Genomic DNA, 144,179 nt, shown 5'->3' on the forward strand with positions numbered 1-144,179 from the left:
AAAACATAACGAAAAATAAATCACTTGATTTTATTATATTAAATTCATTTCAGAATATTGTTGATAGACTTGCTGTGAATTGATAATTAAGGGATTTGTTGACTGTAAATACTTTTTCAATTCCAAATTTAACAACTGTACAAATTACAGAAACCGTACAATTTAGACTAAGATATAAGGCGGGGGGATGGCTTGAGTTCAATTTGGTTTCTAAATCCCTGAAAAGCATTATTTGCATTGTGTTTGTGATTACACGGACAAAATTCTATAATGTTCTTGGCAGTGATATGAAAATTGGAACCCATTAGCTTCTTCTAGGTGTTTTTTGATGGTGTAATCAACCGAAAGCCCAGCCCAACCCAATTCGCAAGGCAAGACATGGTTGGATAAATATAAATTCACATTTATATATGCAACCCACAAATATCTTTGCTAAAAGGACAATAGGGGGAACAATTGTATCCATCATACATACTCTAAATCTATCCTCACCACATGCAAAACAGAACTTCATTTATTGCAAACCAACTCAATATACATTTTGTGTGGGGGAGACGGATGGGGTGTCTCCATCATGCACAGGGATTTATAATACACAGAAGGGGAGCCATCTTTGATATGCTACTAACACTTCATTTAATGAAATAAATGTGAAGGCTCCTCTTCAAATAAAACATGTGGTTATCTCTGGGGAAAACAAAAACTCTACCCCTGTAGTGGTGTACAGGCCTCAAATGCTACTATTTTTTTTATCTGCACTGAAACTTTAAATACTTTTTGTTGAAAGCAGAACATCTGAGGAATGACAGGTCAAACTGAAAGAGATTTGTGATGATCCTGATGATTTGTGAAGTTTCTCAAGGGAGTTTTGCCATTACAAAAACACACACTGACATGCATACAGAGAGAGGACTAGGTCACCTGATGTTCTCCAGATTTCTTCAGCTAACAACTCTATCGTGATAAATGATAAATATTTGTGAGACGTAATGTTTCTAAAAAAAAAAAAATCTGGAAGGCACCAGATTACCCAATTTCTCTCCTCTTTCACATACTTGACCCCATTATTAGCTGTCAGACCAGTTGGGAGCCAAAACATGAGTAATCCCAAATCTAGTCTCCTGGGATTCCAAATAATTTGTGTTTAGGGGGTGTTTAACAGCAACATTGCCTCGTAATCCTAATATTCTAGCTTCACATACCCAAGCCCAATTTAATTAACTTTAATTCTTTCCAACAATTGAAATGAATAAAGGACTATTTGAAACAAATAATACCCTAATAAAGAATTTGTGGTTTAGAAATTGCAGCAAACATTCCACTACATGCTCTCTTGCAGTAATTTTTGGAATTTTGAATGCTGACCAGCGTTCATCTCAAGAGCTCTGCTTTATATATAAAATATTTCTAACAATTCTGCTAGAGTTGAACCAGGCCTGATCCTCCTCATTCAGACTGCAAGAACCTACAAGAATTGAAATGGGACCTTGACCGCATTGTTTGGTTGACCTTGCTTCGAATCCTGGAAGTCCAAAGTTACAGTCAGGTTGAGGAACACAACCGCACACCATATTTTGTCCCTTCAGAGTGGAAGATAGAATATTTATTCCCCACCGATTGCATCATTTTAGAAGCTAGAGCCCCACTCTGGAGGCAATCTTTCCAAGTCTCTTAGTTCTTCATGTTTGCTTCATTGCTGAGAAATTCTAAGGCTACATCCGCCTCATCTGAAGCTTATAAAAATACAAACAAATTACAGGAATCTTTCTGTATCATTGCCTACTTTGTGATTACTGTCTGAGACAACACCAGGACACATAACAACTCCTAGTTGAAGACAGATGTCTAGAGTATCAGGAGGGAAACTAGCAAGAGTTTCGAGAGCATAGAAGATCAAAACTAGCACGCCTTGAAATTATACAATTGTTTTATTTTTTATTTTGGATTGTTATTTTTTTTTAAGTGAGCAAAGTAGTGTTCCGGCACTGGGGAAATTATTTTTCTTGTTGTTTCCTCCTATCAGAAGAAGAATGTCCATGCTTGGCTATCTTCCCAACCCAATTGTTAATCGACCCTCTGAACCCTAAAAGGGGCCGTGCTTAATAAATAACTGCTATCTGTCAGATCTGACAGCACATGTGAGCATTATCATGATTGCATTTTAATGGGCTGGGTGAGTTAGCAGCAGATGTTCTCAGATTAGAGTTCAGCTTTCTTATAGCTCTTTTAAATCCCCAATTCTCCAATGAGTCACTGGCATGCAGAGCGTTTTTTTTTTCCATTCCATCCTGCTTGAGGTTAACAAGAACCTCCACTGTACATACCAGTTCAGGATCTTTCGATCTCTTTGAGTGACTGTGAGGATTCAAGTGATCATTTTTGGTGTGGACCCAGGCAAAGGAATTGTCTAAGCCACCGTTCTTAACCTGGATGCAACTGGGATTCAGTGGTGGAGAAGAGTAAGAGGAGAGGGAGAGGAGAGATGAGAGGAGAGGAGCAGGAATGGTTAAAGTCTTTGACTAAGAAAAAGGATGAGCCTAACTTTTTTTTTATTCCATTTATATCCCACCCTTCTCCAAAGACTCAGGGCGGCTTACAAGCTTAGCAGTATTTTACCTACCTCGGAAGGATGGAAGGCTGAGTCAACCTTGAGCCTGGTGGGACTCGAACCTGCACTAATTGCAGGCAGCTGGTGTTACTTAAGGAGGCATTAGCCCACTGCTCCACCTGCCTATTTGTACAAATTTGTAGGTTTGTTAAATTCATTTGCCAGCTACCTCACCGTGAGGCTACTCTAAGTGTATTATATACGTAAACAAGACGTTAGCAATAAGTTAAAACCGTTTATTCCATTATTACTGTGAGGGAAAACAAATCTGACAGGAGAACACGCGGGAACTTTGACAGCTGTCAAAGTTCCCCGCCAGGGCGCAGGCGCAGCCACTGACAGCTCGCGGCTGTCAAAACACCGAGCCATGCGGAAATAAGAACTGTCAAGAGAAGACGGCGATGATTGGTTCAGCTAGACGCGGCGCCAAAAGGATCAATCCTGATTGGTCCTCACTGACAGCTGCCGGCTATAAAAGCCGGACAAGTTATTCTGTTCTTGCCTTGCTCTAAATAAAGCCCTAGTTAAGTAACCTGTCGTCCCGAGTGGTCCTTCGGCTACTTCACTGGCGATGAAGGTGGGATCGCTCCTGAGCTGAAGTCACGGCCGAGGAAGAGAGTTCCCGGCCAGAGCTGTCACTGGAAGTTTTAACTTCCCAACGGAGCGAGACCAGGACCGGACGACATGGCCAACTTCGGGCGTGTGAGGGAATTCGACACCCGCCATCCGGAGAGATGGCAATCACACCTGGGGCAAGTCGAGGGATTCCTCCTCGTCAGCAAAATCACCGACGACAGAGCAAAGGCCGCCACCCTCCTGTACATCAGCAGGCCCCCGGTATACGACGCTGCCGTCGGGCTGTTCAGCCCGGTACCCATCACCGAAGTCTCCTACGCGGACCTGGTAGACCAGCTCAACAAGCATTATATGCCGGCCCGCTCAGAGCTGTATTGGCGAGTACAATTTGCCCAGAAGAAGCAGCGACCGGACGAGCCCGCAAACGACTTCATCGCCGGGGTCAGGCATGCTGCTCGTAACTGCTGCTTCCCCGACCTGGAAGACCGCATCAGGGACCAGGTGGTGATAGGATTAAGGGACGAGCGTCTCCAGAAAAAACTGAAATCAAAACCTGACATGAGTCTAGCCGAATTGACCCGAGAGATAATGGCCTACGAATATAACCACAAGAAAAAACCGACCACCACAACACCAGAAAGTCCAGCAACCGTATATCAAGAGAACGCAACCCTCAGTGACAGCGACGAGTCGGTGGACTTCACAGACGGTGAGGCCCTTCAGCGCAGGATGGAACGTCAGCAACAGCAGAGAAGCGACACGTCAGATCGCCAGAGAGCCAGAAATCCCCCGCCACCACGAAATGAGCAACGGGCCGCCTGTGCCAGCTGCGGGGGCAACCATGCCCGGGGAAGCTGCCAGTTCCGGAACGCAAAATGCCACAATTGCGGAAAAACCGGCCACATCAAACCAGTGTGCCGAAGCCGGCCCCGCGACAACGTGCATGATCTGGAGGCCAATTCCCCAGGTACGCCAACCACCCAGGCCAACATAGGAGGAACGCCAGGGGTCCTAGTGGAAACAATAGATAAGGTGCATAGCCTAAGTTCAAAAGTAAGGATCAGGGTAAAAATTCAGGGAGTCACCTGCCTCATGGAGGTGGACTCAGGGTCAGCAGTCTCCTTAATATCGTTCAAAACGTATCAGGAGATCTGCCAGCGAAGCAATAGGGAAATTCCCCTTAAAAAAACCCAGGTCCATCTAGCGGATTTCCAAAAAAACCCCATTCCTCTAGAAGGGAAGGCTAAGGTCGCTGTAGAATACAAAAAATTCAAGGGACCCCTAGAAGTCTTAGTGACTCCAGGGAACCGCACCAACCTAATCGGGCTGAACTGGTTCAGCCCTCTGGGCATCGCCATTACCGGGGTAAACACAGTCCAAACCTCTAGCCTCGAAGCCGTCTGCAACAAGTATGCAGACGTCTTTGATGGCACACTAGGGAAATACACTGCCCCCCCCCATCTCCTTACAATTAAATCCAACCATCCAGCCCATAAAGATAAGGGCTAGGAGGGTTCCATTTGCCCTTAAAGAAAAAATAGAAAACGAGCTAGAACGCCTCGTAGGACTAGGGGTGCTGGAACCTACTGAAGGGGGAAGCTGGGAGACCCCAATAGTCACCCCTGTTAAACCTAACGGGGAAATTAGATTATGTGCAGACTATAAGGCGACCCTCAACCTAGCCCTCAGCCCCCATGCTTACCCGGTGCCAGCGGTGAGGGACGTCTTTGCTTCCATCCGCTCCGGCGCCATTTTCGCAAAACTTGATCTGACGCAGGCGTACTTGCAACTGCCTGTCACAAATGACACCGCGGAAGCTCAAACAATTGTCACCCACCGCGGTGCCTTTAAAGTGAAAAGACTCCAATTTGGCATATCAGCAGCCCCGGGTATCTTCCAAGGTATCATGGAGAAAACCTTAAAAGGGATACCCGGGGTCTGCCCCTATTTCGACGATGTTCTCATTGCCGGGGAAAATGAAGCAAACTTAGCTGACAGACTGTCAGCTGTGCTGAGCCGGCTCAGAGAAGCCGGTCTCAAACTAAAATGCGAAAAGTGCTCCATCGGAGTCACTTCCACAGAATTCCTAGGGTACAAAATAGACGCCCAAGGCATCCACCCCACCACAGAAAAACTAAAGGCTATTCAGACAGCTCCCAGTCCAAAGAATAAACAAGAGCTCCAAGCCTTTTTGGGGTTATTAAACTTCTACCATGCTTTCCTTCCCCACAAAGCCACGATAGCAGAGCCTCTCCATAGGCTCCTAGACAAGGGAACTGCCTGGTCCTGGACCAAAGCACATGAAAATAGCTTCCAGTCATTAAAAAAAATTATCTGTAGCAGTTCAACAATCACCCTCTTCAGAGAAGACACACCAATATGCATCGCTTGCGATGCATCTCCCTATGGAATTGGGGCAGTATTAAGTCATCTATACAAGGATGGCACCCAAAGACCCATAGCTTTTTATTCACGCACCCTGTCAAAAGCTGAAAGAAACTACACCCAAATCGATAGAGAAGCACTAGCAATAGTCGCAGGGGTAAAAAAGTTCCATGACTACCTCTATGGGAGACCCTTTACCATATTAACGGATCACAAACCCCTACTAGGAATATTCACTTGGGATAAAACAACCCCGCAGATTCTTTCTCCAAGAATACTGTGTTGGTCCACTTTCTTATCAGCATATTCTTACAAATTAATACATAAACCAGGGAAGGAATTGGGACACGCAGACTGCCTCAGCAGGCTGCCAATTCAAGGCAAGGACCCGGACCCAGCCCCGGCTGGGCTAATTCTGGCAATATCCCAACTTCCTGACTGCCCCCTCTCTGCTAAAATTATAGCTAACAATTCAGCTAAGGACAAAATACTCAGCAGAATCCTCAGGTGGACAACAACAGGATGGCCAGCAAAAAATCCACACCCTCAATTCCAGCCATACTATAACAGGAAAAATGAAATGTCTTCACATATGGGATGCATTTTGTTGGGGAACAGGGTAGTAATACCTGACAAAAACACAGCCCAAACATTAGACACCTTACACGAAGGGCATCCAGGCATAGTCAAAATGAAAGCTCTGGCCAGAAGTTATGTCTGGTGGCCTGGCATTGATAAAGAGATAGAAAAATATGTAGGAGGGTGCTACGCCTGTCAAGCAACACGAAGCGAGCCACCCCAAGCCCCAATTCACAAATGGGAAACTACAAAAAAACCCATGGTCACGCATACATCTAGATTTCGCAGGACCAATCCAAGGGCAGAGTTTCCTAATAATAGTGGACAGCTATTCTAAATGGTTAGGGACACGGTGGCTCAGTGGGCTAGGACGCTGAGCTTGTCGATCAGAAGGTCGGCAGTTTGGCGGGTAGAATCCCGAGTGCCGCGTAGCAGAGTGAGTGCCTGTTACTCGTCCCAGCTTCTGCCAACCTAGCAGTTCGAAAGCATGTAAAAATGCAAGTAGAAAAATAGGGACCACTCCGGTGGGAAGGTAACAGCGTTCCGTGCGCCTTTGGCGTCTAGTCATGCCGGCCACATGACCACGGAGACGTCCTCGGACAAGCGCTGGCTCTTCGGCTTTGAAACGGAGATGAGCACCGGCCCCTAGAGTCGGAAACGACTAGCACGCATGTGCGGGGGAACCTTTACCTTTACCTTTATTCTAAATGGTTAGAAGTAATTCCCCTTAGAAAAACCACTTCAGGAGCCACCATACAAGCCCTTAGGAAAATATTCGCCACCCACGGCCTCCCAGACACCATGGTCTCAGACAATGGACCTCAATTCACCTCTCGTGAATTTCAGATGTTCGCTATGAAGAACTGTATTAGACTGGTCACGTCTGCACCGTTCCACCCATCGACGAACGGGATGGCTGAAATTATGGTGCGCTCGACTAAAGAAGCCTTAAAAAAGTTCGTAAAGGGGAACTGGCAGCGTCGACTCAGCCAGTTCCTAATGTCACAACATACAACTCCCTGCACAACAACCGGCAAGACACCAGCAGAACTAAGATGGGGGAGGAGACTGATAACGCGGCTCGACAGACTACATCCCGACACTTACACCGCGGAGCCAGATCACCCCCCCCCCACCCCGTACATTTAAACCTGGGCAAATGATCTGGGCACGATCATATACAGCCAAAAACAAATGGGTACAAGGGACAGTGTTACAACAAACAGGACCCATTTCTTATCTAATATACACGCCTAGTGACGGCAATCTACGACGACACATTGATCAGCTCAGGCCAAGACAACCACAACACCGCCCAGACCCTCAACCACGGGACCACCAACTTCCACCCCCCGCAGAGATGTTGCCGATACCAAATCAAGAGGAGGAGGATCAAGAGAACTTACAACCACCAGAACCAGACATCGTACCACCCCCAAGGCGCTCAAACAGGAACAGAAGAGCCCCAGCATATTTAAAGGACTACCAGTGGGCCGGCTCCGACAACCAACAAGGGGGAGGGAACGCTCCAGGGGAGGGGTAAGGGGTGTATTATATACGTAAACAAGACGTTAGCAATAAGTTAAAACCGTTTATTCCATTATTACTGTGAGGGAAAACAAATCTGACAGGAGAACACGCGGGAACTTTGACAGCTGTCAAAGTTCCCCGCCAGGGCGCAGGCGCAGCCACTGACAGCTCGCGGCTGTCAAAACACCGAGCCATGCGGAAATAAGAACTGTCAAGAGAAGACGGCGATGATTGGTTCAGCTAGACGCGGCGCCAAAAGGAACGATCCTGATTGGTCCTCAGTGACAGCTGCCGGCTATAAAAGCCGGACAAGTTATTCTGTTTTTGCCTTGCTCTAAATAAAGCCCTAGTTAAGTAACCTGTCGTCCCGAGTGGTCCTTCGGCTACTTCACTAAGCATCTCACAATGATAAAAAGGAGGAAGTGAAAAGAGGGCAAACAAAACGGAAGCAAAATAATAGCACAGTGAAGTAAAGAGTGAAAAAGAAAACAATGAAAATACATCCGTACGATAACAAAAGTAACCAAAAATAATAATAATAATTCAGTGATAGTGATTCTTGAGTACCTGGTGACTTCCCTCGTGATGAACATACAGACAGAGTCCCTCTCCGTAATTTCTTCCAAAATTTCATTGGGTTGGAAAGAAGAGATATGAAAACTTGAACCAGATGTCCAGTTCTTTTGCTGTCATTTGGAGGTAGGACTTCTGTATGTCTGTCAGGAACAAAACTGCCCTGATGAAACCACATATCATTCTGGAAGTGGCTTGATTTGGAATTCCTTGTTGAAAGCTAAATCAACAGGGAATTTTACACATGCTTGATGATATTTGATTAGAAGTGTCCCTCTGCTAATTAGGTCTGTATCCAATCTGAAGAAAAATCAGACCCCTAAAGATGCAAATCTCCTTCCACATATTTTGAAACACTGAGGAGGTCCAAACAGTGCAATGATGGTTGCAAAAAGACCAGGAGAACAGTAGACAGGTGTGAAGCAAATCCACAGCAGATCCCAGTTGTGTCCCGTGACTTAAAATTAAGCCAGAGAATCAGACAATGCCTTGACTGTTAGTAATACATGAAATCTTCGACCAAGAGGTTTCATTGAATTAAAACCAAGAGAATTTCCATAAGCCCTATTAATTATTTTATGACACCTGCGTGCAATTTCTGCCTGCAGTGCAAAGTTGTATTTGCACTGATTATTTATTTAGTGTATAACTTATCACAGAGGTCCCCAACTTTTCCAGGTTGGTGGCCCAGAGGGAGAGAGAGGAGCAGGCAAATTTGCATCCCTGTGCCAGTGCAAACGGGGCTGTGCATGCCCATGTCCATGCAGAAACGAGGCCCCTAGCACCCGTGTGAGTGGGGGGAATGCATGCACACACATCCTTGCACTGGCCCGCCATTCCCATGGACTGATGGCCAGGTGGCCATGGACCAGTAGTGGGTCACAGGCGACAGGTTGGGAACCCCAGGCTTATTGTACATGGCCTAGCAATATAAATTAACATTTCAACTAGATTGTTGTTGTTGTTGTTAGCTGCAAAGTCGTGTCCGACCCATCGTGACCCTATGGACAACATTCCTCCAGGCCTTCCTGTTCTCTACCATCTTCTGGACTCCATTTAAGCTCACGCCTACTGCTTCAGTGACTCCATCCAGCCACCTCATTCTCTGTCATCCCTTTCTTCTCTTGCCCTCAATCTTTCCCAGCATTAGGCTCTTCTCCAGTGAGTCCTTCCTTCTCATTAGGTGGCCAAAGTATTTGAGTTTTAGCTTCAGGATCTGGCCTTCTAAAGAGCAGTCAGGGTTGATCTCCTCTAGGACTGACCGGTTTGATCACCTTGCAGTCCAAGGGACTCGCAACTAGATTAGTAGAAGCCAATAAAATATAAATGTTCAAAAGTTCAATGTTCAAATATCAATGACTAGGCCATCTAGCCACAGAAGCACAGCATCGTTTCTATTAAAAAAAATATCAGAAACTGGACAAGTGTATGCCCTCAGCTTACAGCTAGTCACAAGGTGATGTACAGTTTGATGAGGGACCCCCATTTATATAGAAAGTCTTGGCAGATGCCATGTGGGGTGCAAATCCTGTTTAGAATTGCCCATTGCTGATGGGGTAGTTCAAATGAAGGAGAATATTTGTAACTCATGGTTGAAATGAGGGGGTCCTTGGTGCTCTCGGAGCTTGCTTGATTTCTTGCAGACATTTCATTATCCGAACTAGGTAACATTATCAATGCTAGGGGTAGTTCAAAGCCTGGTTTCTTTTTGGGGGGATTATTTATATGTCTTCCTATGACTGGGCATTCAGCAACCCATTTGGCTTTCCATTGGAAATCGATGTTAAAGTTGTTGGGCAGATGTTGGGCGAGTGCCAGTGAGGCTTCCTGGATTTGAGTCTTCCTGCTGATAAATTAGGAAGGTCGGCATGCACTGGTAGGAGTAAGTTTACATTGAATTTCCCTGCAGAACAAATTCTGAGCAATTTCAGTCCAATATATATAGGCAGTGGTGGGATTCAGCCGGTTTCCACCAGTTTGGTAGAACTGGTAGCTACATTTTGTTGAGTTCAGAGAACCAGCTGATTGCACACTGCTTCCAGAAGTCTGCTCTAGGCCTGGAGGAGGCCTCTCAGGCCTAGAACGGCCCACCGGAAGTGCATGGATGCCACTTCTGAAAGTCCGTTCTAGGCCTCGGAGGCCTGGAGGAGACCTCCCAGGCCTAGAACGGCCCATCAGAAGTGTGTGTATGCCACTTCCGGAAGTCCATTCTAGTATTCGGAGGCCAAGGCCTGCATCCACACAGAAAACCAGTTGTTCAGATATTTGAATCCCACCACTGTATATAGGTGAACATATACAACAAAAGCCTTTTTAAAGGTTTGCCTCTTTTCTCTCCATTGAAATCATGCAGGCAATTATAAAACATGGTTAGAGTTTCCTAGATGTATCTGTCATAGTTAGAATTTGACAAGCCATGCAGTGGCTGTGGCTGGTCAACCAATCCTATTGCAATAACTCACCGCCGATATTAAACAGTTTGGCCTTGATGGAGAGATGGAATTTTGTTATCAACAAGGAGATAAACACTGCAGAAGTCAAGATGATGAGGGAAGGTTATGAAAATATTTCAGGCGGATTCCCTCGTAATTCAGAGGGAATATAAAAAAAAGGGAGGATGGGAAGTACACTCAGACTTGCAAGAGTCTGTTGTTATAGCCAATCTTGATTTAAAAAAAAATAGTTTTAGGCCTGCGTGACATCTGTTTCTTGATCTGGTCTACCTCGGAGGGCTGATATTCACCTGCAGCTCATTATGGCAAATGTTCCAACCATGTAATGAATCAGGGAAAGAAAATAGGTTGGATCCAGTTCAAGGAATTCATCCGTTTGGGTCAGTGTCTGTAGATATAGCAAATTAATTCACAAAAAGCTTCTTGGATTAGAACAAGTAGCACAAACGCTCTGCCAAAAAGGCATATGGATCCTCCACAACTCTGGGGCTAAACAAAGGGGAAACTTTAAACTTGCTCTCTTTGCACGAAGAAAGAATTAAAAATCAATCAACGGCTGAGAGAGTCAGGAGTCAAATCAGAGCTGCAGACATTTGTATTCTGGCAAACACCTTCCTGCCTAGTCAAAAAGAGCATATCTAAACATATAAAACATATAAAAGTGATATGTTTCCATTGATGCCTTACAGATGAGGTGTTTCAAGAATCTGATCCTAGCTCACATCCAGTTCATCCAGTCCTGCATTCTATTTCTACAACTGACTAGCCAGAGAACTCTGGAAATTCGGAAAGAAGATATGAAAGGCAACACTACCAATATGTGTTATGCATGTTTCCATCTTTTGCTCAGATGTCAACTACTGACAAACGTAGATCTACCCTAAAGTACAGCACACCTGCCAGGTGTGATAAATATTTATCAATGCATTGTACCCTTGTTGTTTTAGATTTTACATATTTTATCCAATAATTGGGGCAAAATTAAACAGAAGAAAAGGGACATGTACTTTAGAGTTAAGGTAAAGGTAAAGGTTCCCCCGCACATGCATGCTAGTCGTTTCCGACTCTAGGGGCCGGTGCTCATGTCCGTTTCAAAGCCGAAGAGCCAGTGCTTGTCCGAGGACGTCTCCGTGGTCATGTGGCCGGCATGACTAGACACCAAAGGCGCACGGAACGCTGTTACCTTCCCACCGTAGTGGTCCCTATTTTTCTACTTGCATTTTTACTTGCTTTTGAACTGCTAGGTTGGCAGAAGCTGGGACGAGTAACAGGCACTCACTCTGCTATGCGGCACTTGGGATTCGACCCGCCAAACTGCCAACCATCTGATCGACAAGCTCAGCGTCCTAACCCACTGAGCCACCGCATCCCTCTAACTTTAGAGTTACATGTCCCCAAACTAAGTCAGCTTCTTCTCCAAGCTGCCCAACTGAACACTGAATTCCTTGATCATATTTTACAAAGCTGGTCAGAGAGTCTGTTTTCTCTTAGGTGACATTTTAGTTTCCAAGAGAAACAGCTTCCCTTGGAGGTGCTGCATGCCCAATAAGACCCCCTCTTGAATAGGGAACCCTCTCGCCCACCCACTTCAAAAAGAGTGCGTTGTGTTAAGCACCAAACATTTACTTGCAAAGTATTGTATGTGGGATGTTACAAAATAAACAAGTGATCAGTCAATAAAGAATTAAAAAGTTGTGCTGGAGAAGAAACCTGGAAAGTGTGTGTGTGTGTGTGTGTGTGTGTGTGTGTGTGTGTGCAAGATTGTATCAAGCCATGAAATGTTCCAAACCAAGTCATAAAAGAATAAAAAAATCTTGAAAGCATCATTCTGATAAATTCTTGTACTCCCTGTGGGCATAGAACAGTGGTGGAAAAGACCATCTCGATCCGATCCCAGACTTTAATGATCAAACATGATCACATCTGCAGGGTTGAGGTAATCCAGCACTTTCTTGTAAAAGAGAGCTGGAGGAAAGGGAAGACTAAGTCCCGTCTTCGACTCTATCAGGGTTGTATCTCAGATGCTACAGCTGATCTTAGCCCAAAGGTTGAGAAGCGATAACGTTCATCTCAGTGTGCTCCAAGTGTCAAGCGGTTACGCTGCTAAAATAAGTAAAGCTTTTAAAATCAACCTGTGATCTTTTGACTTGTTGGATTGTGGTCACTTGCTCTGCAGCTGCATAAATAATTTCTACTTCTATAGAAGACAACATGCCTCTTTTGTAACAGGAACAGTCAGGTGCGAAAAACCATACGTGAAATTCCAATTAAACTGATTTATTATTACTCATGTCTGTGCACAGGAATCTACCCAGCTAATGATTAGCACTATTTTGGCACTAGATAAGGGTTAATAGAATTCAAGAGGGGTTGGTAGTCCATTTGTGACTATGTAGCAACTCTGTGTTGATTCCTCTTTTTGACTCCACCCCTGGAGGAGTTCTGCCACTCCTTCTCCTACAAGAACATAACTATTACACCTTCTCTGCCATGTTTTTGAAGGGATCCAATGCCTCTACGAGCAATTTCAAGAAAAATAAGTCAATGCTTCTTTTAGTCTGTTGTTCTAGTCATGTTCATACTGTATTCAGGGAAATGTATGTCGTTGGCAGAAAACAGTTCTTAACGAGGAAACCACTACATGGATTGTTCAAACACCATCTTAATTGAGTAAAACTCTCCCAGATTTTACAAGTCAGCGACTTGTAAAATGTTTAATACAAGTGATGATTTAGCTGTAGGGAGCAGGTTTTGAACATGTTGAACTCCTCTGAAGTTACACAGTGTCTTTCCATGCCAACTTCCCTTGCTTTGGATTATCCCAAAGTATCCAGAAAAGCAAAAAGAAATGAGTTCAATCTCTTAAAGCTTTTTTGCTTGCAGTCTGATATTCAGCCAACATTTAACACTTGCAATAATGTTGCTTTTGGCAACCCGTTCTTAGTGATATGGGTGTGTTCTGACTGTTCTGAAGAACGCCAAATGTTATCTCACTATTATCCATGTTATTTAAATGTTTTTTAAAAAGTTGGGAGTATTCAGTTAGAAAATGTTTGCCTTGACTTTTGACCATGACTTCTCTAACACAATAAAAAGCAACAGGATTTTTCTTCTCACCCATCCTCATTTCCATTGTTGTGTTGATAAGGTGAGATTTGGATCTGTCCTTGGTTCATTTTGTTGACACAGAAGGTTATTTCCCATGGAATCTAGCGGACGTGAAAGAGGACTTTTAGTATAGTTCAGGGGTCTTCAAACTTGGCCCTTTTATGACTTGTGGACTTCAACTCCCAGAATTCCTCAGCCAGGCTGGCTGAGGAATTCTGGGAGTTGAAGTCCACAAGTCATAAAAGGGCCAAGTGTGAAGACCCCTGGTATAGTTCATCCTTCTAGACTGGAGATTTGGGCTGTTCTCAACCATGTGAATCTCTGTCCAATGGCATTGTACCCAGTGAAGTCTTTGGTTCACATTTCACTGAAAAGCAGTTTTGGACAACCAGGATGGTACAAGGACTCCTGGCTTGGGCAGGGGGTTGGACTAGAAGACCTCTGAGGCCCCTTCCAGTCATTATGAAGATGTTGTATGAAGAGAATCAAAGTTCTTGGCACTTTCCTTCTGAAATGTATATATTAGAAAATTTAACAATGAGTTTCTTTCATGGTATCTCTCTAGATCATGGGTGTCAAACTGACAACCCAAAGGCTGGATGCGTCATGTGCAGGCCAGGCCCACCGTGGCTCCACAAAAGCAAAAAATGTCACAATAGGACACAATATGTCATGTGGTCAGATCGAGTTTGAGACCTGTGTTCTAGATCCTTCACCATGACAAATTTTGCAGGATGGAGAACGGCCTGAGTAGCAGATTCCAAACATGTGCAGAAATTAACAATATTTTGAAAAGGGCTTCTTTATTTTTTTTCCCAGTTTGGGACCTACAGAAATATGTCAGCTCTAAACCAGGAAACATTAAGATTCCAAACTTGCCAAGTTTTTAACCTTTTCTGAGATACTCATCTTCGTAAATGGATCAGTTTTAGTCTTTCTTTTCTGTTTCTCATTTTGCCAGCAAATCCCCTTTACAACTTGCCAAACAAACTACCTTCAGCATGCCATAAACCCATCATTTCAATCCACCTCCAAGTTAGTAAGAAAGGTGAAGAAACAACTATTTTTTTTCCAGAGCTGCTTCACTTTTTTTGCATTCTGGAAGAAAAGCAGGGTTTCACGGCACTGATAGGAAAAATATCAGATTTGGGGGGCATTGCTGCCATGGCTTGCTTTTCTAACTCAGAAGAAGTTTGCATTTTATCTCCCATCTTCTTAAAAAAAACAACCCAGCAGCCTATGAGTTATTTTTTAACACAACTCATTTAGTACAATCAAGAGGCCTTAGCAGATGGAAGAACCTGGTCAGCCTTGCCATTGGTGGTAAAAAAAAAAACACCAGGAGAATTCTGGTAGCAGAATTCTTTCCCAGTTAGCAAATTTACCCAAAGGTTTTATGAACCTGATCTCACTTGATCAGTGGCAAAGAGTGGCTGGATAGATCTAGAACTTATGAAAGCTCCTATCTTTTAGTAACATGGGTTGGGTTGAATAGGTGCTAGGAGATTCCTTCTGACTTTTAGCTGCCAGAGATTAATAGGGTTCTCCTTTATCTGTTTATAACTTTCTTAGATCCAAATTTTATTCCCTATGCTAGCTGGGGAATTCTGGGAGTTGAAGTTCTTACATCTCAAAGCCTTTGAGATTGAAAACTCTACTTTAGTGGTAAAGAGAGTTGCTGCTGGTAGCCTGATACCCTTCTGCTATTGTGTGGGAGTACTGATATTTATTCAGGGACGCGGTGGCTCAGTGGGTTAGGATGCTGAGCTTGTTGATCAGAAGATCAGCGGTTTGGCGGGTCGAATCCCGAGTGCCACGTGACAGAGTGAGCGCCTGTTACTCGTCCCAGCTTCTGCCAACCTAGCAGTTCGAAAGCATGTAAAAATGCAAGTAGAAAAATAGGGACCACTACGGTGGGAAGCTAACAGCGTTCCGTGCGCCTTTGGCATCTAGTCATGCCGGCCACATGACCACAGAGATGTCCTCGGACAAACGCTGGCTCTTCGGCTTTGAAACGGAGATGAGCACCGGCTCCTAGAGTTGGAAACAACTAGCACGCATGTGCGGGGGAACCTTTACCTTTTACTGATATTTATACTGCAACACTTCACATTTACTATTTCTATCGTTACTACTAGTACTGATTATAATTGTCTTCTAGTCACTTTTTCTTCCAGGGGTTGGATTCCATATAGTTGGGGTCTAATTTCTGCCTTTGTAAGAGGCATCCAACTTACCAGTTGCATGAAAATAAATATCCAAAAGGATACTGGAATAGATTTAGATATAGACAATTAAACCTCCAACTGTTAGTTGAATTAAATGAAAAATCAGTTTTTTTCCAACATAACCTTTAAACATTACACTAAATTTCTTGAAAGTATCTTTTAGGAATATGTAAAGGGTTATTATGTATGATATAAATTATCCATTGCAGGCATTCATTTCTAAGCTATTAATTTCCCCCCAGATATTCAATTTAATTGGGGCTCGTATATCCAAGTCTAATAATAATATATTTAAATTCAGTTTAATCATCTAAGATACATCTCTGGGAACTCTGAAGCTAAGATAAGTTATTGTCTCTGGACACCAATTCTACTAGCTGGAAAAAGCTGATCTAAATGATATAAGAGGCCCCAAAGAAACCCATTCAAATTTAGACTAATTTATATTATACTCAAAAGAGGCTCCAGCACCATCAATTAAGTTTATTCTTTTCAGTGTGAAAGATTCAGATTTATTAATCAATAACAATATATCAACTTTAAAGAGGACTATTCTATAGGAATTGCCTATCTACATCATTTTGTCTATTTACATTTGCTGAAAATGAATCAAATAGAGAGATAGAGATACAGCTCTTGCCATTAAGGTGGTAGGTACAATCTCATTAGTTTTCATTTGCATTTTTAGAAAATAATTTATAGAAATATATTTCATTTTTAAAATGCCTGAAGTGAAGGAAGAAAGGTTAGGTAGATGGAAAATAGATCGGTATCAATTATTTTTATCAAGCCTTTTTCTGTGTCCAGTGAAATAATTTTAGCAGAATCAGTCTTCATGTTCAATGAAGCTACAAGACTTACTAAAAATTTAAATTAGTCAGTCCTTGTCATAAATGAACATACATTCATTAACTGTAATTCTAAAATCTTGTCATATTTTCAGGTGTTATATGCATCTTCTCTTTAATTAATGTGTCAAAATTTATCCAGTTGTTCTACAGAGTCCTAAAATCTTAAGACATGTACCAAAAGCAATTTATTTAATGTCTGTTTAGCACTTTGCCATTCCATAAAAAATACCTTTTGTTATATAAAGTAGATAACAGTTAAGAAGAAAAGCAAGACAATAACAGCTCCATCTTTCAATTTAGATTTTTCTTTCTGTAATGTTTCCCCCCCACACACATTTTTTCATATACAGCCTCTTTTATTCTTAAATATTTCTAAAGCTTGATAATAATTTGCATTTCAAAACTTGGTCATTTTACCAGGAAACATCCAAACACTAAAAACTATATTGTTTTAGAAGAAACTTCCATTTGCAAAAAATTAAAACTGAACATAGGGCAGTTTTCTAAGTGTACTTATATAGCAAATTATTTTGGAGCAAAATAAAACAAAACAAAAAATATTCCGTATTTTGGCCAGGTCTGATTGAGTTGATCATTACCCTAAAATGGGTTAAAGCATCCTCTCATCATTTCCCAGTGCAAACTGCCCTGTCAAAGCCGATCTAATGATTAAACAATTATGTTTTAATCACCAAGCTTCTCAAACAGGAATCCTTTATTGATGCTGTTGGAAATTATCCTGGAAACCGGGAATATTTGGGGTTGATTCCTAAAGCCTGTCACTGGTTCATGGTTGATGGCATTTAATGAACATGATGTAACATGTATTTTGTCTCTCCTTGATAGCACCTAAGTCTGAAGCATGGTGCAGAAAGAAAACTGGGCAGATGAATAATTTGTCATGAAGAATGTTGGTGCTGGTTTATTTGCAAATCTCTGTGTGATTAATTTCCACTTTTTTTTCCAGGATGGTTTTGAGGAGGAGGCCTAGGGGGATTACTCATGGCTACCACTGGAGAATACCCTAGTCCGTCAACAATTCCATGGAGAATCCAGACGAGATGTTAACCAAGCCCATCATTCTTTATCATTCTAATTCTTAGATCATTTTCAAGTTTCTGTAAATCTGTTTTTAAATAGCAACATATGCTTCTTTGGAGCATATGGAAACTATTGCATTTGCAATTGTGAGAGAGCTGATTTTTAAAAGTTATTAAAAGCAAGCTGACAGAGCTGATCCGGTCCCAACCTCCTGTATTCAATGAAACCTCCTGTCTTTGCTTGGAAAATATTTTAAGCTCACTTTGAAGTATTTGTATTGGAAATGTTAAATCCGTCGTTGGGTGTAATGCAGCAGAGGACCAATTCTAAGCACTGCAAAGGCCAAATCAAGAAGTGATGAAAGGAGCTGGAATTACTCTAAAATATCAGATTTTGGGGTGAACGTGTTGGATTAGCAGCAGTTTGTTTCCAGGCATAACCTAATGAAAACAAAAACTTGTTTTGAGCTGAATAAGATTTTCTACAATTTAATAATTTGTATCTGAGATTAAGTAGAAACCTTGTGGTAATTATAATGTCCTTCGGTTCTTTTTGAATAGGTCAGCTATCATAACCAGACACATAACCAATGTGTAAGTGTGCATGTCTAGGTGTGTTACACATGCCACATGTTGCAAATATTAGGCACACACATTCATTATTTTTCAGCAATTGTCTTTTGCTTTAGCATCTAATCCACAAAAATCAAGGTTTTCCAAGAACGTTGAAGCTTCTTTAGGAAGTTTTTGGAGAAATTACTCATGCTCAGATTCTGCTTAGCCTTTTCTAGTGCCTTACTAAACTCCATTGTATCACAAAAATTAGTGTGGGATCAGCTTGCCCATGCAGAAAACATCAGGCTGACTGTCACAACTGAACCATTCCCTGAACAAATGTTCGGCTTACAAGAAAATCCCACAATCTAATAGATCACAAACAGACCAGTTCTAGTTTGATGGGGAAGAAGGAGAGAAATCTACCTGGAGAATCCTACCTTGTGAAGAATCTCAGGAATGGACAACTTTTCAGAACATGGTATCCATGATTACTAGGATCATTGTTGTTTCCCCTGGTTTCAGCAAATAAGGCTGGTATAGTTAGTTTTGTAGGATGGGCTGATCTTCTGGGAATCATACACATAGGGGAATAAGAACTGGAAATTTGTGGAGGTTTGGAGCAGCACGATCTGTGGACAGGTGTGTTGAAAGAAAGATCATCAGGTCCAGTCCAAGCTGGGAGTAAATAAAATGGAGGCTAAGATGCCGGAAATAACAATGGAGGCTGGCTGTTTGGAAAGAAGGTTGAATGATGAGCACAACCACCAGCAGCATGTGGTTCTGGGACAGCCGACCAACTGGCTGAGTGAGTGGATGCGTCTTTCTGGGGCTCTGAGACTTTGAAGAGGAAATGTTTCTGAGTTGTGCAATGAGATGGGCTTTTGTGTTTTTTGCTAGTCTGAAGATGGTGTAGGATTAATCCTATTATGTCCTAAGGGTCATATTCCTATCCTTGGAGCTGAGTGGGAAATGTAGATTTTAGAAGTCTTTGTTTTTCTAATCCAATCAGCTGTGGAGGCTGAAGACCTTGTGCTTATGAATGGTGCGCCCCAAATCTGCATTTCTAGAAGTTGGCCTGCTCACTTTCTGCCTGGGGGAAACGGGCTGTTTCTGCCTCCCCTAAGATTTTCCTCCATTATTCCTTTGGGGAAATATAATAGTCTGCCTTTTAAAAAAAATATCCCCAAAAATATTTTCTCCTCTAGGAGGGAAGGTGGGTATTGACTACAGGCGGCGTCAAGAAAGTGCACAATAGTTTTTTTTTTCCAGCAGAAGCTTTCTTCAATATCTCCAAGGGGTGTGGAGCAGCAACCTCCCAGGTGATCCCCTTCTGCTTGCACGAAGGTTAATCAAAGGTATCTGTGAAGCTGAGATGAATGTCTGGGAGATTTTCGTAAAGATCAGGAGACACCACACATCTTGGCCTTGTGAGGTGGTTGCCATGGGGAAAATGCAGCCGAGCAGAAAGTCATTGGTCAGAACATGGCCTTATGTGGCTAAGGTGCCCATCATTTTTGAAAAGTGAGATGGCTGCTGGGCACTTGAAGTGTGGAAGAGCAACAGCTGCGTGAGGCTGTCAGAACTTCAGCTCCTTCAGCCAGCTAACCAGGTGAAAAATTGTTTCTTCAGCTGGGTGTCGTTGGTGAGCATTGGTTTTATTTTGTGGCAGCAGAAGCACAGGAACAGCTTCCCCACCCTTGTTGTAGTTTGGTTTGGAAACAAACTGACCTTTTTCCAAGCCAAGGCTGAGATGGTTTTCAGAATTCATTAGTACAGTAACCTCTACTTCTGCATCCTTCAAACCAGAGAAGACCATGATAGTTTTGATAGCTTCATTTCTCTTACATTTGGATTCCCTTTCCACACAGATCCAGTTCTGTCTTGGATTTCAGGAGAGTAGTTTAGATCTGATTGTTCCTTCTACCACAACAAGAGGGCTTATGGTAAGGTTGGACTCATGACAATATATTTCCTGTTTGTTGCTTTGATGTTATCAATTTTGTTTACACTCTGGCTTTATACTTTACACCGATTTTGATTGTTAGCTGCACATAACTCCTTGGTACGGATAGCAATAAAATAAAATATAAAATAAAATTGCCCCATCAGATGGAATCGTCAATTCACTTCGTGGGAAAGTTGTTCCTGCAATAGTTCAATGGTTACTGAACTGATCTGACATCTCAACATTTATATGGGTTTTTATAACTATAGGGTATTTTTCAACCACAGTAAGTCGAACGATATCAAATTGCATGAATGTGATTGCAACTCATATAAACTACTGTTTACCATCCTAAGTAACTTCAACTCCCAGAATTCTCATCAAGGGCCATTTTTGCTTGGAATTGGCATTCATACATGTCAAAAGTTCCCATTTTGGGAAACAATGGTTTAAAAACATACATTATTGAAATGATAAGTCATCCAATTCCAATAATTGGGAAGTCTTTCAAAATCAGGGAAAGTTAATCTGTGTTTTAAGGATTCTCTCTAAGCACTCTGAGATTTTTGGCTGTACAATTTCATTAACACAGTTGTGGGAACAGAGTTGCTTAAGCCTACAAGATGAATCAAAACCAGTCCCACTTTTAAATTGACTTAACTGCCCCCCCTCCCAAAAATGACCATGGAGTATTTTCAGATAATAATTCATCATAATTGACTAATGACAAACTCTTTGCACATCTTCTCCCTGGACAGGAACCATTTTGGCTAATTTTGAAAAGGCAGGAGAAAGGGCTCCAAGACATTAACCAACCCAACTATTGAGCCAATAAATTATTACTTTAGTATCCAGCTAATCAACTATTTAACATAATTGCTTGTTGTTGTTATAATAGTTGTCATGATTATTATTATGCCAAGAAACCCAATTTGTCATTAAGGATCTTCTTGGTATAAATTAATTTCTGGCAAGGTAATTAAATTTAGATTCCCTGGGAAATGCATATTTTTTTTAAAAAAAAAATGTTTCTAAATGTGTTTTTCTACCAGCCCTTTGGATTGCAATAAATCTAAAGTCAGTATCTTATAAAAAAGGGATTATAAACAGATTGCATTTAATCAAATTCAGACTGAAAGGCAGGTTTTGTCTGGAAGTGGTAATAGATAGAGATAATTTTGGATCATAACTACTGTAATGATGAGAGATGTTAAAAAAAAACACAAAGTTGTATCCATATTGTTTTATACAGCTGCTTGTGTTAGGGTTCTTGGCTGATGTTGGAACATCATGGTATAGAAGCTATTTATGTTATAAATCATCCTTGATGGAGTCACAATCTTTTCAACACTATTGCACTGACCAGTTCTTTCTTTAAAGCTGTGTTCCTCGACCTCAGTATGGACTTCAACTCCCAGAATTCCCCATCAGCATTCCCCATAGAACTCCAGATTAAGCATAACTTGTGATGTGATGTTGGGACATCTTTGGTCCCAAGTGTTTAACAATTATATAATCCTGGGCTCAAGCTTTTATGCTCTGTTGAAGTTTTTTGATTAGAAAGTTGACCAGGAGCATGTAGGGGTAGATGGTTAAAAAAAAGATCACAAAGAAAGTAGTGCACATCAGCTTAACTTGATTGCTCAGGGCAGGGGTAGGCAACCTTGGCTCTTTTATGACTTGTGGACTTCAACACCCAGAATTCCTGAACCAGCCATGCTGAGGGAAAAGGGAAAGGTTTCCAAGCTGAACCATGCTGGCTCAGGAATTCTGGGAGTTGAAGTCCACAAGTCATAAAACAGCTAAGGTTGCCTACCCCTGCCCTAGGGCATCCATGAGACCAACCATTTTGACCACGGTCAAGACTGACTATGAAATTTCAAGACAAAAGCTCAAATATATTCTGGAAAAAGGTTGAGAAATAAGAGACTTGAACTCATTGGTAGCCCCACATTGCAATGCACAAGGACATCCATTCAATTTCACAGCTACTAAGATGGCTGAGCAGGTACAAAAATAGCCAAGGAAACAATTGAAGCCAACAGGAGTGCTGATTTACCACCAGCTTATGAAATACTCAGGAGCTGAGAGCATGGGAGCACAAGGAAACAACAGCCAATCACCAATCTTCAACATAGCAATCAGTCAATAGGAAGGCACCACATAAATATGACTCGCAGAAAAGCCCAAAGTATGTAGTCCAGTAGAAAGAGATTCCCTGAGGATGGGCTCCAGCATAAGTCCAAAAGCACAGAAGAGTAAAACTCTTTAATCTTGCAACATTATCCTGGGACATGTAGATTTGCCTTTATTCGTTAGAGAAATAAACTTCATCTCAAGTTTAGTATATCTGATCTCCGTGGCCTACATAGGCATATAGAAAGATAAATGTAGACAGAGAATTCAGCAATGGATTTATTTAGGTGAAACATTCTCTATTTGTGGTTCGGAAATTAACCAGAAGTGAATGTGAAACCCTTGTGATTGATCTGGACAGGCACAAATAGGTAGAAGAAATCTCTAGGAATCTTTGGTTTTCCAGAAAAAAATGTATTCCAAATGTAGCAGAGTAAATAGTACACTTGACATCGTTTGTTTTGTAAACATGTTTGTAGGACTGAGCTTTTTCGCATTTGATCTGCTTTAGAAAGATATTTAAAATGTTGATTTGGAAATTTACATGAGAGTCATATCTGATATTTCACAGCACAGATGGGGACCCACACTGCTGCAGAAATCTGGACACCAGCTTCACCGCCGTTTAGGATTGTTTCCAGAATGGAGCGTGTGAACATACACCAAGGAGAATGGTGGGAGGTTCATTGTTACCATCCAGGATTGTTTACAAACAAATCTTGATGCATATACCATTTCAAACGAAGTTCATGGTTGAAAACTGATTAAAAAACTTGCTCTGAATTGCCGAGAGGAATGAGCAAAACTGATTTCCAAAGTTATTTTTTTTTGTTTCTTGAGGATAAACACTGTTGCCAATTGAAAGGGATTCTCATGTAATGTTAATTAGATTCGTTAAGATATTGATACCATATTAAGAAACAGAAATGATAGCATTTGCAGCCCCTGAAGTGATTGAATTTGTTTTTGACATATTCAGAAATCTCCTTCAGTGTCAGCAAGGGAAGTTTCTCTCTTTACCTCGCGTCTTGATGCTTGAAAAAAAATAGCACCTAGACTTATATACTGCTTTATAGTGCAATGTGTTCACAGAGTCAGCGTATTGCCCATATCAATCTGAGTCCTCATTTTACTGACCTCGGAAAGATGGAAAGCTGAGTCAATCTGGAGCCGGTCAGGATCGAACTGCTGGCAATGGGCAGAATCGGCCTGCAATGCTGCATTCTAAGCACTCCCACCAAAGCTCAGTTAAATCAATGATGTTACTACAGCAATATCACAGACCCCGTCCCTGCTGGAATGATGTTGATTATTTTAGCATTTCTGGACCCCAAAGTAGCAGATTCTAGTGTCAAGGAACAAGAGAGGGCAAGAGGGAAGAGTGACCTTCCCCCATGACTCTTATATTACAGGAACAGCACATTTGGAATGAGTCAACTCACTGTAGACAACTCATTGCAGCCAACTCACCACAAGTTGACTAGCTTGCCATAGGACAACTCTCCATGGGATAATTTCACAACTCAATTGAATTATTTAAAATAAATTAATTATTTTCATTTTTGACATTCACATTTCATTTGGTCCCTCCTTTTGCACCGATGAATGAACGGTCAATGATCTCAGCAGATCCACAGAGGACAGTAAATAAAACAGAGACATCATCCTGACAGATCTATAAAAGATTTTGGGGGAAATGTGTGTGTGTGTGTGTGTGTGTGTGTGTGTTGTGGTGGTGGGATGAATCAACCTCCCTGTACCACATTGAATAAATCCTGGGCTGCCATCCGTCTCTTTCAAATCTTGCAATGTAGGATGAGAAAACTGAAGTCTGTTTTGTTTTTTGTTTTCCAAATGAAAAATATTTATGTGTTTTGCTGACCTCATTTAATCATTACCTAAGTTACATCACATGTAACCTATGTAATGATGATGAATTGCATCAGGAGAATTGTTAAGTATCGTTGGCATGTTTAAACCATTAGTTCTCAAAAATGTGCAGAGATTTAGCGCTATAATGTCCAGCCCTTGGCTATGTTTGCTAGATCAGGGGTCCCCAACCCCTGGTCTGTGGACTATTAATGGGCTGCGGCATGCCAGCAACCGGTCCACACAAACAAGCAAAGCCCCATCTGCGGGATGCAGGCAGCACACAAAAACACGCATCCTCTGGTGTGTGGAAAAACCTCTCTCCACAGAACTGGTCCCTGGTGCCCAAAAGGTTGGGGACCTCTGCTTTAATGGTTCTATTCCGCCCTTTCTTTGATAATAGTGTAACTTTTGTATCCCACCAAGTTGTCCCATAGCAAGTTGGCCGCGTCAAGTTGGCTGTGACAAGTTGGCTGTGGTAAATTGTCATAGACCCCCAGCAAAGTATGAAGTATGACAATGTCAACAACTGCATTGGAATGAATGGTGACCCAGAATATCTTGCAGCTGTGAAGCCTGTTGAAAAAAAAAAGTATTTTCCCACTGCTAATGACAGATGGTTCTGGTCTACTGAGCTGTATCTAAGAACCTCGGGTAGTAATATGAGAAAATATGAGAATCAAAGAGGAAAGCGGTGTCCTTCTTTTCTTGTTAAGAGTACTGAGATACCCACATGGTTTTTGTTTCAATGTGAGACATGATGCAAATGTTAGGGTCACCGTATTTGCTTCATGCTGTGATCTGAAATCCATATTTTAGCCCCATCACTCATGGTTAAATGTAGTAAGATTTAAGGTGGACCCTATCCCTGTTTTGACAATTATTGTCAGCTTCATTAGAGTTCTGGGGTTTTCTTTAATATTCTCAAATGTCTTGTGATATTTGAGGCAACGTTTGCTGCCAAGCTTGCCTCACTGGTAGATTAAACTATACATAAGCCACAGGTTTATACGGATTTTTCTTTGGGGGCTACAAAGATTAAAATTTGATTTCATCTTGAAGTGGTTTTTAGGATTATACTTCCAATCATGATGCACAGAGCCCCCTCTATGCTTAGTTGTTCTTGTCCCCAACATATTGCTGACTGATTTACGTCTGATGTCCATGCAGTTTAATATTGTTTCTTTGAGGATCTCCATACAGGGCATATAACCAAAATCAAATTACGGAGTTTTCTTCAGTAGTAAAATAATATTGAAATGTTCCACTCTCCTCTTCATGCTATGTCAGGCTGCCTGCTCTGCCTCGTTAACAAATTTCAACTGTCTTCTGGCTTGTGGAAACTTCAGCCCCGACTGTCTGAGTGAGAGGCAAGGCAATCAAGATGGTGATGCGATTGTGCAATTGGCTGCCATTTTGATTTTGCATCTCACATGCTGTCACAGAAGAATTCATTTAATCAAAACCTGCTTATTCTGTACAGTATCTTTTTTAACTGAAAAAGAAAAAAAACCCCACAAAGGATTACATGCCCTTGTGTGTTTGATGATAATGATAATGATAATGATGATGATGATGAGGAGGATGACGACGATGATGATGGAAAGGATCTTGGAGGTCATCTCGTCCAACCTTCTGCTCAGACAGGGAACCCTATACCATTTCAGACAAATGGCTGTCCAGTCTCTTCTTAAAAACTTCCAGTGTTGGAGCATTCACAACTTCTGGAGGCAGGTTGTTCCACTAATTAATTGTTCTAACTGTCAGGGAATTTCTCCTTAGTTCAGGAGTCTTCAAACTTGGCCCTTTTATGACTTGTGGACTTCAACTCCCAGAATTCCTCAGCCAGGCATGCTGGCTGAGGAATTCTGGGATTTGAAGTCCACAAGTCATAAAAGGGTCAAGTTTGAAGATACCTGCCTTAGTTCTAGGTTGCTTCTCTCTTTGATTAGTTTGCATCTGTTGGTTTTTGTCCTGCCTTCAGGTGCTTTGGAGAATAGCTTGATTCCCTCTTTTTTGGGTTGTTGCTCTGATGGTGTTAAAGCTGAGGAGTGCTTGGTGCTGTCTGAGCTTCCTTGTTTTCTTGTAGACATTTCATTACCCAACTAGGTAACATCATCTGTACTAGAAAGGAGTGCAGTTTGCTTTCAGATTATTTACTGGTGGCTTTCCTATCAATATTGGAGAAGGGTGGTGGTCTTAGAGATTCTTTGGTTGGGCTGTTTACTAATGGCTCCTTGGCAGTTTATTGATTGTTTAACTTGATTGTTGATCTGATGTTAATCTTGGAGTTAATCTATCCTGATCTGGGTCTGGTGTAGATGCTTGGGTCTTTTTGTTCCCCTTTGACTATCCTATCAAGAAATTATAAGACCTGGCAAAATAAATACATTTGGAGCTTCCTCTTAAAGAGCAGTAAAAGGAAGGCTTGGTTCAACTCTATTGGCAATTTATTCCATTATACGGACTCCATCAGAGAGAAAGTCACCACATTGATCACTGATTTCCAGTATCAATATAAGGGGACTAATTGACACCCAAGGAGAGTGGTCATATAAATAGCTTGAGCCTAAATTTGGCAGGTTCTATAGATTATTGAAAGCATTTTAGACTGGACTAGAGCTTGTCAAAATTGATCCTTGTTCACCCTAGTTGCCACCTTTAGAACAGTAATCATAATTGCACATTTTGGAAGGAAGTACCTCAAGAGAAGTGCTTATTGCTTATTTGTTTTTCTTAGATATTACTACTACTTTTTGAAAAAAAACCCTTGAAAGGAAGAATCCGGTAACTATTTGGAGCATATCCAGCACCAAAGCTTCATCCCACCCTTTTCATGTAACTCAAGTTATCCAGCTGAAAATGCAAAATGATACAGCATTTCATCTCTCACTGGGAAAAATGCAATCATTACTAATATTTCTCCCATAATCACATTTTCTTCCTGATCTGGGTGTTTCTGAGATATTTGTGAAATTAGGTCACAACATGTTCCTCTGACATAAGTGTTCATGTTTTCATTATGAGTGATACTTAATAATTCAGTTCACTGGGAATACCAGGTAATTTATGGTGATTTGCCTCATGTACGACTCAACAAAACTAACAGAGAGTTTTCTGAACTGTGCCGTGGCTGTAATGCTAGAAGGGAACCACCCACCCATCAAGTCTTTGAATAACACCTTTCAAAAAATGGTCCACTGTGTTTTCACTTAGAAGGCAAGGGAGAGAGAGGGATGGTGGGTGGGTGGGTGGGGGGAAGAATCAGTACTTCCCTTCCTGAAGGTCTGAAGCCTTCATTGCAGCTATGTGAAATATGCAACACTTCAAAACAGGTTCCAGGTTTGGTGACCCAAATCTGAACCTCTCCGGTGGGTTTCAAGAGTACGCTGCTCATGTGTGCAAATTCTACAGGTTGAGTTGCATACCTTTGCCTCCCTACTGGGTTCTTATTTGTGTACGGGTTCAAGCTAACTGAAAGCAGATTTCGAGAGTCAATACTTGAATGAGTTATGGATCTCTACACAACAGGCCATTTTTCTTGGAACCATTATGTGAACACAGGTGCCTTTTGTTTGGCCAAGCTACATTCAACCCCAGTCCCACAAGATGTAGGCTTTGTTGTTGTTGTTTTAATATGAGCTGGCCAGGGTGGATTTACTCAGTTTTCCCCTCCTTCGTGTGTTCTTACAGCTTCTTTTATTTTATTTAATTGGATTTATATACCGCCCTTTTCCGAAGGACTCAGGACGGTTTACAGGGTAATTTAAAACAAGAAATACAAAAGTTAAAAACAATTAAAAATAATTACAACAGTCCCTGAAAAAGTAAAAAAAAACCCAATTAAAATTAAAATTAAAATTAAAATTCTCAGCCTGGGCCAGAGAGCTCGAAGAGCCAGGTCTTCAGGTCCCGGCGGAATGAACGGAGGTTGGGAGCAGTCCTAAGCTCCACGGGCAGCTGGTTCCAGAGGGCAGGGGCACCCACTGACAAGGCCCTCCCCCTGGGTGTTACCCACCGGCAATCTTTTACCGGCGGCACCCTGAGAAGACCCTCCCTGTGGGAGCGCACTGGACAAAGGGAACATGATGCTGGCAGCAGGTGTTCCCTCAGATATCCCGGACCCACGCCATTTAGGGCTTTATAGGTCATCACCAGCACCTTGAATCTCACCCGGAGGGCAACCGGAAGCCAATGCAGCTCGCGGAGTAGAGGTGTTACATGGGAGTATCGGGAAACCCCCATCACAACTCGCGCGGCCGCATTCTGCACCAGCTGAAGCCTCCGAGTGGTCTTCAAGGGCAGCCCCATGTAGCTTCTTGAGCTACCTATTACCAATCTTTGCTTCTAGTTGTTTCCAGAGGTGAATAAGACAATTGGATGAAGATGCTGGACTCAAACAAGAAACTAGAGAGATAAAGCTTTTCTCTTGCTTTATGAAGTATTTGTAGGAGTTATGAAATATTTGTAGGAAGATTATAAAGAGACAGTGGTGTGTAGTGGTGAAACTGCTGACATAGAAGCTAGGAGATGGTCAGTTCTAGGCCTGCCTTAGGCATGCAAGTCAGCTAGGTTGACTTTGGACCAGCGATTACACCCACCAATTAATGAATAAATTAATAAATGAGTAATAAAAACAATCACACCCAACAATTAACAATGCATAGAGAATATAAAACGAAACAGCATAAAGCGATCTGGAAACCTGCCGTGTGAAAGAACCAGCATCAGTGAAATAAGCTGAAAATAAATCACGCTAAGCATATGACAATGTGATTTTTAAAAAAGGGGGCCCCTGAATATTTACAGCACATGTCATTTTCAGTGAGAATGTTCAATGTCAAGGGGGAAAAAATCCTGGCGTATAAGGATTCTACATGGTTTTTGTATGCTTCTATATGTTCACAATTTTTTTTGAAGAAAAAAAAATATTTTGTTGGAGGAAATTGCTAGTATTAACTAAAATTATTTTACCCCTGGCTTCTTCCTGCCTTTTGGGATTTAGAAAAATTTCAAAGAGAACATTTCCATAACCAGCCAGATATTGCCAGATATCCTGCACAAAGTTTCATGAAGACAATAGACTTGTACAAAGATAGTAGATCTGCTAGCCAGACAGTGTTTCTTGACCCCAAGGAATAAATGTTCAGTGGAATAAAATATCTGTTTGGTGGCTCTGTAGAGTTATCTTTACAGCACCGTTTCCCATCCTGAATTCACTTGGAGGAAATGTTTAAAATACAGTGGGACCTTGATAGTTAACTGCTTTGAAACTCATTGCATTTGATACTCAAAGCATTATGACATGAAAATTTTGTCCCGGTAATCATCACTTGTTTGATACTCAACATAAAAGCTAGAACTTGTCACTGTCAGTATCTTGTGACTCAGTAAATTAGTCCTCATGGGAAAAAAATGTTTGGTACTCATTGTTTTAGGTACTCATTGCACCTCCCAGAACCAATTAATAATGAGTACTGAGGTACCACTTTAATAATAATGGAATACAGAGAGTTAAGCAATCTAGAATTCCTTGGATATCTGACTTCATTCTTGATTGGTACACATGAAGAATGAAATGTCCACTGATATATATATATATATATATATATATATATATATATATATATATATATATATATATATATATATAATCTCATACTCCATCTATTTCCTCACTTCTGTATTTGAACTATTTGATGGCTATCTACACAGGAAACTCCACGGTGAGTTCAAAAAATCAAGATGGAGGTTGAAACATACAATCAGAGCCATATTTAAAGAAAACAGAGGGGGTGGGGAAAGGGGTGAGAATTCAACTGGATAGATGTAGTTGCTCCCATCTTGCAGTGGGACACACACAACCTCATGCAGTGGGAAAAACTATTTTACTTCTAAATCTTAAGTAACTTTTTTTGTTCTGCTACCTTTCTCCTTTCTATTCATATCACCCACCATGCTTCTGTTCCATTGTCCATACGAATTTTGTCTGCTACTCTTATGATTCAAAATCCTTATGCCAAGGAAAATAAAAAGGATAGTCCAAAAAAGTAGGGGAAATTATCATGATTTTTCTCTTTCGGTGGATATTTGAAGAGAACCAAGTTTTTGTTTTTTAAAGAAACAGACACCTCAGGATGCTGTATTGCAGAAGTACATATTGAAATTTCATTTTCTGATCTCCCTGCCTAGAAATATATTTAAAAAGGAACTCTTTAAATGGGTCATTTGTTTTAAGGGCTTCTGCTCTGCTGCGCGTATTTAGGCAAGTTTCCATCGTAATCCTTTGCTGCTGTTTAGCCGGGAATTATGGTGTCCAACAGTAACGGAAGCTTTGTAAATGGAGCTTCCCCAAACAGCAGGCAGGAATTGTGCTCTTTCCTTTCTCTGTGTCCATTAATACTTCTTTTTGGAGCTGAGGAGTCTAGATACTCAAATGGTTTACTTTTGGCCATTTCTCTTCACATTCATCCCCTTTACCAACACTTCCATATGCACATTTAACCCAAGTTAGATCACTTCTTCGTATCTTTTCCCTCGAAGATATTTGGCTCCCAAGTCATTCCTCTAGCAATGGGTGAAACTGTCTTCAAAGGGAGCAAATGAGGAATTCTTAGCCTTTTCATCCAGCCAAGCATCAAATGAATAGGCCCTTCTGTGCCTTGTGAGTGGATGATCTCATCAAAGGCTTTTAAGGTGCCCTTGTCAAGTGTTTCGTTTTGAGCTAATATTATTTTGATTTATTTGCCAGTTTTCTTCCCATCACACATTCCAGCTTGCTAGCTGTTTAAAATATAAAATGAAAAGCGATTGAAATGTGAGGCTGTGGTGAGTTAAGCCTCTTAAAAAGCTAGAAAGGAAGGAGTTAGTAGGGGCCATCTGCAGAATGCTGTGTTGGCCTAAAACTTTGCTCTTTGCCATTGATATCCCCTTTTAACCCCACTTTTATTGAGATTGTCTACAATAACAGAATCTTGCAAGTCTGCAGGATCCAATCTGGGTCGGTCACTGGGACCGACGATAACAGAATCTTGCAAGTCTGCTCAGCTCCTATAGTTGCCACACCTCCTCCTCCTCCTAGTTCATGAATTAAGGTTGAGTCTCTTCCAAATGTTATCTTGTTCTGGACTTATTTAGGGAACAGTTTCTGCATATTTATCCTGATATTACAGCTTTGGGATTAAAACCTGTTGTTCAAAGCTGTTCCTAGCACATTCAGCAAATTCCAACTAATTCTCTCAAGATCCCTTTTGGAAGTGTCTTAGTGTCTGCAACATCTGACCTCTGTTTCTTGGAAAGAAGTTTCCATAAGGACCAGGTAGGAGATTCTAAGCTTGGATCTCATCCTCTGAAGTTGTAACTCTCACATCTGTTCCCGGATGGAAAGATCTGGTACGTATAATCAGCAGAATCTTCTCAACTGCTTTGGGTCTGATTCTGAATGTGGGCAGATGGGATGCTATGAATCTCTTGAAAGCAACTAAGCCATTCCCCACAACTCTATGGAGGTGAAAACGATGCAGCTGCTTGAAAGGGGAATGTGGCATTTTGCACCCCGAGACATCATGAAACACCTTTTTGGAATCAAATCCAAAGCATCAACTGGAACCAATTTGTACTGATAATTGAGTAGCCAAATACTTTCGAGGGAATACTCAGCTTGCAAGCATTCATTTAGTGGAGCATCTGAAGTTACAGCGGCACTGAAAAATGTGACTTACGACTGGTCCCTGCACTTATGACTGTCGCAGCATCACCCATGAGCAAAACGAGGGTGCTTGGCAACCGGCATGTATTATGACCGTTGCAGTATCCAGGGGTCATGGAATCCCTCTTGGCAACTTTTCCAGCTGGCTTCTGACAAGCAAAGACAATAGGGAAAGCCAGATTTGCTTAAGAATCGCCGTGTGATTCACTGAACGACTGCAGTGATTTGCTTAACAACCTTGCCAAAAATTTTGAAAGATAAACCACTTGCTTAGCAAAAAAAATAAAACTATCTGGTCCCAGTTGTGATTGCAAATTGAGAGGTACTTACACAGGTCTAATTATATCTATACAGATACACGCACACACACAGAGAGAGACATATATACACAAACATACATGAAATGAGAGAGATTGTAACATGCCTTCTATCTTTATGAACATCAAAGTCATTATTTTTATTTTGCTGAAAATAATTGAAACGAGTGTTCCTTGTGACCTCACGGTACACTATCCAGTCTTTTATTATGTTTTTTTTTTTAAGTTTGAACTGTTATTTAATGATTTGCTTGGCAAATCAAACCACTGAAAATCTCTAACAGCACCTGTCAGGATGTGATTTGATCCAAGCCGGCTACTTTTCAAGGTAAATGTGATGATAATCTGCTTTAAGTAGAAATCTTTTACAACTGTGAACAGTCTTCCAACTTTATAGCCCATTTGAAATAGACTATGACCATGGCAGGGGCAATGCGATTTTTTGCTGGTATCAAATTTTCATTTTTACTTCCACAGTTAATTTTTCAAATAAGATTCATGTGCTCTAATGTACCACATTTGGTGTGCCTAATGTTACAGAGTTGTCCAATATACATAGTAATGTTGGCTGGAAGCTGAAATATTTTAGCTTCTGGCCAATAAAAAGAAAATCTGCCGCTTAGGTTGAGCCTTGTCTGTTCAATCTATGCTATTTTTCCCCCTCTGATGTATTTATTGTTCTTGATATTTAAGTATGCACATTATGTCATTAAACATAACCCAAGCAACATAAATACAGAATTTCCACTCATTTCAATGAATTAGCATATCAAAGCTATAGAAGCTTTTTCTTGGGGAAAGAAAAAGGATCAGGTTAAAACTGAAATATCAAATTCTGTCTGTTGGGTTACCCTCTTCTCTAAAGTGAGTTTGGTCTTGTGTGCTTCAGGATATGGAATGTGCATATACTGTATGCTGTCAATCAGGAGAAAAAAAACATCACTAGACTAGAAATAAGCGTTAGTCAAAAATATACTTTGCAGAACAATACATTTAACTTTTTTTAAAAAAGTCACAACATATATCTGACTCAGAAAACTAAATGTGGGATAAAAATCAGAACAATTAAAGTCATGCTTGAATTATATGCTTGAAAGGTGAGGAAGAAAGCGAATAATTCAAAGCATATATATTTTTTTGCATTTAAGATTCAGGTTTCTAGTTAAAACAGTTAGGAAAATAAAATGTGATGGCAATTTCTGGTGAGTCTCAAGTAAGTGAGCTGGTGCTTTAATACCTTTCACTTGGCGTTAATGCAAGTGTGAAAAGACAGAATATCCACCCACTTGCCTCAAGAACTCTGAAAGTGCAAGAACACACCTCACTTTGCATGAGAGACTTTCTCAAAATGTTCTTTCTTACGAAAGAAGGTCTTTGAAGCATCTTTTGCCGAATATGAACTAGGAAAGAAAGAAAGAAAGAAAGAAAGAAAGAAAGAAAGAAAGAAAGAAAGAGGAAGGAAGGAAGGAAGGAAGGAAGGAAGGAAGGAAGGAAGGAAGGAAGGAAGGAAGGAAGGAAGGAAGGAAGGAAGGAAGGAAGAATCTAATGCTGGAAAAGGTGGAAGGAAAGAGAAGAAGAGAATGACCAGCACCAAGGGAGTTGGACTCAATTACAGTGGGGATAAGTGCACCATTGGAAGACCTAAAGACTAGATGAGGGATTGATCATCATGGAGAAAAATCAACCTATGTGGCCATTAAAAATTGATACTTACTTGATGGCACATAATCAATCAATCAAACAAACAAATAAACACTTTTCAGCCAGAAAATAAGTGGTATCTCCAAGAATCAGTGGATACTGGGGGCAAGCCGTTTCTTATTCCAAGGTGCTTTGTCCACTGAGACTCCAACCCTCTAAGTAGATTACTCCTTTCTGGATGATGTCCCATTCTTTTAATGCAAGAAAAATCTCGAGAGAGGAGACTTTTCTCAGTACATTGACCGTGCAGAGACAGGTAAAGCTTTGGTTGGTTTGAGGAGTCTCTTCAAGTCCGGACAAATGCAAGAGAAGTATCTGCAAGCCCTGATGTAGCCTTGTGGGCCAGAGAATTCCTAGTCCTCCCACAACTCAACATCTGCACCAGTTCTTCAAAGGGAGCAGATGTGCAGCTATTTTTAGACGAGAAGTGTAATAAGACATTGTGAAGTGGATGATGAATCAGATCCATCCGATGCGGAGGAAGAGGCTGTTTCAGAAATACCACTGAACTGGAGAGCTAAATGCGATTAAACAAAGCACTTCCATCTCTAGCTAGATTGCAGCTAAGGATTTTAGAAATCAAAATACAGCTGGGTAAACCTGATGCCTATCTTTGTCTGCCTCAAAAACTGAAGAACTTGATTGCCTACAACACACCTCAGCAACTGCAGAGCCAAACCCAAAATGTGATGATTCTGGGAAAAACAAAAGAAGCATACTTAGATCATGGAAATACCCTGGTATGAAAACAAGGCAACAGAAACCTTTATTTATTGTAGCTAGTCCAATGAAAAGAAGGTGACAAGATAGCAGTCCATGTAACAATATATAAGGGGCTGTCACAAAGAAGAGGGGGGGGGGTCAATCTATTCTCCAAAGCACCACCTGAAGGCAGGACAAGAAACAACGGATGGAAGCTAATCAAACAGAACTAGAAATAAGTAGAAATTTCCTAAAAGTGAGAACAATTAACCGGTGGAACAGCTTGCCTCCTGAAGTTGTGGGTGCTCCATCACTGGAGGTTTTTAAGAAGAGATTGGACAGTCCTTTGTCTTGAAATGATATAGGATCTCCTGCTTGACCAGGGGGTTGGACTAGAAGACCTCCAAAGTCTCTTCCAACTCTATTATTCTGTGTTCTGTGTTCTAACCTTCATTCTTCTGGGTTGGGTTCTCATTGTTCCCAATCTGAGGATCTGCATCATTCCTTTGAAATACTAGAGTGGCTTGTGTCAGTCTCCCCCTTCTTTGCACTGAACTGACATTACATTTCAAGTCAAGCTTTTAACAGATCACAAAGTTAGAAGTTCAAACCTTAAGTTGAAAGAAACCCGAACTCTATTCAAAATGGAGGGTTGTCCTCTGCCCAGTAACATTGGATTTGCTACATCATTTGTGCATTTGTTTATTATTTTTATTTATTTTCTAGATCCTGAGTGCTGCTCCAGTCCTATGAATTTGGGCAGTTCAAAGCAAAAGATATGTAAAACAAGGTAATTTATATGCCCTTAACTGAGGGCCACCCAGAACTGTGCGTTGGACCCAAAGCCTGTTGTAATAAATTGTCTCCTTCCTATTTTGTTTGAATTTGGTAACTTCCTCTTCTTTTTACTTTCTAAAATTAAAAGCAGAAGCTTTACCGACACCATCATATTTCTGAAATACGTGCACCCCAATTATGGACCAGACTTAGCATTATTTGAGCTTCTCAAGCATCCTTCTGTGTGGTCGCTAAACTCCGTTAGACTATACAGTTTGCTCTAGTATTAAATTGAACTTATAAATCAGGTACTTAAATGAGTTTATTTTATTAGTCTGACAGAAGGCAAAACTTGGACATTTCCCTGCCATGATCTTCTTTTCCAGGTCTTTCCTTGTTGTGTCTGATATGCATCTGGTAGATATTAGGATCTTGTTGTTTGGCCAATCTGATTAAGGGAAGTGTTGACTTAGGGAAAGGGCAGTATTGGCTTAATAGATGAATGTGGTATGCTTGCATGCAGTTCAGCTCATGCCCAAATAGAGGAAAGAAACGCTAATCGGTGCTGTAGGTTCAAAATCAGTCTTCCCGTTCTGTAGAATTTATAGCGAGGGTTTGTCAATCTTTGTGGCTGCTGTAGAAGCGTATAGAGAGATTCTTGATATTATTGTAAAATTGGGGACATTTTCCTCCAATTTTCCTTGCTTTTTTAAAAGCCACAACAACAGGGATATACAGTATTTGCCTGCTGAAGGCTTAACAAATTTATATTAATATACATAATCGTGACACTAAAGAAATTTGGGATTCCACTTGCCAGCTCCACTGCTGTGTTTTGCAGGAGGTGCTATGACCGCTATTATCTGAACCAGCAGAAGCCAACATTCAGAGAGGCAACAGAGGTCACACACAAATATTGTAATTTTGCAGAAGATTCCTCCAAATTTAGGAGGCAGGGGTATGAAAGTATTGCAGTGGTGATCTGAAAACATCACAATGCTTGTCATTTTCCATCCATTTCAAGGTTCCCCTAAGTCTCCAGAATGAATATGGAAGTCTATAAAAAGTCCAAGAAGCTTGTGGAATGTGCTGATGGTTTATAGTACATTTATTTATTTATTTCATATATTAGATCTGAAACACAGGATTTCCAAAGTTCATCCTTTTCATGCAGCTGGATCTAGCCAGGTCCAAGTACAGTTCTATTATAGTGATTTGCAAGCTTTCAGAGATGCCATATATGTCCAATTAAAGATATTAAGAGAAGTAAATTGTATAGTTCAATATGAGAGAGAGAGAGAGAGAGAGAAGCTATAGAACTCAACCACACTCTAAAGAAGTTCTTAGAACCACTATATTTTATCCACTTGTTTTTGTGTGTTTATAATCTGAAATGTTGTTGTTGTTAGTTGCAAAGTCATGTCCGACCCATCGCGACCCCATGGACTACATTCCTCCAGGCCTTCCTGTCCTCTACCATCTTCTGGAGTCCATTTAAGCTCATGCCTACTGCTTCAGTGACTCCATCCAGCCACCTCAGTCTCTGTCTTCCTCTTACACCTTCCAACCTGAGGGGCTCATCTTCCAGCATCATATCTTTTTGCCTTTTGGTACTGTCCGTGGGGTTTTCATGGCAAAGATGCTGGAGTGGGTTGCCATTTCCTTCTCCAGTGGATCACATTTTGTCAGAACTCTCTGCTGTGACCTGTCCATCTTGGGTGGCCCTGCATGGCATAGCTCAGAGGTGTCAAACTCAATTTCATTGAGGGCCGCATCAGCATTGCGGTTGCCCTGAGGGGGCCGGGTGGGTGTGGCCTGGGTGGGTGTGGCCTACTGGGTGGGCATGGCTAAAGTGCATATGGACTACTGGGTGGGTATGGCCAGCTCTACATCGTTCGCATCAAGGGTGCCTATGGGGGCCTGGGCAGGAGTGGGACAGATCTGAGGGTCTCTGGCAGGAGGAGGGTCTCTGGGCCAGGGCCAAGGCAGTGGGGGCCATTCCCTCACTGTTTCCAGGATGGCTTCATGGGCCACATGAAACCACTTTGCAGGCCAGATCTGGCCCCCGGGCCTTGTGTTTGACATGTCTGGTATAGCTTCAATGAGTTACGCAAGCCCCCTCGCCATGACAAGGCAGTAATCCATAAAAGGGATAATCTGAAATAGAAATAGTCCATTTGTCATAGGAACCTGCATATATAGTTCAGATATCTTGGGGAAACCCCTGGTGGAGAATATATCCTTGTTTTCCACTTCATACTAAAGATCTTTGCATTGCTCATGAAAAATAATGCAGTCATCTAACCATTTCTGACTGTTGTTCTTTCCTTCAATTCACTCTCTTTTTACCAAACTCTTGAGGCAAGCAGGAAGGACAGAGCAACTGTGCGAAGGCTTCAGGAGGAGGGACTACCACAAAGTGGAATGAGACAAGAGTGCCAGCCAATAAAAAGCCTCCTGTCCCATAGCCCCATAAGAAGCACCACAATTTCCCCATCCTCTGGAGAAGAAACCAAGCCAACCTTAGGTGGGTCAACTCCTTGCAGCCTGCAAAAGTCCATAATGAAACTGGGATGCTTGGAGGCACTGCCAATCACAAAGTGGCACAGACCCAGGTTAGAGAAGGCCCAACCCACTAAGTTGAAATGAAGTCATGTGACCTCTTATTTTAGGAAATAGATGAATTGCTTTCATCTATTTATTTGATGCCATCAAAGGGAACCCATTCATCATCTAGCTGTGCATGTTTTATCTCTTGCTGTAAACATAAATTACAAAGCCCAAAATAAAGGATTGTAACAATCTTTTGGGTCCTCTTTTTCCAAGCAGAGAGGTGCCTATTTATTCTTTTAAAAACAATAGTAGAGAAAGAAGGGAGACACATTATTATTTTGCTCCAGGTCTGGAGTAAGAGCTCTTGTGTGTGCAATAGGTTTTTCTCTCCACTGAATTATTCAAGTGAAGTCCGGATGGCGTAAATGTGAGATTTTTTTTGGGGAAGACAAAGCTAGGCAATGCTGCTGCTTCATTTCTGCTTAAGTATCAATGCATTTATTTGCTTTTTTCCCCCACTTTCTTTCTAAAGACCAGATTTTATAACCACAGTCTCACATAACTTCTCTTATTTGTTCTAGCATTAGGTCATCCCTGGAATGCGTGTGATAAAATAAATCCATTTAGAAGGAGTCCTTGGGAAAACAATAGTCCAATGCTGTAGACAGCTGCCATTTTTTTGGCCTCAATCTCAGAGGTATCCAAGGTTGGAAGGTCTTCTTGGAATTTATTTTAGCCTTCGATGTTTGTCGGTCACGTGACCCACATTTGCTAACTCTGCAGGCCATATGGTAGTCAGGCTTCGGTGGGTCTTCCCTTCTGAGCAGCTGTAGCTTAATTGCAATCATATTAACCGATTTCCCTGTTTAATGTTGGTAATCTTTCACGATAAACAAGGCAGACCGATCATGTAACCCTTAAGAAAATGGAAGGCATAACGAGACTCCTGCAATTCAGCTCTTCCACATCCATTTGCAAATTATGTCTTCAGAAATGTTAGGAGTGTAATACAGTAATGGTAGTAGAATTCCACTGTAACCCTTGATTCTCGGTGGAACGGCAAGGAATGAAAAATACAGCCTACAAACCAGGACTGTTCTTTGTGGTAAAGTGGTAGAAATTGCTTACACGGTGGTGGAAGAACTGGGGATGGTGGCATCAAATCAAATTCCTTGAATTTAAAGTGTATCGATTTCATCGGGGCTAAATGGAGCTAACTAGATGAGCAGACCTCACTCAAAGGATGGTTTAGCTGAAAGTTGTGAGGATGAGGTAGAAATTGGGCCTTCTATTTAAATGGCTGTCCTTTGAGATTTGTCAGAAGGTCCACCATCAAAGCTGCCCTGGTAGTCAAAATAGGTCAACGAACAAGCAAAAACAAAACAAAACAAAAACAAAACAAAAGCAAAGATGGTTTGGTTAATGGGCTGGAGAAGACAATTGTGAGTGATGCAAGTGTCCTCTAGATCAGACATGTCAAACACAAGGCCCGGGGGCTGGATCCAGCCCGTGAAGTGGTTTCATGCGGCCCGCGAAGCCGTCCTGGAAACAGTGAGGGAACGGCTCCCACTGCCTTTGCCCTGGCCCAGAGACCCTCCTTCTGCCAGAGACCCTCAGATCTGTCCCACTCCTGCCTAGGCCCCCATAGGCACCCTTGATGCGAACGATGTAGAGCTGGCCACGCCCACCCAGTAGGCCATACGCACTCTAGCCACGCCCACCCAGTAGGCCGCACCCACCCTGGCCATACCCATCCAGCCCCCTGAGGGCAACCGCAATGCTGATGCGGCCCTCAATGAAATTGAGTTTGACACCCCTGCTCTAGATGAAGATCACACTCACAGTGCTAGGACAGAATTAGTTCAGACTAGAAGCCTCATTCTAACTAATTTACAGTATTCTGAATCTAATGGGAGACGTCACCCCTTTACTATTATCTGAACCTTTTCATGCCAGCTCTAAATGACTGCAGCTCAGACTGAAGACAATTTCAGACAACCCAATGCCGTGCCAAATGCACTGAAGGATTCATGGCTTAGCTGGGTCTAAGTTGGTATCTAGTTCTTCCTTGTTGATAATGATATCAATTTTTTTTAAAAAGACCTCTGTTACATCCAGGGGTATAAAGTGTTTAAACGTGAGCTTAATTAAATTAAATTAAATTAAATTAGTAAAATTAAATTATAATTAATACAATATAATTAACTCTGAACTGGTTTTTTTGGTTTTTTTATTTAATTTTGCTTCTGTTTCATAGAACATTTCAATTCAGAAACAACCTTTGGAGAAAATTTTGGAATTATATTCAAGTCTCTGTTCCTGTGACTTTAGATTTAGACTTTAAAGCAAATTAGGCCCAGTTAATATTTGAAAGGGAAATTGATCAAGAATTCCATTAGTGGGAAGCAAAACCAACATGTTGTTGTGATTTCATTGTCACGTCCATGGAGTCATCAGGAACTGAACTTGAATTATGGAGGACATTTTTTTAGACCATTTTGTTGTTAAAAAGAAAAGAAAAGAATGGAGAATCTTCAGTATTAATCAATGAAAATGTAACTGAATTGAAACCTTTCAGATGAACTGATCATCTCTGCCTGTTAAGAGGAGCAATAAAATTCATTCAAAAGCTAAAATCAAGAATAGTTGAAACGTATCCAACATGAGCAACAGAGTGGATTCTCTCTGATTTAATTTGGGGTTGCATTTCATTCTGTCCAGGGGTATAAATATCTGGCAAGGCTGTGCTAAGCAGGAGGAATGGGGGGGGGGGGGGAAATCAAGTTGAAAATTGTTTTGAAAAATGTACACAAGTAACTGAGGGGTCCATTTTAACTATTTTGGTCTCCCCAGATGCACAAAAATAAACCTATGGGTAGTTTACAATTTCTCTTTTAAAGAAATGAGAGTGTGGGTAATGAAATTTCACTTGGTCAATTTTTTTTTATTCAGTTTGCGAAAGTTAAAGAGCGCCTTGAATTTACACTGCCCTAGATATTTGGAAAGTATTATTAGTAGAGTTAATATCTGTAAAGAAGTCTCAAAATAGGGATACTATTCATAGTAATAATACAATTTACTCATGTCTCTCTTTATGATGGTGAAGATGTGTCACTGGAGAAAGGCCATTTGGTGCAATAAATGGATTTATGAATAACAACTGGGGCACATTTTGATGTGCAGAAAACAGTTTTAGAATTTTCTTCCATGGTTATAAAGTAAGCAAAATTATTTATTTATTTACTTAGCTTAGGGCAGAGATAAGCAAAGATATACCTGAAATCAGGGCTTTTTTTGTCATAGAACGCTCAGAACAGAGTTCCGGCACCTTTTTTGGATGGAACCTTGTAGGGTAGGCAAGGCAGGTTGTATAACATGTGTGAGTTCCGGCACCTTTTTCTTTTACAAAAAAAGCACTGCCTGAAATAGAATATCTGTATTAAACCAGTTTGAATTTTGAATAGTATTAAAATAAATGAGACAACAAATATGATAAACTATTACATTGTAAGAGACCGCTAAGGAGAACTCTGGAAGTGAAACCATGATGTCTGAATGCAGCATTCTCTTTTCGTTTTTTATTTAAATAAACAGGAAGATTTCAGGGCTGCCTTTACATTTTAAACTATAATGTGTGGTTTTTATTAAGGACAGTGAAAAAATGGAAAGCCAGAATGTGAACTGGCTTAGATATATGATTCTGGTTCAAGATCTCCTTTCAGATTGTTCTGCAGAACACACCTTCCTGATTTTGGCTATAATAATTTCTGTGAAAGGGTTAGGTTAAACAGAGAATTCTGCCCAGAAAAATACTCTATAGCAGATTAAAAAAAAACCTGAACAACCTGTTTATCATTATAATGGATAATTGAACACTCTATTTTGCAGGAAACTCTTAACCCAATGCACTGTGTTTCTACATAGCCCGGCTGAAATGTTAATATATAGTTAGTATATATGATACGCTACACGCTAAATTAATGAATCCGCATACAGTAGTCTGTATTTGCATCTTGCCAATGCAAACAAGGGCATACTTTTTCCTATTGTATGCGAGAGAGAATGTGGAATAGCAATTAAGTAGCTAGAATGACTTTGGGGAGATCCAAGCTAAAATTTCCTTTCAAACATGGAAGCTTGGTAAGTGACTTTGCTTAATAAGTTTCTCTTCTCTCTCTCCCTTTCTCTCCCTCCCCCTGTTGGCAAAAATGGAGCAAGTAGTTCTTTGCTGATCAGAATTCATGCTCTGTTTTGCACAACAGTATGAATATATAATTCTACGAACATCACAACCTAATAGCGCTTTGAATGGACTTGCTTGGAAACTTCCACACTATGTTTGGAAACTATCACAGGACAGCACATAGAGCAGGCGTCTTCAAACTTGGCCCTTTTATGACTTGTGGACTTCAACTCCCATGGCTGGCTCAGGAATTTTGGGAGTTGAAGTCCATGAGTCATAAAAGAGCCAAGGTTGCCTACCCCTGCACTAAAACCTATGCGATTTCAGTGCAGTATCTCTAGCAGGTATTTCATCTGTACAGGCTCTTGCTAATTCTGAAAGGAATCATAAAAAACCTCTCCAGTTCAAATGTTATATAAAATTGGATCCAAAACTAATGACCCACTGAGCAACGTGTGTCATGAGTGTGCATGACAGAAAGAGATATTTCCTAATTATCTCTGCAGATCAGCATGGTCTACAAAGTAGTTTTTGCTGTTTTGATTGGCATGGGGCCACAAATATCTGCAAAATAAATTTCAATAGCTGGCTTGTTTGAATTCAAGCCTGAAAATTTTTCTCTTTCTTCCCCCTTTGCTTTTAAGCAAAAGCCGTTGTTTCAGATGCTTCCGAACTGAGGTTTAGCACTATTCCAGGATAGCATTGCAAACTAGCATTAAAAACGTATTCCAAAGGAGTCTGACCTCATCTGGTACTGGGACTCCCTTTACCATGGCAAAATCTTACACAAAACCCGAAGTGAGTTTTGACAGATGGTTAAACCTGCCATTCTGGTCATAAGCCCACATCCACCCCCTCCCCCCTCAGCCCATTTGTAGTGAGGATTAGTGGATGTCTTCTAGCTGGCTTATAATATTTATTTAGGGAAAAGGGGAAGAAAACTGGATAGGTCCATCAATGAACCCCCAAATTTAATGTATTCCATGACAGAATTCTTCAGTATTTGTTGTCAACATCATGGTGAAGAAGGACAAGGATCACCAGTGAAAGAAGCAAACTTCTAAAGTGGTAAAGTTTTCTACCAGCTCAGAGACTAGGAGATAGCCTTTTAACTCAATCTGAGGAACAACCTTAAGAAACAATGGACACTAAGAACAAGGATATGGTATAAAATATATATTCTTTTTCATTAAAAGGTCACATTAAGTATTATCCCTGAAATGGCTAGCTGGATTTAAATTCCACCAAGTCAAAAAGATCTTCTATCTTCATTTTTCATTCTTTGTTTCTCAATCCTAAATATGTTGGCTTAGAGGTCTCTTTGATTTCTGTAGGAGATCCTGCTGAGTGATTCTGTTTAAAGTGGTTGTTGTTGTTGTTAGTTGCGAAGTCGTGTCCGACCCATCACGACCCCATGGACAACATTCCTCCAGGCCTTCCTGTCCTCTACCATCTTCTGGAGTCCATTTAGGCTCATGCCTACTGCTTCAGTGACTCCATCCAGCCACCTCATTCTCTGTCGTCCCCTTCTTCTTTTGCCCTCAACCTTTCCCAGCATTAGGCTCTTCTCCAGTGAGTCCTTCCTTCTCATTAGGTGGCCAAAGTATTTGAGTTTCAACTTCAGGATCTGGCCTTCTAAAGAGCAGTCAGGGTTGATCTCCTCTAGGACTGACCGGTTTGATCGCCTTGCAGTCCAAGGAACTCGCAGGAGTCTTCTCCAGCACCATAGTTCAAATGCCTCAATTCTTTGGCACTCTGCCTTTGTTATGGTCCAACATTCACAGCCATACATTGCAACTGGGAAGACCATAGCCTTGACTATACGCACTTTTGTTGGCAGGGTGATGTCTCTGCTTTTTAGTGTGCTGTCTAGATTTGCCATGGCAAAGTGGTAGGCTTAGCCATTTCTCCCTGTCTGTTTTTGTGTGTTTTAAAAGTAAACAATTCAGCACTGAATCTACAGGAAGAAAGGAGAACAATGTTACTGCCAGAGCAAATGTGTTACTTAAGGTAATAGGAGATACATTAATTTGACTTGATTAGTTTGGCTGATATTTGTATGAACTCATGTCCAGTTCTCAGAAAAAGCTAACTTAGCGCTGGTTTTGATCAAGAGGAATTAAGTAAAACGTCTGCTGACAATGACCCTGTTTTCTTTTCTTTCCTGAAGATAACAAAAAGTTTTCACAGGTTCACATAAAGATGTCAGATCAGATAATGCTAAAATGTTTGATTCTGGCAGGAGAAAATGCCATTCCCATTGGGTCATACCCAAGCAATGCCATCTATCCTGTTGAAATCAAGCAAGCTCATAATTAAAAAAAAAAGAATCACAAAAACTAAAAATGGAGTTAAAAAGTAAAAAAAGGAACTGAAATAGAAGCAGGGTAAAAAAACTGGATTTTCTTTCAGGTGCCAGGCTAGAAACTGGGAGAGTGTGAATTCTAGTTCTGCCATAGGCAGCTGGGTGACCTTAGGCCAGTCTTTCTCTCTCAGCCTAGGAAGAAGGCAAGGGCAATCCTAATGTCTTCTCCCAGTGTTAACAGCGACATCAATGATGGAGGAGGAGGAGGAGGCTCTGAATACATACCTAAGTATATTTGAGCACATGTGTCTTAATAATAATAATAATAATAATAATAATAATAATAATAATAATAATAATAATAATAATAATAATAATAATAATAATAATAAGAAGAAGAAGAAGAAGAAGAAGAAGAAGAAGAAGAAGAAGTAGTTGGAAGGGACCTTGGAGGTCATCTAGTCCAACCCCCTGATCAGGCAGGAAACCCTATAGCATTTCAGACAAATGGCTGGCCAATCTCTTCTTAAAAACTTCCAGTGTTGGAGCATTCACCACTTCTGGAGGCATGTTGTTCCACTGGTTAGTTGTTCTAACTGTCAGGAAGTTTCTCCTTAGTTCTAGGTTGCTTCTCTCCTTGACTAGTTTCCATCCGTTGCTTCTTGTCCTGCTTTCAGGTGCTTTGGAAGCTTGATTCCTTCTTTGTGGCAGCCCCTGAGATATTGGAACACTGCTATCATGTCACCCCTCACCCTTCTCTTTGTTAAACTACACATACCCAATTCCAGCAACTGTTCCCTATATGTTTTAGCCTCCAGTCCCCCAATCATCTTTGTTGCTCTTCTCTATACCCTTTCTAGAGTCTTGACATCATTTTTACATCGTGGTGACCAAAACTGGATGCAGTATTCCAGGTGTGGCCTTACCAAAGCATTGTAAAGTGGTATTAGTACTTCACTTGATCTTGATTCTATCCCTCTGTTAATGCAGCCTAGCACTGTGTTGGCTTTTTTGTTGTCTTCTTAAGAAGAAATAATAATATTTATCTGTAGAATGGCACTTGTAAATCAAAATCTTCTACAGAAAATAATCTAAAAATGGTAACCAGAATTGATTAAATTCAGAGCTCTTCCTTGGTGTGTTATTTTTCCCCCCAAGCTAGACATTTCTCACCTTGAGAGAAAAGAGCTTTTCCAGAATGATGTAATGTTTGGAGACTTGCCCGGTGAAAGGGCAGGGCTGTTTCCTCCCCATGATACCTGTTAAAGGTGCTGCAGCTGCTCCAGTTGGCAGATGGCCTCAGACATTTCCTTATCTCTGCTTTATCAGTCTTAAAGTCTGCCTCAGAAGGAGGTCCCAGCAAAGAACCTGAAATTTTCAGCTAAGCCTGACAATTATAGGTCACGTTACAAGCATGCTAGAAATTGATCAGAAGCAGGTGAATAGGAAGAGGAACAAAAATTATGTTTTGTTTTAAAGAAGAATGTGGAAGATGCACCCTTAAAGTCACCAGGAATCAAAGCATACTTGAGGGAGACTAATGTACATGTAAACAGGTGCCCAAGAATTGAATATTATAGCAATAGCACTTGGATTCATATACCGCTTCACAGTGCTTTACAGCCCCTCTCTAAGCGGTTTATAGAGTCAGCCTATTCCCTCCCCCAACAATCTGGGTCCTCATTTTACTGACCTCGGAAGGATAGAAAGCCGAGGCAACCTTCAGCTGGTCAGGATCGAACTCCTGGCTGTTGGCAGACTTAGCCAGCAATACTGCCTTCTAGCCCTGCCTGGGCCAACGTAGCTGGTATAATTTGATGAAAAGCAAAGAATAGCATACCAAGTTAATTCACAGAAGATTTATACTGTTGTATCATACCTGACAATCCAGAAATTTCTGATAAGGGATGATCTACCCAAGTGTTTGACTTGAAGCTACCAGGCAGGGTAACAAGGAATAGGTAGCTGCAAATTTATTATCCCTGTGCATAAAAACAACTTGTGGATCAAGTCAAAAGAGGAGAAACATAATCAAGAAATGCCAATACAACAAAGCTGTATTGTTGTAAATCTCCCCAATACCCTTAATTTTGCCATGCCATGCTGTTCAAATACTCTCGCTTATCCACCCCAAATAAATAAACGGTACATAGGAAAAGATCTGAACAAAAATGTGTTAAGGTTAAGGTTATTAAGTTTGTGCTCATCGGGAAATATGCCTTTAAAAAAAAGTACAAATTATGAGGAAAGATAATGTTCATAAAGCAAATGTTGGATAAAATTTTGTACATCCCTATATCTTGATGCTGCTTAGAAATTGTGTTCCAAAATTAGTAAATCCTTTAAGAGGACTTCTATCTTGGTGTGCACATGTTATATTGCCTAGGTATTGTGTAATACATTGCCTAAGATGGCCAAAATTGCTTCTGCTGCAAGGGGGTAGTGAAAAACATGTTCAATTTTGTGCAGTTTATATCAGCTTAACGTCTTTTTTTTTTATTGAAAAGTTTTAAAGTAAAATTTTCCTTTAAAAATCCCCCCTTCCCCTCCCTCCTCCCCCCCCTACCTCCCCCCCCTCCCCTCCCCCCCTCCCCCCCGACTTCCCAAAGCTAAATACAAGGTATATATATAAAAAGCAATCATAAACAATCATATGCTAACAACTATAAACTCTAAAATCCAACACTCTCTAGCTTATATAGGATAAGACAAACCTTAATAATATCAGATATGTGTAAAAAGAAACTAAAATAAGAAAAGAAAAAAAAAGAAAAAAATACGAAAGAAGACTCATTCAAATGCTACATAAAACTTCTTAACCCTATACTTGATCTGGATAAACTCAATCCATTTTCTCCATTCCATAATATAGCGTTCTTGCGAGTGATCTTTCAAATAGGCCGAAATCTTCGCCATCTCTGCCAGGTCGGAAACCTTTAAAGTCCACTCTTCTATGGTCGGCAGTTCCTCTTTCTTCCAATGTTGGCCTATCAAAAGTCTTGCTGCCGTAATTAAGTTCAACATCAACTTAGTGTCCACAACTGTAGCGTCTGCAATTATTCCCAACAAAAAAAGTTGCGGACAAAACTTTATCCTCTGTTTAAAAATCTTCTGCATATTCCACCAGACTTTTATCCAAAAAGCCTTAACCTTCTTACATGTCCACCATATGTGAAAATATGTTGCATCTTCATCTCCGCACCTCCAACATTTAGGCTGATAATTCGGATACATACTTGCAAGCTTTTTAGGATCTAAATGCCATCTATAAAACATTTTGTAAAAGTTCTCCCTTAGATTTTGAGCTTGAGTAAATTTTACGTTCCTCACCCAAATGTTTTCCCAAGTGTCCATTGTGATAACTTCCTGGATGTTTTGGGCCCATTTTATCATACAATCCTTAACAAGCTCTGTTTCTGAGTCAATCTCTATCAATGCAAGATATATCCGTTTGATATGTGCTGGTCCCTGATTTCTAATTTGCTTTATCAAATTTTCATCAGTCATTGTAAATCCATTTTTCTGATCTTCTTTCCACCTGGCCCGTAACTGAGTATATTGAAACCAATTTTGAACAACCTTCTCATCTCGCAAGAGGCTATATGATTTCAAACACCAAACATTTCTTTCCAAGCTAAGGATCTCCTTGTACGTAGTCACATCATGTTTGAAGCCAGCATGTATATTTTCTATTGCGTGTTTTGGAATTGCCCACAATGGTATCTTGCAACTTAACTTATGTCTATACTTCTTCCAAACTCTCAGCAATGCCTGTCTTAAAATACCCTAAACACGTTGTCTACCTTCTTATCATACAACAAATATGCATGCCAGCCAAACAACAAATCATGGCCCTCAAGATTTAATAACCTCCCTTGCGTCAAGTTAATCCAATCACTTATTCCTACTAATGCAGCAGCTTCATAATATAATTTAAAATTAGGCAATTTAAGGCCACCTCTCTCACGAGTATCCTGCATAATCTTAAGTTTAACTCGTGGCTTTTTCCCTGCCCACACAAATTTATTGATACCTCGCTGCCATTCCTCCAAATTAGAATCTTTCTTAAGAATCGGTATCATTTGGAATAAAAATAAAAATTTAGGCAGGACATTCATTTTTACTGCTGCAATCCGTCCCAACAAAGACAATTGCAATTTTTCCCAACTCTCCAATTCTTTTTGAATTTTCCCCCATAGTTTTTCATAATTATTTTTATATAGCTTTGTATTAGAGGGCGACAAAATCACCCCCAAATATTTGACCCTTTTAACAATCTCAAATCCAGTTAATCCTTCTAAGAGAGCCTTTTGCGAAACTGTCATATTTCTGGCCAAAATTTTAGTTTTCTGTGTATTAACTTTAAATCCAGAAACCTTCCCATATTGTGTTATTATCTCCATCAGGTCCACAACAGAGTTCTCTGGCTGGGTCACTGTAACAACCAGATCGTCTGCGAATGCTCTCAATCTGTAGTCCTGATCTCCAATTTGTATCCCCTTAATTTTTCCTGAATTCCGAATTTTAACCAATAATATCTCTAATGTTAACACAAATAACAAGGGCGATAACGGACACCCTTGCCTTGTGCCCTTCTCAATATTACATGCTTCTGTCAAGCTATTATTAACTATAATTCGGGCAGTTTGTTTTTGATATAATGCCCTAATCGGTTGTAAAAAATTTTCCCCAAAATCCATTTTGTCTAAAACTTTCAACAAAAATTTCCAATTCAATTGATCAAAAGCTTTTTCAGCATCTAAAAAAATTAGCACCGCAGCGATCTGGTTGTTCCTTTCCAAAAACTCTAACACATCAACTATATGCCTCACATTATTTTTCATTTGCCTACCACTAATAAACCCCGTCTGATCCCCATGGATCACCTGTTGCAGAACCCTCATCAGTCTATTAGCCAAAACCTTAGCAAATATCTTGTAATCTGTATTTAAAAGCGATATTGGTCTATAGTTTTTAACTTGAGTAGCATCTTGGTCTTCCTTCGGAATCAAAGAAATAAAAGCTGTTCTCCAAGACGGTGGCACCTTTCCCCCCCTCTGAATTGTCTGGAACAGTTCCTTTAACGGTTTTATCATCTCTAATTGTAAATTTTTATAATAGGCCACAGTCAAGCCATCCGTACCTGGTGCTTTATCCACCTTCAATTCCTTAATTACTGTGAAAATTTCTTCTTCTGTAATCAGTTGATTAATCCCCTCTTTTTGTACTTGCGTAAGAACCGGGATGCTAGCATTCTCCAAATATATATCAATATCTTTTTCATTAATTTCCTCTTTAGCATATAGTTTTGAATAGAAATCCACAAAAGCGTCCTTAATAAGGTCCTGTTGAAACACAACCCTTCCTTTGTGCTCAATCTTGTCTATATTAGAAGCCCTTTGTTTTTTCCTCAATCTATAAGCTAACCATCTACCTGGTTTATTAGCGTTGCAAAAAGTATTATGCCTGGCAAACCGCAAGTTGGTTGCCACTTGGTCAGCCATTAATTTATCAAATTGTCCTCTTAACAGTCTAATAGCCTCCTTGGTCTTCACATCGGCGCTGTTTCGGGCGAAAAAAAACTCAGCTGAGCCGCGGGCAGCCCGGGAAGGCTGTCTCCGTCGCCGCGGAGCCACCGGAAGTCAAGCTTAACGTCTTTGAGTGGGTTGCTGCCTAATTCACCCAAATTTTCCATCAGCAAAAAAAAAACAAAAAAACAAAAACAAGTTGTCAAACATAATTAAAAATACAAGCTGATACTTACCTTGTAAAGTGTGGGATCTGGAATTAGCCGCACCTGCTTTTTGAAAATGATATGGGGAACATGTTAAAAGGGCAACATCAGGTTTGATAACAATTTTGATAAGATTAGGTAAAGGTAAAGGTTCCCCCGCACATGCGTGCTAGTCGTTTCCAACTCTAGGGGCCGGTGCTCATCTCTGTTTCAAAGCCGAAGAGCCAGCGCTTGTCCGAGGACGTCTCTGTGGTCATGTGGCTGGCATCACTAGACGCCAAAGGCACACGGAACGCTGTTACCTTCCCACCGTAGTGGTCCCTATTTTTCTACTTGCATTTTTATTTTATTTATTTATTTATTAATTGAATTTATATACCACCCTATTCCCAAAGGACTCAGGGCAGTTCACAGGGCAAGTTAAAAACAATACAAAAAGAGAGAATAAAATAAGATTAAATTAATACAAGCCACAAAATTAAGATAACATTAAAATTTAAAATTAATTTAATTTAATTTAAAATCCCTCAGTCCAGGCCAGACAATTCAATTATGTGCTTTTGAACTGCTAGGTTGGCAGAAGCTGGGACGAGTAACAGGCGCTCACTCTGTTACGCGGCACTCGGGATTCGACCCGCCAAACTGCCGACCTTCTGATCGACAAGCTCAGCGTCCTAACCCACTGAGCCACCGCATGCCTCTCGTTGATAAGATTAGATTACCAATTAACTAGAAATATGCCTTTTTCCTTGAATTTGAATTTGAAATGAGAATCAACTATAGTTGGTGCATATTAAGCTACAGAGCAATGGGATTAATGAGCAGCATTGGATTATTTACACTGTAAATAATAAATTTTCCAGGATTATTCATTTAATTATGTCAAGTGTTTGTCTCCTGCTCAGAAACCAATTTAAGTGATCCATGGTTAATAAAACAGGATGCAATGATGATATAACACAAGCCACTGACATTGTAGCATTGTACATAATGTCACTTGGAAGTCACAAGTAATTTAAATGTTTCAGAAGCCTCCATAATTGTTCTCCCATATTTTTCAAGGGCACCATGTGCCCTTCAATTTTTATAAAGTTAGGATTTACAGTTTTTAACCCCATTCTATTCGAACCATCTTTTGTGTTCAATATAGGTACTTGCTAGCAGTTCAACATTTGCCTTAGTTTCTCAGGAATCCAGTTCTCGCTGCCCGTCTTTGCTTTGTATTGCTGGAAACGCCAGACCTTAAAAACCTATATTTGAAAAGCAATTCCAAGTTTTTCACACAGAGTAAGGGGGAAAAAAAAAGAAATGAAACCAAGGAGCAATTCTCCCCAGGTTTTGAAGAGCAAATATTTGAAAAGTCATTATACCCTGTAATAAAGTGATTTCACACATAATGGACATGCAGCTGTAACTGATACAGCCCAGGCATTTGTTAAATCTGGTTTTCTTTGAAATGTTGCAAAACCTGCTTAGAATCTTTATTGTGGTCCGCTTCTGGCAGGCTGAGTTGGATTGTTACATTTTCTTTTCCATCTGCTTTTCTTCATTTACATGAAAGAAAAGAAGATTGTGCTGTTAGATACTGGTCAATTACAGCGTTAGGCATGTCTCTAGGAGGTAATTAGAATTCATGGTAAAGGTTTCTAATCCCTGCATTGCAACTATATATTTCCTCAAGGACGAAACGCTTATGTAAGAATTTTGGCCTGATGATGTTAAAAAGCATATTTCTGAATTTTTCAAAGGTATCAAAGCTTTTCTTTGCCCCATATACCCAAATTAGGCTATCCAAATGTATAATGAGAAAGCACTAATGAAAGCGACAATCCCAATTTAACCTTTTAGCCATGTACTTTGCAGAGCTTAAATTTGAGTGGAAGGTTGGTGGGCAGAATAACTATGTTGAAAAGAAAAGAAAAGAATGCTGCAATATCGGGGGGGGGGGGAGACTCACAAGGGATGGGCTAGAGTCTGAAGCCCATAATACGGAGTTATCTAATAAAACTGAATTTAGAAGACTGGGAAAGGAGAATCCAGTGCAATACTTCTTATAGTTCATGGTTAAGGTCTAAAACAGGGGTGTCAAATTCAATTTCATTGAGGGCTGCATCAGCATTGTGGTTGCCCTCAAGGGGCCGGGTGGGTATGGCCAGGGTGGGTGTGGCCTACTGGGTGGGCGTGGCTAGAGTGCATATGGCCTACTGGGTGGGCGTGGCCAGCTCTGCATCGTTCGCATCAAGGGTGCCTATGGGGGCCTGGGCAGGAGTGGGACAGATCTGAGGGTCTCTGGCAGAAGGAGGGTCTCTGGGCCAGGGCCAAGGCAGTGGGGGCCATTCCCTCACTGTTTCCAGGATGGCTTCGTGGGCCACATGAAACCACTTCACAGGCCGGATCCGGCCCCCGGGCCTTGTGTTTGACATGTTTGGTCTAAAATCTGGCAATAATGTAAATACATTTTAAACATTAGAAATTATTACTATAGGCAGAGAGCAGATGTGTCCTTATATATGCATACAAGAAACTAAAAGATAAACACATGAAGTGACCTCATCAGGGTTAACATATTGGACTGCTGTGATGTAAAAGAAGCAAAATCTAAGGTAGATTTTTTTTTTTGGTTTGAGTTATCTTCTAACATACAGCATTGGGCAAAAATAAACCTATTGCTCTATACATCAGTGCAAAGTAATGACCTCGACTTCTGCCGGTAAGAATTCATAAATTACGTCAATGACAGCAACTTGGCTACCACTCAGAAAAAGTAACAAAGCCAAATTCAATATACAGAAGACCACAAATCTCCAAGTCAGCCTCTCGTAAGGAATCAGAGGTACAGACGTTCCCGATGAGGCAGCTAGAAGGAAACTATATATCCTGCACTATTGAAAAATAAATGAAAATTCTTAGCAGTAGCTACTGTGGGATTTTTAAGAGAAGGGGCCAGTGGGTTGTTGTTGTTTTTTTATAAAAAATAAAAGTAGTTCTAAAACATCACCAAATTATTATTGTCTTTCTCCCTTTCCTTTCCTTGCATAAAGAGCAATAAAATAGTACCAGATGGGACTGACTTTCTAGCTTCTTTGTTAAAATGTCAGATTGGGTGGACGGGCAAGGGCTGAAATTTCTTCTTCAGATTAACCCTCTCCCCCAGAATAAAGAAAAAAGCAACCACTAACCCCCCCCCCATAACTTGAAGTGTGTCGGTATAACATATATACTTCTTAGTACATTCTAGATGTCAACGCTGCTAACTTTGGATGTTCCTGCTCTGACAACTGATGAAAAGGTTGACTCAGCCTTCCATCCTTCCGAGGTAGGTAAAATGAGGACCCAGATTGTTGGGGGCAATTAAGCTGACTTTGTAATAATGCCGCTTGGGGGTGTGTGTGTGAAAGCCCTAATAAGCAGGCATATACATAGAATGAAGGCTACTGCTAAGCTTGTAAGCCGCCCTGAGTCTTCGGAGAAGGGCGGGATATAAATGGAATTTTTAAAAAAGCAGCCATTTTCTTTATTCCTTTAACATGCTTTTTCTTTCTTTTAGAAATTAAGTGCAGCAGGAAGGGGAAAACAGAAATTACGTACTATAGATAAAATAGAATATAAAGGAAAAGAAGTCTATCAACAAAAGCTGATTAAGAGGAGTTTTTTAGATTTCTATTCGAAATTATATTCTAGAGAAAACATACAAGCTTTAGATATAGATAAGTATTTACAGGAAGCTCATTTTCCGAGACTTTCAAAAGAACAACAACTTGAGATGAATCGCCTAATAACATCAGAGGAAATTTCTTTAGCTATTAAACAGTTGAAAGTGGGCAAGGCCCCGGGAACAGATGGATTAACAGCAATTTATTATAAAATGCTGTTGGTTGAAATGATTGAACCTTTTTACGATCTTGTTTAATGAAATTCAGACTGGAGGAGCAGTTCCTCCATCTTGGAGGACAGCTTTTGTATCATTGATTCCAAAGGAGGATCAAGACCTTACTCAACCTAAAAATTATAGACCTATATCGCTTTTGAATACAGATTATAAGATTTTTGCTAAACTACTGGCTAATAGATTAATGCAAGTTTTGAAACAAATGATTCATAGTGATTTATATCTGGAAGGTATATGAAATATAATGTAAGACAAATTGTAAATTTGCTTGAATATTTGGATAAGAACAACCAAGTCCCTGCAGCACTGATATTTTTGGATGCAGAGAAAGCTTTTGATCAATTGAATTGGCAATTCTTATTGAGAGTTGTTGAGGAAATGAATTTTGGAGAAGGATTCCTACATTCTATTAAAACTATATATCAACAACAAACTGCACAAATTATAATTAATGGGGGGCTAACAGAGACGTTTAAAATTGAAAAAGGTACAAGACAGGGATGCCCCCTATCACCATTATTGTTTGTTTTAACGTTAGAGATTTTATTAATTAAAATTCGAGAGTCCTCTATGATAAAGGGAATTAAAATAAAACAGAATGATTATAGATTGAGAGCTTTTGCTGATGACTTGGCTGTGACAGTATCTCAACCGATACAATTGGTTATAGATTTGATGGAAATTATAACTCAGTATGGTAAGGTTTCTGGGTTTAAGGTGAATAGTAATAAGACTAAGATATTATCTAAGAATATATCTATGAGTGAAAGGGAAATGTTAATTAAATTAACAGGTTTTGAAATAGTAAAAAAGGTTAAGTATTTGGGAGTGTATATTGCAACTTCAAATGTAAAATTATATAAGAATAACTATGAAACATTATGGTTGAAGATACAAAGGGTTTTAAATAATTGGAAAAAATTACAATTATCTTTACTGGGAAGAATCACAGTTGTTAAAATGAATGTTCTGCCGAAGTTTCTCTTTTTGTTTCAAATGATACCTATATTGAAAAAGGATGCCAACCTTGATGAATGGCAGAAGGGTATTAATAAATTTATCTGGGCGGGGGAAAAAACAAGAGTTAAATTTAAGATTTTACAAGATGCTAGGGAAAGAGGGGGACTCAAGGCGCCGAATTTGAAACTGTATTATGATGCAGTGGTCTTGACATGGGTTAGCGATTGGCTTAATTTAACTAATAAGAGAATACTTCACCTTGAGGGTTGGGATTTGGTATATGGATGGCATGTATATTTGCTTTATGATAAAAAGGTGGATAGGGCTTTTAAATCTCATATTCTTAGAAGTGCCTTGTTGCGTGTCTGGAAAAAGTATTATTATAAGTTAAATTATAAAATACCGATTTGGGGAATTCCTGGACACGCGATAGAAGGTGTATCTATGGGAGTGAGTTTGGATATGTTTTCCTATAAGAAATTACTTAGATTGGAAGGGAATGATTGGCAACTTAAATCATTAGATGAGTTAAGACAAGGAAACATAAGTTACTCTTGGTTTCAATATACCCAATTGAAAGCTAGGTGGAAGTTGGATCAGAAGGTTGGCATCACAATTACAGATGAAAATTTAGTAAAACAAATTAGAGATTTAAATTGTGCACATATAAAGAGGAAATATAATGTTTTAATTGAATTGGATTCGGAAACGGAATTAGTTAAAGAAAGTATGATAAAGTGGGCATAAAATATCCAGGAACCAATTCTGTTGGATACTTGGGAGGTAATTTGGGTTAGAAATGTTAAATTTACTCAGGCTCAAAATTTAAGAGAAAATTTTTATAAAATGTTTTATAGATGGCATCTGGATCCCAAAAAGTTGTCTAACATGTATCCTAACTTACAGTCTAAATGCTGGAGATGTGGTAGTTTAGAAGCCACCTATTTTCATATGTGGTGGACTTGCAGAAATATAAAAGCTTTTTGGGTTAAAATTTGGTGGAACATTCAAAAGATTTTTAAGAGGAAGATAAAGTTTTCTCCACAATTGTTTCTATTGGGCATTGTTGTAGATTGTGATGTTAAAGAAACCAATTTGATGTTGAATTTGATAACAGCAGCATGGTTACTGGTGGGACAATATTGGAAGAAGGATAGTTTGCCTACTATAGAAGAATGGGTGTTTAAAGTATCGAATCTTGCAGAAATGTCTAAGATTTCTGCTTATTTGAAGGATTATTCACAAGAAAGATATATTTCAGTTTTGAGGAGATGGATAGATTATATTCAGAATAAATATGGGACTAAAAAGTTCCATTTAGCTTATGAGTAGATTTTAGACGGATATTGTTATTAATTTTAGTGTTAGTACTTTGTATGTATCTATGTTAAAGGGGAGTTAAAGCACATTATGAATTTGGTTAATTTGATATTATGGATAATATAAAGTTAGAATATGATTATTATATCTATAACCCTGTATTTAGCTCTGGGAAGTGGGGGAGAAGGGGGGTGGTTTGGGGTGGGTGGGTTTTGGGGATATGTATTGTAAAATCTTTTTTTGTAAAACTCTTTAATAAAAAAGAAAAGAAAAAAATACTGTTCCTTTAGATCAGAGATGGGAAATTATAGCTGGCTAAGGAATTCTGGGAGTTGAAGTCCACAAGTCATAAAAGGGCCATAGTTCCCCACCCCTGCTTTAAATTAACATAAACACAAAAGAAACAGGGCTCCGATTGTGTGGCAGTGACCATCTTCCAGACTTTTGTGACATATTCCATGTCCCACAGATGCTGCTTCATCATTTGGAAATGAAATAAGAAGAAATGTTACCCTTTTTGAGGTTTAAGCAGAACCCTGAAAATGTTGGACTACTTTAATGAATAGCAGAGTTCTGTTCGTATATGATCCAAAATACGTCTTTGGAATCGTTTTTCAAGGCATTCATAACCATAATAAATACTAGGCTTAAAAATAGGTGATCTTTCCCCAGTTCTTCCTGAAAGGAACTTGATTATTTCATGTGAATTTTCAGAAAAAAGTATCACATATCTGCCCCCTCAATCTTGGTCTGGCACTGTAGCAGCACAAGGCAAAACCAAAAATTACTTTGAGGGCAGGAAAAAGTAGGAGGTAGAACACTTTAATTATTAGTAGATGATGATCTTTCTCTGCCAAGGATTATGAGTGTTTATTAAAACTTCATGGCAAGGGAACAGTGGAAAAGATGTTCAAGGATGACCAAGATTGAGGAGGAGATATGAGAGCAATGTTCATATAATTGAAGGGCTGCCACAGAGAAGAGAGTGTAGATTTATGCTCTATAGTGCCCATGGGAAGTAGAGAGAGATCCAAATTCAAAATAAGGAAGAATTTACTGAGTGTGAGCGCTATTAATGTAGAACAGGTTGCCTCCTCAAGTCTGGGTGCTCCATCACAAAGTTTTCAAACAAAAGCTGGACAGCCAGTTGTTTTCTTATACTTACAAGACTCTTGTCCTTGGGTTGGTTTAGAAGATCTCAAATTCCTTTGTGCCCCAATAATACTGGGATTCTTCTTCTTCTTCTTCTTCTTCTTCTTCTTCTTCTTCTTCTTCTTCTTCTTCTTCTTCTTCTTCTTCTTCTTCTTCTTCTTCTTCTTCTTCTTCTTCTTCTTCTTTTTCTTTTTCTTCTTCTTCTTCTTCTTCTTCTTCTTCTTCTTCTTCTTCTTCTTCTTCTTCTTCTTCTTCTTCTTCTTCTGCTTCTTCTTCTTCTGCTGCTTCTGCTTCTTCTGCTTCTCCTTCTCCTTCTCCTCCTTCTCCTCCTTCTCCTTCTTCTTCTCCTCCTCCCCTTCCTTCCTTCCTTCCTTCCTTCCTTCCTTCCTTCCTTCCTTCCTTCCTTCCTTCCTTCCTTCCTTTCTTTCTTTCTTTCTTTCTTTCTTTCTTTTTCTTTTCTTTCTTTTTTCTCCCCTTCCCCTTCCCTTCCCCCTCCTCTTCCATCTCCTCCTCTCCCCCTCCTCCTCCTCATTTGTGACAAGCCTAATTATATTTCCAGTTGGGATAAACTGGATAAAAGAAGATAACTTCCCTATTTGTTAAGTTTTGGCTCAGAAGTAGCAAAACGTGAGGATTTTTATGACAGATTTAAAATTAGCATATCACTTCCTTTTGGTCTCATTTCCCCCCTCCCCCTTCTCTAACAACTCAGCTTGTTTTAGAATTATTTAAAGCTTTGGGATTCTTTGAAACAGGAGCCAGGATTCAGTATTTGGACTGCATCATTTACGTGGTTTGGCTGATCCTTAAGATGCTGAATACTCCTTAATTGCTGAGATCTTGACATCTGGGCACGGACTCAAATTCCATTATTCGGGCCTTCACTAATTCAAACACATTCAGACCAAAGGTTTTCTTAGACTTAATGATCACATACCAAATTAATATTTGAAATTAGCCTGATATTAAGTATCGAGCTTTCCCGCAAATATTTATTTTAACCAGGAAATCCTAAATCATTTACGGAAATCCCTTTTAAACGTAATGAGGAATCATGAAACATGGAACAGATCTACAGATACAACTGAAATTCTATTACATTCAAATCCAAGAGAGATTATCTTTCCCACTTTATATATTAAAACTGATGAAGGAAGGCCAGATATGGAAAAAGTAAAAACTCAGAGTCTTTACTGAGTTATTTTGAGTCTCAGCATATGGCAATACCTAATTGATTTTGGCTGATGTCAAAAAAGTAAGTGAGGGCAGTAAATTAGACTGGAAAGTTGGAAAAAATATTTGAATAAGGCAGCAATAAAATATTTCCACACTCCTATCAAGAAAACTATATAGATATATCCATTAAATCACCAAGAGTTGAGGTAAATCTGCTACCTGTTGAATCATGATCTATTCTATGTTTTCTTCAAGTCTTGCTCATTTTCTAGTAATTTGGGGCCATTTCATTGCAACTTGAGACTAGTGCTCGAGAGAAATATGAAATATTGACCATGTTGGGGTGTGGTTGGACACAAATTCCTTGTGTGTCCAACCACACTTGGCCAATAAAGAATTCTATTCTATTCCTTGGATTACAACAGTACACAGTATTGTGTTGAAGTCTACCTAAGGCCTATCTCATATAGCCCCAACCTAGAACTAAGGAAAAATTTCCTGACAGTTAGAACAATTAATCAGAGAAAGGGCTTGCCTCCTGAAGTTGTGGATGTTTCATCACTGGAGGTTTTCAAGAAGAGATTGGGCTGCCATTTATCTGAAATGGTATAGGGTTTCCTACTTGAGCAGGAGGTTGGACTAAATCAGACATGTCAAATACAAGGCCCGGGGGCCAGATCTGGCCCGTGAAGTGGTTTCATGCAGCCCGTGAAGCCATCCTGGAAACAGTGAGGGAACGGCCCCCACTGCCTTGGCCCTGGCCCAGAGACCCTCCTTCTGCCAGAGACCCTCAGATCTGTCCCACTCCTGCCCAGGCCCCCATAGGCACCCTTGATGTGAACGATGTAGAGCTGGCCATGCCCACCCAGTAGGCCATATGCACTCTAGCCACGCCCACCCAGTAGGGCACGCCCACCCAGTAGGGCACGCCCACCTGGCCCCCTGAGGGCAACTGCAATGCTGATGCAGCCCTCAATGAAATTGAGTTTGACACCCCTGGACTAGATGACCTCGAAGATCCCTTCCACCTCTTTTATTCTGTTATTCTGTTATTCTGCATCTTATTTCAGACATTGGCCTACCAAACTCATTTTTCCTCGTATAGTTTGGATGTGTTAGAGAATGGTACATAACGGCTGATTACAATTCACTTGGTATTAGAGATCAAGATCAAATCACCAGGAATCAACTCTGACGTGCAAAAAAGTTTCATGTTACATGCCAAGGAAGAAATGTAATTTTAAGAATCGGCCCTGAGTTTTGGAGATCTTGTGCAACCTTTTGAACGAATGTGATCCAGGCAGAAAAAAGTGTTCTGTTAAGTAACATAAATGGAGAACAAAAATGAGATAAGAAATATTGTATGTGTGTATTGTTAAAAAGAGAATTGATTTTATAAATTAAAATTAAACATTAAAAATATCCCCCTTCAAAAAGAAAATCATTATTCAATGGTAAGTGAACTAAGCTATTGAATAAAATAAAAATGGGAAGGCTCTGAGGAATTCCTAAAATCTTGCCATCTATTGTAACGTATGGTTAGATCCACAACAAGACAACATATTTTTGAAGACTGGTGTACATTGCTAATTGGATCTTCTAGATGGCTCGGGAATTCTGGGAATTGAAGTCTACAAGTCTTAAAGTTTCCAAGTTTGGAGACTCCTGTTCTAGATCCCAGTTATGTTCACAGTAGGAAATGTTCTCTTGACTCCCATTCCTATCTAGCTATTCATAGCTGGTACCATGTTCCTTTATAAAACAACACCAACACCATCTGACTATTAGTAGGTTATTAGTAGTTGGTTTTGAAAGAATACATTTGCATAAATGTACCAATAAACATAATCCTTTGACTTAAGCTTAATACCTGGTGACTTCATGAGGGCCACCATGTTGGTTTCTTGGCAATGGCGTCAGATTGGCTTGCGACTGCCTTCTCTGGGAATGTTTTTCCCTCAACCTTTGACCTTACATAGCCCTAGGAGTTTCTGATGGTCTCCTATGAGGCATTAAACCTGACCCCACTCGGCTTTCTTAAATGAAAGTCAGATGAGTCAGTCACCTATAATGGTGAACAGTGAACTTTAAGACCTATTGAAAATGACATGTGCTAGCTGCTGGGATTCATAGTGCTTTTTTTGTCTCAAGACACTTGTGGGAAGTCTCATATTTTGATAGTTGCTGGAACCCAGCTCAAAAATCTGGGAACATTTCTGCCCTGGGAAACTCAATTCTGCGGTGCCATCAGCTTGTTCCAACACATGCAGAAGCCAAGCTGGAAAAGTGGTCAGCTATAGAGAGAACTTCCAATAGGTTGCGGCTGAATCACACGTGTGTGTGTGTGTGTGTGTGTGTGTGTGTGTGTGTGTGCACCCACCTTGTGAAAGTCTGCAAATGTACAAGTCTGGCCAAAAGCTGTGATTTTGGCATGAATTTGTGAGCCTTCTAAAAAAAGAACTGAAGGAAGAAGACCCAAAAGGGGACCACAAAACCAGATGTTGACATCATGGAGTTGTTAATTGGTGTCAGGATTGGTTTTATATGGAAAGCAAGACATGACACACAAAGGAAGAGAGGTTGTGGGAGAGATTCCCATTCTAAATCAGCGCTTTCCAAAGGACCCACTGAGATTCCATGACTTTCATTTCCTACCCACTTAAAATTAATACCACCGGTTCTGGCCCAGCTCTATAAACCTGAGGAATGTAAATGCCATTTATGTGTCAGAGTGATTGATCCAGTGGGAAAACAGGGGACCTGGAGATTTTTTTTCCCTTTTAAAAAGGGAGGGCGGGAGAGAGAGAGACCTACACAATTACAAACATATGAGAAGACTTCATCGTATGAAATAAGACCGGCTGAACAGCTTAGTCATGTCTTGTTTACAAGGTTAATCCATACTATGAATATACAGTTGCTTTACCTATGGACACATTTTGGTGCATCCCCTATTCCTCTTCTCTCTAAACCAGGGATGTCAAACTCAATTTCATTGAGGGCCGCATCAGCATTGCGGTTACCCTCAGGGGGCCGGGTGGGTATGGCCAGGGTGGGCGTGGCCTACTGGGTGGGCGTGGCCAGCTCTACATCGTTCACATCAAGGGTGTCTATGGGGGCCTGGGCAGGAGTGGGACAGATCTGAGGGTCTCTGGCAGGAGGAGGGTCTCTGGGCCAGGGCCAAGGCAGTGGGGGCCGTTCCCTCACTGTTTCCAGGATGGCTTTGTGGGCCACATAAAACCACTTCGCGGGCCGGATCCGGCCCCCAAGCCAACACTCCTTTCCTGACAGAAATTGCAGTTATTGACATCTCATTCCTTTCTGTAATCTTAGCTAAGGGAGGTGCGAAACTTTCTAATCGTATTTTATTTATTCCGTAGTAAATGTGGTCTGTGACCAAAAGGGGAAAGAAAAAACTGAAGGGAAAAAGGCAAACACAAATATGATACAAACGAAGATAGAAATACACACACACACACAAAAAGGGCTGAGCAGGAAAAAAAAAAGTTAGGGAATAAAAGAGAACTGGTAACCAAAAAAAAAAAAAAATCAACAGCACTTGTCGGATTCAGAGACCAGTCATTGCAGGGTGTCCCAAAATGTCTGTCTGCCTACGCAGAGTTTATTGTATTTATACAGTTTTAACAAGCAGCAAAGAGCGGCACAGCAAAAGCATTGTAATAATAATAATAATAATAATAATAATAATAATAATAATAATAATAATAATAATAACAATAACAATAATAACGATGATGATGATGATGTTGGAAGGGACCTTGGAGGTCATCTAGTCCAACCCCCTGCTAAGGCAGGAAACCCTATACCATTTCAGACAAATGGCTGTCCAGTCTCTTCTTAAAAACTTCCAGTGTTGGAGCATTCACCGCTTCTGGAGGCAGGTTGTTCCACTGATTAATTGTTCTAACTGTCAGGAAATTTCTCCTTAGTTCTAGGTTGCTTCTCTCCTTGTTTATTGATGTACTCCCTAGTCAACCTTAGAGAACATCCCAGCCAGGGTAGAGTCTCTCATATCTAGATGGTTCCTGGCAGTCCTTGGCGGTGCTAATTAGAGTGAGCTCACAGACAAGTGGTAAACAAGATACTGAGGCAGGTAGTTTGCTGCACACGGTCCCTTCATATCCTTGACCTCCATCTCCACAAGCACTGAGATAGAAATAATGTTTTTGTTCTGAGACAGCAGCTCATAAGAACTTAGTGAATCCATTTATAATTCTCATCCTGCAAGAGGAGACAGAGCAGTGTTTTTCAACCTCACCGACTTTAAGAGGTGTAAACTTCAACTCCCAGAATTCCATAGTCTGTTGGCTGAGGATGTCTGGAAGTTGACGTCCACACCTCTCAAAGTTGCTGATGTGGAGGAATATTGGCATGGATTATCCAGCTCAAGATGGAATTCTAAGGACAATGGATGCCAAGGGTTATCCTAGAACAGGGGTGTCAAAGTCACCATATCATGTGACATATTGTGACTTTTTTCCCCACTGCTGGCAATGGGGTGGGCGTCATTTCACCACGACACATCTGGCCCGCTGAGTGGCAAATTGACACCCCTGTCAATGGAAGGTCAATGGGATAAATTATGGCAAGGTTTTCTGGCTCACTCATGTCACAAAGATGGAGTCTCTACCAAAGCGATTTTCTAGTACGGCTGTTGGAAAATATCAATGCATAGCCCAGGTGAGATTAAATATGCATAAATGTCTATGGAGATTCTCAGTCATCTAGGTCATGGTTGTCCCAAAAGTGATTTTTCTGAACTTCTCTTGGATGAGAAGTGAAATGTTTTCAAGAAAAAAAAAACAAAATCTAGTTGCTTTTTGAAGAAAGCAACTTCGGGACAACCATGATCTGGATGACTGAGAATGTCCAGAATTAGAGCTTCCTGTATTTCTTTGATGCCACCCAGAGGTTGTCCAAGGTTTTCCCCAACAGACATGGACGCTTTAATGCTTGGAATACCTAGGAACGTAGGAACTAAAAGGGTTGATGGAAATGTTGGAAAAAGTTAACATTCCTCTCTTTTACGGAGAGGTTGCTAAATCAGTGGTGGGATTCAGCCAGTTCGCACCACTTCAGCAGAACCGGGTAGCTAATTTTTTGTTGCCCAGGCCCAGAATGGACTTCCGGAAGTGGCATCCACACAGAGAACTGGTTGTTCACCTATTTGAATCCCACCACTGAGCTAAAGGCAGGAAAGTTCTTAGAATCAGCGACCTGAGTCTGATTGGACATCTTATTCCTCTTACTCTGGATCTCAGCCCTTTTGAGGAACTCTGATTAAGTATCTTCTTGGCTTTTGATTAAGGTGACCCAGTCACTCCACATGTCTCTAGATTAGCCCCACCTCATTCTCTCCTGGAACTCTGCATAGTCATTACAGAAACCTGAAGAGCATGTGTGCTTATTTGCTTTAGAACAAGTACTGTCCTCTGCGCTAAACTCTCGATATGCTTAGCCAACTTTGGCTGATCTCAACAAACCAAGCAAGGTTGAATTTAATTAGTTCTTGGATCTGGGACCGCTAGGAAATCCTGCATGCCAAGACATATTGCAAAAATATAAGTTCGGAAAACTGAAGAGGAGCTCTTTTTTGGTCAGAGTACATGTAAATCCTTGTAAATCAATCACTTACTCAAATACATGAACAGCAGTTTGGTGTCTTTAAGTTGTTATGGAGATTCTCCACATTTCAACACTTGTTTTAAGTTTAATGGCAATTATTGGGATAGGAAAAAGTTTCCAAAATAATGCAAACTACAGAAGTGCTTGCTACTTATGCTTGTGAAACCAGCCTGTCAATATAAACATGTTGTAGTTCTTACTGCAAGCAAGTGCCTATTCGGCAGGATAAGCCAAAGCAACATATTGGAAGCCACCAGCAACTCATTTTTCTCTTGCTCCATGAAAACTACATGGACGCACTCCCAAAGTCAACAGATGTTGAGCGTGACCTGAAAGAGGCTGTATTTTTTTATTTTTATTTTTAAATTAGCTCAGAATTTTTCCTGTAAGTTTGGGGTTGTCCTGGGAGTGTGTCCAAATCTGCATGACAGCAAATGCAAGGGTATGTGATTAAACCCCTCAAAAAAGATGAGATTTTGAACACAGTATAAGATGGTCATGTGGAAAACGAGATTTAGGCCCAGTTGAACTAAATCAGGCCTTGTGGAAAAGTATTGAACCAAAGTTTGTGCTATGCTCAGTTTTACAATCTGAAGGAACTATTTGTAATCTAAATTGCAACTGTATTTTACGTGATATGATTTTGCTAAGCTTGCTTGCTTCAAATGTATTTAGAACCTAAGGACTGGAACTGTAAGAAATAGGGAACTGAAAGTAGCTGATGGATGCAGGTGCCAATGCACACGAGTATGTAGAAAGTTATGTTCAGCAGAGGGTCAGCAGAAAGTCAGCAGAAAGTGTAAGATTGCTGACCATCTGCTGCGGTTTTAGGATGGGAAAGGGCATAAGAGATCGGGACCGAGGCTGATTGATTTGCCACTGGCCTATAGCTGTCCTTATTGGAACTGCTATGTCATTGGACCTCATTGCAATGGGTTTTCAACATAAGTGATGTTTATATGTGTGTTCCAAATTACTGCTGAATCTTAAAGTAACCTCTGAATCTTAAAGCAAGAATTATTGTTTTGTGTTGCTGTCTCTTGTCTTTTTCATTGGGTTCATTGGGTAAAGAACCCGGTCAAAGCCAAGAACATATCTTTGTAAAATTAATTGGGTTTAGCTTGTAGAGTTTTTTTCTCTAAATATGGTTTACAAGATTTTGGCTCAAGGAGAGGAATATGTCCAGTGGTGGGATTCAAATACCTTAACATCCAGTTTTTTGCATGGATGCGGGCCTGGGCCTCCCAGGCCTAGAACAGACTTCCAGAAGCAGCATGGGTTCAGCCGGTTTTCTGAACTCAACAAAATTTAGCTACCGGTTCTACCGAACCAGTGTGAACTGGCTGAATCCCACCACTGAATAAGTCTCTCTCCCAGTACCGTCTTAACTTGATTCATGAACTAGAATTGGGCATGGGATAATTTTTAGATTACTACGCCAATTTTTCACTTTCTGAATCATTCTTAGGATTAATTTATTAGTAGCAAAACGGCAATGCTAACTTTTCATGATGCTGACTGGGTAAGAAGAGGAGACTGTTGGTGGCTATAAAAGAGGGCACCTGGCAATGCTTACCTCCTTGTGGGTTTTCTTCATGTCCTTGGAAGTAAGAAGACAAGCACCTCATTGTGCATCCTCCATCCTCCAAACACTCATCTGAAGTTGCCTGGACAAGGACCACACAAACAGCTTTCCTACCTTCCAGATATTTTGTGAGTCATGGCCAAGCTTTTTGAGTTTTCCTCAAGAAAGCTTGCATATTTTGGCAGGACAGGAGACTAATAAAATATTTTGAGTTTTGACTTGAGGCAAAAAGGGGCCTGGCTGGATACCTTTGAAGTATTTCACAAATTGTGTGTCATCAGAAATCTTTTTGCTGCCTTCAACATTTCTCAGATATTATGCCTAAAATGTGTGAAGGGAAGTATCAGCCTTTGAAACTCTTATTCAGCCTAACCTGGCCAATAATGCTTAGTCCAAAAAAGTCATTTGGAGTCTTTTCGTTGGCCAATGTAAGCTCTTTTTATCTCAGCAGCTGGTAGCATCTAGAGGGACTCTCCAAAAAGCTAAGCGGAATCAGACCTGGCTTGTACTTGGACAAGTAAGCACCAGGAAATCATAGGCTGTAGACTAGACTAGGAAGATCAATCAGAATAGAGTTGGAAGGGACATTAGAGGTCTTCTAGTCCAATCCCTTAATCAGGCAGGAGACTGTATACCCGTGGTGGCGAACCTATGGCACGGGTGCCACAGGTGGCACGCAGAGCCCTCTCTGTGGGCATGTGCACCATCGCCCCAGTCCTAGGCCACCAGCTGGGTTTTATAAAACCTTTTCGCTTTAGGCCTCCACCGCTGTGTGCAAAAAATAAAGGTTCAATCAATCAATCAATTTCAACTTTACGTGGGGAAAAAAAAGATCTCGCAGAATTGGAATTGATTGATTGAACTTTTTAGTCCCACTCTGTCTGCCATTACCACCGCAGTCACACCCATCCAATGGGCCATGCCCACCTGGCACCAATGATATATAAGTGGGTTTTGGGTTGCAGTTTGGGCACTCAGTCTCTAAAAGGTTCGCCATCACTGCTCTATACCATTTCAGACAAGTGACTGCCCAGTCTCTTTTTAAAAGCCTCCAGTGATTAACAACGTCTGAAGGCAACTTCTGTTCCACTGGTTAATTGTCCTCACTGTTAGGAAGTTTCTCCTTAATTCCAGGTTGCTTCTCTCCTTGATTAGTTTCCATCCACTGTTGGATGGAACATAGTTGGATGAAACAGAGAACATTTTCAGAAGAAGACGATAGTTATCAAGTAAATTTCCTTGTTCACTGCCATTTGAATGGCTGTTGAATGAGCGCTCACTAAATGAAGACTACCTGTACTTAATTTTATATCTTCAGTCTTGGTTTTGTGTAACAATATTAACAAAAATCTGCAAAACGCAGCAAATACGTATGCCAGCTTTGTATCTTTTTCATCCGGGCTTCATTCTATTGTATTTGGAAGGAAAGCCTTACATAGTAGTTTGTGCCATATGTCATAGAAATATTTGCCAGTGAAACTGGAATAGTTTTAGGGCTGGAGGGATGGATGCCTCTTGCTCCTGTCCTTCACAAAAGCCTACATTCAAAACTCACAAAGACAACGGGAGTTTATTAGTCCCAAATGAAACCCTTAGCACTGCCAAAGAATCACAAAACAGCCTTTTTCAGCCAGAAACTGCTCTGGAATCATTAACGGGTCTTTGCTCTGCATGACTGCAAAGGAAATCAATCCTATTCTCATTTGTAATTTTCCAGGTACAGTTCAGGAGCACGTGAAATTCCTGGTTCCTGGTGGAAGCTGAGTGAACGTGCAAGGATGATATAATTGTTCCTGTCTCTGTTTGCTTCAGGACAACTCAGATTGTGATGTGAAACACTTACTGACTGCAGAGTGAATTCAGCTCTGGCTGGTATGTTCAGATATGACACTCGAATTGCCTGGGAGACTTACTGCAGACATGGCAAAAATATTAACTCGATGCTTAACCGCTGGCAGCTTCTCTATAAATTAGGAGTGGAATAATAGGAGACATAATGTGAAAGCGTTACATTTTTTGTGTGTCACCATTAAAAATGTGAGGGTATAGCACAACTACGGCCAAGAACAGCTTTTCCATGCTGTATCCTGGATTTTATGTTCCTTGCAAAATTGCTTCAGCCTTACAGATCCCCATCCAAGAAACTCCTTCAGTTCTGAGCTGAAGAAGCTTCTTGAAGGAGAAGCAAAACGTCTTCAAGGAAAAACCAAGGAAGTCCAGTTGCCTTGTGAAAAAGGTCCAGTTGCGTTTTGGGACAGCCGTGACTGAGAATCTCCGTAGGCAGAAAGCTATCCAAAGAGTTAAGATGTAAGGAGAGAAGTTAAGTTTAGCCATTCAGTGTGGGCCAGTTCCACAAAAGAATTGCACATGTTAGTTTGGAAGTGGTTTCAACAGCAGTGAGTCTTCAGCATCTCCAAAACCACCTGATCACAAAAGGAGAAGCAAACAGAGACTTACATATTTCAGGACTGGGAATCTTTGTCTCTTCCTTAGCGTCTTTTGTTCCAATCTGTGGCTGCTGTTGAAATGGTTTCCAGAAAGATCTGAATTCTACAGCTCTCGCTTATATGCTGTAGCAGAAGCCTGACAGGCTGCAATAAAACAATGACAGAATGTTAGTTAAGAGGAGAATCTCAGTCCAGACTGATTCCCAGGAAATGTCTGCTGACGATCAGACACACCTTCTGAGAATACAAAACCTTCTCGCCTCCTTGTTCTGACTGACTCAGAGATCAACCTTATCCTGCTTTATTGGGGTAGAAAGTTACAACCTCCCAATGGCATCATTTGTGGTGCATCAGCAGCCCGTCTGCCAAATGAGCTATGGATGCAACAGAAGTGGCTGGATCTCTCTGGTGCCAAACAGAATTCCTTCGTGCTTCCTTCAAACTGATCTTGAAATGGCAGCACTTTCTGCTTTCACAGTTAAGTTTTGTTGCACTGCTTTTAAAATCCATTCATTCCTCTTGATCTGAGGCTTAAAATATCAGGTTCAGAAGAAATAATGGTAATAGTAGGTTTAAAAGGAAGGCAATGTATGTCTTGCGCCATCAGATTTTTGAGAAGCTGCTTTCCCAAATGGACTTTTAATGATTTTGTGGCTTAATAATCTACTTTGTGTTTCTCTTTAAAAACCAGTTGTGGGTGTTTCTCTGAGTGGAAAAATGGCCAGAACAATTTAAAAGCACTTTTTTTGACCCCAAGGCCTCAGGGACAACAACACTGACCAGCCTTCCACGTGTTATTGAAGTGTGCAAGCAAAGAGCAACCCTTGCTGGTCATAACTGGTTCCACTACTGAAATGAAGGAATAAAATTATCAGAAGTTGAGTAGTAAAAAGTTTGTTTTCATAATTCTCTCTTGGGCTACACATTTACCCTTTCGGGTAATCCTTGGCCTACCTGAATTTCTGTTATTAAGAGAGCTGTTTGTTAAGTGAGCTTTGTCTCATTTTATGACCTTTTTTGCCACAGCTGTCAAATGAATCCCTGAAGTGGTCAGATAGTAACACAGTTGTTATGTGAATCTGGCTTTCCCATTGACTTTGCTTGTCAGAAGCTCACAAAAGGGGATCCCGTGACCCCAGGATGGTACAGCTGTCATATCTATGGCTAGTTGCCAAGCGTCTTGTCAAGGTAATAATTTAATAGCTAAACAGCTTATGTAATGATATAATGTAACATAAGGTGGATGATGCAATGATAGGAATGACTCAGCAGGGTCTGTGTCCCTTTAAGAGCCTGAGTATAAAAGGGAAGGCTTTTGCTGGAGTGTCTCTCTCTCATCCGTTTCCTGCTGTAACTGCTGTGTGTTGGAGTTTGCTGTATTACCACATGTATGCATTTTGTTCCTAGTGTATATTGTAGATAGTGTAATATAAACCACCATTTAATACAAACCACTGTTTACTGTATTTACTTCTGGGTTACCTCAGCACAATAAGACTGTGCATACTCTGACACATCTGAATTTTGATCACATGACCATGGGGATACTGCAACAGTCGTAAGTGTGAAAAACATTCCTAAGTCACTTTTTCCAGTACCGTTGTAACTTTGAATGGTCATTACATGAACTGCTGTAAGTTAAGAACTACCTGTACTTTGACAGAAATGTTCACTGCAGGGGGTGAGTTAAATATTCTTAAATACAGTGTAGCTTGTAGAAAACATAAATTCCAGAACAATGTTGTGGTTCAGGATATAAGCAGTGATTTTATTCCAAATGTTCTTTTTGATGGGCAATGGTCCTGGCTTCTACAAATGAAATAAGCAGTGAATGAGTGTCCATATGTAATTCATGTCGACCTCCTTGAAAAGGAATATAGTTGTTTTTTCCTGAAGATCCATCCATGTACAATACTTTGTGTATTATGAGCAGAATGCTTGCTTTCCTAAATGTGAATTCCACCACAGACCCTAGCCACTTCAGAGTTCTGAAGAGGCTTAATTACAAGGAAAGTAAAAGTCATTTTGGCTTCTGTATTTCTGTGGTTATTGCTGTCCATATAATTGCCCTCACTTTACTCAAAGAATAGGCAGCTGATCATATCTGAAGGGCATCTTCAAACGCAACAGAATGTGAGGTTGAACAGGGTTCCTAGGTTACATACAGAGTAGCGATCCCTGGCTACTTGCATTCAGGTTAAGTTTCCTACAGAGAGACACGGTGGCTCAGTGGGTTAGGACACTGAGCTTGTCAATCAGAAGGTCGGCAGTTTGGCGGGTTGAATCCCGAGTGCCGCATAACAGAGTGAGCGCCTGTTACTCGTCCCAGCTTCTACCTAGCAGTTCGAAAGCACATAAAAATGCAAGTAGAAAAATAGGGACCTCTACGGTGGGAAGGTAACAGCGTTCAGTGCGCCTTTGGCGTCTAGTCATGCCGGCCACATGACCACAGAGACGTCCTCGGACGAGCTCTGGCTCTTCGGCTTTGAAACGGAGGTGAGCACCGGCCCCTAGAGTTGGAAATGACTAGCACGCATGTGCGGGGGAACCTTTACCTTTACCTAAGCTTCCTACAGTGTAGTTTCTACATCAATATCCTCTGGGTTCAGTTTCATATAAATACATTTGTATCTCAGTCCTCATCATTGATTGATTCCAGGAGGCTCAATGAGTACTAACAATGATAAGCACCAAACAATTTTTTTCCCATAAGGAATAAGATAGTGAGTCACAAGGCAGCCCACAATGACAAGTTCTAGCCTTTGTGTTGAGTACCAAACAAGCAATGTACTTACATCAAAATGTGTTGAGTATAAAATTTGATGAGTTTCAAAGCAATTGAGTAGCAAGACACCACTGTACATTGCTCAGGAGTTAGAAGCCAATAGGTGAAACATTTGATTTCCCCACAGGTGCTAAGGTAGCATATACTGAAACAAAAATATTGAGTTTCCCCTGAGCAGAATTGTGTGTTTATGATCCTACTCAGGGCGGATGACCCCGTCAGCTTCTTGTAGGCAGATTCTGCAGTCTGGAAATGGTAAGGACATCACAGAGATTCTGACCATTGTCCAGAGTGAAAATAAGCAAAGACGATTGCCCTCTGGGTGCCACAAATCAATGAACCAAATAGTGCACAAAAATAGAAATTTAAATTCATGAGGGCTGAGGAATCATGAACGCTCCTTTTTTCCCCACCAGTTCAACTCACAATATTTTGAACGGAAAAGGGTCTTTAAGAGATTCCACATCAGCATTGTAGAATGTGCCATAGATGTAATTTGACTATAGGATAACATACCCAAAATCCTGGATCAGGAATATATGCCTGAAACTTAGTTCAGATATCAGTAAAGTTGTCAACATGATTCAAAATATTTTAGCAGAGCACAAAATTCTGTGCCTCACAAGCATTCATTAGAAGCCATGAGAATGTCAAACACATCATGGGGTCACTGGGCAAAAAGTATAATTTACTAATTATAAATGCTGTAATTTATGTAAAATGAGACAAGGCAAATAACATAAGCCATATTAGTTGCAAGATGATGTCATGGCATGCATGACATCACTTGCTCTCCCAGATATAATCCATGAAATTTATGTTTTCTTAGCATAATGTCCACATTTTCAAACAGAATTATCTCCAGAGACAGAGATAATTTCAAAGGACAGTTTATATTTCAAAAATCTTGCCTGCCTCTCCACTTAACTGGGCACTTACGATAAAGGAATTAGGTTGAAGATTAAACGTAAAATACATTTTAAGCCTCAAGAATCATGGAGGATGCAAAATCAAGAAGACTAGCATGGCTGTGTATTTAATGACGCTGTAGCTTCAGCCGAGTGACAAAGAGACTATGAAAATCCTAAGGTGCGTATTTCCATACTTTTCCTTCTAGAAAGTTCCATCTCAAAGCCAAAGAATATAGCTGAAATAAGAAATCTGAAGATAAGAGTCTGAGTCTCAGATTATTAGCTGGTTTGCCTAAATTACAATGCCAGGTATTCTTTCATTGTGGTCTATTAGATAAAACATCATCAAAAGGATAATCATGTTCCACTAAGGCACAAACTGTGGCTTACAAACCACAGTGTCTGTGTAAACAAAGCATACCAAGCCAATAGCATGATTTATCATAACGAATTAACTCATTCTTATTCAGAATTCTTTCAACCCAACAAATCTAAGGATACAGGAAGTGAGGAAAATTAAATCAGGATCAGCCCTGATTAATACCTGGGTAGAACACTAAGATATACCAGGCTATAGGCCAGTCTTGCAGGAAAGTTGGGTAACATCTCCCAAAAAAGCTATGACAAACCAGTTCTATTTTGTTACCGTAGATCAGGGGTCTTCAAACTTGGCCCTTTTATGACTTGTGGACTTCAACTCCCAGAGTGCCTCAGCCAGCGTGCCTGGCTGAGGAATTCTGGGAGTTGAAGTCCACAAGTCATAAAAGGGCCATGTTTGAAGACCACCCCTGCCTTTGATCTTTGAGTCTGAACATGCCTCTTTGGCAAGATTTAATTGATACGGGATGGATAGCATTAGATTTAACCAAACGTGACAAATGGCTTTTGTGCTGTTCCTAATCACATAGAAATCAAAAAAAATAAACTTGGAAGTGCTTGGACAGCTGAGTCCATGCACTTGTGGCAACTTTGAGGGAAGAATAATAATAACTTAGAGATGCCTACTATGATGGAGAATTATTAGCTGGTTTTCCAATAGGAATGTCCGCCTAAGCTTATATCCTAAACCCACAGTTTCCAGTGTTGGAGCCAAGCAGTATTATGGGCTTCTCAGCTGTTTCCAATTTCCATGGCATCCAATTTTATTAATTTCATATTCAAGCTATAGAGGGTCCACCACTGGTTTGGAGAGTGCAAGTCTGCTAAGTCCAAAAATTTGCGTGGTCTGTTATACTGAGAACATGAACAAACAAGCAGAATCATGACTGTATGACAGAAATTTCAGGCTTCAGGTGAAGCATGGAAACAGACCAAATGGTTAGGAAGAACAATTCCATTGGTAGATTTTTTTTCACTTCTAAAGGGCTGCCATGAGTTGTGCTTTACAAATTTTACCCTCCTTTGCAGCTTTGAAAAATACTGGATTGCTTCTGAGTTCCAACGTTCAAGTTCTCCACTCTTTAAATATTAACACCCAGAAGGTGAACAATAATCACATTTTCCATTAATAATACAAACACGGTCACGAAAAAAGTGGGTCTGATCTAGTGTGCTGATGTGTATTAAAATGTGACTTGAAGACAGGCCTATATGTGAGTTCAGCTTGGGTTGAATTGATTCAGAAAAACAGATGAATTCACTTTTAACAGCTCAGTTTAAATCAAAGAATTGGGTATATTAGATTTTCCACACCTGATTTGGGGGAGGGTGGGTTGATTTGCTTGTTTTGATTCATCCATTCAGTTCATTTTTTCCAGCATGATATGGCAAGTCCATTTAATTTGACATATTTAATATATCACTTTGATTCAAAGACTCAGCTAGTTTCCAACCAAATCCCCAGATTAACAAACTGCCCAATGCCACTTAAAAGTTAGGTAGATCTGAACAGGAATAAGATGAACCCAGAAAGAAATAAGTGCTAACAACTCTTAACTGAAATTTGTAACTTGAAATGAAATAGGTCTAATTCATTTAAAACCATTAGAGATGGTTATTAAAAGTCCCAGACTGTTGGGGGAAATATACTGATTCTGTAAACTGCTTCAAGAGGGCTGTAAAGCACTGTAAAGTGGTATATAAGTCTAACTTCTATCGCCATGCGCTGTTTAGACAATTTTATTTTATTGTGCTTCCAATGCTACCTTGGTTTTATTGGTGTCCATCTTGATTTTCATTTAGTTTATTGTTATATTTATAATGCTAATTTGTCAACTGCTTAGATCATTTGCGTTGGGAAAGCTGTAACGTTTAGAATAAATAAATGATAAGCTAAGGTAGAATGATAAGATAAAAAGCAGAACAAACCACATTTTATTGTGTTTGTCATTTCACATATATGAAAATAGTAAGCTAAGAGTCACTTTCCAGGAGAGACAGGTGGCATATAAATTTTAAAAATAAGTAAATAAATAAGTTTGCACATTTGAATAGGTGGGAATTTTGTCTGTACTGTACCTAATTCATCTCTGGAAAAATGCACCTGGGATGTTTAATCGATGGTTTACAGGGGACTTGACATTTGGACCGTGAAGATATTTTTCATCCTCTTATGAAAGAAAAAGACTCAATGGATTATTATTTATTTTTTTTAAAAAAAAATGCATCGCAATAATGTAACAAGTCCTCATTCTAAGCTGATTGTCTGATTGCTAAAACGAATTGATTGCTAAAAATTGGTGCCCGTTAGAAAAGCCAAGAGGTCTTTCCCCTTTGCTGACTCTTTGCACAGCAGGGAAGTTTTGAGAAGCTGAGAAAGTTTCAAGCAGCCTTTCCGCAGCTCTGATTTATGATGGGGTTTCTCTCCACCTCAAATGTGACTGGAGCAATTCCCCCTGATGGATTTAAAGCCAGCGTTTATGCGAATCCTTGCGGTTCGGGGCTGTTATTGCTTTTCCACCTCCCGTCAGAGAAGAATCTGACACTTTTCTTCTTTGTTAATATTTTTCCCCCCCTTTGGCCTGAGGCTGAGGTTTATGGTGTCTTCAAATATCTGCTGTTTCCTCCAGGGCATTTGAATCTTGCTCCATCCTCTCTCTCTCTCTCTCTCTCTCTCTCTCTCTCTGTCTTTTTGCATCGCCCTATATATATATGTCCAGGCTGCAGATGGAAAACTCAGTATTTAACTGGTGAGCTGTAAATTAAAACTTGAAACATCCTCTTTAATGATGAACGTGAGAAGCGTCTCTGAGTGATAAATGACGATGGAGTCTTGTAGACAAAGGCCTGGGGCATCAGGATCACGTGACAGCGTGACCCAGGGGCTGCAATTACGAGCAATTTTTGTGTTCCCTGGGATGCTAGCTGTATTCTCTGGCAATACCATTTGAAGACAGCCAATGCCTCTTCCAAAAAATAAAAAAAAAATAAAAAAATTATGCCTTGAGGGGAAAAAAATGGAGGAAAGTCTACTCTCACTAGTTAGGCGACACTACTGTTTCAACCCTGTTTTTTTTAAATACGACACCATTTAACAGAATAACAGAGTTAGAGGGGACCTTGGAGATCTTCTAGTCCAACCTTCTGCTCAAGCTGGAGACCTTATACCATTCTGGACCATTAAGTCTCTTCTTATGAATTTAAATTCATAAGAATTATTTTTTTTATTTATTTTATTTTAATTCCATTTATATCCCGCCCTTCTCCGAAGACTCAGGGCGGCTTGCAAACTTAGCAGTAGCCTTCATTCTATGTATATGCCTGCTTATTAGGGCTTTCATACACCCCCCAAGCGGCATTATTACAAAGTCAGCTTAATTGCCCCCAACAATCTGGGTCCTCATTTTACCTACCTCGGAAGGATGGAAGGCTGAGTCAACCTTGAGCCTGGTGGGACGCGAACCTTCACTAATTGCAGGCAGCTGGTGTTACTTAAGGAGGCATTAGCCCACTGCTCCACCAAGGATCTGCTCAAAAAAATAAAGGGAACACTTAAACAACACAATGTACTGTATTTAATAGTAGGATGTCTTATTTTCTGTTCCCTTTATATATGTGTGTGTGTGTGTGTGTGTGTGTGTGTGTGTGTGTGTGTGTGAAATACTTGTTAACTATTTAGATTACCTTGCTAGGCCCCAAACATGGGGCAAATCTTTATTTCCTGTTTCAGCCTATCTTGAAGGCCATCGAACAGGCAGTAGTCACACCGGACAGCTCATATATTTATGTAAATTACTAACAAAGAATTAAGGGAGACTGAAATGCATTTCAAACTTATTTGTTGAATACTTGTTAACTATTTAGATTACCTTGCTAAAGGCTCAAGAGGTAAAAACAACTGCCTAATGTGCAATCAGCCCAGGTTCGAATCTCAGAAGGGTATGGCTGATATACATATCACAAAAAAATGTTATAATATTTTAATCATAACTGCATCTAAAATTTTAGTGATGGTGGATGTTCTTTGGAAAGAAAGTTTTTATCATATACGGGCCCCAGATCATTTTTCTTGTACCCCTAGCAGAGATTGGATAATATTCTCTGGTTTCTCTTAAGATTTATCTTAGCATAAAATAAAAACATATGCTTCCTTTTAGTTAAGCTAATGTCTCTCCTTATTTAATATTCACTTGCATAATGGGGGCCCAAATATATTAAAACAAGAATACACAACACTAGATTAGCAAATAGCTGTGGTTAAGCACAAATCTGGAGACCAGTTATCATCTTTAAATGATAAAAGAATAGTTTGACAAATTCTCAGCACGGACCTTTTTGGAGAGGATGAAAGAAATGCAAGTTTAAATCTGTCACCTCTTAAGAAGAAAATATATGATAGCGGCCAATGGATCCTTGGGGATAAAATTTGATTCTTAATTAATATCAGTTTTATATTTAGATGTATTTTTGGGCAAGGAGTAATAGTGTTGTCATTTTAATGCAATATTGCACCAAAGGGGTAGAATAAATTTCAGACATAAAAGAAATAGCTGGCAGTTTCACTAACCCACACCATTAATCAGTTATTGATTGCATATTATTATTATTATTTATTAAAGAGTTTTAAAGTTTTACAATACATTTTTAAACATAAACATAACATACATTATCCAATACATTTAAAACATAATCCCAATTCCCCTCCCTCCCCCTCCCCCCCGACTTCCCAGAGCTGAATACAGGGTATTGCCTTTAACAAACTTAAACTAAAATATGCTAAATAACTATAATTAAACTTCAAATCCTATCGCACTTTAACTCCCTTAAACATAACTAAATAATAACATGAACATATTATTGTTCGGGCAGGGAATGAATGTTTCCCTTTGGTCTTGGGTAAGAGCATATGAGAAACAACATCATCTGGCTGATTATATGAAATTTTGTAGTGAACATTTATTGACATTTCCGAGCCTGTTAACAGTTGATGCTTTGGTTTAATGATAAAATATTGCTTTTATCATTCCTGGACCTTCCCTTTTTGCTGGTCGTGGTAATGCTGGCATTGTAATGAAAAGAAAACACTCTTAGTAAGGGTTGAACAGCTTGAGAATATATACAATCATGTAGCTTTTAAAAGCTCTCTGAATGGCAATTTTGTTCCCCCAGTTCAAAGTCTCCCGTCGCAGCTGCCAGAAAATAAGATTCCGTCTTCTCACCATTAAACGCAACTGACAAAATGACATTTCCTTGTCTTTCTATGCAAGGATGGGCAATATTTGCAGCTGGGTGGATTATTATCATTATGTCGCTCCAAGCAGTTCAGGGTGCACACGAGGATGCTGGCACGCGAACTTTGGAAATTTTGCAAAATTGTAAAAATGGAGCTGGGAGATCCTATTTGCTTCATGGATTTCACCAATGTGCTTCATTCAGTGAAATGAAGAGAAGCAGAAGAGATTAAATGGAGATTGCATTAATTACAAGGATAAATGTGTATTTATTCCGCCTACGTATTGCAGCCTAAGGGGAAGAGCTGAACAGGGATCTGTACCTTGACATTGGCCCAGTATCGGAGAAAGAGCTGCTCACACCACGTTTTACAATATATAACAGAATAACAGAGCTGGAAGGGACCTCAGAGGTTCTTCTAGTCCAGGGGTCGGCAACCTGAAAAAGGAAAAGAGCCACTGGGAAACGGTTCCATCACACATAAAAAAAGTGGGAGCCGCGTGCGTGCGTCCATGCACGTGCATGCAGTAAAAAATGATTTGCGCATGCGCAAAACGGTTTTTTCTTGCGCATGTGCGGATGCGCGCGGTTGCCATTTTTTTATGTGTAATGGAACCGGTTCCCGGTTGCGCGACGGTGATGGCCCGCTTTCGGCAGCTTTGCAGACGGGCCGCGGCAGCTTTCTTAAAGTGCGGCGCCGCTGCCCGTTCGCGCACCTACGGTTGTTCGGAGAGGTGCGCACGCACCTCTCGGAATGGGCAGCGGTGCCGCTTCTTGGGAAAGCTGCCGTGGCCCGTCTGCACAGCTGCCGCTTTTGACAGCCTGCAAACGTGCCGCAGCAGCTTTCTCAAAGAGCGGCGCCGCTGCCCGTTCGCACGGAGGTGCGCGCGAACCTCTCCAAAGGTTTGGGGAGGTGCACGCACACCTCTCCAAACGGGCGGTGCCACTCTCCATTTGGAGAGGTGCGCGCGCACCACTGCCCGTTCGAAGAGGTGCGCGCGCACCAGGCGGCTGGGAGCTGCAGGAGACAGCTCAAAGAGCCACATGCAGCTCCGAAGCCGCGGGTTGACGACCCGTGTTCTAGTCTAACCCCTTGCTCAAGCAGGAGACCCAATACCAGTGATGGCGAACCTTTTAGAGGCCGAGTGCCCAAACTACAACCCAAAACCCACTTATGTATTGTCGGGTGCTGGGTGGGCGTGGTCCATTGGGTGGTTGTGGCCCATTGGCTGGGTGTGGCCCATTGGGTGGGCGTGACTGCGGTGGTCACGGCAGACTGGTTGGGACTAAAAAGTTCAATCAATCAATTCCAACTTTGCAAGATCTTTTTTTTTCCTGTGAGAAGTTGAAATTGATCGATTGATTGAATCTTTTTTTTTTGCACACGGCGGCGGAGGCCTAAAGCAAAAAGGGTTTATAAAACCCAGCTGAAGGCCTAGGACTGGGGCAACGGTGCGCGTGCCCTCAGAGAGGCCTCTGCGTGCCACCTTTGGCATGCGTCCCATAGGTTCGCCACCACGGCTCTTGTTCTGTACCAGCCTGCTACCTGCCCTGCAGAAAAGGCAGGGACAACCCCTTTACAAACGGCAAGAGGCTGGAACTAAGCCTGCCAAATTTATTAACATAAAACAGAGCAAAACAAGACACCAACCATGAAACAGGAGTTATTCAAGCGGTTGCCTTCAGCAAACCAGCCCTCCCACGCATTCCCCTTTTATACAGTTCAGGGCGTGGCTTCTCTCTGCCTCCTTCCGAGGTGCCCCATTGCCTTCCTCTGTTTACTCCTGATTGACTGCCTCCTGTGTCGGGCGTCCTTGAACAGGGCCAGCTGTGGGTCATCTTCATCCACGCTGTCAGGCTCACACAGCTGGGTCTCTGTCATGACCAGGTGGGAGGGGCCTGGCTGAGGGCTCTCATCAGCAAGCTCTCCAACCCCCTCAGCAAGCTCTCCAACCCCCTCAGCAAGCTCTTCAACACCCCCCTCCTCCTCTGAGTCGTCCGACCCAACTGCCGAACCCACAAGCTGACCCTGAATTACAACAGCTCTATACCATCTCAGACCAATGACTGTCCAGTCTCTTCTTCAAAACCTCCAGTGATGGAGCCCCCACAACTTCCAGAGGGAAGGCCGTTCCACTGATTTAATTGTCCTCACTGTCTAATACATCATTGGATCTTATCAAGAAGTGTGGGAGAAAATTATGACTGACAGCCAGATGTGTGGATGGGAACTTTTCAGTTCTAGAAGCTTGCCTAGTTAAATTTTGTGTGTTTCTGAGCTTAACTACAGTAAGCTTTCATGTCCGCTTTCTCTTTCATTGGTTGTATTATGCGATGTGGCAATAAAGTCGTTGGAGATAAAAAAGTTATCTCCTCAGTTTTTCAAGTTGTGACAATAAGGAAACAACAAAGCTGCTTACAATGTGGGCATGGTGTGTGTGTGAGTGTGTGTGTGTGTGTGTGCGTGTGTAACAGGCTAGAACACGGGTGTCAAATTCAATCGCATCACGTGACATATCGTGACGTATCATGACTTTTTTTTTTGCTTTTGCGGAGCCGGGGTGGGTGTGGCCTGCACGTGATCCATTTGGCCCATCGGCCGCCAGTTTCACACCCCTGGGCTAGAGGAGAGGAAGGGAAAACAGGGTCCTTATCATTTCCTTTTGTTTTATTCTTTCAGCAACATGCCTCATTGAATCAACCTCATTAATAGACCTCTTAACTTACCCCTGAATCAACAAAGAACCGTGTTAGCTTACAGGTCCAGTTGTGATTCGTTTCAATCCAGAATTTTGAAACCAGAAAGAAATAGGCTGAGAAGCCACTGCGTCTTTCTCATTCTGCTGCAATAATCTTTCTCCCATCCAATGTTTCTCGAACTAGCAAACTCTGAGCAGTTTACTAAAAAAAAAAGAAGAAGTCTCAGTTCTAAATATTTACTCCAACTTGACAAAAATTGTACATTAGCCCCAGAAGACTTTCCTTTGCTTGGAATTAGTTGAAAAAAACAAAAAAGGGGGGGGGGGAATCAAGAGAGGCATAAATTTCTGATGCAGATTTGTTTCTATTTTTTGGTGATCTGTGAGGTTTCATTGTCCAGAGTTTTCTTTGCTTTCCTTCAGCATTAATATTGTCAGCGAGCAGCAGAAATTGCTATTTTTTTAATTGCTACCAGATAAATTTTATTATTCTCTTTTTTTGTAAAAGAAAAAAAATAATCACACATTTTTTTTTCTCAGTAGGACTTGGCTGAACTCAGAAGACCAGTGCAAAGCTTAAATTTCATCCCAGGAAAGAAGCCATTAGGATCATCCTATAAAACTGACATGTGGCATGGTATGTTGTATCCTTCTGTACCTTACAGAACAATGGTTGGCTCTAAACTAAGACAATGACATGCATATAAAGCAGGCTGAATTGCATTTAATCAGACTTTGCATAACATTTGCTTCTTATCTCCAGTCTTCTATAATTTCTGCAGCAAAATACTGTATTAGTGGAACCAGAATCTGTTGCAATATTCCTATGTCCACTCGATGGCAGCAAAGGGATATAGAAACCTCTTTACTGCCGTCTGGCTATCCTTGCAGTTCTGATCCTGCAGTCTTAAGCAACACGTTAGAAAAAAGACCCCCATTCTATTTTATTTTATTTTTTGAAAAATCATTGTTGTAGACAATTATCATCACTTCAGAGCTAGTGCTACAGGATAATTCGCTAGCCAAGTGTTTGTCATACTACTATATGTCCATGGCTTTCAAGCACCACTTTTTCCTGACCAACTCAAGACGGGAAAAATGCAGTAGTTTCTTTTGATTTATGTCTTCAATGACCCAGAAATGAGTAAATAGACTATCCTAATGTCTCTTCTCAATATGCTATTAAATTTACAGTGTATGGCTTTGTAATTTATAGCTTTCCAAATGTTGCTGATCTAGAACTACTGCAATGTAATTGTATACAGTTCATGACTACTATCCAGTGTTAAATTTCTTGAAGGAAGAAAAAAAAAAGATCGATAGAATCATAGATCTGTAAAGTTGGAAAGGACCACAGGGATCATCTAGTCAATCGTATGCAGTGTGAAGTAAAAGCATTTATACCAAACGTGAGAGGCAATGGTTCAGCCTTTTCTTTAAAACTTCCAGAGATTTTGTGGCATCCATAAATCTGATGAGCAGTTTTATTGTCTGGGTCATTAATAAAAAAAAAAAACAACCTTAAATGATATTGTTCCCAAGGCCAATTCCTATGGAAGTCCATTGCTTAGTGACTCTCATTTGATTAATTCTGGCTTTTTGTGTGGCTACTAGCCGGTTGGGGCCCCACTTTACAGTCCAGCCATCCAAACCACACTTGAATAGCTTGTTAATGGGAATATCAGGTGAAGACACTGTGCAAAGCTTTGCTGGCATTTAGGTAGATTACTGTATTTTCCGGCGTATAAGACGAAAAATCTTGAAAATCTTCTCAAAAGTCAGGGGTCGTCTTATACACCCAGTCGTCTTATACGCCGGAAAATACGGTATATAGAGAGAAATGTGTTTGCTGAAAATAAAGTAGATTACACAGGATAGCCAATTTGGGTAATGGTTGAGGGACCATGCTAGAAACTGAGAGACTAAGAGTTCTAGACTTGCCTTGAGCACAAAACCAGCTTGGTGACCTTGGGCCAGTCACTTCCTTTGGAGGAAGCAATGGCAAGCCAGTTCCGAAAAAATCGTGCCAAGAAAACTGTAAACCAAGCAGATTTGAGAATCAAACAAAACTGAATGAATACAAAAACCTCAGTTAACAGCATTCCCTTTACACACTGACTAGAAGATTCATACCGTCAAAGAGGAGAAAAATTAATTGTGTAAGACAATTTATTTTTCATAAATAAACATTGGCAGTTTTGCAATCAGGAAATTGCCTTCAACATGCCTACAAATGTCCTGCTTTATTACCTCTTCTGTCTTCAGTCTAGAGATTTGTGTTAGGTTCGCTATTCGTCCGTACGGCACTCCTCTTTTTTCCTTTCTTGAAAAGAGGAGGATGTGATATGGAACAAGATGATGCCATATTTTATGAAAAACTAAACACAAATGATTCAATTCCCCATTTGACTGGGGGGAGGGGGAAGTCATGCAGCCTATCATCAGGACAAGAGAGATGGTAATCATAGCCATTTTTGTCAAATTGGCTGAAAATATAATGCACTTTCTCTAATTGCACATATAAAGGTAAAGGTAAAGGTTCCCCCGCACATGCGTGCTAGTCGTTTCCAACTCTAGGGGCCGGTGCTCATCTCCGTTTCAAAGCTAAAGAGCCAGCGCTTGTCCGAGGACGTCTCCGTGGTCATGTGGCCGGCATGACTAGACGCCAAAGGCGCACGGAACGCTGCTACCTTCCCACCGTAGTGGTCCCTATTTTTCTACTTGCATTTTTACGTGCTTTCGAACTGCTAGGTTGGCAGAAGCTGGGACGAGTAACAGGCGCTCACTCTGCTATGCGGCACTCGGGATTCGACCCGCCAAACTGCCGACCTTCTGATTGACAAGCTCAGCGTCCTAACCCACTGAGCCACTGCGTCCCTTTTAATTGCACATATGGTAGCTAGTTAATACTAGGAATTGGGGCTTTGCAGTTTTATATCAGGATTGCTTCGATGGGGTCCAGTAATGGCAATTATATGAAAATGATTGGTGATCGTTCAGAACTGGAATTTTGGAGAGAGAAGGAAACCTCAGGCTTCCACCAGTAAAACAACCTGGAGACAAAGTCTTCTCCTGCTAGCTAGAAGATCTGCTAGAACTTCAGATCATTCTCCCTTCCCTGCCCCCTTCGTCCCATACAGCAGAGGTTACAAAGAGACACACTTGTTGATATTCATCAAGTAGCCAAGATTGAGCCTGTAAGCACAAGACTCCTCAGGTTAGTAACATCTTGAAAATTATCTGGCAGAATTAATCAAATTCATCCTAATTGTTGCTTGCAGCTGAAGACATGATAAGTATACTGTAAATAATTTGTGACTTTGGAATGCCATGTCTCAAAATCTTGGTCCACCTCCAATTCTCTCTCTCTCTCTCTCTCTCTCTCTCTCTCTCTCTCTCTCTCTCTCTCTCTCTCTCTCTCTCTCTCTCTCTCTCTCTCTCTCTCTCTCTCTCTGTGTGTGTGTGTGTGTGTGTGTTTATGTTTATTTTTTTCCAACATTTCCCCTCTTGGATCCCACCTGCATGGGAAGCAAATTCCGCCCAGATTCCCTTTACCAAAAAATTTCTAGGACGAGAAGATGGTAAATGACAAAAATCTGAACAACTGATTTCCCCCCCACCTCCTTTTCAAATTCAATTAATTTTCCATCTTCCCAGGATAGGGATTTCTCAAGCCCTTCCTTGTGCTTCTCAGATTAATTGGTAAAGAGCCCTTTTCTTAACTGATACCAGTGGAATGTGTCATAAAATCTGAAGCTCAGAATGAGCTGAGGCTTGCAAAATGTAACAACAACAACATGCTAGAAATAAAATGAAAGCCAAGGATGTTATATAGGCCTCTGAAGAGGAAAAAAAGGCCATTTAATCATGAACAATGGCGAGATGATAGAACTTTTTAACTCCTGCTTGGGATCTGGCTTCTTTCAGAAAGGAAAAAGGTCTCCCTAGCAAGTCATTGCTAGGTGCTAGAAGAAGAAGGGAATTGTAGTTTAGAATAGACAGGTGGAGAATAACTTTGCTCTTTTAAAGACATTGAGGTCCCAGGTTTTCTGGCAGCAGGTTTTTAAGTAAAAAACAAACAAACAAAAACCAGGACAATTTTTGATGGGTGATCTGAGTTCCCAAAACTTCACTGGAAGCTTCCACGTAAGGCATTGAGATATTTTTCCAGAAGCTAGACCCCTTCAAATAATAACAGTATAATAACAACTGTTAACGTCACAAATAAGTGATGTCTGCGTCTCTCAGAGGAGTCACGAAAGTCAAGATGGTAGCTGTATAGTCCTCGACTTACAACACTTTGCTTAGTGACCGTTTCAAGTTACAATGGCACTGGGGGGAAAAAGACTTATGACCAGTGGTGGGATTCAAGTATGTGAACCACCGGTTCTCTGTGTGGTTGCTGCTTCCGGAAGTCCATTCTGGGCCTGGGCAACAAAAAATTAGTTACCGGTTCTGCCGAAGTGGTGCGAAGCGGCTGAATCACACCGCTGCTTATGACCATTTTTTTTTTATTGAAAAGTTTTAACATACAATTTTTCCCTTAAAAAATCCCCCCTCCCCCACCCTTCTCCCTCCCCCCCTTCCTCTCCCCCCTCCCCCCCTCCCCCCCCCCCGACTTCCCAGAGCTAAATACAAGGTATATATATAAAAAAACAATCATAAACAACCATATACTAACAACCATAAACTCTAAAATCTATCACTCTCTAGCTTATATAGGATAAAACAAACCTTAGTAATATTAAATATATATAAAAAAAACTAATATAGAAAAAGAAACAAAGAAAATGCTTATGACCATTTTTCACATTTATGACCGTTGCAGCATCCCCATGATCACGTGATCAAAATTCAAATACTCAGAACTGACTCACATTTATAACGGTCGCAGTATCCCGGGGTCACGTGATCCCCTTTTGCGACCTTCTGACAAAGCCAGATTCAGTTAACAACCATGTTACTAACAACCGCAGTGATTCACTTAACAACTGTGGCACGCAAGATGGTAAAATGGGGCAAAACTCACTTAACACATTTCTCACTTAGCAACATCAATTTTGGGCTCCATTGTGGTCGTAAGACGAGGACTGCCTGTAATTGTATGTCATAAGACTTTCCTGACTTTATTTCCTATTCTTTTTTTCAGAATCCCCTATACAGGGGTGTCAAACTCACGACGTCATGTGACGTCGTACGACGTATTGGACCTTTTTCCCCATTGCCGGCAATGGGGTGGGCGCGGTTTTGTCGTGACGCATCCGGCCCGCAGGCCGGCAGTTTGACACCCCTGCATCAGGTCCTGAATTTTTAATCATTCCCCCCCCCCATTAAAATGATTAATAAATTCAGTTCTGACATTCTTTCGGCCTCCTTTAAAATCTCCAAGCATTCAGAAACAAACCGCTGTACTTATAAAAACTCTAACATAATAGCTCTTCTTAATGTGACTAGACCTTAATATGGGACGTTTGCATGCTAATTAACCTTTGGCCACAATTGGCAGTGTGCACAATTATTTATACTGGATGGGGGGGTGGGGAGAACTGGAGCAGGGGAAACATTCAATTAATATTGTCAGACTCAATCTCCCCAGCATCTGGAAGAGCCTTTGTGGACTCAGTGTCAAAAGGTGCCAAAAGCACAGCCGGGAAGTGTCACCTAGCTACTCTGGATTTACTCAGTTGCGAGACTTGCACTAAGCTGATTGTTAATGAAAGCAGAAGACCGATTCCGGCATCCTGTCAAGCCGTCTCAGGACTTGCCTTTTTGTTGGAGAGTCTGATCCAGATGAAGTTCTGCTTCCATACAAACAGCTCCCAGCCTGAAACTTAATCAGGGGAAAAAGAAAAAAAATGGAATATGTGGCAGAGAACATTTCAGTTCTACAGATAAAATAGTTTGCCTGCTTTATTTTAAAGCTGAATGGTGAGTACACGGCCTGTGGTGGTGCAGTGCTTAAATGGCAGCATTGCAGTCTAACCCCACTGCCAACTGCCAGGAGTTCGATCCTGATGGGACTCAAAGTTGACTCATCCTTCCATCCTTCCAAGGTTGGTAAAATAAGGACCCAGATTGTTGGGGGCAAGAGGCTAATCCTATAAACCACTTAAAGAGGGCTCTAAAGCCCTGTAAAGTAGTATATACGTCTACATGCTATTGCTATGATAGGTTCCCCTTGGGAGATGCCTTTAAAAATACGTATTTGCACTTATTTGAATTTTACTTGACATGAAATTGGGAAAATCCTTAGCTTCCAGTTTACCTGGCATTTAATTATACAGAATTTAAAATATTTATTGCAATGAAAACCCCTGGACCACGAATTAAATGTTTCTTAGCTGGCCTTTCATCTTTAGCTTTACCTGTTTCTTCAGGCTGTTTTAAATTCCACTGTTTATTTTATATTTGATATAATAAATTGTTAATAATTAATTGATTAATAATACATTATTTTACTCCATGGTAGGGTGTTCAAGGATGGAGGCCTTGACTTTTTGTCAAGATGGAGGCCAGAACCATATGATCAGAGCTATTATCCGGCTGTTGTCTTCCTTTTATGCTGACTCCAAATGCTGAGCAGGGGTCTTCAAACGTGGCCCTTTTATGACTTGTGGACTTCAACACCCAGAATTCCTCACCCAGCATGCTCGGCTGAGGAATTCTGGGAGTTGAAGTCCACAAGTCATAAAAGGGCCACGTTTGAAGACCCCTGTGCTAGAGTGTCTTTACTTCTCTGTCTCCACCAGCTTTTTCCTTGCTTTTTTCTAGTCTTTTCTTTTAATCAGAACCAATCCTCTAATTTAACTGTTTGGGGTTTTTTTTTATACCTGACTTAGATCATTTTTTTTCTTTTATATGTTTAACAATGGAATATCTTTGTATTCAGCAACAAACTTTTCCTTTCTTTTCCTTTCCACTCTACAGGGCAAACAGGCAGAAAACTGGCAGAACGCATCCACGAACACCAACTGGCAGCCAACAGAAATTCTTTAATTCCACAACATATAGACAGATTTAACCATGGTTTCAATTGGGAAAATGTGACAATCCTGTTGTTGTTGTTAGTTGCGAAGTCGTGTCCGACCCATCGCGACCCTATGGACAACGTTCCTCCAGGCCTTCCTGTCCTCTACCATCTTCTGGAGTCCATCTAAGCTCACACCTACTGCTTCAATGACTCCATCCAGCCACCTCATTCTCTGTCGTCCCCTTCTTCTATTGCCCTCAACCTTTCCCAGCATTAGGCTCTTCTCCAGTGAGTCCTTCCTTCTCATTAGGTGGCCAAAGTATTTGAGTTTCAACTTCAGGATCTGGCCTTCTAAAGAGCAGTCAGGGTTGATCTCCTCTAGGACTGACCGGTTTGATCGCCTTGCAGTCCAAGGAACTTGCAGGAGTCTTCTCCAGCACCATAGTTCAAAGGCTTCAATTCTTTGGCGCTCAGCCTTTCTTATGGTCCAGCTTTCACTGCCATACATTGCAACTGGGAAGACCATAGCCTTGACTATACGCACTTTTGTTGACAGGGTGATGTCTCTGCTTTTTAGTGTGCTGTCTAGATTTGTCATGGCTTTCCTCCCCAGGAGCAAGGGTCTTTTAATTTCTTGTGACAATCCTAGACCAGGCCAAATCCAAAAATGGCAGGGAATTTCTAGAAGCCTGGCACTCTGACAGATCAGCCATCAATAGACACATAGACATTAACAACATCTATAGACTATGCAAAAGAGACAAACAATCAGTCCAAAAGAGAAAAAGATTCCAGCACTTCTCCACCAATAATCAGCACTCAGATCAGCATAGAGTAGCTCCAAGGTCGAACTTCAGACCAACAATCAAGTGAGCAATACCCCGATCAAGAAACTGCCAAAGAGCTATTAGTAAATAGCCCAACCAAAGAATCCCTAAGACAGGCAAGACATATAAGAATATAAACTGATAGCAAACAGCACACCCTACTAGCACAGATGGTGTTACGTAGTTAGGTAATGAAACGTCTGCAAGAAAACAAGCAAGCTCAGAGACCACCAAGGACCCCTCTTTTCCTTTCTTTTTGTACTGTTCTCTCTGTGCAATTAGCTCACATGGTGTAACAAGTTGGTGGGTTTCTTGTCACTGTGAGTTGTGGGTTGTGGGGGCGGGCGCACGAAGGGAGGCTCAGCCAATCTCACTGTATACATGTTGTACTTTGATAATAAAGGTTATTATTATTATTATTATTATTATTATTATTATTATTATTATTATTATTATTATTATTATTATTATTATTATTATTATTATTATTATTACTGTTCTCTTCCATAGTAGTTTTAATTATAAGCATTGGGTTTGATAGAAATGCAGATTTCAGTAAAATTTAGGTTAGAAAGTAGCTTTCTGCATCTCTGTCGCGAAGGGTTTTAAAACCAGATCAGGGCTCAGCTAAGGATGACCGTAAGGTTCTTTCCAACTGAGAGCAATTAAGTCCAATTAACCACTCAAGCTCCATTTTAAATTAGATATAATTAGGATCAGACTGGTTCAGTGCGCTTTCAATTATGTGCCTTGTAGCTATTTGCTAGTGAACAGAGTGACAACATAGCTTCATTGTTAATGTCAATATTTGCTCTGGAGTGCAAGCTTAGACAATTTGATACTGACTCCGCTTCCTTATTCTTTCCCCTAGTTTGTACACAATGTCTACTATGGAACCAAAGGGCTGGCAACACAGGGCCACTTTTCTGGTGCAAATTGTTGGGTAGCTATTGTGATCACCATGCGTAGGTCTTCCATTAATCCATGATTCTTTTGCTTGTACTTTTCTTGCAAAAGGTGAGGCTTTTCAATAAAATTGGAAAAGGTGCCATCAGATTCCTTTTGTTTGTTTGTTGTTGTTGTCACCATAAATATGTCTTTCCTCCTGCAAAATGTGTCCAGTTTTCTCAAGAGCCAGCCTTCCTTTGTTCTTTGCAACTCTTGGGCCAATGCCCATGTCTTCTGCTGCATTTGTGTGTTTTTTTTAAAAAAGTATTATTATTATAATTAGTCTTAAGAGGTAAAAACTTTATGAAGAATTAACCCATATCTTAGAATAGGGATGATCACAGATTTTTTTTTTCTAGTTGAGCTTGTGAAGGCTGAAAACATCACAACATCCCAGGAGAGGCATTTGCTCATAGCTATAATGTTACCCATAGGGACGCGGTGGCTCAGTGGGTTAGGACACTGAGCTTGTCGATCAGAAGGTCGGCAGTTTGGCAGGTCGAATCCCGAGTGCCGCGTAACAGAGTGAGCGCCTGTTACTCGTCCCAGCTTCTGCCAACCTAGCAGTTCGAAAGCACATAAAAATGCAAGTAGAAAAATAGGGACCACTACGGTGGGAAGGTAACAGCGTTCCGTGCGCCTCTGGCGTCTAGTCATGCCGGCCACATGACCACGGAGACATCCTCGGACAAGTGCTGGCTCTTCGGCTTTGAAACGGAGATGAGTACTGGCCCCTAGAGTTGGAAACGACTAGCATGCATGTGCGGGGAAACCTTTACCTTACCTTTATAATGTTACCCAGGTTTTACTTACCTGGTATGATGGAGCCCAGCGGATGGATCCAAATCACTTTGCCTTGGTTTAACTTGAGTTGCCTTCTTCCTTCAAAAGCAGGATGTCTCCACACATCATTAGAAAGTGTAAGAAACAATATTCTTGAAAATACTATTTGTTCTCCTACAAGGTCATGAGACAAACTGTACATTTGGGATGGGTGACACATGAAATATTAATAGAAGCAGAATAACTATAGCAAAAGAAAGCAAAGTACCAATAGTAACAGACACCTTGGGGGGTGATCCCAAAACATCTGGGGCACCCGTTGAACACCACCGACATTGACAAATTCACCGTCAGTCAATTGCAAAAGGCAGCTTGACTGGGAACAGCTTACATCTTGCATCAACACCTTTAACACCATCAAATGATAACATCTGCCTATCCCAGATTCTTGGGAAAGACTCGACAGGTCGATAAAAATGCCTAACCTCTAAATGATTGTGCAACCAACTGTAATAATGGTAGTAATTCCACCCTAATTAGAAACTGAACAATTTCAGCTTTAATTGTTCTACTTGCTATTTTACAAAAAAAATATATGAGACTTTAGTTGCCACCTTCATTCTTTCACTGGGTTCATTAAAATGCATCCTATGTTTCCTTGCACTGATGCTCAGATGCTGTCTGAGTAAAGTATGTGTTGTGGAAATATAGCTGTGACTAAAGAATGCCATTTTTGGAAGACCTACAAATGAATATTAAAAAAAAAATAGCCCACAAGTCTGCAGATACATTAAAAGCCTCCAATGATATTTTCAACTCACAATGGGCTTTTAATCTCTTTTTCTCTTTCTCTGGCTGGGTGTCCCAGGATTCTTGTTTCTTGGACACCTCCTGAGAGATTCTCTTAACTTTCTCTGGGCTGCTGGTTCCTCCCTGTCTGAGCCCAAAATGCTGTAATTAAAGGCTCACATTCTTCCCGACTGTTTTTAGTTTGTTGACAATAAACTGTAAGCGGTCCAGGTCCAGAGTTCTGGGGAGCCTATATTTAAAAACCCCAGCGGAAGGAAGAAACCCAGCTGATAAGAATTGCTGGCCTGCAGTTGCTATTCTTATGGTCAGAGAAGAATGCAACTTGCTGACCTTTCAAATTAAATTAAATTGTCTGTCCTTTCCCAAACACCAACGCGGATAAAATGGACATTGCAAAGTTATTGTGTTGTACCACCACAGCCAAATTGCCTTGCAGGCACTACGTGTGGGCGATGAGATCATCAGGCACTGTGCGCCTCTGACTACTAGATCAAATGCGGTAGGGTTTTAAAAGAGCCACAATGCTCTGTTTTGCTGACCCTGTTAAGATCCGAGTGGTGCACCCGACAGAGTTTCTCAATTGTTGATTTTTGCACAGCTCCCATCGTTCATCCACAGTGTTTACTTCTAAACCCACACTTGGCTTCCAAGCCTCTGCTGGATCAGGGTGAGAGCCGTACAGTGCAAAATTTAGTTTGCCCAACTTTAACTGAAACCCATAAACAACAAGCAAAGATTCTTTTCTAAGCAGAATTGTGTTTAGAAGAAAAATGAAGTCACCTTTGCAATTGCCTAAATGAGTTGTGGGAAGAATCCAGAGAAAGAAATATTTTGGGGAATATTAAAAAAGGCAGAATACATTTCTCCAAAGGAATAATGGAGAAGATCTTTAAAAAGACAGAAACCAGCCCCAGCCCTTCTCCCCGAAGCAGAAACTAGGCAGAGGCCAGCTTTTAGAAATGCAGATGTGATCATTCTTTCAGAAAGGTTGGAGCCAGGAAGCTAGAAGCTGATGAGATTAGGAAGATAAAGACCCCTAAAATTTACATAACCCACCCAAACTTTGAGGACAGGAAACATAATAGGATTAACCCACCAAAGGGCACTCTCAGACTCAAGTTAAAGGTCATGACACAGGAAAACAACCTCAAAAACCCCAGAAGATATAAAAACCCACCACTCCCTGCTACATGTGGTCAGAGCCATGCTTCTGTTTGGCTTTGATCTTCAATAAACTCCGACCTTCTTTCTAAAGCAGTCTCCATTTTGTTTATTCCCGGCTTGGACTGGACCCTGATGAAGATTTTTCCTCAGCAACTTTAAGATGTAAAGCCTTTGACTGCCAGAGTTCTCCAACCAACATGCACTTCACCCATCTTGAAATTCCAGGAGCCTTGGTCCTAATCCACATGCAAACTAACCAGGCTTTAAAATGGCTTAATGCTGCCTCAGTTCTCTGGCCACTAAGGGTACGCAGGGCAGACTACAAATGTGTGTTTATTTACAGTCACAAGCAATTCTTGTTTGCGATGTTGAAGTGATATGGAAGGCCTCTGCTCAAAAAGAGCTCCGTTTTTTTTTTGCAAATCAGGGTACAAAATCTGATGAGACTGCAGCTGAACAAATGGAATATCTATGCGGTTCAGTTAGGGCAGAGTTTTATATATGATTGCCCCTTCCTTCCCTGTAACTTTCTTTGCTCCTTTGGACATTACCAGAGGAGTCCAGAAAAAAATTCAAGATGGCCACCATAACCATGCAGTCGAAGCCCCTCCCCTTATGTGATATATGCAATAAGGGGCGGGGGCTACAGTCAAATAGTTCCGGCAGCCATATTAACTTTTTTGACCCCTGCTCTGAGCTCCCTCTAGGATGTTACTAGCATCACTGTGATCTGTATTTGGTAGCATGAATCAAATTCCTGGAAGGGGAAAAAAGTATGTATTTTTTAAAAAGTGTACATGTATTTCGTATCACTGCCAAGAAAACTGCATGAGTTCAAGTCAACGAAAATTGTACTCCCCCCCCCTTTGGTTTACTTTTTACATATTGATGTGTTTATTTTCATTCTTCAAAGGACTGCCATTTGGGGGTCAAAACCCCCATTTTCTTTATTATTATTTTGAAAATTATTTATCTGCAAGGAAAACAAAACCAATATTTTCACTCTTTTGCTGTCAACTTTTGTTAAGTTCACATACTGGTTACCATCAACTTTGTTTTCTTTTGCACTTTTCATTTTTTTTCCTCCCTCTTCATGAGCTTTTTTAAAAAATTACTTTCTAAGTAAGCTAAGAACCTCTGCATACCTTAAACTGTTTAAGCCTCCTGCTTTCATTCATCTTGCCATCAATGGCATCCATAGCTAACAACGAGGTTAAAATCATGATCACCATGTTATTCGTACAAGTGATGCAATCCTAAAGACTGGTGCAAACATGAAAGTTGCACCATTAATGTAATGATGAAGTCGCCATAAACAGAATAACAGAGCTGGAAGGGACCTTGGAGGTCTTCTAGTTCAACCTCCTGCTCAGGCAGGAAGTCCTATACCAGGGGTAGGCAACCTTGGCTCTTTTATGACTCGTGGACTTCAACTCCCAGAATTCCTGAGCCAGCCATGCTGAGGGGAAAGGCAGAGGTTTCCAAGCTGAGCCGTGCTGGCTCAGGAATTCTGGGAGTTGAAGTCCACGAGTCATAAAAGAGCCAAGGTTGCCTACCCCTGGCCTAGGCCTAGGCCGTTTTATGACTTGTGGACTTCAACTCCCAGAATTCCTGAGCCAACCATGCTGAGGGGAAAGGGAGAGGTTTCCAGGCTGAACTATGCTGGCTCAGGAATTCTGGGAGTTGAAGTCCACGAGTCATAAAAGAGCCAAGGTTGCCTACCCCTGCCCTATACCATTTCAGACAAACGGTTGTCTAATCTCTTCATAAAAACTGCCAGTGCTGAAGCACCCAAAGAACAACTGGTTGATTGTTCTGTCAGAATATGTCATGCATATGTCATTATGGTTTTCTCAGAGGCTCATGATCGTAATGGTACATGAACTACCACAGTGAAACTCTTAGGATAACATTCCTCCCCCCACCCGTTTATTCTGAACCACCATCATTTTTATAGCAACTTCTTGTTCTTTCTAGAGATTTTTTAGAGAGAGAAAAAAGGAAAGTTCTGGCAAATCTCTTGGCCTGAATAAAATTAGCCAATGGCCTTAGAGGCCTTGTTGTGATTGATAAATATCCATGCATTGTCTGGATTATTCATTTTATGTTAGCCACCCAACTTCATCTCTCTCTCTTTTTCTCTTTTCAAATCCTGATTGTCAATTTGGATTTTTTCTTTCCTGTGAAATTGCTCCCTTCTCCTTTTTCAAAGATGTTTTGTAAATATTTCCTTCCATGAATTACAGAAACAGTTCAATAATTTGTGCATTTTCTTTTATATTTCTGACACATAGAGACATACAGTATACATATATCTCTTGCTTTCTGGTCAATATCTCAGATTTCTCAAGCTCTATTTATTTATTTATTTATTTGTTTGTTTTTATAAACCGCCCTTCTCCCGAGGGACTCGGGGCGGTGTACAGAATAAGGTAGGTATACAGTAGCCAAAAATTCCAAGGATCTGCAAGGCTAAAATTTGTTTATTTACTAAAAGTCAAAGAGCACAATGAAAATAAAAGAGACCAATATTACATATACATAAAACCAAATAATGGAGTTAGCTAGAATGGGCAGCCTTAGAACTGTCAATGAAGCTATCAAAGTGATGGACAGCTTCTGCCTTTTAGTGTCTCACTATGTTTCCATCATATCCACAAGTCCTATAAAACCCACATTTTTCTTTGCAGATGTGCTGTATAGTGAACAGTAACTTTGTAAAGATGATATTCTAACCATATGGTTGTGGGGTTTTTTTTTGCAGTGCACACAGCCACAAACAGATTGGTTTCCAACATGTTTCATATTTTATGACAATAGTGAGATACATTTTAAATGCTTTGCATTTATTTAATGTGAGGGTTGCATAGCTTTTCCAGACTTCCTTTATGTTTCACTCTGCTTTCAGTTGTGTATAACTGAAGTCTTTGCCCTTTAAATATACAGCACAGCTAGGACATTTAATCACAGCTAAGGGAATATTTATTTACTTAGTTATTGCTACTTATTTATGGATTACTGATTATTGCTAGCATATCAGTCATACACTAAGCCGTACCTAGATCCTATGGGAAATCAGGTGACAATAACTGTGTCCCTATTGATGAGGCTGCAATGGAGCACTTTGACAAGGAAGGAAGGAAGGAAGGAAGGGGGTTGGATGGCTTTTATTTATTTATTTATTTATTTATTATGGGACTTATATGCCGCCCTATCTCCCAGAGGACTCAGGGCGGCTAACAACAATAAGAAAACCAACAGTACAAAAGTTAAGAAAAAAAATTAAATAACAGCCCCAAATATTAATTACAAAGTTAAAAATTTAAACTTTTAAAAACCCATCATCAATCCAGGTCAGCCTGATGGAAAAGGAACGTCTTGAGGTTGCGGCGAAAGGACCGGAGGTCCGGGGCCATCTGAAGCTCAAGGGGGATTTGATTCCAGAGGGCTGGCGCTCCCACAGAGAAGGCCCTCCCCCTGGGGGTCGCCAGCCGACATTGTCTGGCCGACGGCACCCTGAGGAGGCCCTCTCTGTGTGAGCGCACTGGGCGATGGGAAGTCGTCCCCGGCAGCAGACGGTCCTGCAGATATCCTGGGCCTAAGCCATGTAGGGCTTTAAAGGTAAGTACCAGCACCTTACTGTGAGAAGACCAGCCAAAAGGGGGATGGCTAATTCTATAATGAATAGCTTTTTTAAAAAAAATTAATTTCAAATTTAAAAATCTAATCCCCTAGTCTGTTTTAATCACTGCTTACAAGCACAGGGTGCAGGTATCAAGAGGACACCCTCCTCTGTATCAGCAAAATAACAGCTGTTTTTTAAAGATAAAGCCAGAGACCCAAAGTATTGCAGTCTGGAGTATTTCTTTATACTGTACCTATAGGCATATAACTTTCAAGTTTGTTAGGGTTTTTTCCCCCAAGGATGGGTATTTAGAGCAGAAGGTGACCCTCTACTGCAGAAGGGGCGAGGCCGATCAACACCCCATCCCGGGGCAGGAACGAAGCCTGCAAAGGGGGCGTTGCACATTCCCACGTAAGCTCAGACTGCGTCCCTATCCAGCAGGCTCACTCTCACGTGCACGGCCGCGCGAAGGAGCCTCGCGCAGCTTCTCTCCCCGTCTCCATAGCAACGGCCCGGAGAAGTGGTCGCGCGCACTTCCCGCTCAGAGCTCCCGGACTTCCTCCCCGTCCTTCGTCCCCGCCCACCGCTGAAATACCAGACCGTGATTGGCTGCCCTGCAAACTGAGGGAGCTCTCGGATTGGCCAAGCGGTTTTCCCTCCTTTTCCGAAAGGGCGGGGAAGTTTGAAAACCCGGCTGAGGGGAAAATGGCGAGCGCGCTTCGAGTGGTCCGTTTGGTCCTCCTCGGAGACGGAGACGGTTGTTGGGTGCAGGAGGGTGAAGAATTCACCCCCGTGGCATCCCCCAAAGCCCCTTTTGCCCTTTTAGCCTTAGGCCCTGAGGTGGCCTTTTGCCCCCTGAGGTCAACTACTGTTCTTGGACCTTGTAGGATAAGTAGCCTTTTGTTTCTATGATGTAAGCTGTTTCACCTGCATCTGAGGGAAATTTAACGGAACTTATGTGCTGATGAGTAAAACACCGGGGTGGGTGGTGGGGGTGAAGTAATTTCTCAGGGGTATCTTATTTAAAAGACTCAGCTATCACAGGTTAACTAAAGGTTTAATGGGGGGTGAGGTATTACCCCCCCTGTTGATAGGACTCGCAACTTGGGTGTCCTCCTGGATTCACGACTCAATTTTGAAGATCACATAGGATCCGTGAGCAGAGGGGCTTTTGCCCAGGTCTGCCTGGTGCGCCAGTTGCGACCCTATCTGGACCGAGATGCCCTACGCACAGTCACCCATGTGCTCGTGACCTCCTGGTTAGACTACTGCAACGCTCTCTACATGGGGCTGCCCTCGAGGACCACTCGGAGGCTTCAGCTGGTGCAGAATGCTGCTGCGCGAGTTGTGATGGGGGTTTCCCGATATTCCCATGTAACACCTCTACTCCGCGAGCTGCATTGGCTTCCGGTTGCCCTCCGGGTGAGATTTAGTATTTAGTATTTATTATATTTGTATACCGCCCTTCTCCCGAAGGACTCAGGGTGGTGAACAGGGCACATATAAAAATACAGAATACAAAAATTAAAAAAAGAATTAAATAGGAGCCCGAGCTAAAACAATAGATGGTAATAAAAAATCCACAATAAAAACCCCAACACATCCCCCATCAGGCCAGGCCGACTTGTTCAAATAGATAGGTCTTCAGACCGCGTCGGAAGGAGTGAAGGTCAGGTGCCATCTGGAGCTCAACCGGCAGCTGATTCCATAAAGCTGGGGCGCCCACAGAGAAGGCCCTCCCCCTGGGGGCCACCAGCCAACATTCTCTGACCGGTGGCACCCTGAGGAGGCCCTCTCTGTGGGAACGCACAGGGCGGAGGGAAGTTGACGCCGGCAGCAGGTGATCCCCGAGGTACTCCGGACCCATGCCATGTAGGGCTTTGAAAACCATTACCAAAACCTTGAATTGATTCAAGGTGCTGGTGATGACCTATAAAGCCCTAAATGGCGAGGGTCCGGGATATCTGAGGGAACACCTGCTGCCGACATCAAGTTCCCTTCGTCCTGTGCGCTCCCACAGGGAGGGCCTTCTCAGGGTGCCGGCGGTAAAAGACTGCCGGCGGATAACACCCAGGGGGAGGGCCTTCTCAGTGGGTGCGCCTGCCCTTTGGAACCAGCTGCCCGCGGAGCTTAGGACTGCCCCCGACCTTCGGTCATTCCGCCGGGACCCGAAGACCTGGCTCTTTGAGCTTTCCGGCCCAAGCTGAGAGTTTTTAATTGGGGTTTTATATTTTTCAGGGATCAAATTTAATTATTTTTAACTGTTTTTAACTTTTGTATTGTATTAACGTTTTTAAATACTTTGTAAACCGCCCTGAGTCCTATGGGAAAAGGGCGGTATATAAATTTAATTCAATAAACTTAAAGATTACCTCAGTTACCTCTGTCGAAAGAGCTGTACTTCTCTGGGAATAAGGAGCCTGAAGTAATTTTAGCCAAGGCTCATATAGGGTAAAGTAGCTTGGGTTTGAGGTAATCCTACCCGTGTCTGGTGTACAAGACTAAAAATACTGCAGGTCAATAAAGTAAAAGTTAACTAAAATTACCTCAGCTCCAGCAGCTGACTTTACTCTTGGGAATAAAGTGGGCTCCTGGGGCCTGAGGTAAGCAATTTTAGCCAAGGATGAGGAAAATAAAATCTGTAGGGTCTGAGGTAATCTGAGCCATGTCCTGATTAAAAAAAAACCTACAGGTGAGAAAGAGTTAAAATTAATTTTAAATTGCCTGAGATCCAGGAGCTATCTTTCCCCTCTGGGAAGAAATCAGTTCCTGGGCACTGGTGTAATTTTAGCTTTTCTGAATGAGTAAAATTAAATTACCTTGGATCCCACAGATAGTTTAACTATGGATAAACAAATTCAAATATCAAATAAAATGTCAAAATAACAAAACAAAATAAAATATCTGTGCCCCCCCAAGTAATCTGAAATTCAGTTAAAGGCACTAAGCTACTCACAGGGTAACTAAAAGTTAAAATTAGTTTTAAATAGCCTTAGGTCCAGGAGCTGACGTTCCTCTTCCCAGGTGTAATTTTAACCTTCCTGAAAGAAGAAAAAATAACTAGGGCCCAAGGTAATCTGAGTGAAGCCCTATTTAAAAGACTAGCTACTTGAGGTAACCAAAGATGAAGTTCAAATTACTTCAGTCCATGAAGTTGGCCTTACTTTCTGGAAATAAACTTGCGGGGCCTGAGGCAATTTTAGGAGTGACCTCTTGTTCCTAGAGCCATGGTGGCGAACCTATGGCACGGGTGCCACAGGTGGCACTCAGAGCCCTCTCTGGGTGCGCATGCCGTTACCCCAGTCCTAGGCCTTCAGCTGGGTTTTATAAAACCTTTTTGCTTTAGGCCTCTGCCGCCGTGTAAAAAAAAAGGTTCAATCAATCAATCAATTTCAACTTCTCGTGGGGAAAAAAAAAGTTCTTGTAAAGTTGGAATTGATTGATTGAACTTTTTAGTCCCACCCAGTCTCCCTTTGCCACTGCAGCCACGTGCACCCGATGGGCCACACCCAACCAATTGGCCACACCCACTCAAAGGGCCACGGCCACTCGGCACCCGATGATACATAAGTGGGTTTTGGTTTGCAGTTTGGGCACTCGGTCTCTAAAAGGTTTGCCATCACTGTCCTAGAGAGTAAAGTCAACTCCTGGGGCAGGTGGCCATATCTAGGAATAGTAAAAGTTTGAAGCCTGAAGTTTATTTTATTTATTTTTATTTTATTTTATTGGATTTATATACCGCCCTTTCCCGAAGGACTCAGGTCAGTTTACAGAGTATTTAAAACAAAATCAATACAAAAGTTAAAAAACGATTAAAAAAGATTAAATCAATCCCTGAAAAAAATAAAAACCCCAATTAAAATTGAAGTTACCTCAGTACCATCACTCAACCTCTCTCAGGAGCCTGAGGTGCTTTGGGATTCTGGAAGCTGCTCAAGTAACATCTGTCTGCATCTCTTTCCAGGATCACATTGCTGTCTTCTGCAGATGCAGTGCATTCCTAGGGGGAGATGTATTTTAAGTGATCAAAGATGGGGGGCTACCTGAACAATTTACTGAGGAAATAATGACTGTCCTCAGCTGACAAGATATGCTCTGGAGAAGTAAATACCAATGCCTCTATTCTTGTACAGCTATAGACAGAAGCATCTCAGAAAGATTCAGAGGGCAGCCATATCTTTGGTGCTTCTGTTTTCTTCACCAACCATCAGCCACATCTAGAATTGGTATCCTCTAGCAATTGCCAGAGTAGTGGACATTGTGGGAGTTGCCAGATGGGTTGTGTTGGCTGAAACTGGGATGTATTGGTCACTTGAAATTGCAAAGCAGAATATGATGGGGGGAAGGGAGGGAGGGACATGAACTGAACCTGGCAAGTAAGCACAGGGCTGTGTGCTGTGTGAAGAACAATGGGTGTGTGTCCCAGTTCAAATGGATTAATGAAATGACACGTATAACACAAGGAGAATGTTCAGGGTAGTGAATTCTGTTATCTTAAGTTTATTTTGTGACCAATATGTGTTTGAAGACCCCTTATTTTGAGAGGTTTGTTTTACTGCTAGTGGTAGTTCTTAACCTTGGATACAAATATAAAAAAATAAAAATTCATGCGGTTGAAACTCTTTTAGCAACAAACCATAACCACAGTTGTCATTTGAGCGGCCTGTAAAAGAGCCGCAGCCTCCCTCTTGCCCAGGGGGTTTAATGGCAGCCAGAATGAAGATCCCTTCTTCTTTCTTGGGGCAGCCAAATGAAAGGCCAGTCTCAGCTTGAGGGACTACTGTGCCTGATTTCAGCATCCCTTAGTCCTTTGACCAGGGTGACCTATTCAAACCTGACGTCTGCTTAAGGGCAGCAGCCCCCTCCCCTTAAATTATGAGGCTCCTCTGCCCTGTTTCCTTTGGTGGATAGTTGTTGCATGCTCCAAAATGAAGGCCTGTGCCAGGAGGCTACATCTTCCTGACCCTTGAAGGCACAACTCCTGTTCCTATGGCAGGAGGCTTCAGGAAGCCCTCATAAAATCTAGCTTTGCACTACTAATTACTGTAGGGGGAGAGAGGAATTGAATGGAAGAAACACCATTTCCCCCCCCCCCCCATATGCCATATAACTGTATATCGGAACCATCTAAAGAAAACCTGAGAAAAGCTCAAAGGTTTAGAACAACTTTGCCATCTTCACTGCAAAATGGGAACCATATTCCAGGTTAAGTAACCTATTCCCTGTTCTCTGTCTATACTTAATATTTTCCATAGGGAACTTACCGGTATTCTGGAATTTCATAAGCAGCATAAATATCCCATACAGCCGCATAATTTTTTCCAGGGTTGCAAATGGTCTTAATTTTCTTATCATAAGGCAACTGACTGCTCCCCGACTTTCCTTTCTGACATTCTCTCTGAATCATTATACATGTAATCAAAAGTAAATAAGGCAGTGAGCATCCATATTTAATGGCAGAAATGAGATCAGGGATGAGATCAGGGAGGTTGCACATGTGCAGAACATGTGCTGGTCACTTGTACCTTTGTAAATGTCCATCCAGGGACATTTTTTTTTTTAAAAGTGCTGAATTGGAACACAAGACCAAAAGTATTTCTGAAGCACTGGATATGTTCTTAAAAAAGGATGACAAAGATTTTAATTTCAATTAATAGCTATTTATTTTACTTCTTATGCACTTGATTGCTTTTGGATAAATACTGCCTGCTGGTATTTATTCGTTAGCTCCTGTACTATTTTTAAGTAAATATGTCCAAGACTACTCCAGATCTCCAGTTTCTTTCCTGATAAAAAACTGACTGAACATGTATCAAGGGGTTTTAGAGGAAGAAGGAAAACACAGAAGCATTTTGCTATTTGTAGTTTTCAAATACTGTAACGGCAGAATTAAAATCAGTACAATAATAATTTGAATGTGCAAAGGAACAAAAAAGGAACTTGATAGGGTAATCAAGAAATCTTTGGCTATAACTGTTTTGTATTTCAAACAGCTGAGGGATCCAAGCCAAAGACAGTGCAATCCCACCTTTACAGCAGAGGAATGTAAACTGAAGAGAAATATTGAGAAACCTTCTGTTGCTATCAATAAGGCAGCATTTTGTGGGCAGATTGTATGCATAAATCAGAATAATGGATTAAGTCTAAGTATTTGCAGGGACACCCTTTTATTTCCTTTCAAACAATGTCTGCAAACTAAGCAGACAGCAGCTCTTTATTGCTCAAATCCAGGCATGTCAAACATGACGTCGCGCGATGTATCAGAACTTTTCCCCATTGCCGAAAATGGGATGGGCGCAGTTTTTCTGTGATGCTCCAGTCCGCGGGCCGGCAGTTTGACACCCCTTCTAGAGCAACCTGGTGACTCATATTCCTTGCTTCCATTTCCCAGTCACTCAGTAGTAAGTCTGAAGTAGCCAGACCTGTCCACAGGCAATTTGTCCTGAAATACCACAACAAACTGCATTTCAGGCTCCATGCAAAAGAAAAATAAGTTGTGCTGTGTGCATTTTGTCTGGTCACTTCTGCTACCGCTTTGTGTTCCCATCATGGCACTGCAGAAGTCCAAAAAGGCACAGTCAGAGCATCTGCAGGTGGGATGGTCAAAATATCCAAGAGCACAGATGTCATAATCAAAGACCTCCCACCTTGTGTGAGTGAACGCAACAATATACAAAGGAAGTGGGTAGCAACATAAACACAAAATCGAGACATGCTCTGGCCCAAAGTATAGCAGGAATTAAAGCCAATTATTTCTTCTTCAAACTGGCCTGGAAGAACCTTAATACATAAGGACTTTCCTCCTTTCATCTCTTCCTGGACACATTCTTACCCATCATCCTGGGTTGCTGGCTGCAAAGCAGCATTGGCATAACTGCAAGCAGCATGAAAACCCAGCTGCTCTGCAACCTCAGGAAACCAGGTTTTTGTGCCATGTCCTGCTGCACACCCTTTTGCAGGCAACAGATGTTCCAATATTTTTCTTCTTTGCTTTCTTTGCTTTGCTTTCTTTTGTTTCCACTGGAGAAATGGACTGACTGACTCCCATTTCCCAGTTTTATACTTCACTCAGCTGGCAGAGGATTCCTACCTCACTGTTTATCTTATCAGTTATTTATTTTTGAACTGCAAGTCATAAAATGCTTTCGTGCATGTTTTTATTTTGTTCACCTGTTCTAACTACATTTTAATGATAAACTGCTCAGGGGCTTGCTTTAATGGGAAGCTGCACAGAAATGTTCTTAACAAATAAAAGGTGCAGGTAGCTGAAATCAGTTGTGATCTGCTGGTCATGAGAGCAAAGCAGTGACAAAGCTGGTTGTGTTTATGGTGTGTTAGGAACGGCTTGCAACTCCAACACTTGTGATAGAAAAGGGCCCATGCAAGGTTAGGAAAAAGCTCTTGAAGCCCTGGGTCTTAAATAATGGATATTTAGCATAAAGGTTTTTATTTCCTCTAGAATTTCTTGGTGCTGAAGTGAAGCCATTTATAGGTCCAAGTTCTTAATCTTGAATATGGTAATGGGGGGTGGGAAATGGAGAAAAATGGGAAAAATTCTTGATACTAACCATTGAGTAAAGAGCTGGCTTGATAATAGGCTTATAATTCTGACAATCTGAGTTATGGACATATGTGTATTTTTATTGTTTTAAAACAGTAAAAATACCTATGATTGTCCAAAGCTGGCATTGAGTGCCAAGGGGCACAATCCCATAGCAGGCAATTCCAAGATAAAAAGTCAATATTGAATAAGAAACCAATTTTTAACCAGAGCTCAGCATCCTCCTCGCAATCATAGAGAAGTGGCTTTTCTAACGGGTGCCCCCAAGGGCACCATTATCTGTCACAAGTGGTGATGACATTCTCATGCCTTTTATCCCATATACCCACCATTTTCAGCCACGTACAAATATTTAAGAATTAGCCTTTTCCATCCATGCGAAAAAGAGACAGATGCAAAAATGAATATATTTCAGTGTTTCAAAGAGGAACAATGTTTGCCGCTTTGAGTTATTTGTAGAAATAATAAAAGCAGGATTCAAATTTAAAAAAATAAACTATCCAGGAAGCTTTCAAACCAAGCTGTTATGAGTATTAGGAGAGGCTGAGATGGACAACCTTGATTACCACAAGAAACACACAGTGAACAAATATAAAATTTTCAATATCTAACAAAAAACAAAAAGATATGTCAAGAAAGATTTTTTTTAACAAAAAAAAATCAGGGTAACAGCTGGAAAAAGTTCAGCTGAGGTGGGAATATTTAAATGTAATTACAGATGATATCTGATAGAAATCAGTAAAGTGTAAGGAAAATGGAAATGTGCTGAAACTTCTAAAAAATGAGATTTTTGGCATGAAAGATGTATCTGCGGAGGGATAATATATTCAAGAATGGATAACAAGACACAGGTACCAGGTATGACATACGAGAACCTCATCCTCTGAAACCTGTCAAGTCTTATGTCCTGAAAAGAGGCAAGTATGTCTAAAAATGAGTTCCAATTCTGCCAAAACCCTTTCTTTAAAAATATGTTCTTTTGATACATGTCCCCTTCTCATAAAAGGCCATAATTCCTACCAATTTTTCTAAATGTCAGATTATTTTTTAATGGACAAGTGGCTAACATTGGTTAAAATATGTTCTGCTACATAGAAGGGTAGTTATGATCATTTGGTGTTTCCCAGTTATAATTAATAGGAAATTATAATTTTTGGGGGGTGGGGGGGTTGAATCAAGTTTAGGACTAGAGCTTAAACTAACATTTTTCACTCTGAATTAATCTAATCTTTACCCCCTCAAGTTTCAAGCCATTAATAATACTTTTTTCGGATAACTATAGGGCTGGAAATTGTGATTTCATGCCAATAATTTGTTTTGATGGCAGGAACAAGCTACAATCCTATGAACCGAACACAGCAGGACAGATATAGTAAATATTTATGAAGCATACTATATTTCATATAAGCAGCATTATCCAACTCGCATCCTATTGATGACTAATGTCATGTTTATTTTATTAAGAAAAACTCTTTGCCATGAGATTGAAGTGGAAGGAAGTGCTAGTTATAGCAGCAAAGGAAAAGATACTGAAGGAGTTTGTGCCACAATTTCAATCCATCAAATCCAGCATAGCATTGTTGTTGTTGTTAGTTGCGAAGTCGTGTCCGACCCATCGCGACCCTATGGACAATGTTCCTCCAGGCCTTCCTGTCTTCTACCATCTTCTGGACTCCATTTAAGCTCACGCCTACTGCTTCAGTGACTCCATCCAGCCACCTCATTCTCTGTCGTCCCCTTCTTCTATTGCCCTCAATCTTTCCCAGCATTAGGCTCTTCTCCAGTGAATCCTTCCTTCTCATTAGGTGGCCAAAGTATTTGAGTTTTAGCTTCAGGATCTGGCCTTCTAAAGAGCAGTCAGGGTTGATCTCCTCTAGGACTGACCGGTTTGATCGCCTTGCAGTCCAAGGGACTTGCAGGAGTCTTCTCCAGCACCATAGTTCAAAGGCTTCAATTCTTTGGCGCTCAGCCTTTCTTATGGTCCAGCTTTCACAGCCATACATTGCAACTGGGAAGACCATCGCCTTGACTATACGCACTTTTGTTGACAGGGTGATGTCTCTGCTTTTTAGTGTGCTGTCTAGATTTGACATGGCTTTCCTCCCAAGGAGCAAGCGTCTTTTAATTTCTTGGCTACAGTCCCCATCTGCAGTGATCTTGGAGCCCAGGAAAATAAAATCTGTCACTACCTCCATTTCTTCCCCATCTATTTGCCAGGAATTGAGAGGGCCGGATGCCATGATCTTGGTTTTCTTAATGTTTAGTTTCCACCCAAGTTTTGCACTCTCCTTCTTCACTCGCAACAAGAGGCTCTTTAGTTCCTCTTCAAGCATAGCATAGATTTGTGTATAAATGCCCCAAATCTGGGAACTGAAATTCAAACAGCATCTTAATGTTGGTAAGTTTGAAAAAACACCGATCTATATGTTTGTATCAGAAGGACACAGACATTTCCAGAGTCACTGGAAACAATACCATGGTTAAGTTGCATGGACAGTTACTCCTTGATGTAACACTTACGTGCTTAACAGCAGCAGAGTAGAGATGGAAAGTGGGAAATTTGATGGCAAATTACAAACCACATTTTGATGAATGGGGATGATGTAGTTAACAACTAGGATGTGTTTGCACTGAGCAGGGCCAAGGAGGTTGCACTAGGCAGTACTGCATTTGTAAATCTGCACTGGGGGGTTGTCATAGTATGGACCAAGACTTGTCAGCTCACCACTGATAGGATCGCTGGTGGCAGGGGCAACCAACAGTCCAACTTGGAAAACTGGGTTTAAAATAGGGAAGGGAATAAGAAAAGATCACTGCTATCCCTTAATCAATGTTCATTACACAGCGTGTATTTAACAAGATTGGCAATATTTGAAGAGGTGGCCTCCGATATCAAACTTAGAAGTCAAAATGCTAACAGTTTCAGATATGCAGAAGGCACCACTTTGTTAGCCACAGGAAAAGGATGAAAAGAGAATCTATAGGACATAAAGCTGGAAAGTTAATCAAGTATTAAGAAGGGAAAGGCAATGCCAATCTGCATAATTGTCATGAACAGGTGACCATAAAGAAATAAAGGTGGGCAATCCAGAGAAAGGAAAGAAAAAGAAAGAAAAGAAAAGAAAGAAAAGATTGACACTTTGGAGGAAGGCAAGGATTATTAAATGCACAGGTATAATATAGGTGGTACCTTGCTCAATAGATGTAACTGTGAGTGGAATATTGAAGTCCTAGTGGACAATTACTTAAATAGGAGCCAGCCGTGTGCTGCAGCTGCCAAAAAAGCCAACACGATGCTAGGCTGCATTAACAGGGATAGAATCAAGATCACATGAAGTGTTAATGCCACTTTACAATGCCTTGGTAAGGCCACACTTGGAATACTGCATCCAGTTTTGGTCGCCACGGTATAAAAAAGATGTTGAGACTCTGGAAAGAGTACAGAGAAAAGCAGCAAAGATGAACAGGGGACTGGAGGCTAAAACATATAAGGAACAGTTGCTGGAATTGGGTATGTCTAGTTTAATGAAGAGAAGGGCAAGAGGGGACATGATAGCAGTGTTCCAGTATCTCAGGGGTTGCCACAAAGAAGAGGGAGTCAAGCTATTCTCCAAAGCGCCTGAAGGCAGAACAAGAAGCAATGGATGGAAACTAATCAAAGAGAGAAGCAACCTAGAACTAAGGAGAAATTTCCTGACAGTTAGAACAATTAATCAGTGGAACCACCTGCCTGCAGAAGGTGTGAATGCTCCAACACTGGAAGTTTTTAAGAAGAGATTGGACAGCCATTTGTCTGAAATGGAATAGGGTTTCTTGCCTGAGCAGGGGGTTGGACTACATGACCTCCAAGGTCTCTTCCAAATTATTAGTATTGTGTGCAAGATGACAAAAGGTAAGGCTATGACCACAAATACAGTTAAAATAATGTACCGTATTTTCCGGCGTATAAGACGACTTTTGAACCCCTGAAAATCTTCTCAAAAGTTGGGGGGTCGTCTTATACGCCGGGTCGTCTTATACGCCGGGAAAAAAATCACAAATCAGTCGAGCGCACTTTCTTGCAAAGCCGGCGCGGCTCCAGGACACGGCTGGGCGGGAGCGTCGGGCGGCTCTCCTCACGCAAAGCTTTGCAGGTAACTCGCGGGCTAGGGAGCGGCGCCCTCTGCACGCCCGCGGACCCGGAGCCGCGGCGGAGAGGCGCTTTTTCCCTTTCCCTTCATGGGGGGGTGCGCCTCTCCAGGGACTGCTGGGTGGGCCGCGTGAAGCCGAGAGGCGCTTCCCGCGCGAGTGGCTCGGCAGAGGTGCTGGGAGAGGCCGGGGAGCGAGGCGGGCTGGCGGACAAAGGCGAGAGGGGCGTGCCTGTGTTGAAGGTTCTCCCGGAGCCTGGCCTGGGGCGGGGGCTAGGGAGCGGCACCCTCTGCACGCCCGCGGACCCAGAGCCGCGGCGGAGAGGCGCTTTTTCCCTTTCCCTTCATGGGGGTGGTGGTGGTGTGCCTCTAAAATTTAGGAAAGAGTGGGGAGAAAGAGCTGTGCCCATCTCCCCAGAACCATCTCCCCAGATGGATCAAAGAAGTCCATTGTGGGGGCAGAGGGGGGTTGAATGTGAGTAGAATTCTAACATTCCTACAGCAGTTACAAGCACCCAAAGGAGGAATTCAACAACGATTATAGAGATCTCTCCAAGAGGGAAGAGAGCAACATTAACCCCTCCCTCCCTCTCCCCTCGGACGCGCGACTACTCTTCCCCCACTAGCAAAGAAAGCGCTCCTGCTCAAGTAAGCCCGCCGGCAGTTGGAAAGGGAAGAGTCAGAGGGGCGTCGAAGGCAAACGCGTGTGCAGGCTCTGATTGGTGACTTCTCGTGCAGGTGCCCGAAGGCCGGAGCCAAGTAGGCCGTGGGGCTTTTTGTCAAGGAAACGCCTCTGTTTACAGTAGTTGCGTCCTTCTCTGCTTCCACCGCAACCACCTTCTTTTCTCTCCCCTTAGAAGACTTGCACATTTTCGCTGTCCACGTCTAGTTCCAGGCAGGCGAAGAGTCATGCCTGTACGCTGGAAGGTGAGAGGGCGCTGCCGTTGTGTCCTCGGCGAGAGGCTCTCCCCTCTTTTCCTAAGAAGCTTTAAGCTCTAGACAAACGCTCGGCTTCCGTTTTTTATCTCTCCTCTCCTCTCCTCCCCCCGCACATACTTGGTATTGGCCGTTGTATTATGGTCGTTTCAAGAGAAACGCCCATTGTTGCCGCTTCGGGGGTTTGTTCTGTCTTCATCAGGAAATAATTCGGGTCGGCAGCTGCTGGTTGTCTCGCAAACCCTTGCAGGACTTCCCTGCCGGCTCCCGTCTGACGCTTTTCCCTCTTGAGGCAGCATCCCCGAGGACTCCTTAGGAGACAGGGAGCGATGCTGCCTCAAGAGGGAAGGGCGTCTGGCGGGAGCCGGCAGGGCAGTCCTGCACACGCGCGCACTCCCCAGCTGCTAAGGAGCAGCTGGGGAGTGCACGCGTGCGCAGGACTGCCCTGCCGGCTCCCGCCAGCCTGCCCTGCGATTTTCCGGCGTATAAGACGAAAAGTCTTTAAAATCACCTCAAAAGTTGGGGGGTCGTCTTATACGCCGAGTCGTCTTATACGCCGGAAAATACGGTAGTCTTACTCTAGACATTAAAAAAAGAGCAAGGGAAAGAAAATTGATGCTTTCAAATTGCTGATGAATCTGCAAGGTGACACACAATGGCATGGTGAGCCATTATCTTTTTTGTTTGTGACTAAACACTCACAGCCCTGATCTAGATAAGGACCATTTAGTAGAGGGAGAAAGAAATCTACTTTTTCCTCCAAGCTTTTTGCTTTAAAAATAAAATCATTCTCCCTACATAGGCATGGGGTAAAGGAAAAATAAGAAATTTCACTAGTATGAATGAATGGGTTTAAATGGATGAGAGAAGAATGATTTGAAAACAATAACAGGAAAACTAAGGAAAGGAGCAGATTTTCCCTTCCCCATATGTGAAGTGGTTTTAGTCCAGATGGGACCAGCATGTTTACAATTAAGTAAATACAATCCAAACTTCCAATTGCAGAATGGCAGATAATTTACAAGTGCCCAGTTAATCTCAGAATGATATACAAAGAATTAATCAATTTATTTATTTAGTGTCCTGCATGGAGGATGCAATATGCCTTCATTTCAAAATAAAAAGCTGGAGAGGAGGGGAAAGAACTCACTGTCAACATCTGGAGCAAGGACAAAACTGCATTTTATTTTATTTTTAAAGGGGACTGCTGTGAGCAAGCTTGAAATACATTTCTCCCTCTCACAAAAATCCCTCAATTCAGATATCTAGAAAAAAAAGGGAGAATTTTGAACTTGGCCTCTTCTAGAACCTCCCCTGCTATGCTGCTATTTTATTTTTGTTGTGCAGCAAAGATTATTTTGCAATATTTTGCATACTCCTCCCAAATAGCCTGAGCGCAAATGTGTTGAGTCTAGAGAGGAATGTGTTGTTGTTGTTTTTTAATTAAATTTGCTGGGAAGTCCTTTAAGAAGCTGCAGTGGTGACTTTTGGCTATTCCAAGAAAATTGGGTGGGTAGATTTAGTGATCCTCGCTTCTCAGGCCATAGGACAGCTGACTGGTTCAACTGCTGTCTTTGCACAAGTCTGCACACAGTGTTGACTTATAAAACTTACAGCTTATCAGTGTAATTTGCACAGTATACAAACACAGGGAAAGACAGTGCAACCAGATTGATGCAATTAGAATCCCACTGATTGTCCAAGTAGTTTATTTGTCTGGAAAACCCACAATAACTTGGTTGGTGTACAATGTTTGCTTATTTTCAGTCAGGTGAATTATTGCAGCTTGTTTTATTAAGTTCTCAATTCATGCCAAAGGGGTGGGATACTCCAAAAAAGCATGCTACATGATAATTGTAGCCCTCATCAACTTCAAGTAATCCAGTAATTTCTGAGTCCCTTACTCATGAACTGCAGGATGAGTTGTTTATAGGAGGAGGAGGAGAAAGAAAAGGAGGGGGGGGAAAGACAAGAAAAAGAGAAGGATAAAATAGAGGAGGAGGAGAAGATAGATAAGGAGCCTTGGTGGAGCAGTGGGCTAATGCCTCCTTAAGTAACACCAGCTGCCTGCAATTAGTGCAGGTTCGAGTCCCACCAGGCTCAAGGTTGACTCAGCCTTCCATCCTTCCGAGGTAGGTAAAATGAGGACCCAGATTGTTGGGGGCAATTAAGCTGACTTTGTAATAATGCCGCTTGGGGTGTGTGTGAAAGCCCTAATAAGCAGGCATAGACATAGAATGAAGGCTACTGCTAAGCACATTGATTTGTGCTTCTTAGATTGTAAGCCTCCCTGAGTCTTCGAAGAAGAGTGCGATATAAATGGGATTAAAAAAATAAAAAAAATAAAAAAAAACATGAAGTGACTAAACAGCCGTAAAGCTGAAATGGTTCCCAGTGCCCTAGTCTGAAAATCCCTTCACTTTGAAAAAAAAAATCACCATTATAATATCAACCTTGGTGGAGCCTTGGTGAAGCAGTGGGCTAATGCCTCCTTAAGTAACACCAGCTGCCTGCAATTAGTGCAGGTTCGAGTCCCACCAGGCTCAAGGTTGACTCAGCCTTCCATCCTTCCGAGGTAGGTAAAATGAGGACCCAGATTGTTGGGGGCAATTAAGCTGACTTTGTAATAATGCCGCTTGGGGTGTGTGTGAAAGCCCTAATAAGCAGGCATAGACATAGAATGAAGGCTACTGCTAAGCTTGTAAGCCGCCCTGAGTCTTCGGAGAAGGGCAGGATATAAATGGAATTAAAATAAAAAAAATAAAAATAAAAAAGGAGAAGGAGAAAGAAGAGGAGGAGGAGGAGAAAATGGAGGAGGAAGAGGAGGAGAAAGAAGGCAGAGGAGATATTTTTAGAAATCTGTCTGATGGCTGTTTCCTGAAACCCAGTCAGAATCTATGATAGGCTTTGATCTGGAGGCAGCAAGACAGAAAACCGGTTCTTTTTGGGGTTCTGTTCTTTTCTGTGCTCAGTTCAAGGTGGGCATGCTTACCCTGAAAACCATGGATGGTTTCAGGATTGGTTACCTTTCCTGGCAACTCCTGCAGTCCCTTAGAGCAGACATGTCAAACACAAGGCCCGGGGACCAGATCCGGCCCGCGAAGTGGTTTCATGTGGCCCGCAAAGCCATCCTGGAAACAGTGAGGGAACGGCCCCCACTGCCTTGGCCCTGGCCCAGAGACCCTCCTCCTGCCAGAGACCCTCAGATCTGTCCCACTCCTGCCCAGGCCCCCATAGGCACCTTTGATGCCAACGATGTAGAGCTGGCCACGCCCACCCAGTAGGCCATATGCACTCTAGCCATGCCCACCCAGTAGGCCACGCCCACCCTGGCCACACCCACCCAGCCCCTTGAGGGCAACCGCAATGCTGATGCGGCCCTCAATGAAATTGAGTTTGCCACCCCTGCCTTAGAGAGAGAGATTAAAGCAGTAATTATAATAAGTATGTTTAACACGTGAACATTTACCTTCTTTTTCTATCTCATGGAGTGTTTCCCTTGAAAAAAAGCAAACTGCTTTGAGGTAAAGTTGTAGGAACAAATGACAAACCTCGGGCTTAGAAATGTGAACAATCATATTTTTTTGGATCTAATACAACTTTTCCATGCTGGAAAATGACTTCTCTGGACAGGAACTCTTGTTTCATGCGGACGTTTTCGGTTGCGTCTCAGGCAGACTGGGCTTCAGTTCAGCAGATCCCTGCTTTTCCTCATAGGCAACTTCTAATAGGCAGGATCCCTGAACTGATCAAACGATCAGGTGATGGTACGTGATCATTCCAAGAGTGGCATAAAGAAGAGTATTTCTCTCTGTCATACCCTGCACTGGAGAAAACCTGAAAGATATATGGTAAATGGAAAAAAAGGAGAAAAGCAAGGATCCTCAGTTAACCCAGGATTTTAGGAGGGGAGAAAGATAAATGAGAATTTTCTTACCTTGAATTCACTGGCAGTAAAATATCCAAAGGGATGCGGTGGCTCAGTGGGTTAGGACGCTGAGCTTGTCGATCAGAAGGTTGGCAGTTTGGCGGGTCGAATCCCGAGTGCCGCGTAGCAGAGTGAGCGCCTGTTACTCGTCCCAGCTTCTGCCAACCTAGCAGTTTGAAAGCACGTAAAAATGCAAGTAGAAAAATAGGGACCACTATGGTGGGAAGGTAACAGCGTTCCGTGCGCCTTTGGCGTCTAGTCATGCCGGCCACATGACCAAGGAGACGTCCTCGGACAAGCGCTGGCTCTTTGGCTTTGAAACGGAGATGAGCACCGGCCCCTAGAGTCAGAAATGACTAGCACGCACATGTGGGGGAACCTTTACCTTTACCTTTACCTTTAAAATATCCAATAGTTTTTTTTCAAGCTTGATTGCAAAATACATCCGCATCTCTAATAAGGAGGCCTATCAAGTAAATATGTCCTTCTAATTTTGGTGGCAAATCAATGGGACTAAAAGCTAAAAAAATATAATTATTATGAGTTATGAATTATTTTGCTTACTATTATGGCTTATGTACAACAGTGTCAAACAATTGCATTAAATGGTGCTATGGAAGGGCTTAAAGACTGTTCTCTGTTTCCGGTATAAGGTTAACATCATATCCAGTTCAAGGTGCGTCAAGAGAGATGTTTGGTAAGCAAGAATATCAAATTCATAACTAGCTTGATTTGTATTGCAAATCATTTGTAGCAATTGTGTATTGATAATAAAGGATAGTTCTGAAACTCAAGCATTTATGTTTTCCACCAACTGTAGGTTAATGTTTCTATTCTTAGAGTTATTTGTTCCAGAAGCTTAAAAAACCCCAGTAATGGTTACATTTATGTTACTTCATTAAAGCACAATTCCTGCATTACAATTGTTAATTAGTATTAATTAAATATTAAGTTATTTACTTATAAGAGTTGTTTATATCTTTCCAAGCTGCTGCAGTAAAACACTTGCTTGGAAAATCTTTCAGAAACATTGAAAAAATTGCAGCTAAAATGAAATTATTAGTGCACTACAGCATACAATAAATTCAGGGGAGAAAAGTCACTCCCAGGTGCCTCAGATTATTAATAGCAAAATCCTGTGTTATTATACTGTATGCTGAACTACAGTTTATTTGTGTTCTTAGTTTTCAGCTGCAACAGCATATTTGATATTTCTACATACAAAGGAATCAACATCCTGCTGGGTTTTCTTTGTTCTGATTTTAAAGAACAATATGGCTTGGATTCCTATGAATATTTTATGTAAATGTTGTAAAATTAGGAGAGAAAAATAACATGAGAAAATAGTCATAAACATCTTGAAAAGCCAACCATCTGCAATATCAGAAGGATTTTCTCCTTATGTTTTGAAAAATTCTTCAATGAAAAAAATGTGGTAACATCTAACCTTTTATTGAACAGTCTTCATTCCCAAATCAAAGCCAGTGTGTATTGATTATTAAAATTATTGAATTTCATAGTAGTTTATAAGTTCAATAAAACTCAAAAGCAATTCAGGCTGATGTAGTTTGATATATACAGTACCTTGAAACATTCTAAGCGGGGTTAGAACTGGTTAATACATGGATGAAAGACCACCAAGATATTTAGGTCTGTTGTCTAGGTTGAAATATTACCCCAAGTCCTGAAATATAACTCCATATTTTGAACAAACCTCTGGACCAGTGGTGGGATTCCGCCAGTTCACACCACTTCGGCAGAACCAGTAGCTAATTTTTTGTTGTCCAGGCCCAGAATGGATTTCCAGAAGCAATATCCACACAGAGAACCAGTTGTTCACATATTTGAATCCCACCCCTGCTCTGGACGATTGATATTTGCGGAGGAGGTTGCTGATAATTTGTTAGATCTCTGACATTTCTATTTTGTCACAATCTCTAGATAAATAATATGTTGAGCTTTATATTTTCTCTGCCTTCCTTTCAGCTGCAAATTACTTAGCAAAGCACCAACGATCCAGCTTTATGTTGTATTCTGCAAATCGCCATTATCTTTTCCACATAGCTCTTAATAGTGTGTCATGCCACTTGCTTCTTCCTCAAAACTGTTTGTCAAGGCTCAGCGATCCATCATTGTCTTTCCTGATGAATTCCAGGAGAATTAGCAGAATCTGTAGCTGCGGAGCAAATCTGACAATTAAGCCACATGATTGTGGTGTAATCAAACAAATGCTACTTTTAGGGAAATACCTACTTGCAAAATCCCCATCAGTTTAATTCTCTCCTGGAAAACAAACCACCTATCTTGAACTTGTCGAGAATTTGAGCTAGAAAAAGAGCATTTAACTGCCCCTGAAGCCAAGGTCAATGTCAATGAAATACTAAGTAGAAATATTAAGGTACTGCTGCTTTTCATTGCAAGGGTAACACCAACTGCAGTCTTTTTTTCTTCTTTTTTCTGTTGAATTCTTGCTTATTTGAGGGAAAAAAAGAAGTGTAGACAGTTTGCAGTTCCACCCTTCCTCAAATATTTTCCAGCTCTGGCAGTTGTTACTGAGCAGAACCATTTATGAAAAACAGATAACTCGGTAGACTCCATCAAGTGTTGAATTCCACCGTTTTCCGCAGAGCAGTCCTGTCCCAGTGCTTCCAGAGGGGCTGATTTGAATGAGATTGGATGCAATCTTTGTTCAGGTTTTCTGCAAGAGTTGGGCTGAATTTACAGTTAACAACTTCTCTCTGCCAATACTCCTTCAGCAGTTTGGGGGGGAATTAGGGTTCTCAATGTACAGACTGTTCATTTATTGACCATTCAAAGCATTCCCATGGTTGTGTAATCAAAAGTTGGGTACTTAGCAACAACCAACATGTATTTAAAATGGTTGCAGCCTCACCGTCTGTCACCCTCTCAGCTGGCTTCTGACAAGCAAAGTCAATGGGAGAAGCTGGATTCTCTTGATGACCATGTGATTCATTGCTGCGATTTGCTTAACATCCATGACGAAAATAAAATCAGGTGCAACTCCTTTAACAACTGCCTCGCTTAGCAATGGAAATTCTGGTGCCTACTGTGGTTGAAAATCAAGGACTGCCTAAATATCCTTCCTCCATAGTGTAGCTGTCTTCTAGAGAGGATTGCAAAATTGCTTATCTAGATTCTTCATCTTATTTAAAGGCCCAAACCCTGGCACTCCAATTCGATAGGAGTAAGAAAAATCCTGCCCCCCCCTTTCCCAAGGACAGGCTTCACACAGCCTGTGGCTCTCCCTTTTTCACTCAGTTGTGGGTAAGTGGCAATTCTTCCACATTTCAGAGAAGTGTACAGAGATATTTGATTGCTTCTTTGTTTTCATTCATTATGAAATGTATATGCTACCCATCTCACCAAAAGGCAAATCTAGGTAGCTTAAAATAAGTATGGTAAAAGCAAGATGTTGCTCCCTCAGACCAACCTGTTAGGTCAGGTGTAATTCACAACTATTTGCTCTTCATTTTTTTAAAAAAACCTCAAAGCTAGATACTTCAAGCAAAGAGGGTCTTGATGCTTTGCAGACAGATGTTCTCAATGTGTTTAAAGTATGGCTGTGCAACTCTTCAATTCTGTCTTCTTTCATTATCAGGCTGTCGTTTTGCTTACAGTTCAACTAGCAGCTACAATCGCCCGTCAGAGCACAACGTGGATTTTTTCCCCTCCAGTGAGATGAGTGTAGGAAATATTTCAGAAATGCTGTTTTAAAAACTTCTGAAAAATTATTTCAGCTTTCTCCTCTTCTCCTTTTGTGCTTTGACAAAAATTAAGGATATTCTGCAAACACTTCAGCTGGGCTTTTGCAGCAGAGGTGTCTGGGCCAACAATGTCACGCATGTCATGATAAGATTGTGCAAATGACGCCATGGCCACTATGACACCGTGTCTTACACATCGTAATTGTGATTTGTATCAGACACCCAGGTCACATGGCACACTGCACCACTAACTGGTCACTTATGTTTTAGTTTAGCATGTTTTATAAACATGATATGGTTAACTTAAGGTTCACTGTGTCACATGAATTTTTTTAAAAAATACTTCAATGTTTAATCTATGGGTCTATTGATTGTTAGCACGTTATGCAAAATAATTGATGTCCTGGCATCATGAAGCACAACTTTCCCAGCTATCCATGTGAATTTTGACTCTAGAATTGCCCAGCCAGCATGAAAATTGCTGAAAGTTTTGTGGCCCACACTTCTGAAGCACGCTCACGATTAGGAAAGCTAATTTTGTGTAGTGGTTAAGGGCCTTAGATAGAAACCAAGAGACTCTTAACTTTTAGAGCTGTTTTAGTCTGGGTAACCCAGAGCCAGTAATTCTGTCTTGGGCCTTAGAAAGAAGCCAAGGCAAAACCTCAGGGAACGGAGGAGGAGGAGGAGGAGGAGGAGGAGGAGGAGGAGGAGGAGGAGGAGGAGGAGGAGGAGGAGGAGGAGGAGGAGGAGGAGGAGGAGGAGGAGGAGGAATTCTTCCCATTTAATTTAAAGGCAAGTGAATTGTTTTAATTTCAACACTTCCATTGGTTGGTTTTGTAATCACAGCAACATCACAAGACATTAGTATGGATGCCATCTATTTATATTTTATTTTTTTCAATTGATTTCCTGGGTGCACTGAATGCCTGGGTGCACTGAAATGGGGGCACCCTCCTTAATCAACGACACACAGCTGAAATATGCAACTTTCATGTTTGATTTACAGGTACTGGTAACTCAAATGATGGTGCAAAACTTCAGTAGGGTGCTTTTCCTCAACTATTCTACAAGGAAAGCAGCTTTCAAAGCTGTTTCAGAAAGCGGCATGTCAGCAAGCTTGAAAAACCCAACCCTTGGCATTGTTTCCGAAGTCTTCTCTGACTGATGGGGAGGCTTCTGCTGAGCATAAGCAGAATTCCTTCCAGTGTTATTGCAACTCTGATCAAGGCTTCAAAGGGATGCAGTTTGACAGATAATTCAATCACCTCCCCAGCTCAGAATAACCCATAGGATAATTTAAATTATGTCACTCAGACCTAGTGCATAATCCTTGACATCCAGCCAGGGTATAAAGAAATTCCACCACATCTCCCGATAAGAAGACATGGCAATTTGGAAGCAGATCCATCCATAGCAGGAACAAATTCTATTCAGAAGGATCTTTCCTGCAAATAAATAAATGTGCACCTGTTTAAAAAAAACCTGTAAGATGGCTGGGTTTCTTAGCTTTTTCTTTCTTTTAATAGCAAAAATGTGACATTGGAAGCTACTTGTTCTTTCTTCAGAGTCTTATTAATTCTGAATCACAAGAAGGAAAGAAGCTAAAATAAGAAGAGATCTCAAAACCAATTGCTGTAAAAATTAATCCCTGCTAGAAATGTGTGTGTGTGTGTGTATAAATTATTCAAATTGCTAATAAAGAATTTGGGAGGCTGAGATGATGATTTCAAACTTCTTATGTTCTCATCAGAAATGATCATCTCAGCCTCCCAAATTCTTTATTAGCAATTTGAATAATTTACACAAATAATGAGCTGTCATAAGCTGACTATATCCTGTGGATAGCCTTGGGTCAGGCCAAAGCAGGAAAGAAAGAGTTAATTAGCAAGGTGCATTCAAAAGCCTTGACAAATACTTCACACACACACACACACACACACACACACATCTCTCTCTCTGTGTCTGTGTGTATAAATGTGGTGCCAAATCCTTTCAACTGTTCCTTGAAGGAGATGGCCTGATAAAGAATTAGGTGTAATTCAAAAGTTGCGATCTTTTAGGTCACTGTTTGGGGTGGAAGGAAAGGGACTATTTTAAAAACCATTTCAATAATTCTGGCAAGTAGTTTGGACTGAAAAATGTAAGAATATTTTACTGGCACTGGATAAGGCTGGTGACAGATGCTCCAGTTCGACCTTATTAAATTAAATTCCACATCATAATAGATTAGAAGGCTCATGGAACAAACATGCAAATGATCAAAGCAGATAATGTTACTCGCTTGCATCTCCTTTTCAATATATGAAATCAACGGGCTTTGTGTGCCATGATAGAAATATGCATAAATAAACATACTCTTTTTAGCTTAATGAGACTTTCTGCAAACTCATCTGGTTATAAGAATAACTGTGGGATCATTTCCATAACTTAACCATAAAAAATCAATCGTTGCACCCTGTACATGAAATATTAGTGTCTTCTAAGATATTTCCACAGATATGGAAAATTCATATTATTTTGCCTGACAATAAAACTCATAACATATGGGCCAGCATTAGCTACAGTATATTCCCAGTGCTTTAAGTACCATGTAGTTTTTCCATGGGTGCATATGGTATGCAGGATTGAGATCTCTAGATCTACCTTGTTTGGCCTTCCCAGAAAAAAAACAAAAACAAAACTTATTAACTCTCTTTTAATTAGGGAGGGAATTTATTTTTTCTGGAAATAAAAGACTTGTAATCTTTAGCTAATATTTTCAAGTGGCTTCACTTTTTCTTAGTGATAGCATCCTAATCTGATTGGCTACCATTCATGGTGATATCATTTTGTTCTCTGTGTGATCCCTGATGCTTACCTTTGTGGAACATCTGAAAATGAAGCCAGAAACACATAGAAATCAGAAAGAAAAATGGGAAAACGGCTGCATGGAGAAAGAATGGAAGATTCAAACATTGTTTTGAAAAGAATGTCCCTAGTCAATCTAAATCACTCTTTGCAGCTCAGATATGACTCCTGGGTCGTATAATATTTCTGTACATCAACTGAAAGGTTTGCATTGAAGAAAAATATTTCAGCAGTCATGTTAAGCGTGCCAGCAACTTCCAAAGTCTAGAATTTAAAGTTTTTTCATCTAGGGCCATGTGTTTTCCCCACTTCCTAAATGAAGAGTCAAAGTGTAACATAAACATTGCTTTTGCAGAAACATTGGCTTTAATGCAATCTGACATAGGAGTATTTTCTAATGCAAATGTTTAGTCATATTTAATTTCAAATGCTTTTTCTCTGGATACATCTCTGCATCATGCTAGAAAAGGCTGCCATTTATTATGTGAACTTAGAATGAAAAATAGTCTGCCTTTATACTAATCAAGAGAGACTCGACACCGTGCAAAAAATTATCACTTTACTGCAACATTCTTATAGACTGTTGTCATCATGTCTTTGTAAGTTGCTGGGCCAACAGTTGTTGCAATTGGAATATAAGATGGATGGAATTTTTATCCATCAGGCCAAATGTCTTGTAGGATTTATGGACTAGATCTTTTGGTTTCTCCTAGGCCTAGGGTATCCATTAGGTTGTTTTCTAGGAGCAGAGAATTATTCTTATTTGAAGATGGCTTTGTTCTATCTCATTTCCTCCAATGACACTTTTCTGTTTTTCAAGGATGCTATTCAAAGAACTCCAGGTGAGATTTGCATGCATACCTCGATTTCCCAGTAGAGAGATCTTCAACTTCTTGGAATGGAAAGCTTTAGATCCAGAACATACAACGATGGGGAATTGAATACTTTTCAAAATTTCAGGGGTTAAAGCATGGTTTAATGAAGAAAGTGGTGACTTTAGGATTTCTACCAACATTAGAGAGTTCCTGGGTGTGACCAAGGAAATCTTTTAACAGTGTCAAGAGTAGTCATCATAACAAGTCAGGCTAAGACATACAACCCTTAAAAAGGCTCCCTAGATTCAGTCACAGTAGATTCAGATGGACATCACCTTTGTAATCTGGGAGTTTGTGGGAATCTGCCGTCCATGGTTCCAGGAATAAAACCCTGAAAAGATCCATCTGTAACTGTGAGGAAGTTAATACACATATTTTGTAGGTGTGAGGTGCCATGTTTTCTTCAATAGTTAATGGGATATTTGTAAAATTATTCAATTCTTGGAAGAGATGAACAATTTCAATGGAAACAGAAATTGCTCTCTATTTCCACTGACCATATGGATGGTCTAATTAATTCTTGGCCTTATCCAACCCCACATTTAGCAGAAACATTGGAGACAGACTAATTAAGCACAATTTATTTACCATGTACATCCACAGATTTAAACATAAGCTTTATAATGAGGAAAATTAGCCCAGTCAGAGCCAGGCTGATATTTAGTCACAGATTGCCAAATCTTGGCCATTCTCCTGAGGAGATCTTCATAGACTGAAATCTGAAAAGAGAAAGCTTTATTTTCCACAGGATACAACATTGGGATTATAGCAGTTGAGCAGCATATTTGGGGTTGAGCTATTTAGGAGCAGCTGAGCCTAGTGAGATCATAAAATGGAGAGCTGCAATATTGTGGGCCATATTGGAAGCGTAATTTTCAAGAGTCTTGGGAAATGATGCCTAAATGTTTGAATCATTAGATAACCTCTTTGATGTTATGGTTAGTTATTTGTCAGTTGTGGATTTCAGCAAGGTGGGCTTCATTCCTTCCATTCTGGGTCCTATGAACAGGAGGGAAAGAAGAACGAAGGAGCTGACAGAGCAAGTAGACCAGATCAGCTCATTCTACTGTATTGTAAGGCTACCTTAACAGAATCTTGAAGTCTGAAGATACAATTGTCCTCTCATCTCCTTTACTCCTGAGAAATTTTCTGAGCTTCCCACCCTGTTCACTATCCAGCTGCAGTCTATGCTCTCTCTTATCTGACGTTCCCTACCTAGACAATGTCTATGGAGATCCTCAGTCATCCAGGTCATGGTTGTCCCAAAGATGCTTTTACAAAAGGCAGCTGGACTTTGCTTTTCCTTGAAGACATTTTACTGAATTTCAGAAGCTTCTTCGGTTCTGACTGAAGTCTTCAGTTCTGATAGTCAGAACTCAAGAAGCTTCTTGGATAAGAAGCGAAACATCTTCAAGGAAAAAGAAAGTTTGATTGCCTTTTGGAAAAAAAAAACATCTTTGGGATTCCCTAGGCAGTGTCTCTCGAGGTCATTGCCACAGACCATTATTAAACCAATCCCAAGTTACTTCCCAGCTTTCCCTCCCATAAGAATTCAGGATTTTCTTCCAGTTTCTTTTCTCTGTAGCCCTTGACCGAATCCAGCACATTTTTTTAATCCACTCTTTCTTGTGTTGGCTCATCCTTCCCACCATCAAATTTAGTCCCGCTCTGCTTAGCAAGATGCTGATGATCAGGCCTGACAGCATCCCAAGCTCTTTCCTTCAATTTCTTTCCAATCTCTGGTTTGGTTGGAAAGAATTGTTAAAATTCTGGGAAAAGAGAATGACTTCCATGATTGTTTCCGAAGAAACAATGCATGGGTGTAGCCGTGAAGTCATCAAGATTCAAGCTTGGCTCAAGCACCTGGAAGAGACTGAATGTTTTGAAACGTCTATTAAAATGATATATTGAATTTTCTTGGGACAGGCTATGGATTATCCTATAAAAACCAAATTGATGTAGGCTACGCATTTATTGGACTGAGGTGGTGGTGGTGAGAACTGCCAAACAATTAATTGCTTAATGAATGTGAATTGTGAAGAGCATCAAATAAACACTTTGGCAATGTGCATGAGATTTTTAATGAACGTGAATTGTGAAGAGCATCAAATAAACCACTTTGGCAATGTGCACGAGATTTTTGTTCCTGTTTTTGGAACTCTTATGCTGTAAAATAGGGAACAAATCATCCGTTCTAGTTGTACAGTTTGAATGATAGGTATATATAAACAACAAAAAGTGGAGTGAGTCCTTGGCTCTGGACTAAAATGCAGCTTTCCACATTTGTTTTGGATAGAAATTCTGAAGATTTGTCCATAATAAATAAAGTTGATACAGATGGACGTTTTGTCATATAAAACAAAAATCCTGAAGGATTTACATGGTGTCAACTCACAGATACGTTGTTTGCTAGCTGGAAAATTGGGATAGCATATTGGGATGGCAAATCTAGACAGCACACTAAAAAGCAGAGACCTCACCCTGCCAACAAAAGTGTGTATAGTCAAGGCTATGGTCTTCCCAGTTGCAATGTATGGCTGTGAAAGTTGGACCATAAGAAAGGCTGAGCGCCAAAGAGTTGAGGCCTTGGAACTACGGTGCTGGAGAAGACTCCTGCGAGTCCCTTGGACTGCAAGGCGATCAAACCGGTCAGTCCTAGAGGAGATCAACCCTGACTGCTCTTTAGAAGGCCAGATCCTGAAGCTAAAACTCAAATATGTACGTAGAGAATAAAAAATAACAATAAAAACTTTATACAAAAGAAAACATATTTGTATTTTTTTATAAATGAATCTTTATTTACATTTTGTGTTAAAAACACACCATACACCAACAAAGACAAAAAAAAACCATTTACAATATACAAAAAACGAAGAAATCAAAAAACTGAAAACCATTTCAAAAATTTCACATTATATCTACTTCTAAACTAACAATTATATTCCACTCATTAAGTCTCTTATAACTATTCAGCTCCAAAGCTTATTCATTAACAAAGACTATATCACTTCATTTTTGACCAACCTCCAAGCCACCCTCATTTCTTTAATCTTTTATCCATCCAAATATACCATTTATTCCATGATAGAAATGCTGGTGTCTCTTCTTTACCCTTCAACTTCTTGTATTTTATGCTGTCAATTATCCACCTGCAAATGTTGACATTTCTCTTACATCTATGATATTTTGAATCAGCTTCAACGCATCTCATTCTGAGAACCCAAGTTCCTTCTTTTTTTTTTCTTTTTTGGTTTCTGAACAGACGACAGATAGCTAGAAGTTCACATTTTTTTTAAAAAAACCAAACCTTTAGCGGCATAAAGGAAGACAACAAAGGTACGGTAGGCCTGAAGACCAAACAGAGAACTTTGGAGATGGGAAAGAAGTGGCAGGAGATTCCCATCATAAGATTATCAAATTCTGAAGTGTACTAAACAGTTAAAGAATAACAAAGTTGGAAGGGACCTTGGAGGTCTTCTAGTCCAACCCCCTACTCAAGCAGGAGACCCTATACCATTTCAGACAAATGGCTGTCCAATCTCTTCTTAAAAGCCTCCAATGTTGGAGCCCCCACAAGCTGATTAATTGTTCTCACTGTCAGGAAACTCCCCCCTTAGTTCTAGGTTACTTCTTTCCTTGATTAGTTTCCATCCGTTGTTTCTTGTCTTGCCTTCTGGTGCTTTGGAAAATAAGTTGACCCCTTCTTTTTTTGTGGCAGTCCCTCAAATATTGGAAGACTGCTATCATGTCACCCCTAGTCGTCCTTTTCATTAAACTAGGCATACCCAGTTCCTGCAACCATTCTTCCTATGGTGGATGGTGGATCCTACCATAGATCAGGTATGCAGTGGTTCCTTGGGCATCTTCACTTAAATAAGCTTTCTACCTTCTTTTGAACTTGTCTGATGCTGATCCCTAAGCAAGAAAATAACCTAAATTGAATCTTGAATGGGCTTTGTTTGGATATATGAAGAAGAAGAGGGCTTACTGAAAGGGATACAAGAAAATCTTTAAAACCCCAAGAACCTTGAGTTGTCGTTTGCTCATTCCATCATGATATAATGAGGGGAAAAAATCTTTAGGGAGCATTGCAAAAGTTTTACAATCCTTCCTTCTTCCTCCCTGCCCTTTTTTTTTTTAAAAAAAAGCACAGCCTGGTTATTTATGGTTCCCCTGAATGTACTCTACATGCCTCCCCTTGTCTTTACTCAGTTGTGGAAGCCAACACAAAGGGCCAGTTGAAGCTTGGAAAAAATGACCCTCGCTTGGTTGAACAAGAGCACACAGAAGTCTGATACACAAGTGGTGTGCAGAGAAGTGACCCATCTTGGAGGTTACTCAAATGTTTGGAATTTGGGTAATACCCAGATTTCTCCTGCAACGATTCAGTAACTCGGTAGTCTGATTCCTCCATTGCAAAAAAAGAGGAACAGATTAGTAGGGAAACCGTATCGGCTAAAGAACACATGAAGTCATAATCGCCTGTGGTTCTGCTAATTGCTCTCCATGTGGAAACCATTTGAATTGAACGGGGTGCTGCTCTACTCTGCTCCAAAGGCATGTTGTGGAACAGATTTGCACAATGGGCTGCTTGTGGTTCCTAAGTGAGGTGTTCGCAGTGCAGTTCAAACAGTGAGTCTCTGTTTGGAAGTGTTTGGGACCCCCGGATTACAGCAGCCAAGATAAACAATCCTTGTGCACTTCTACAGTGTATGTCGTTGGACTGTTTCATGCTGTCAAATGTATAAATGTTAGCTCAAGCCTACATGGCAGCAAGTATTTACACTCCTTTGACTGCCTTGTGCTTTTATGGGATATAATTTTGTATCAAATCTCAGTGATCTGCATGATAGGCCTTTTAGTGGCCATAACCCCCCACCCAAGAACCCCATTTTGCTCAAAATGTGTTGCATTCCAGCTACTAGTTCATATATAGTACTACATTTTCCAGTTCACTCTATTGCCCAGCAATCTTCCCATATGATCCAAACGTGAATTTCAGCAGGTTGCAGTACTAGCTAGGCTTAGCTGATCTTGGAAATTAAGCAGAGTAGTAAATGGAGACCACTGGGAATTCACAGACTGTTAGCTAATTGGAATTTTTTTTAAAAAAAAAAGATGAAAGAAATGGCAAAGCATTTTCTTAGTACTGCTGGGAAAAGTAAGCCATGAATTGAGCTGAGTAGTTTCCTGTTTGCTGAACACAGAGTAATCCGTTGCCACCTGGATTCAGAGCAGAATTCACATTTTTAAACATATTGTATCATAATTGTTTTGAATAGGTTTATCTAAAGCTATGAACCTCAGCCAACACTTCACATGTAAATTCCCAAGGCTAGTTGACTGATGGTGTTAGCTAGTTTGGTAATGAAACATCCACAAGCTCCCCTCCACACACACACCCCAAACTCAAGTCCTCTTTTAATAGATCGCTTCGAAGCTATCACAATTCACAATTTGTACAATTTTTCATATTGACATGGAAAAGAATTATTGTGAAAGCAACTGCAGCGGGCACTTCTTGTACCTCAAGACACATCATGGTTATTAGCAAGAAAGTTGTAGATCTTGAGTCAACAGTGTATTTATAAAATAGTAATAGAATCATAAAGGTTGATGAGTTGGTTAAATTAAAAAAAAATGATCCTAATTCATGTTCGAAACTCTGTACTACCACAAATCAGTCCCAGAACGACAGATCAGACGCAGGCATTTGTATTTCACAGGGTTGAGCAAGTTACAATATTTGCTTAATCAAAAAATACTGCACTATGTTTAGAATGCACAGATGCCAAGCTTCAACTGCAATTCCTTCTAAACTAGCATTTAGGATTAATTCAAGGGTTATGAATGTGGTTGGTTTCTCTTTTAATGCAATAGCCTTTAAATGAATCCAAATGTTTATATTTAGGGAACATGTTTTGAGAAATAATGGCTTTTTAGGGTTTTCAAAAGAAACCAGATTTGATTTCTCAAACTTAATCATTTACACAGCAGGAGGCTATTAAATCACACAATGTCATGCCAAATTGTCTCCAGAATTTAAAATTACATACTTGGGGGGGGGGAGTGAAGCTTCGATATGTAAAACAGGTTTCGCCCTTGGGAATGGTAACCGAAATGGCAACAGGTGGCCATTCTGCAGCCACCCCATTGGGTGAAATGTAAGTCCTAATATTAATGATGCAAAATGCAGTATCTGAACTGACCGGCTGTTCTTAGGGTTGATTCAATCAAGGTCCCTCAACCAAAAGGAGAATGCAGAATGCAGCCGCGTGAGTGGTGGTGGGGGCTTCCCGATACTCCCATGTAACACCTCTACTCCGTGAGCTGCATTGGCTTCCGGTTGTCCTCCGGGTAAGATTCAAGGTGCTGGTTACGACCTATAAAACCCTAAATGGCATGGGTCCGGGTTACTTACGGGAGCATCTGCTGCCGGCATCAACTTCCCTTCGTCCAGTGCGCTCCCACAGAGAGGGCCTCCTTAGGGTGCCGTTGGTCAAAGAGTGTCGACTGGCGGCCCCCAGGGGGAGGGCGTTATCTGTGGGCACGCCAGACCTTTGGAACCGTTTACCGGTGGAGCTCCGGACGGCTCCCGACCTTCGCTCCTTCCGACGTGACCTAAAAACATATTTATTTGAACAAGCCGGCCTGGTCTGATGGGTTTAGGGGTATTTTAACATTTTGTATTAATCTATTTAATTGGGCTACTGTATTTAATATTTCTTTTAAATTTTATATATTGTATTTTATTGTATTGCCCTGTATACCGCCTTGAGTCCTTCGGGAGAAGGGCGGTATAAAAATTAAATTATTATTATTGTTATTATTAAATGATAGAACACTGACCATTTCAGAGCCTGCTTTTCCACGCATTTTGCCAAGAACAATGAATTCTGTGGGGTCCTTGGTGCTCTTCGAACTTGGTTGCTTTCTTGCAGACATTTCATTACCCAGCTAAGTAACATCATCAGTGCTGGGGTTCACTCTCAGTTTATATTCTAGTGGCTTCCCTGTCAGTCGTGATGGCTGGGTTCTTGGTGATTCGTTGATTATTTTATTTATTTATTTATTTATTTTAATTCCATTTATATCCCGCCCTTCTCCGAAGACTCAGGGCGGCTTACAAGCTTAGCAGTAGCCTTCATTCTATGTATATGCCTGCTTATTAGGGCTTTCACACACACACACCCCAAGCGGCATTATTACAAAGTCAGCTTAATTGCCCCCAACAATCTGGGTCCTCATTTTACCTACCTCGGAAGGATGGAAGGCTGAGTCAACCTTGAGCCTGGTGGGACTCGAACCTGCACTAATTGCAGGCAGCTGGTGTTACTTAAGGAGGCATTAGCCCACTGCTCCACCAAGGCTCTTAGGCCGTTCTTTGCTGTTCGACCATCATGGTAATTCTTTAATTGGGGTATTGTTTACTCCTTGGTTGCTGGTCTGATGTTAACCTTGGTGTTAATCTCTGGTTATCTGGGTGCGTTGATGGCTGGCAAGGAGCTGTTGTGGTCTTTTAGCTTTCTGATTGTCTCTTTTGAATGTTGTGTAGAATTTATTTATTTATTTATTTATTTATTTATTTATTTATTTATTTATTTATTTTTGTATTTATTTATTTATTTTCTAGGCCACCCATTTCCCTCAAGGAAGGGTCGTGGGCTGTATATAGTATAACTGAGTATATTTATCACTATGGGCCTGCTGAGGACTGATTTGTGTGAGGGCCAGGCTTCCAGGAATTCTCTAGCAGTTTTAGACTTGCCTGAGTCGAGGATGCTCGTTATTTCCCAGTTGAAACTATAGGTGTTACCTGTGCAAAGGAGGTAGAATTCTACACCGGCAAGGACCACAACGAACATGGGGAAACTCCAGTCTGATCGATAAAACCCACTTCAAATTGAATTCCCTTTGAAAGGCGAGGTCTCGGAGTGCTTGGCCTGTGAATCTGAGCAAAGAGGTGAAGAGCCATAATAGGGCCTTGTTGCAGAATCTCTCCTAGCAAAGGATTAAAAGCAGGTTTACTGTAAATATGGTCCAGCTTTTGTTCTGGGATGTCCAGTGACCTTCTGCAGCTCCAGGAGGGGGAAAGGTCAGTGCCACGCTCTCACTCTGAAATTGTATCGTGGTGCTCTTTAACGTCCAATTTAATGGGCACTGAAAGGATCCAACTGGGAATTACCTCCTTAGTCATGTGACACCGCTCACCAGGTTTTTGACCCCGGCTTTATAGCTTTCATCAAGTCGTTCAATCCATTGAAATTGAATCCTTTTTAAATCTTCCCCCTCTCTTATCTTTGTGGACAGTTTCCTGAAGAGCTTTAGGTCTTGGTTAGATCATAGGTATGCCTCCCGCCCTCCCAAAGGAGTTCCATAAAGCATTCAAAATGCAATAACATCCCCTCTCTATTTGGAGAGAAGGAAAACGGATATAATTTTGCTCACTTCGGGTAATATTAGCCTGCTCTCATAGCAATAAGAGCAAAGGAATGCAGCTCTGTAGGGCAGCCAGGATGAGGCATTTTACAGGAAGTTACTAAGAGCATACAAGCGGAGCAAAACAAATAGTCTTTGTGAAAATCTCTTCTTAATTTCTCTTTCGTTTCTCAAGCTGGGGGGGGCAAGCATAGACAAGGAAAAAAAGGAAAAGGGGTACAGTTTGTAGAAGGACAAAAAGAAAGAAAACTAGGAAGGGAAATATGGGGGGGGGAAAATCAGACCGATTATTTTCTGTTGGGGTGTCTAGAAAACTCTACACAAGAGGAAATGGAAAATAATTGGGTGGGGAAAAAAATTCTAACCCCGGAACTGAGGGCTGACCTACTGCAGAGAAGTTCACCGTATTCACAATATTCGTTGCAGACCCCATTTGCCTTTTTTGATTGCCTTAAAGCTTTTCCAGCGAAGCCTTAAATAATTTGATTAAGTGGCAATCCAGTGGATGGTGTCAATTAACAGGGCCTGTTGACTTTGATATTTAAGCACTAAAGAACACAAAACCAGGCAAAGGATATCTTCATTAGGCTAATTCTCATGAGTGGAAGAGACCAGCGCTTTCAGGGAAGATTTAATGGTTTATCAGGCAGCTCAATTGGCTTTTGTTGATGCTGAAGCAGGATGAGAATCGGTTGGAGATAGGGCAGCATAAAAACTGAATAAATAAAGAAGAATTATTCCAAGGGTAGGTATTTTAGGCTGGAAATCAGGACTGGAGGTTGTAATCCCACACCTCAGCCCCGACTGCTGCGTGATGCTAAGCTTTGAATGCCAGAATCAGGATGACTTTAAATCGTGCATTTAATTTTGGCTTGGTTAAGAGCCAGGGTACCATCCTGAGTGGGAAACTTGGGTTCAAATCCTTTCTTCACCACCGAAGTTTTTTGGATCTGCTTTTAGCAAAATGTTGTAGTATCCTTTGGAAGTTTAAAAATAAATAAATAAAATCAGCATCGGTTCCACATATTACAATCTCCATTAAAGGTTAATGTGTCCCTATTTTCTATCTGTATGTGGACAGGAAGGATTCCTACCCATGCACAAGTGAATCTGGGGATTTTTCTCATTTCCCTTTTTCAAGAATATCCTGATTATGGTCCCTTGACCGCAGTCCCACCCTTTTCTCCCTGTAGGGATGAATTACTCACATTTTGAACAAACACAGTATGAACTTGTCCAGTATTAACACCCGTGCAATTATTCCTCCCACAAAAGTTTAAATTTCAGCCCAAAAACCTTACACATTTTGATCGGACATAATATGGAACCGTTTTAAGGAGTTGTTGAAACACCCCTCCGATGTTCATCTGATAGCCTTGCAAAATATCAAAGCACAGCTAGCTTAGGTTTTGATCTAATTACTCCGCCTCCCCCCCCCCTCTTTTCTTTTTTGAGGCCAGCAGAGGTCAAATCGAGGGAACAGGCATACATCTTCTTGAACAGTACATAATACCATTCCAGTATTACAAAGCCTGACCCAAACATGTTCTTAAAATAATCCAGGCTAATGGATTCTTCTCCCTTTTGGCTCAAGCTCTCCCGTTCATCAAGAAACCTGAGTGTCTCCCATTGAGCTTACCTAATTCTCAAAAGCAGGAAACAGCAAGCCAAATGCCTTTGATCAGTTGCCACAGCTAATCTGAGCTGGTCTCTGTGATTTATGGCCCGTGGCTGATCGTGAATGAAATGAAGCCCACCACCAACCATGTAACTCGCTTAACATTTGACGATTTATCTTGGCTTTGCATTGCCAGCTTTTCTGCCATTCTGCTGAGCTGAATAGCCTGAAAAGTTTAAAAAAAGAAAAGAAAAGAAAAAAAGCTTCCTCTGAGTTTTTGTTCAAATCAGAGGAGTATTCACTGTCTGGGTAACAGCATCAAAATTTTCATCCTCTAGAATACCATAAAGTTGAAAGTGGCTTGTCAAAACATTAGCAGTTTGCCCCCAAATGCCAATGACAGTCTTGGACGCTGATAGTTAGGGGTCACGTAAGCCTACTGTTGAAGGAAAAATCTTCTTCAGGGTCTAGTCCAAGCCGGGAATAAACAACATGGAGACCGTTTTAGAAAGAAGGTTGTAGTTTATTGAAGAAGAGAGCTAGACAGAAAGATGGCTCTGGAAAAAAACCTGACCACATGGAGCAGAGTGGTGAACTTTTATACCTTCTGGGGCTCTTGAGATTGTTTCCTGTTCCTGTTTGAGGCTTTCTATTTCCTGTGTCATGTACCTTGGCCTGAGTCTGAGTATGCCCTTTTGGTATTGGTGGGTTAATCCTATTATGTCCTGTCTTAGAATTTGGGTGGGGTATGTAGATTTTAAGGGTCTTTGTTTTCCTAATCTCTTCAGCTTCTAGCTGGAAGGCTCCATCCTTCCTGAATGGATTATTATACCTGCATTTCTAAAAGCTGGTTTCTGCTGAGTTGTCTGGTGGGGGGGCGCACGGAGGAGACGTTTCTGTCTTTAAAATCCTTTGGGGAAATATATTCTGCCTTTTCAATGTTTCCCAAAATATTTCTTTCTCTGGATTCTTCCCACACTACAGGTGTCCCATTTTGTTTTTCAAGCTGTACAGTAAGGATAGAAGTGGGGAAAAGATTGTTGCTTCCTGATCCTCAAAGTGAACATCAACAGGAGTAGAGATTTGCTCTCCTCTGATGACCATCCAAGAAGTGAGTAGAATGAGGCAAGCTATATCCTACAGTAATTCAGAGACCCGCAACAGAGTTGTGAAGATTGAGTGCCTTGAAGCAGACTTCATGGCTGCTTTCTCCAGCTACTACCTCTACATGAGCAGAAAACTACAAAGATTGCTCATAAACCATGTCTTTGGCAGATGTGGTCTTTTAAGTGAGATACCATCTGCCAAAGATCCAGAATAACTTCTAGCAGATAGAACTAAGTGGAATTATGCCAGATAACCCCTAATATGGTACATCAGGGGGAAAATGTAGTTTCTAACCACTGAGTTTGGCAGCCTGTTGAACTGATTTCAGTGGTCTCATGTGGGACTGATTAAATTTTTCATGGCTGCCATCCATCCTGGAGTGTCAGGCAAGACCAAGCCAAACTGGCTTGTGGTACATGTGATCAAGAAAGTAAGTAGTTGTCTGTCCTACCAAAGGATGTGGAAGGATATGGCTTTGCTGTCAAATGCCCTAAGTTTCTTTTTTTTTTCTTCCCTTGCAAGTGCCACTTTCAGTTTACTGACTTGGCAGGGAGTTGGTCTGACAGACCCTCCTCTGGAAGGTATTAATGAAACGAGTGCAATATTGAAAGCCATTCCAAGAAAGCAGCTCGATGTTTGCTCTTATTTTATTGATGGGCCTTTCCAGCTGCTGAACGGAATTGCTATCCGCCCATCCTTGAATCGAGAGAAAACTATCCAAGTGTGGAATTGGTTCTCCCCACTGCTGATCCCTCTCTTCCCAGTCTTTGCAGTAACCAGCAGGGGGTAACAAAGCCTAGCAGATCTTCAATTTTGGGGGTGGGGGCTGTTCTTGGATGGTGTCAGGACAAGAAAGAAAATATGTCTTAAATATTAGTATATATATTATATTATATTATATTATATTATATTATATTATATTATTATATTATATTATATTATATTATATTATATTATATTATATTATATTATATTATATTATATTATATTATATTATATTATATTATATTATATTATATTAATTATATTATATTATATTATATTATATCCCATATATTAGTATATGGGACATGGTGGCTCAGTGGGTTAGGATGCTGAGCTTGTCGATCAGAAGGTCGACAGTTTGGCGGGTCGAATCCCGAGTGCCGCATAACAGAGTGAGCGCCTGTTACTCGTCCCAGCTTCTGCCAACCTAGCAGTTTGAAAGCACGTAAAAATGCAAGTAGAAAGATAGGGACCACTCCGGTGGGAAGGTAACAGCGTTCCGTGCGCCTTTGGCGTCTAGTCATGCCGGCCACATGACCACGGAGATGTCCTCGGACAAGCGCTGGCTCTTCGGCTTTGAAACGGAGATGAGCACTGGCCCCTAGAGTCGGAAACGACTAGCACGCATGTGCGGGGGAACCTTTACCTTTACGTTTTTATACAGTATAGTGATGACTTAAGGCTGACTTATTTTTTTGGCTGCGAATGAGATAAAGACAACTTTGGTGGGGATGAGAATGAAAACAAGAATGGTTAGGAGATATCCATGCCCTGGCTATGTACAGTACAAGGATGTAAAAGCCTTGAGTCTGTTTTCAGAAACTGCAATTCCATCATTCATTTGAAGATAGTCAAAGGAATAGAACTTGATTTTTTTCCCCTCTGGTTCTTTGGAAGTACCGGTTTGCGTGCCCTTTTTTAATATACCAACTTGCGCTTTCTAGACTAATATGTAAATTGATTCTCAGTGCTCAAAAGAACACTTGGGGGGAGCGGGGAGGAATGGAGAAGCAAGATAATGCCAACCCACCATTTCTTACTATAAAAAAGGAGTGAAAAAGCAGTAATGCATCCCTGGAGAGAGAATAAGCCATAGCCATTGGGCAGAACCTCTTTCTCTTTCTAGTTTAAATCAACCTTCTGTGCAGCACAGGACTAGCGTTCTCTCCCCGAAGAGCGGGCAAACCCTGTTTTTAAATAAACATCTCATTCATGTCCATAACACCATTCATATTTTAAGAAAGTAGCTAGATCACAAAGAAATATTTTGGGAAAAGAAGGAAACCCTACTCTAAAAATCCCTAAGTTGCTTTTCCAAAAATCAGTTGGACTTGTTTTTTTTTTCCCCTTTTGAAAATGTCTTGCTTCTCATCCAAGACGCTTCTTCGGTTTACTTCAAAAATGAAGAGGATTCTTGGATGAGAAGCGAAACATTTTCAAGGAAACAAGAACCCAAAAAGTCCAGTTATCTTTTGAAAAAAGCACCTTTGAGGCAAGCATGAGTGGATGATTGAGAACCTCCACAGACATTTACTCCAGAAGAGCTAAAGTAACTTTAAGCTGCATTAACTCTTGGCTGAGGATGAGACAAAGTACACATTTTGACGAAGATGTGGCATAACAAAAAGTTTATGGGGGCATGGTTAAGGGATATGGGGGTGATTCCTTAAAATAGACTCAAACATTAATCTTATTCTTCCTCAATCTGTCACAGACTGTATTTTACTAGACTTCAAGACCGGTGAATAGATCCTGGACAGATGGCCAAACGTGCCTATTTATACGAGCACTCCAATCACACGGGGGGGGGGAACCCTTAAGGTTTTTCATCACAGTAAAAAAAAAAGATTGGAGATCTCCAAATATGGCTTCTCTTCTATGAATAAACTTTTGTATACCTCTTTCCTTCAGTGGACCCTTTGATTCTACAAAGCAGTCGGTCATTCTTTGTCCCAGCAAAGGCCAAAGGTCTGTGGTTCTTACCACCTTGAGGCAATGTCTCTTTTGAGAAGTAACCACAAGCTAGCCTTCCTAGTTTGAACTAAAGAAGACCAGATGCCTGTGATCTGGAGCAAAAGGCAAAAGTTTTATCCTGTCGATTGCTAAGTTCATGTCCTTATTTGGTAGATGGGCCTAGATCAGGGGTCAGCAACCTGAAACAGTGAAAGAGCCACTTGGAACCGGTTCCCTCACAAAAGGAAAAACTGGGAGCCGCAAAAAATGTGTGCGCATGCGCATACATGTGCAGAACAGGGTTTGAAGAGTGGAGCCAAGGCGAGATATGCACCTACCCTGCATATTTGAATTGATTGGTTGAACTTTTTTAGTCCCACTTTTTTTTGGAGGGGGGACTACACATAGCAGAGGACTGGGAGCTGCAGGAGACGGCTGAAAGAGCCGCATGCGGCTCCGGAGCCGCGGGTTGCAGACCTGTGGCCTAGATAGAAAGGAACTTTCCACAGAAACAAAGAAGCTGTTAGGCATGTGGAGAAGAAGCACTAGCAGCAATAGTGTCAGAGGATTAATGTTTAAAGATTAGGCCTCAATCTGTAACAGAAAGGGGCCAGAAATACTAAAGAGGATGGATACAAGGGTTTTGTTTTTTTCATTATCATGCCCAGATTTACCGAGTTTTAGACTTGACAGAGCTTAGACTTAACCTCCATCTGGAACAAGAACAAAATCTTGGGGAATGTTGCCATCAATTATAGTTCTCCCATATTTCACCAGGCTACATATTACAGATAAGCATCACTTTATCAGACTTTACTCTGACCGATGGGGGATCAACTCAGCCCCACTGGAAACATGTAGGTCTGTTTTTATGCTTCCTTTCATATTTTCCAGATAAAGCATTTCTGGGTGGATATATGCGACTGAGTTTATTGGGGGGGGGGGACAAAAACCTCCAGCAGGGCGAGGCAGACAGCAGAAATGTTTCCAAACAGATACGGGAAGCAGAATTGGGGGATACAACTAAATGCATATTGGGTGAATTCATGCAAGTTGCTTTACACTAAAGCCAGAATTACAGTGTTTGCGTTTATATGGAAAAAAATGGCCAGAGTCCTGCAACAGACTAAAGGAATGACTGGTTACTGTGATATTTTGAACTGAAACTATCTAAGCTGCTTTTTGTCTGGTTTACTGCATGTTGTACAAACCCAATAATCATAAAGGTCTGGGTATGGATAGGAATATAGGTAAAGAGACAGTTTGTGTAAAACAACACTGATCCATTGTGGTGGTGGGGGGGGGGCATCTTGATTCAGATAACCACATCTGACTTCAGGCACTGCCTTATCTTAAGGAAATCAGCTTCTTTCACTTGAAAGCTGCAGACCAAACAGTGTTCTGTGAACATTTACGCATGTGCTCATTTGCATGAAACATTGAAAGGTTGAAATTAATGTTTATTAGAGAGCTATCCATTGTAAATAGAAAGTAAGGCCATTTTAATATCCTTAATGTATCTTAAGATACATTTGACATCTGGAGAACACTAAAATAGAACTACAGAATTGTAGAATTGGGTAGCCTTCTTTAACCTTTAAAAACAAACCAACTAACACAAGGTGCATGAGATTCTGCAACAGTTGAAAAGCAGTTGCACAAAGTCTACAAAGTCTGATTTCTGATTCAGGTGTGTCTCGAACGGTTGCAAAAAAGAGCATTTCCTTCACAATGCTTTGAAAGAAAAGAGCTCTTGCCTTGTATCTCCACCCTTTTCCTCAGTTTTAGCCACAGGAGCAGGTCCTTGAAGAGGAATGATGGTTTGGCAGCTTTGTGTCCCCTCTTCAGTAGCAGTGGCTATGTGGGAAGAGATGAAGATTAGGTTCTCTTGGGCAGGGAAAGAGATTGAATGCCATGGTCCTTGGGCCTATTTCCCCCCCTCACTCTCAAGTGCATGAAGTAGGATGAATTTTTATTCACCTAGAATCTACTGAGGGTAGGGCAAGCCACTGAGCTGTATTTACACATAGGCGTCTTCGGATGGTCCCTGGCTGTTGGCGGTCTCGGCGGAGGCGTTTTCGGGCCGTCTCGGGCCTTTTTTGTGGTCGGCTCGGTCTGCCTTCGGCTGTGGCGGCGACGGCGCTCTCGGCTCACTTCGATGGCGACGGCGACGGCGGCGGCGGCGGCGTTGCTCCCGGGCCGCTCTAGGCCACCTTTGTCATCGATTGCTGCCTTTTGGCCCGCTCTGGTTAGACCGTTTGCTCGCTCGATCGTTTGCCCGACCGTTCGCCCGCTCCCGCCTGAGCCTTTTCGGCCCGTTTTCCATCGGCGGCGGGAATGGCTGGATCGTTTTTGGTTCCGGCGGCGTCCTGGTGGCGGCAGCAATGGCGGCGGCGTCTGCAGCGGCACTCCGGCGGTGGTAACGGCCTTGGTGGCTCAGCGGCGATGCTGCACTCAACTTGTCTTCTCCCCTGTTTGCTTTGCTTGTTCCAGATGGCCTGGTACCCTCACTGTTGCTGGTGGCCCCGAAGGTTCCCGGGTTAGCCGGTTAACTCCGGTGGAGCCCAATGGAACCCAGTGGTCCTTTGAAAGACCTATGCTCTCCGTGGCACCTGGTGTGATTCTGGTCGGTGCCAATGGATTTTTGGACCTAAGGGAGTTAGACTCAGTAGACCACAATCTGGAAGGCCCCAATGACTGCAGAACTGAGGGCCCATGGAGTTGTGGCCATGAACAATCTTCTGGAACGGCAGAGCAACGGAGGACTCGGCTGTTTAGCAGTGCAGACTTTGATGGCGTACTACGATGGCTTATTATACTATTATACTTCTGCCTTCGGACTGTTGCTTATTGTCACCCACATATCATCCCCAAAGGATTCAGAGTTCCCTGGGTATTAGCCACCGTGAGAGGGTGGCTTGAACTTACATCTGCTGCCCCTAGAGGTGAGAGCTCTAGGGGACATGCTATATACCCAGGATGGGTGTTTCAGACCACCCCCCCCAGGAATAGGCCTTGCGACTGTCGTGAGAGGACGGTGGTTGGCCTGTCCTGGGGGTGCACCCAGCTGAGTGGCAGTGGCTGGGTGGAGGGTCGGGACACCTATTTGTCCTCTGCTTAGACCCTCCTTACGGACTATGGACTGCCTGCATCTGGACTGCTCTTATGACTTATCTTAGGTATTCCTCTACGGACTTGCTCGCCCTCAGGGGTGCTCCCCTTTCCTGGGGGCGACCCGCCTTTCCAGCCGAGTACAATCTCGAGGAAGGGCCCACTTATTGGGACCCTGAGAGATGGCTGGGCACGGGTAGGGGCCTCCGACGTAAACCTAAGAGGCCCCTGGTTAGTTTTTTGTCAAAATTTTTTCGGGGGTTAGGGAGGAGGGAGGGTACTTCTTTTGGTTGTTTGGACGAGGGGGGCAGTCCAACAACCTTTGTTCAGGCCAGTGCCGATGCGGATCGCGGGGGGGAGGAGCGGGGGTCGGTTGCTTCTGGGCCTCCAGGGCCAGTCGTGGGATTACCCATTCCCACGACGTTAGGGAATGGCAGCAGGTGTAGGAACAGAGGGCCGTATCGATCTCAGGGAAGGTCTCTCCGCTGCTTACAAGCGGTGAGGCACTCCGACCCTCTGGCTCCGCCCCGAGGTCCCGGGAGTGAGGATGTGCAGCCTCCTGAGCTCCGGCTGGTGTACTTGAATGCCAGGTCTGTCGCTAACAAAGTTCTTCTCATCCGTGATTTGGTTGAGGGTGAGCAGGCGGACCTGGCTTGCATCACGGAAACTTGGTTGGGCCCAGAGGGCGGTATTCCTCTGGTTGATCTTTGCCCACCAGGTTTCCGGGTGCTACACCGGCCTCGGGCTCAGGGTAGGGGTGGGGGAGTGGCTGTTGTTATGAGGGAGACCTTGTGTCCACGGGAGGCCACCGTTCCCCAGATAGTCGGGTGTGAGTCTCTCTTTTTGAGATGCGGCCCTGGTGCGCAGTTGGGCTTGCTGCTGGTGTACCTTTCGCCTAGTCACGCAGCAGCAGCCCTGCCTGAGCTTCTCGATGTCCTCTCTGGGTTGGTGATTGAGTTCCCGAAACTTATAGTTTTGGGGGACTTCAATCTACCATCGCTGGGAGGATCATCTGAGTTGGCTCGGGAGTTCATGGCTTCCATGACGGCCATGGACCTGACGCAAGTAATTTCAGGACCGACTCATGAGGGAGGCCACACCCTTGACCTAGTTTTCTTATCTGGACGGTGGTTAGATGATCTTGGTGGGGGCTCTCCAATTATTATGCCCCTGTCATGGACCGATCATCATCTCCTGCGGCTGGTCTTCCGTTTTGCCACCCCCCGCCATGGGTGTATGGAACCAATTAAATGGTACCGCCCCAGACGCTTAATGGATCCCCAGAGGTTCCAGGCGGCGCTGGGGTCCCCACCTGCCTCCCTTGCTCACAGCTCGGCAGATGCCTTAGTGGAAGCCTGGGAAAGGACGGCCACTGAGGCTCTTGACCGAGTTGTACCCCTGCGGCCCCTGACCCGGTGCAGATCCCATCGAGCTCCATGGTTCTCTGCGGAGCTCCGGGAGATGAAGCGTCGGAGACGGGGCCTAGAGAGCGGTTGGAGGTCCAGCCGATCCGAATCCGACCGATTGCGACTAAGAGCCTACATTAGGTCTTATCTCGCTGCGATAAGGGAGGCGAGGTCTAACCACTTCGCCACCCTTATCGCGTCCGCAGATAATCGCCCGGCCGCCCTGTTTAGGGTGACTCGCTCCCTCCTAAATCAGGAGGTGAGGGAGGATCCCTTGCAGGGTCGTGCCGAGGAGTTTAACCAACATCTGTCGGACAAAATCGCTCGGATTCGGACCGGTCTGGACTCTGACTGGGCAGAGTCTGACGATCAGGACACGGGCGGTCTTGTCGATATCACCTGGGAGGAGTTTGATTCTGTGACTCCGGAGGAAGTGGACAGGATCATGGGGAGGCTGAGCACCACCACATGTTTATTGGACCCGTGCCCTTCCTGGCTGGTCTATGCAGCCCGGGAGAGGACACGCAGCTGGTTCCAGGCAGTTATATCGGCTTCTCTGAGTGAGGGTAGCTTCCCCGCCGTCTTGAAAGAGGCGGTGGTGAGGCCTCTCCTCAAGAAGCCTGCCTTGGACCCAGCTGTATTGAACAACTTTCGTCCTGTCTCCAACCTTCGCTTTCTTGCGAAGGTTGTTGAGAGTGTGGTGGCACATCAGCTCCCTCTGGTCCTGGATGAAGCGGATTATCTAGACCCGTACCAATCGGGTTTCAGGCCCGGGCACAGCACGGAGACGGCATTGGTCGCGCTGGTGAATGATCTCTGGAGGGCTCGGGACAGGGGATATTCCTCTGTTCTAGTCCTATTAGACCTCTCGGCGGCTTTCGATACCATCGACCATGGTATCTTGCTGCGGCGTCTCAGGGGACTGGGAGTGGGAGGCACAGTCTTACAGTGGTTCTCCTCCTATCTCCAGGGACGTTCGCAGTCGGTGTTGGCAGGAGGGCAGAGGTCGACCGCGAGGTCTCTCATTTGTGGAGTTCCTCAGGGGTCGGTCCTCTCGCCTCTCCTGTTCAACATCTACATGAAACCGCTGGGTGAGATCATTCGTGGTTTTGGAGTTGGGTATCATCAGTACGCTGATGATACCCAACTTTTCCTTTCGACCCCAAACCACCCCAGTGATGCCCTCAACGTGATGTCCCGTTGCCTGGAGGCAATTCGGGTCTGGATGGGGAGGAACAGACTTCAACTCAACCCCGACAAGACTGAGTGGCTTTGCATATCTTCATCCCGGATTTATTCGGACATTCCACCTCTTGCTATGGGGGGTGAACTATTACCCCCCGTAGATAGGGCTCGCAACTTGGGAGTCCTCCTAGATTCACGGCTCACCTTGGAAGACCATATAGGAGCTGTGACTAGGGGGGCTTTCGCCCAGGTTCACCTGGTGCGCCAGTTGCGGCCCTATCTTAGCCGGGATGATTTATGCACGGTCACTCATGCGCTCGTGGCCTCTCGTCTGGACTACTGCAACGCTCTCTACATGGGGCTGCCCTTGAGGACCACCCGGAAGCTCCAACTGGTAAAGAATGCAGCCGCGAGAGTTGTGTTGGGAGTCTCCCGATACTCCCACGTTACACCTCTGCTCCGTGAGCTGCATTGGTTGCCAGTTGTCTTCCGGGTGAGATTCAAGGTACTGGTAATGGTGTTCAAAGCCCTCCATGGCATGGGGCCGGAGTACCTTAGGGAACATCTGCTGCCGGCATCAAGCTCCCTGCGCCCTGTGCGTTCCCACAGAGAGGGCCTCCTCAGGGTGCCACCGATCAGAGAATGTCGATTGGTGGCCCCCAGGGGGAGATCCTTCTCTGTGGGCGCTCCGGAGCTGTGGAATCAGCTACCGGTAGAGCTCCGGATGGCGCCCGATCTTCGCTCCTTTCGTCGCGATCTCAAGACGTTTTTGTTTGTACAAGCCGGCCTAGCCTGATGGGGATTGGTGGGGTTTTTTATTTTTTGGTTTCTTAATTTTATCTTGGGGTTTTATAATTGTATACCAATTGTTTTAACTTGGGCAATCATTTAATCTCTTTTTAATGTTTGTATTTAGTATTTTATTCTGCCCTGTGAACCGCCCTGAGTCCTCAGGGAGAAGGGCGGTATAGAAATATTATTAAAATAAAAATAAATAAAAAATAATCGCCCGGCCGCCCTGTTTAGGGTGACTCGCTCCCTCCTGAATCAGGAGGTGAGGGAGGAACCCTTGCAGGGTCGTGCCGAGGAGTTTAACCAGCATCTGTCGGACAAAATCGCTCGGATTCGGACTGGTCTGGACTCTGACTGGGCAGAGTCTGTCGAGCAGGACACGGGCGGTCTTGTCGATATCACCTGGGAGGAGTTTGATTCTGTGACTCCGGAGGAAGTGGACAGGATCATGGGGATGCTGAGCACCACCACATGTTTATTGGACCCGTGCCCTTCCTGGCTGGTCTATGCAGCCCGGGAGAGGACACGCAGCTGGTTCCAGGCAGTTATATCGGCTTCTTTGAGTAAGGGCAGCTTCCCCGCCGTCTTGAAAGAGGCGGTGGTGAGGCCTCTCCTCAAGAAGCCTGCCTTGGACCCAGCTGTATTGAACAACTTTCGTCCTGTCTCCAACCTTCGCTTTCTTGCGAAGGTTGTTGAGAGTGTGGTGGCACATCAGCTCCCTCTGGTCCTGGATGAAGCGGATTATCTAAACCCATACCAATCGGGTTTCAGGCCCGGGTACAGCACGGAGACGGCATTGGTCGCGCTGGTGAATGATCTCTGGAGGGCTCGGGACAGGGGGCATTCCTCTGTTCTGGTCCTATTAGACCTCTCAGCGGCTTTCGATACCATCGACCATGGTATCTTGCTGCGGCGTCTCAGGGGATTGGGAGTGGGAGGCACGGTTTTACAGTGGTTCTCCTCCTATCTCCGGGGACGCTCACAGTCGGTGTTGGCAGGAGGGCAGAGGTCGACCGCGAGGTCTCTCATTTGTGGAGTTCCTCAGGGGTCGGTCCTCTCGCCTCTCCTGTTCAACATCTATATGAAACCGCTGGGTGAGATCATTCGTGGTTTTGGAGTTGGGTATCATCAGTATGCTGATGATACCCAACTTTTCTTTTCGACCCCAAACCACCCCAGTGATGCCCTCACCATGATGTCCCGTTGCCTGGAGGCGGTTCGGGTCTGGATGGGGAGGAACAGACTTCAACTCAACCCCGACAAGACCGAGTGGCTTTGCATACCTTCATCCCAGGTTTATTCGGACATTCTACCTCTCGCTATGGGGGGTGAATTATTACCCCCCGTAGATAGGGCTCGCAACTTGGGAGTCCTCCTAGATTCACGGCTCACTCTGGAACACCACATAGGAGCTGTGACTAGGGGGGCTTTCGCCCAGGTTCGCCTGGTGCGCCAGTTGCGGCCCTATCTAAGCCGGGATGATCTATGCACGGTCACTCACGCGCTCGTGACCTCTCGACTAGACTACTGCAACGCTCTCTACATGGGGCTGCCCTTGAGGACCACCCGGAAGCTCCAACTGGCACAGAATGCAGCCGCGAGAGTTGTGTTGGGAGTTTCCCGATACTCCCATGTCACACCTCTGCTCCGTGAGCTGCATTGGTTGCCAGTTGTCTTCCGGGTGAGATTCAAGGTACTAGTAATGGTGTTCAAAGCCCTACATGGCAGGGGTCCGGAGTACCTTAGGGAACACCTGCTGCCGGCGTCAACTTCCCTCCGCCCTGTGCGTTCCCACAGAGAGGGACTCCTCAGGGTGCCACCGGTCAGAGAATGTCGATTGGTGGCCCCCAGGGGGAGATCTTTCTCTGTGGGCGCCCCGGAGCTATGGAACCAGTTACCAGTTGAGCTCCGGACGGCGCCCGATCTTCGCTCCTTTCGCCGCGATCTGAAAACATACCTGTTCGAACAAGCCGGCCTGGCCTGAGGGGGGATTGGTGGGGTTTTTTACTATCATTTTATTGGGGTTTTTATTAATGTACCAACTGTTTTTATGGGCATGTATTTAATTATCTTTTAATTTTTGTAACTCTGTGTTTTATTCTTGCCCTGTACACCGCCCTGAGTCCTTCGGGAGAAGGGCGGTATAGAAATATTAATAAATTAAATTAAAATTAAATACTAGAGATGGAATTGGGTATGTCTAGTTTAATGAAAAGAAGGACAAGGGAGGACATGATAGCAGCGTTCCAATATCTCAGGGGATGCCACAAAGAAGAAGGAGTCAAGCTATTCTTCAAAGCACCAGAAGGTAGGACAAGAAGCAACAGATGGAAACCAGTCAAGGAGAGAAGCAACCTAGAACTATGGAGAAACTTCCTGACAGCTAGAACAATTAACCAGTGGAACAACCTGCCTCCAGAAGCAGTGAATGCTCCAACACTGGAAGTCTTTAAGAAGAGACTGGACAGCCATTTGTCCAAAATGTTATAGAGTTTCCTGCCTGAGCAGGGGGTTGGGCTAGATGACCTTCAAGGTCCCTTTTAACATTATTATTATTATTATTATTATTATTATTATTATTATTATTATTATTATTCGCTCCTTCCGACGCGATCTGAAGACTTATTTGTTCGAACAAGCCGGCCTGGCCTGATGGGGGATGGGTTGGGATTTTATTGTTGTTTTAAATATATTTACTTATTGTTTTAGCTTGGGCATTTCGTTTATTTATTTATTTATTTATTTATTTATTTATTTATTTATTTATTTATTTATTTATTTAATTTGTATACCGCCCTTCTCCCGAAGGACTCGGGGCAGTGAACAGGGCAGTACATATTAATTTAATTCTTTTTTAACTTTTGTATCTTTGTACTTTTATATGTTTGCCCTGTTCACCACCCTGAGTCCTTCGTGAGAAGGGCGGTATACAAATAAAATTATTATTATTATTATTATTATTATTATTATTATTATTATTATTATTATTATTATTATTATTATTATTATTATTATTATTATTATTATTATTATTATTCCCTGCTCTGGGAGGAAACCCTATACCATTTCAGACAAATGGTTTTTCTAATCTCATCTTAAAAACCTCCAACCTATGGAGGCAAGCCATTCCATTGGTTGATTGCTCTCACTATTAGGATATTTCTCCTTATTTCTAGCTTGATTCTCTCCTTGGTTAGTTTCCATCCATTGTTTCTTGTCTTGCCCTTTCGTGCTTTGGAAACTAGTTTTGACATGCACACCCCTCATCTTTGTAGGAGTCCTTCAAATATTGGAACAGTGCTGTCATGTTTCCCCTAGTCCTTCTTTTCACTAGACTAGACGTAGCCAATTCCTGCAACTGTTCTTTGTATGTTTTAGCCTTCGGCCCCTTAATCATTCTTTGCTTAATATTCTTTGATCCTTGTGCTTGGTGTTTCGAATAGGCAGTCATGGGCCATTTTCAAATAGCTTTTGAGGAATTGCGAGTGGAAACGCTGTGGGTCTGGAACCAACCCACAGCGATACATATTTAACTTGAAATTGGGAGAAGCCGTAAGAAATCATCCAGTAGTAATTAGCATTTAGCTGATGGTTTGGAGTGGAAAGTTCATGGAGGAAATAATGCAACTAGTAACTGTTTTTGTTTAAAGAGCCCTTTCTGCCAATTCCTTTGCTGTTCTGAATGAAAACTTATAGTTATGTGGTCTGCAGTTAGCAGGCGGTTTTGCCATAATGGCAAAGATATAAACAATACAGATATTTAAGCAAAAAAATTGGTAAGCATTTCCTTTGTGCTGGGGATGTCATCTGTTATGCTTTAGAGAAAAGGACACTCCTTTTGACGCGCTGTCAGTGGATAGTTCAATATTCATAGGACTATCTTTCCTCTGCTCAGCTTAAAGATAGTAAATCCTGGAGGAGAGAAATAGCCCATCAACAGCTGGATTCCAGATGGGGAATCCACAGACACCTCCTTCTCCACTATGATGTGATGTAGTGCAGCAATATTATGGTGACCATTCATATAGTTGCCTCTGTAAAGGTGCATTAGCATGTGCAGAGTTTATGAAAAGTCCTG

This window comes from Vipera berus (assembly GCF_964194415.1).
Source record: "Vipera berus genome assembly, chromosome: 6".
Classification (NCBI taxonomy): domain Eukaryota; kingdom Metazoa; phylum Chordata; class Lepidosauria; order Squamata; family Viperidae; genus Vipera; species Vipera berus.